The following is a 112974-nucleotide window of genomic DNA, read 5'->3' on the forward strand; positions in this document are numbered from 1 at the left end:
GGAACAAATCAAAATTCAGTCATTATTCATGATAATCCAGCCTTGTCTCATTGTTAATACGAAATTTTCAAAGATAGAAAACGTAGCCTACTTTTTTGTACGTTTGGATATATGCTGAAACGTATAATATGGACGTATCTGCAACGTTTAAACGTAACATCATTACGTTTTTTCAGCTAAAAAATGTAAACTATTTACGAATATTTCATATCATAAAGATATCTGTATAATTTCCCTTTTACCATTTTATAGATTATAAATGTAAGATCCCTTAAAGGAATAGTTCACTTTAAAATGAAAATTCTGTCATCATATACTCACCCTCATGTTGTTTCAAACCTGTATGAATTTCTTTCTTCTGCTGAACAGAAAGGAAGATATTTAGAAGAATGTCAGTAACCAGGCAGTTTCTGGGTCCCATTGACTTAAGTCAATGAGCGTTTGATATCACTGCCGTAAAACATGTCGTAACGCTTCGGGCGCAATTTTTTAATTTGAATTCACCACGAGTGCGGGATTTGACGTTTACACACTGCTGAGAAATGGAGATGAAGATCACTGGATAAAGGGCTGAATTTGGATCTGTTTCTTGCAAACGTATGGATTCAAAAAATTTGTAGTGCATCAAGCATAATAAAATTGATGTCTTCTGTGAATTTATGTTGTGTTTTAGTGTATTATGGGTCTACACTTTACGTAAAAATACAAAAATACAAACGTATTCTCATGAGATCACGTTGCAGAATCATCACTTCCTGTGAGTATACTCAAAACACTGCAACCGGAGGATTGAGTCGCTGAAATAAAATACTTCCCTCCTATGTGATTTAAGAAAAACACAATGATCCAATAATCCAATCAATTCCCAATGGAAAAAATCAAGTCCTGCCCTACGTTTTTCTTATTCAAGAAGCCATTTTATATATATATATATATATATATATATATATATATATATATATACGTCACAATAGGGAAGAAAAGACTATTGCAACTTCTGTTTCATGCCGACTTTAACATTCACCTTGTGAAGAGTGGGGAAAACTTCATTTGGTGTAGAATCTTTCTGCTTTAAACCAGTCCACTTGAGAATATCTGAGATCATTATGCAGATGGGAAAAAATCCCACAAGCAGGTTTGTAGTGATTTTTTTGCGTTGTCTTGTTATTTGCCGTAAATTAGGTTGCATAAGAGCATGAGACGAATGTGCGAAAGTTGCCAGCTATGATAACTTTGATTGCCTCAATCTCCATTTATTTTAATTTTATGTAAAGCACATTCTTTAAAATATCTTCTTTTTTGTGTTCCATGGAAATAGAGAGTCTTGCCTTTGGATGAGAGTGAGTAAATGATAACAGAATTCATTTATTTTAATGAACTGTCCCATGTCAGACTGACAAACTTTCTAGTTACCTTTGCTGTCATTACTTATCTTTGTGGGAGTGAGATGTGAGAAAGTCTGATTGGTCTTTTTGACGTAGCAGGTAAATTAAGTGCAGCAGATGAACATATCCTTTAAATACTCATTAATGAATATTGAAAAATGGACACAAATGGAAATATTCGTTTCTTCTCAAACTATCTTTAAAATCAACACCAGGTGTTAATCGTATACAAGCACACTGATGATAATGAGCAATAAGACAGCTCAGAATGAATGAACTTCTTTTCATGTGTCTCAGACCGGGTTTATCTCCAGTGTGGGGCGCAGGACTGACACAGATTCAGTGGAACACCTGGAAAGCTTCACTGACGTATACCTTTTGTCTTTTGGTCAGAAAGCTTACACAGTGAGGGCCGGTGCCAGAACTTGTTTGTATTATGAAAGTGATTATTCCTAACTGTCAAACACAGCATTCAAGAAGACGTATGGCCACATGTGCTGCAGGGGTGTTTGCACGTGGCAGCGACCGAGGGGAAAATCTCGGGAAAATAAACACTTCATACATTTGTATTTGTTAAGCAGATGCCTGTCTTCTTTCAATTTGTAAGCACAATGAAAATCCTGATCAGGCCCCACAAAAAGAGCACGGGCACTAACTTTTCGAGACTTCTGAGGTTTTTGAAAACTAGTTCAAGTTTATATATTGCATTTAGTTTGTAATTGGTTTCATATCATTTAAGAATTATGTCCCTCCCTGACAGGTTAAAACTCTGGATGACAGATTTCATTTATTATCACAGCGATAACTAAGATTACACTCCCTGGTACAGTTATTTGTCTGAGTGCACTCAGTTTTACGCAACCAAGAGTCACCCTCGTTTAGTGTGTCTCTTCTTACGTGTTTAGTTCACGTCTGTAGCAAGCAGGTCTTTCCTAAAGTTGCGAGGATTGTTACTGACAGGCAGTTTATACAAACACAACTCAGAATTACGGTCAGACACTCTTGATTAACACAGACATGATCCAAGCGTGTTTGCATGTGTATCATACATACTGTATATCCAGTTTAAATGCAATCTTTTATGGGCCTATAAGAGTCAGAAGTTTTATATAGCACAATTTACAAGTTCTTTACAGTTGAAATACATACAATTGTGGACATACATGTGCTCATTAAAGGTGCAGGCTATTTCACCTAAAAATCATCATTTAGAATTATTTCTTCTGAAAAAATGATTTTTTTAAAAGAATGGACAACATTGGACCTCATTGCCTTTTTAATTTTTCACAATGTCTTTTGTGTTTCACAGAAGAAAGAAATGCAAACAGGTTTGGAACGACATGAGGGTGAGTAAATGATGACATAATGTTCATTTTGGCATTGCAAATATAACATTGCATTGTATGTACATTTTTAATACTGCTTAAAGTGTGTATTTTATCATTTCAAATGTGCATATGTGATGAGTATGAGTTAAAAAGCCTCTATATAAAAAGCGCAAATATTTCCCCCAAATCGTCTTAGCCTATGTTCAAAGGCAAAGCTATAGACAGGTTTGTGTTTGCATCGACATTTACGCAATAGAGACACGTGGTTTCACTGGTAAAGACGAACATTCCTTTTATTGTACTGGACTTTTTTCCCCGTCTTGGAACCAAGGAGGAGCACAAGCTCCCCGGAACAAGCCTGGGAGGTAAAAGACCACACACCAAGCGGTATTTAGTTTACCGCTCATAGGCAGAACGCCTCTGCGCTCAGCTTGCTATCTGGTATCAGTGCTTAAACATGACCCGAAACTTGAAATGAACTTCTGAAAGTCAGTGTCATTTTATAATATTTGTTGCTTTATGACCACCCACATGAGTGTATTTATGTAGCCGCGGGTCACTGACGCTGCCTTCAGTGGCGTTTATGTGTGTAACCATAATGTCAGTCACTGTGTGACTGTAGGCTATTAAAGTTTCACTGTTTCAGTTGGGTCACATGAAGGCGACTCTTTTGGATGTGGTGAACTGTAGTACAGCCAGTGTGAACAACACAACGAGAACACAGTTGATTGCTTGTTGTTTGCATTCCCCCTAGTGGCCAAACAAGATAAGAAAATAAGGACAAATTCTCATCCCTCAACCTTATCGTTAATGCAATAATCAATCAAATGTTTTGGATCATTTAGAAGGTTTATAGTCTGTTGTTGCAATTGATATATGTGTGTGTGTGTGTGTGTGTGTGTGTGCATATATGTATATATATATTACACTGGTATTACAACATAAACGTGGTTTATAAGGACATATCCTGAGTCCTTGTAATTAAAATGGCTTAAAAACAGACTAAACTATGTTTTATCAAAATATAAAAATGCAGACAGTTTTCTGTGATGGGTAGGTTTATAGGTTTAGTGTATGGGGATAAAATATACAGTCCCCACAAAGATAGCGAACCAGACGTGTGTGTGTGTGTGTGTGTGTGTGTGTGTTTTCTCAAAAGCATTGTGAGCGAAGTTGAGACCATTGATGGCAAAGGTTATTTGTTATTTGGCCATTGGTTATTTAAACGTAGCCCTGGGCAGTGGATCTGTAGTTCCCAGCATGCTTTGCAAGGGACTGCATTAATAGATTAGGTATTAAGTGTTATTTTTTGTGTTTTTCATTAAAGGGAAAGATGTTTATGTTAATGTTTAATGTTCAGTTATGTTGGACATTTAGAGTTGCTTCTGTTACTGCATTTTGCGACCATTGTTCTGAAGAGTAGCGCTTAGACTTTTATGTTCAGTACTGACACTTATCTTTACTTAGTTGTTCATTGTATACATTTTGCATAATAATGAACAACACTGTTGACCCAACTACACAGATTTATTTTGAATAAACTAAATTAAGTTGATTTAGAAGTTGATAAAAAATGTTTTCAATTAGATAAGGTTAATGAATATTTTTGAGTGTATTACAGTATTACATTTTTTATATTTTATATAGATTATATCAAACTTATTAAATAATTTTACCTCGCTGGAGAAATCAGGTTATATCTACTGAGAGTTATACTTCAGTAAAACCTTGTTTTTCAGGTTGGTTGAACTCAGTTATGATCAGTAATCTTAAATTATATCTTTCACTTCAACAAACCCAGTCAATGTAGATGTTACCGCATGAAGTTGGACTGACTAAACATTTTTCTCAGTATATGCACTTGCCTCATACATTTATTTAAATTATATAAAAAAAGACATTGTCATTGTACCCATTTACATTGTTTACAGCTGGTGCTTATCATTTCAAATTTTTTCACAATATTGTTTGATCATTGTAAGAAAAGGATTTATTTGAAAATGGGCCATGGCCACACACAAAGAAAGAAGAAGAAATGAGAGAGAGATGAGAGAGAGTATCATACCGTGAGTTACAAACAATTCCCTTATGTGGCAATGGTGTGAGAATTGGCTCTGAGAGGTCACTGAGGACGGTTATGTGTTGTGTGGTCTGATGCCAGCTTCAGTCTCAATCAGAGGTGGACAAAGTACACAACTTCCTTACTGGAGTGAAAGTACAGATACTACTGGTCAAATATACTCTGTTACAATTAAGGTAAAAGTTAAGAAGTACTTGTTTTTAAAAGTACTTAAGTATCAAAAGTAAAAAGTAAATGTCAATGCATTGTTTTATTATTGTTGCATTGTTGTATGTAATACACTTTATGCCTCTGAATCCATACCTGCTTACCTACCCTCAATATATCAATATCAAATTTATTTCTAGAACACAGTTCCAGTAGTGGGATTGAATGTGAGATTGAATAAGTGCACTCAATAACGTCTTCGGACTGTTCCCTCAAATTGTGCCCTATTTAAAGTTTTTTGGCTTTTAGCATGAATATGTTAGCCTTACTGTTATATAAGCTAGTGTGCTCCAAAACAATGACAAGATTCGCATTTAGACCAAACCCAACGTTGAAAATGAAAATCAGGTTGATGTCAGACTCCAATGTCAGATTGGCGTTAATCTCCAATGTTGGACAGACATTATATTGTGGTTGAAAATGAAAATCGGGTTGATGTCAGAAACCAACATCAGTCAGGTTCTGATGTCAACCCGACTTTCATTTCATTTCATTTCCAACCAAATGCTGACGTCAATCGATGTCGGGTTCTGACATCAAACCGACTTTCATTTCCAACCAAAATGCAACCCCTGCAACCAAACTCATCCCCTGACTGACAACTTTCTACTCAAGGACCTAATGGAGTAAAATGGAGTGACATAATTGGAGTAAAAAGTAAGATATTTGTCTTTCAAACTTGGACTTGAGAAGGCTAATTTCATATGTAGTATTTTGTAAATAAACATAATTAAATATATTTTTTTCATTCATCTTTGTGCATAATTGGACAACATTTTACCTTGTTGACCCAGCTATGAAGGCTTGTATCACAGCGTTTCATAAATAAGCACAATTAAAAATCTTTTTTCATTTCTTTTTCCATAATTTGACTAAATTACAACTTGATTGCAAAATAACGCACAATAGAAATATGTACTTTGACTTTACAGTGTTTTCTTCACACATCGCATGGCTCATATTTAATCTCAAACATGTTCTTCATTGACACTGTTGTTTCGTTGCAAAACAAACCTTTAATAAAATCTGTGGCAATATTGTTATTTGTAATGAAAATGAGGGCACAACTGATGTGTAAAAAATAATATAATATACAAATAATTTTCATACAATAAATATCAAAAAGGTGTATGCCTATTTTCTTGTTTAGATGAACTTTTTTTAACGTGCACAATGTATATTTTTTTAGGATTTAAATTTTTTCATTGTATGACTTTAAGCTTGAAAAATAATAAAATCTATACATAGAAAGTATTGAAAAGCAAAAATAATTGAAGGAATGATAAAAAAAAAGTATCGAATTAGCATATTCATATTACATAAATAGGACATTTGTGACCCTGGACCACAAAACCAGTCACCAGCCAATTTAAAAAATAAATAAATTGAGATTTATACATCATCTGAAAACTGAATAAATAAGATTAAGATGTATGGTTTGTTAGGATAGGACAATATTTGGCCGAGATACAACTATTTGAAAATCTGGAATCTGAGGGTGCAGAAAAATCGAAACATTGAGAAAATCGCCTTTAAATTTGTCCATTTATGTTCGCGATTGTGCTGCATTCACTCACAAAAAGAAATGTTTTATATATTTACGGTAGGAAATTTACAAAATATCTTCATGGAACATGATCTTTACTTAATAACCGAATGTTTTTTAGCATAAAAGAAAAAACGATAATTTTGACCCATACAATGTATTGTAGGCTACTGCCACAAATATACCCGTGAGACTTGTGACTGGTTTTGTGATCCAGGGTCACATTTATGATACACCATTGTTTTTTAAATGTCGTATTTGGGCATGTATAATCCCCCGGTTTAAAACACTAAACAGAATAATTCCCCTGCACTGAAGAACAACGATCTGCGTAACTATAGTGGCCATACTGTACGTGCAGGGATGTGGACATTGGGTTCTGCTGAGCTGGTACATTTCAGAAGGCCTTTGTTTTTCCGTTCAGCAACACATCACTGTTGGTCCGTGGTGGCACACAAAACCCATGCCACCGTGCCAGTGTCCAATGGTGGCGGGAGAACGTCTAGCTGCAAGGATGAATAGGCGATTCCTACCAACTGTATCAGAGCACTCCAAAAATGCCGACACCAGCAGGTTTTTTCACTGGTCTTGCGTTTTGTTTGCTTATCAAATCAGTCTCAGACCATAAGAGGCCCATCGAGGCTTTTGATGATGGAACGGGGAGAGTTATATTGGATGCTTGATGTGTTTATTGTAGCTCAAGTCAACAAACAAAAGGGCCCTCTATGGGGTCCCGGCATAATGAGCGCCGCTTTGGTTGTAAATATGTGTGTGTTTTTTTCATCCAGTCTTTCCATCTCAATGCAGGACAAAAGAGACCAGCCCATCCAATTCAGGTCAGCCTGAATTTGGCGATGTAGCTCACTGAGTTAAATCATTTGTGCGCACAAAGCCTCAAGAGGATGCCAGCCGACGATGGGAACGACGATAGATAAATAAATAAATAAATAGTGCACTTGTTATTTGCACTCTTCCTGCAACTAGATTCTGTGCCTTTCCATAATAGACCCCACTTCAAGACGATCAGTGTTTGCTTTTCAAGTGTGTGCTTGCGGTTGTATAATTGCCTGTGAGAAAGACAAAGGAAGAGGGATAAAGGGGCTGGATTTAGTTCAAGAAGCCTGGAGAATGTTCAAGTATACATCTACACTGAAACGCATGGCAGCACTCTATTTGTTGCTGTATTTTATGTGGGCAACATCTTTGATAAAGCAAGTATATTCAAAAATAATTTCTATGTAACTACTGTTGACGTGCGGACAGTTACATTTATATACAAATGAGAAAAAAATAGGTAGGGGGAAGGAAAAAGAAAGAAAAGAGAAGCCCTTTCCACCCCAAAGGCATTAATATTCTGGGCCATGTGACATTTTAAATTAACAGTGAGAGTAAATAGCTGACAGAATGCGGCACACGTTGCCAAAGCCGGGTCCAAAGAAATCACAAAAGTTCTATGTACTCGTTCCAGAATTCTAGAATTATTTTGCAAGCATGAGGCGCTGGTGAATTCAACCACAAATCAGCCGCTTATGTCTCGCTGAGACACGCTAGCAGTTTACATGAAAGTTTTAATTGTGTGCATCCCTAAAGTTTTAATAGTAAGCAGTCCTAGACTGTCACAGATCCTGACAAATCTGTATGGAAAAGAAGACTGATGCCTTGTGGATGAAGGGCCGGGAAAAGTATTAGGGTTCTATCAGACACCTCATTCAGCCTGTTTGAAAGATTCAGTGGTGTGTCTGTGATGTTGACCACACAAACAGAGACGTGGGGAAATGACGCAAAACTTCTGGAATCTGCTTGAGACAGACCTCACACACAGCTGAAACTTCCAGCTCGACAGAAAGGAGATTTTGTAAAGCTTTGCTGCTGATATGAACATATGCATTAATGAGGAATATATTGGAAAAAGACTAAGGGAATAGTAATGCAAACCCATATGGTCTTATGATCACTCATGTTTATATAATGTTAAAGAAAATAACTAATAGTAGCAGTTGGTTGTGCTGTTGTTAACACTAAAAATATGTCTATCCAAAAAAAAAAAAAATCCTTGTGTCAAAAAAGTCTGGACAGCATGCATGTGTTTAGAAACTTAGACATGATGTGACTAAAGACATTACAACCTATTGAGCATCTATCTGCTGTCTAGACTATGTTCTGTTAGATATTTATTGCTCTTTGGAGGTGGTGGTTAGAAAAGACAAGAGGTTTTTGAGCTCAAGAGGGTTAGGCTATTTATTTACTTATTCATTTCATTTATTTATTTTCCCCAAAGCCCTCTTTTATTTATTTATTTACATATTTATTTATTTACCCAAAAACCCTCTTTTTTTTCATTCTTTTTTTTTTCACCCCAGAACCCAATTCATTCATTCATTGATTCATTCATGTTTATTTATTTATTTATTTATTTTCCCCAGAACCCGCTTTTATTATTATTTTTTATTTTAATTTATTTATTTGTTTGTTTGTTTATTTCCACAAGAACCCTATTTATTTAAAAAAAATAATATTTACCCCAGAATCCTATTCATTCATTCATGTTTATTTATTTATTTATTTTCCCCAGAACCCGCTTTTATTTTATTTTATTTGTTTGTTTGTTTATTTCTCCAAGAACCCTATTTATTTAAGAAATTTATTTATTTACCCCAGAATCCTATTCATTCATTCATTCATTCATGTTTATTTATTTATTTATTTCCCCCAGAACCCGCTTTTATTTTATTTTATTTTAATTAATTTATTTGTTTGTTTGTTTATTTCCCCAAGAACCCTATTTATTTAATACATTTTTTTATTTACCCCAGAATCCTATTCATTCATTCATTCATTCATTCATTCATTCATGTTTATTTATTTATTTATTTTCCCCAGAACCCGCTTTTATTTTATTTTAATTAATTTATTTGTTTGTTTGTTTATTTCCCCAAGAACCCTATTTATTTAATATTTTTTTTTATTTACCCCAGAATCCTATTCATTCATTCATTCATTCATTCATTCATGTTTATTTATTTATTTATTTATTTTCCCCAGAACCCGCTTTTATTTTATTTTATTTTTATTTATTTATTTGTTTGTTTGTTTATTTGCCCAAGAACCCTACTTATTTAATAAAAAAAATGTATTTACCCCAGAATCCTATTCATTCATTCATTCATTCATTCATTCATTCATTCATTCATTCATTCATGTTTATTTATTTTCCCCAGAACCCGCTTTTATTTTATTTTATTTTAATTTATTTTAATTTATTTATTTGTTTGTTTGTTTATTTCCCCAAGAACCCTATTTATTTAAAAAAAAAAATTCACCCCAGAACCCAATTCATTCATTCATTCATTCATTCATTTTTTTATTTGTTTGTTAATTAATCCAAGAGCCCTCTTTTATTTATTTTTTTACCCCAGAACCCTATTCATTCATTCATTCATTCATTCATTCATGTTTATTTATTTATTTATTTTCCCCAGAACCCGCTTTTATTATTATTTTGTATTTTAATTTATTTATTTGTTTGTTTGTTTATTTCCACAAGAACCCTATTTATTTAATTTTTTTTTTATTTACCCCAGAATCCTATTCATTCATTCATGTTTATTTATTTATTTATTTTCCACAGAACCCGCTTTTATTTTATTTTATTTGTTTGTTTGTTTATTTCTCCAAGAACCCTATTTATTTAAGAAATGTATTTATTTACCCCAGAATCCTATTCATTCATTCATTCATTCATTCATGTTTATTTATTTATTTATTTTCCCCAGAACCCGCTTTTATTTTATTTTATTTTAATTTATTTATTTGTTTGTTTGTTTATTTCCCCAAGAACCCTATTTATTTAATACATTTTTTTATTTACCCCAGAATCCTATTCATTCATTCATTCATTCATTCATTCATTCATTTATTTATTTATTTATTTATTTTCCCCAGTACCCGCTTTTATTTTATTTTATTTTAATTTATTTATTTGTTTGTTTGTTTATTTGCCCAAGAACCCTACTTATTTAATAAAAAAAAATTATTTACACCAGAATCCTATTAATTCATTCATTCATGTTTATTTATTTTCCCCAGAACCCGCTTTTATTTTATTTTATTTTAATTTATTTTAATTTATTTATTTGTTTGTTTGTTTATTTCCCCAAGAACCCTATTTATTTTAAAAAAAATGTATTTACCTCAGAATCCTATTCATTCATTCATTCATTCATTTCCCCGTAACCCTATTTATTTATTTATTTATTTATAAATAAAGAACATCTTTTAACATCTTACATTATTACCAAAGCATTAAATGCTGGTAAGAAGTCATCACCAAAATGTATTTTACTGACAGACATAGTTTTTATATTTTAATTAAAAAAGAGATGCATAGCTACATTAAATATCTGTTTATTTTTCTCTCACAATAGGATAATCATATATGGGTCTGTGTCATCAGCAAGTTCAAAAACATCTGGTCTGCACATATAGTAACTTCAAGCAAATACATAAAAACAATAACATCAACAGAATCCTTTTTTAAAATTTCCATAATCAATTTTATGAAGTTGAAACTGTCATTTTTGGCCTAGTAGTAATTGGTTTTGGCTTTCTAAGTTTGAGTGACTCATGGGAGAAAGTCTGTGAAACACAGATGGAGAATTTCCTAAGCGCAAGGAGAAGAGGACAAATCTCCCATTCAGCATCTGCAGTGAGGGGGAACTTCAGTGGTCTCTGCTGCCTGCCATCTCACACTGCTAATGAAAAATGCCATTTACACTACCGCATGGGACAACATAAGTGCATGGAGCTCAAAACTACAACACTGTGGCCTATTGTAGGAAAGTCATCTAAGGGCATTTATTGCTCAGGAAAAGCCTGATGCGTCTCCATCTGAACATTATACCTCAGGAAACATTTTACCTGGATGATTAAGGATATTTGTGGTAGAAACAATCAAGAGGGCCTATATCTGAATGAAAACCTAAGGAAACAGCTTGTCGCTATTGTTATCCAAGCTAAAGATGAGGAGGAAGCCTGTGTTGTCCGCTCGGCTATGGTACACTGCAAGACAAAAACAGACCTTTCTGTCCTCTCTCAATGCTGGGAATTTATAGGGCAGCTGCTGGAGATGTTCTTATAAAGAAGCCCAAGCAGTCATGACAGATGGTTTACATAGCAGAAGGCATTGGGTCGAACACAACACTTCTACTTCTTCTTCTACAGAAGCGCATGGGTCTGTTTGCCCCCATGAAAAAAACAGCCACCCAAGATGGGTGGTAATGGTGAGGTCAGTCCGAATGAATGTGTTAAAGAGATATGGTCGGGACCACCCTTGAGCAAAGCCATTAACTGCGTTCGTTGACCATAATTAGCAGATTTGGTGGCTCCCCTGGAAAGAGGCTCATAATCTACTGAGAAGAAATACGTACATTAGGAGGATGTCAAACAAATGAGTGGAACTTTTCCAGTCTGAGTCTATAGCAATGTAGGGCTGTGTGCTAATTTGCACTGGTCTGGTCTGGTTACCAGACACAACCTGCCGTATATTTAACTGCAATTCAAAATATTTTGATTTGAAGATTTGGTTGTCAGCATATGATTGATTATATGATTTTTTGCACCAGGTAGAACAATAAAACCTCAGTTTGCATAGCTCAGGCATATCTGATTATTATAATTAATTATACTTATTTTAGTATTATTTATCAAAGTATTTATTACTTTATTATAGTATTACTATTAAATAAAGGAAAACTGAAAAATATTTGTATATTATTTATTTTAAACTTTCATGTTTATTTTAGTTTTAGTTTTTTAAGTTTAAGTTGTTCATCTAAAATATAAATATTAGATGGGAGAAAGTCTGTGAAACACAGATAAATAAATAAATATTTCCATTTAATTTATTTAAACAAAAACAACATGTTAGTATTGGTGTAAGCTGCCCCTTCAAGTGAATATAGAAAAGTGAACAGTATAAATATTAAGAGCTAATTGATCTAAGTTTACTAATTTAATCTTTAAATTATTACAAGTAGCCTATTGGCTTTGTTTTTTTTAAATGATTTTATTTCATTTCATTTCGTTTCGTTTCGTTTCGTTTCTCTCTAAGCGCTTGTCCGGAAAGTGCAGCTCTCAACACACAGATAGGTAAATAAACGCGAATCTCTCCGCTGTGACGCTGGATGCAGCATGTTGCTAAGTTGATGAGAACGAAATCAAAATTCATTGGACATGCAGAGGAATAACAACCTGTTTATCTTACAGGCACCAGAAATACATGATCATCTCAGAGACTACATCGAGACTAAAATGAATTCATGATGGTAAGACTAAACTGACTTCCACTGTGTAAGGAATTAACTCAAGGAATAGCACTTAAAGTGATCGCAACTCGCAAAATATACTTTTAAATTAAAACAAATAAATATTTAATCAAAATTCGCGTCAGACTTCACGAATGAGTGAGACAGCTGAGCTTAGTTAAAGACATAAAAAATCTGATAAATTATTCCTCTGGATAATCTCATGTCATGTTCTTCCTAAACTGTATGGCTTTCTTCCCTCTTTCCTCACAAAAGAAGGTGTTAGGATGACAGTCTCAGTCCCTATTCACTCTCATTGTATGGGGAATAAAATTGTTTGCTGATCTATACTTTTAGCTTTAGCTTTAACCTTTCAGCAAAGTTCTCAATATCCAAATAATATGAAAATATTATACGTTATATAATAATATAAATAATAATACGTTTTGCAGGTCAAACGTACAACTCCTACTCTGATCACCATAATGATTTCATCGTTTGTGCTGCTCCAAAGGAGAAGCCGGTCACAACTAAACAAGCCGTTATCTAGTTAGCACCTGTATTGATGTGAACTCTGTCTTGATGGAGATGGAGGAGGAAGGCTCATCTACAAAGGGCTGGAATGCCAGAACATCTAGCCCTCAGTTTGAGGACGAGAGGCCTCTTTTCCACAGTAACCAGACGCCTCCAGGTACTTCTGAGCCATTTCTGCTGCCAGGAAGTGACATAAAAGTTCCATACACCATCAATCGATATTTACGAGACTATCAGCGAGAGGGCATTCAGTTCATCTATCATAACTATGCCAAATCCAGAGGATGCATCTTGGGTGATGACATGGGTCTTGGAAAAACGGTTCAGGTAAATCCACGCAAATCTACGTATTACAATGTATAGAATAAACCCAGTAAGGCCTGCTCATTTTTCCTCTTTCCTTTGTTTTTTTAGGTCATCGGCTTCCTAGCTGCAGTGTTGCAGAAAACTGGTACATGGAAAGACGTTGAGAACAACAGGCCACAGTTTTTGCTGTCACAGAAGCCATCAGAACAAGTTCAGAAAGTAAGTGTCAGGGTTTGGGTTGATGAAAGTAGCGAGGACTCAAATGCAGAGTGATGGGCTTTTATTAAGCATAAAATAAAACAAAAACAAACAAAAACTACCCCGTGGGGGAAACAAGACAGGCAGCAAGACTTTACAAGAACTGGACTTGGCAGGAACAGGAAACATGAGGCGACGAACCAGCACAGGACTGCAAACACAAGGAGAATAAATAGGGAGGTAGGGCAAATGAACAAACGACAGGAGAGCACATGGCTTGTCATGTGTTTCCTTGTGCCATGTGCTCTCCTGTCGTTTGCTCACACCAAACATGATTAAAACACAAGCACATGGCCAGCAAAACAAATCACAAGCCATGTGATAACACAAACCGAGACATGAACACGCAGCCAATGAGAACACTCATAAGACACGTGTTCACACAAAACATGACAACATGAAAGCACACAGCTAGTGTAAACACGCTGCATGCTACACAGCACAAGACAAAACACGACATGAAAGCACAGGAGTGTCAGGGCTCTGTCACAAAACCAAGAAACAGACTAGACAGAAGTGACGGAACCCTGACAGAAGGTTCTTGTGTAATACTGCATTAAAAGCCCTTTAGTAGTAGGCTATTTTTTGTTTGTTTGACTCTGTTCAGGTTTTCCTCATTGTGGCCCCGCTCTCTGTCCTCTACAACTGGAAAGATGAGTTAGACACTTGGGGTCATTTTAGAGTTGTGGTCGTGCACGGTGTGAGGAAGGATGAAGAACTGGCGCGTGTGCAGAGAGGAAGATGTGAGATTGCTCTTACTACTTATGAGACCCTCAGACTCTGTTTGGACCAGTTTAACAGGTATATTGTTCATACTGAGTTCAGTTTGTTTTATATTTTTTGTTTTATATGTATACTTAACTGTTCAAAAGTTTGGGGTCGGTAAGATCTTTTGGTTACACTTTATTTTAAGGTGTCTTTGTTAAACTGTAATTATACATTTAAGTACTGAGTAATATTAAGTAACTACATGTACTTACTATAGGGTTAGGATTTGGGTTAAGTTTGGTTTAGGGTTAGTTGCATGTAATTATTTATAATTAGGGGCCAAGCACCGAAGGTGCGGAGGCACCTATTGTATCTGTTCCCGTTCTTCTTATTATTATTCTTCCGACTGGGAGTCTATGGCAGCCCATAGAACCGATTGCGGGAAAGTTGTTTTGGTTTGACATTCTGATAGAGGACAGTCCCAACATTAAATACACCAATTTTGGTGTGTCTAAGTCATTCCCTCTAGCGCCACCACCTGTCCAAAGTTTCACTCATATTTACGCTAATAACTTTTGAACCGTAAGGCCAATCAACAAAATTCTTTTTTCCTCTGATTTCTGAGCTCATGCCGATTCGATTGCACCCTATGTCGTCATTTTCCGTCATAAAAACATGGCCGCTATTTTGAATTTTCCAAAAAAGCTACTTTTTCGAACTCATCCTAGACGGTTTGTCCGATTTGCATGAAAATTGAACCAGATCATCTTCAGGCAGTGTTGACAAAAAGTTATTAAATTCTAGTTGATTCGTCAAATCGTTTTCGATAAACGCTCGAACAAATTTTACGTAGTGCTTGCGAAAACAGTCGTAAGGCTGTATCTTCGCAACGGTTTATCGTATTCAGACCAAACTTGGTACAGGTCATCACAAGCATGACCTGAGGCTACATGCTGCGTTTCGGCGCAGTGCCACCTACTGGTCCGGAGATGTTAAAAATGGCTATTTTTGCTTATAACTTCTGAACAGTTTGTCCAAAAATCATAAAATTGGTCTCGTTAGATTCAGGGCAACATGCCGACATTTTGAATTTTGTGCTAAAATGCTGTATTTTAAGAACGCATGAACGGATTATTACGAAACTTGGTATGGGTCATCAGCACATGTCCTAAAGGAGCCTGAGAAGTTTCGAAACAGCGCCACCTAGCGGTGAATTTTTTCCCCCAAATGCTTATAACTTTGGGTGTGGTCGACTTATTTTCACGAGACTCATCTAATTAGACTCCTGAATCCTTGCCGAGTCCTACGATACCAAACATGATAGGTTTCGCCTTACGGTTTGTGTAGCGTTGTAATTTAGCGCTTAAAAAACATTTGGCTATATCTTCGAAACCTCTTGTCCGATCGAGAGGAAACCACCGTCAGAAGTTTGGAAACATAGGTCAATAGCTAAATACCAATGGCCAAATGCAAAAATATTGATAGTAAGGGGTAGTAAAATCCAATCAAAGTCATGTGTCAGTCATTTTTTACGTGTTTTTTCATATAAATGTCTATAACTCCGAAGCGAATTGAGATATTTTCACCAAAATTGACACATATATGTACGGCAGGGATAGGCAACTGCGGTCCTGGAGGGCCACTGTCCTGCAGAGTTTAGCTCCAACCCCAATTAAACACACCTGAACAAGGCAATCAGTGTTTTCAGGATTACTAGATAGATACAGGCAGGTGAGTTTTTATCATGGCTGAAGCTAAACTCACTCTGAGGACACATAAAAAAAATGGTGGGACTGAGCCTCTTGGTGGCGCTATAATAGAACAAAACATGAAATTCTCATTGACTTCAATACAGTTTTGTGAAATAAAATGCTATACTAAACAAATACATTGGTGTAATTTAATGAAACTCAGAATGTGCCATCAACACCATCTCCTGAAAGTACCCAACATATTTCAAGACAGCGCCACCTTTTGGTCAAAAGTTATAACAACATTTCTAAAAATGCTAATAACTTTTGAATAAATCTGCCTATTGAAATGCCACTGGTATTAATAGATTCTTTGGGTCAAGCCGAGAACATAGATACCAAGTTTTCCTTATTTGGCCGTACTTCCTGTCCGCCATCTTGATTTTCATTCAAAACCTACTTTTTCGAACTCCTCCTACACCGTTTGTCTGATTTTCACCAAAATCAAATTGTATCATCTCCAGACCGTGCCGACTAAAAGTTATGGATTTCGTGTCGATTGACGAAACCGTTTTCGTATAGCGCAGCAGCAAAGTTGAGGCATGATGCTGAAGGCACTATTCAGGCTTTATTTCTGCAATGCCTTGACATATTGACACCAAACTTTATATGTGTCATTGTCTCGTCACTCTGACCACATCACATCAGTTTTGTAACTGCGCCACCTATTGGTCGAAAGTGATAATCCATTAAATCATATTTTTATTTACTGTTTCTATGATTTTTCAGGCATTTTGCCTAAAATCCTCTTTAATGTCTTTAATTGCTCATTGTTGCAGTTGGTCTGACACTTTCAGCAATGTTGGCATGTCTTGTCATGACTTGTCATATATCTTGTCACTGATTGTGCTTGGCCCCGATAATTGCTGCTTGCAGCTATATTTTATAGTTATTACTATAGTAACTACATGCAACATATGTAACTGACATAAAATAAAGTGTTACCGATTTCTTTTAAAATGTTTTCTTATGCTCATCAAGGGTGTATTTATACAAAAGTACAGTAAAAACAGTAATATTGTAAAATACTATTACAATTTATAATAATTGTTTTCTATTTTAATATATTTTAAAATGTTATTTATTCCTGGGATGGCAAAGCTGAATTTTCAGCATCATTTCTCCAGTCTTCAGTGTCACATGATCCTCCGGAAATCATTCTAATATGCTGATTTGGTGCTCAAAAAACATTTCTTATTATTATCAGTGTATCAACGTTTTTGTGGAAAGTTGATACATTTTTTCAGGATTCTTTGATGAATAGAAAGTTCTAAAGAACAGCATTTACAGATTTACACATTTTTTTTTTTTACATTATTAACATTTTACCATCACTTTGGATCACTTTAATACGTCCTTGCCAAATAAAAGATTAATTTCTAAAAAAAAAAGAAAGAATCTTACTGTCCCAAAACTTTTGCATGGTATTCAGTTATATTGAGTACATTTCAAAATGTTTTATTTCCTATCATATTTAAACATTCATTGTACAAAGTTAAGTGGTCAGTGTAGTTTTCAACATATTTATTTTTCTGCTTTTCTTTGTGATTAAATTCAATTAATGATGATGACTCATCTTTTTCACACTACACAATGTGAAAATTGTGAAAACAATGTTTGATTTTGTACAGTATTGATTGGGCTGCCGTTATCGTTGATGAAGCTCACAAAATAAAGAACCACAGGTCCCAGATCACTCAGGCCATGAAGGAGATGAGATGTAAAGTGAGGGTTGGACTGACAGGAACAGTTCTTCAGAACAACCTTGAGGAGCTGTGGTGTGTTATGGACTGGTGAGACACTCAGAAAGCACCACTGATTTTAACCCTGATTGAGGTACTTGAGCTCCATTTTGACTTGGATGCTTTTGTAGACCGTTTACTGGGGTTTGGAACATAAGTTGTATATTTTTGTGCCATTATACTACCTCATGAAAATGTTAATTTCTCTATTCATTTGTTTAAAACACTTTCGTGTCATAGGGCCATTCCTGGATGCCTGGGTCCTCTGGCAGGTTTCAAAAACAGGTTTTCGGACCCCATTGAGCAGGGGCAGAAGCACACTGTGACAAAAAGAGCTCTAGCAGAGGGCCGTAAAGCAGTTCAGGAACTTGCCAAAAAACTCTCACACTGGTTCCTCAGGAGAACAAAGGCCCTTATCAGTGACCAGCTACCTAAGAAAGATGATCGAGTGAGTTAGTTCAAGTCAAAGAAACCAACTGATTTAATATGATATCTCATAGTACATGCTCTGATCTGCACTCCTTCTGGTCTTGTCCCTCTTCAGGTTGTCTATTGCTCACTCACAGACTTCCAGCGGACGGTGTACCGAGCAGTGCTGGACACAGATGATGTGAACCTGCTGTTGCAGAGCTCAGGAAAGTGTCACTGTGGCAGTGGCCGTACACGGAAGAAGTGCTGCTACAAACTGAACGCAGACGGTGTGCCGGTCAGAAACCTGTACTTCAGTTATCTGGCTATACTGAGAAAAGTCGCAAATCATGTTGCACTACTGCAGTCCAAAGAAGGAACCAGCAAAAAACAGGTTAGTAATTGGGTATAGTGGGAATAGTGAAGGATTGTTGTCAGATACACTATCGTTCAAAAGTTTGGGGTCTATAAGATTTGTGTTTTTGAAAAACAGTAAAATAATTATAATGTGAAATATTATCACAATTCAAAATAACTGTTTTCTATTTTAATATATTTTAAAATGTAATTCCTGTGATGGCAATGCTGAATTTTCAGCAGCCATTACTGTCTCGTGATCCTTCAGAAATTGTTTTAATATGCTGATTTGCTGCTCATGAAACATTTCTTATTATTATCAGTGTATGTCAGTACAACTGTTAAAACAGATTTGAGGTTTGATTGAATGTAGGCTAGGGGTGGGAGATATTGACAAAAATGAATTTCTCGATATTTTTTTCCAATATCTCGATATCGATATTCAGACGATATTTTTGCCATCCTTCAAAGAAATGTGTGCAAACTGGCAAAGAAGGTCCATTTGCTGCATTTGACCTATTATTGTAGGCTATAGAATTATTATTTTTTAAATAAAATAAAGGAGCTAACTAAACAGAATCTGAGGTAGCCCCTACTTTTTCCACTTAAAAAAAAAAACAAAAAACAAAAAAAAAAAAACCCGGAACTAGGCACCTCTTGCAACAGTGATTATTAAATCAAACAACAATATTGTTGATGATAAATTCAAAGTAAAACAAATTATTTTCAAAACACTATAAATCCATCCATTTTCCCCCCAAAACGCTATAAATCCACAATTTTTTCCCCAAAAATTGATGGTTTGTCTTTTAAAAAAAGTCTTTTGTCTTTTTATTTTTCGTGTTTGCATTTATGAGGAAAAAAACAATATTACGTGACAGTTCTACATTATGGACGCGAGCGCTCTGAAAGCGGCACTAAAAGACTTTCAAACTTTCACAGAGACCTCAAAACAGAAAGCACAAAGCCTTTCTTTAAAACGAATTTCGTTTTGTATTAATTGTATCTTAATTTTAATAACTTTTTCATTAACCAAATTCCTGGATTTAATACATAAAAAGTAAATATAGGCTAGCACAACATAAGGTGCTTGAACTGGAGATTATATCATCATGAACCGGACCGTAGCCTACTCGCCTCACAGGCCTAAAAAATTTGAAATATATTTACAGAAAGCTGGTTCTAAACAAAACCATCCAAAACAAAATAAAACTATGTAGCCTAATAAATGTGAATTTCTCCGGTGCGTTCACTAGCCTACTGCGAAGATCGCGAGTCAATAGCCTATCGTCAACTTCATCTTTGCAGCCGACACAGAAATTAATAAACAATTAAAATGTCTTATTGCAATATTTCACATATTCATAATCATTACTTTTGCTGGTTCTTTGAGGCAGCTTTTTAGGTTTATGGCGTTTTAGAAAAGAGCTCTTCACGTACAGACACCGTTTCACCAAGGCACAGCGGCCCTTCAGCACATAAGAACAAAAAGAGAAAAAGCACGGACTTACTAATTACGAAACTTTGATGTGGTTGAACAGGTGAAACAGTCACAAATTCTTCTGCAACTCAAACCTTCTCAGTACGAGTGATGAAGGAAGAGAACAGCATTACAGTTTTCAGCGCGTCCTCCTCTGATTGCTGTGTTGTGACTGAAAAAGTGCGTGCAGGAGCACATGCGCAAAACGTAGGTTTGTAAAATGTCCTTTTGTAAAATGACATATGATAAAATAAAAATAATTCATATATCATTTTACAAAACGGTTTTGCGCATGTGCTTCTGCACGCACTATTTCGAATTTACGTATGAATGTGCGTTTTTGACGACACGGGACCATGGGCTGGGCCACTCGGAGGTTGCTTCCGGGAATAGTAGCCTACAGTATTAAAAATCGCTACATATAATTGTTTAGAAGGTTATAGTGTGCGTTATTTGTTTTCTCTTTAACTTCTTTCAGCTCTTTTCATGTTTGGGGGGTCGGATTGTACAAATTATGAAATATTCGATATCCCAATTTTGCATATCGTCCAGACAACAATTTGGATATTATCGTCTAAACGATATATCTCCCACCTCTACTGTAGGCTATGTTAGAATGGCTCAAATGGACTCAGTCCATTAAGAACAGATTGTGTTTATCATCATCATCCTTTATCTTTCTGTAAATATTTTTGCAATTTTTCCAACCACAGGAAAAATACGTGACAGCCATTTGCGAGCAAGTTTTTAAAAAATTTCCAGATTTCACAGAGAGGTGCAAACAAGCAGCATTTGAAGCAATGTCTGACCCCATGTACAGTGGAAAAATGAAGGTGAGGCATTTTTCCTAATGATCAAGAACCAGATTTGGAGTTATTTTACACAATAATTGTATATTAGACTGTTGGAGTACTGTTAGGGCTTTTTGTCATTTAAAATTTTTACTTGCCCATCCAACATTTTCATTGGATCCACCACAAAGGGAATGATACATTTTTATTTTTAACAATGCGATTTTATTTTTGCTAGAATATATTCAGTTTTCATTCAATGTAAATTTTTCTTTCTGTTTACTATAAATATTTTTTCTTTACACAATTCTGAAAATTACATAATTAGAATGTAACTATAATTCATAAACACACTTTTGCTGGCCTGCAAATGAATTGGTTTGCCGTTTTCAACACATTATCTTGGCGACACGTCAGCAGAATTTTCAACAACAATATTGAATACATTGTTTTAATTTTGCAAGACATAAAAAATAATGTACAAGATAAATATATCCCATTCTCATTGTTGAGCCCTGAGTGTAAAAGTATGTTAGTTGCATATTACAGTTATTAGAATCAGGGGTGCCCACATTATCAAACGGACAGCATAGAAAATTTGCTTCGCCAAGATATCTTCATTTCCAGTCCGTTCCGGATTTTTCACTGGCAATATGGAGATTAATAAACCCTCTTGTGGCTAGCACTGGCCCTGAGCTGTCTTCCATCTGAGGCTGTGGATACACTTCCTTGAGAAATAACAAGGACAGTATTTAACATTTCTTCAGGCCTTCCTTTCAAAGGTTTCCCCCTCCCGTTAGCCGGAGCATCTTGAGGGTGCTGTTATTGGCAGATGCTGAGTTACTGGCATCCTCACAAGAATGGCCGCTGGTTTCTGAAACATCAGCAATAGAAAGAAAAGACACAGCCTGCTCTGTTAATCTCAACCCAGTGGCCACTGACTGACGTGTTATTTCTCATTACAATTTAAATGAAAAACTTTGTGTGTTTTCACATGTTATGATAAGCAAGATTGTCTTTGCTCCCATCATCATTTTGAAAAGCGTGTCCTGTTTTTCTTCCTGTTTCAGGTTCTGCAAAAGCTACTAAATCACTTTATCGCGAAGAAAGACAAAGTTCTACTCTTCTCTCTTTCCACCAAGGTGAGGTGGTTATAAAAAGTTTGCTATGCTATTTAAAAATGTATATAAACTATATGGTGAACGTGATTTCACCAAGTGCAACATGTTCCTGGATCAATATCTTTGTTGATTCTGGAACAACATTTCAATCAACCGATCATATTTGAGAGTGAAGTTTACAGTTTATATCAAGATTAGGCTTACAACCAGGGTTAGGTGCTTCTACATCAGTGTTATTCACATATCATTTCCCTCTGATTTTAGGGATAACTTATGGGGTAGGGTTAGGTTTAGGGGTAGGGATTGGGTTAGGACTACATTTTCAGACAGGAATGTTGTTCCAGGATCAACAAATTATTTTGATTCAGGAACATGTCTTACTTGGCAAAATAATATACAGTATATAATCTGCAAGACTGCTGAAAGTGTCCTGTGTATCTGGCACCAAGACGTTAGTAGCAGATCCTTTAAGTCCTGTAGGTTGCGAGGAGACCAGGGCAACACCTTGAACTCTTCATCATGGTCCTCAAATTATTGCCCTGAAAGAGGCCACTTCCACCAGGGAACACCATTGTTATGAAGGGGTGCAACTGGTCTGCAATAATGTTTAGGTACAGTAGGTGGCACGTGTCAAATTTATGTCCACATGAATGGCCGGACACAGGGTTTCCCAGCAGAACATTGCTCAGAGCATCACACTCCCTCCATCGGCTTGTCGTCGTCCCACATTGCATCCCGGTGCCATCACTTCCCCAGATAAACGGCACACGTACAAGGCCGTCCCACATGATGTAAAAGAAAATGGGACTCAGCAGACTAGGCGACCTTCTTCCACTGCTCCAAGGTCCAGTTCCAACTCTCGAAAACCCATTATAGGTGTTTTTGACGGTGGGCAGGGGTCATCATAAGCACTCTGGCTGGTCTGCAGCCATTTAGAGTGAGATGCACTGTGTGTTGTAACACATTCCTCCCATAACCATAATCCCATAGTTAAAATTTTGTGTGACTTGTGCCACAGTAGACCTTCTGTTGGCTTGGACCAGATGGTATAGCCTTTGTTGCCCTCGTGCATCGATGAGCCTTGGGCGCCCAACACCCTGTTGCCAGTTTGTCCTTCTTGGACCACTGTTGGTAAATTCTCACGACTGCTGACCGGGGGCAACAGTTGTGCCGTTTCAGCGAAACTCTGACCCTATTGCCTTGCCATTGCAATTTGTCCCTTAGATCGCTTAGATCTTAATTCCTTATTACAAGAACTGATTGTTTGCTTACCATCTAATCTACCCAGACCTTAATATGTGGCCTTGTTAGGGGGTGATCAAAGATATTCGCTTCCTCTGACTGGTCATAATGTTTTGACTCATCAGTGTATATAATTTATATAATTGTGAATCAATTTGAATTAATTTTAATTGATTGACAGTCCTAATTTTATTAAATATAAATCAGGTTATACAAACCTTTCTTTATACTTTCTTTCACAGCTGTTAGATGTTCTGGAAAGTTATTGTATGGCCGAGGGTCTGGAGTACCACAGACTGGACGGAAACACCAAGTCTAAGGACCGAGTTAAGATAGTGAGAGAGTTCAACAGCTCTCGAGATGTCAACCTATGTCTGGTGTCTACTTTGTGAGTGTGGCCCCAAAAGCTATTATGTTTCGTTATGCCTGTTATTTACAAGATCTCCCAAAATTTATGACAACATGACAGTCTGATTTACAATGATTTTGATCTTCATGCTTCTTCTGTAGGGCGGGTGGGCTTGGCCTAAACTTCATCGGAGCGAATGTTGTCGTTTTGTTTGATCCAACATGGAATCCTGCCAATGATCTCCAGGCTATTGACAGGTGAGCAAATAAAAAGGAAATATTCATATAATTAGGTATTTGCATTTGAGTATTAAATATTGACAAACATTTTAAAATTCTTCAGTGCTTTTTTATACTTTTAGTCTGCAAATCAGCATATTAGAATGATTTCTGAAGGATCATGTGACACTGAAGACTGGAGTAAAGGCTGCTGAATATTCAGTTTAATCATCACAAGATTAAATAGAAATAAAAAGCGTTAAAATAGATTTGTTTTTTAATTGTAATAATAATTCCCAATATTACTGTTTTACTGTATTTTTTGATTGTATAATGAGTATAAGAGACTCCTTTCAAAAACATAAAAAAAAATCTTACTGACCCCAAACTTTTGAACAGTAGTTTACATTTGCAGGTTGTATGGAATTTAGCAAGGTCCCAATAAGACTTGTTGACGTGAATCCTGTTTCAATTTACAGGGCGTATCGTATTGGCCAGTGCAGAGATGTGACGGTTTTTAGACTCATCTCTTTAGGAACGGTAGAGGAGATCATATACTTGCGCCAAATTTACAAACAGGTATGTTGATAAAAAAATTTACATTTCAGCAAAGGTGTATGAAGATATCATTCCTATACAGTTTGACAGTAATTTGCTGTTGTGAGCATTTTTAGTTTTAGCTCCCTCATCATTACACCTAATACATATGATTACACTAAAATTATGTACAATTTATTGAGACCTGTTTGTTTTTCTCTCCTTTTTTGCTTGACAGCAACTTCAGTTGTCAGTGATTGGCCAGGAGAATGCTAGACGCTACTTTGAGGCGGTTCAGGGTACTGACAGCAAGGCAGGGGAGCTGTTTGGTACCCGAAACCTTTTCCGCCTGCAGACTGATGGCACCTGTCTTACCCATCGCATCCTGGAGGTAAAAAAACGTCCACATCCAAAAATCTGCATCTAAACCCAGCGTCTTAGTTCTATATATATATATATAGATATAGATATAGATATATATTTTATATATGTTATATTGTTCAGTTTTCCAGTCTTGTGAAATTAATTTAGATTTTTAGGGCACATCATGAACTTGTAATTCAGAGGTTCTGATGAGCATGTGGAAACTATCTACAGAGTTTTACTGTCTGTAAGGGCCCAGCTGATCATACATGTCCCTAATGACATGCCTTTAATGAACTGTTTATATGAAATGAATTCCTTCTCATTGACATGATGGGAATCGCGTGTTTGGCTTACAGAGGGAGGGCCAAGTGGAGGTGGGAATCATGACGGCCAGAACTCAAGCTCTGGACGAGAGGATGGAGGAGCCAGTGAGTACCCACCCTGTCACAGACCCGTGACTCAAACGTTTCTCTTTCCCACCCATCCCTCCCCTCTTCTTTCCCATCATTTATCTGTTCCCACGGCATGACGGGCGAACACATGGTCGTAATCAACCCCTTCTGAAGCCCAGTGGTGAAGACCACACAGAAACATACTATCTATACCACATTTATTTACTCAGCAGAGGCCTTATCTAATTGTTCTTCTGGAAAGAACCTCACACATTGATTTTCTGAAGAGGATGGGCACTGACTGCAACGTCTCGGCTTGTTAAAATCAATGTTTTGATAAAAACTGGATGACGCTATCAAAGTGTGGTTAAGTTGTATGTTATGTATTTTAGATGTTATCCATTAAGAAACTGTTATAGACATTTCAATATAGATTGGTGTGAAATATACATTTATGTAAAGGATGACGCTTCCTTGGTTGAGAGCAGAGTTCTGTTTTTTTTTAAGCATTGCAGTTGTATTAGTAAAGACAAAACAGTAGAAAGTTGTTTTGTTTGCTTATTTTCTTGTCATTATTTGACAGCCATTATTTTATTTTGTCATTATTTTATCACATTCAGTTTAGATCATCACACTGTAAAAAAAAAAAAAAAAGATCAATGAGCTATGACAACATATGCTTTTACATTGCCTAACTCATCAAAATAAGTTAAGCAATTTTCAACTTTTTCATGTCAAGTCAAGTCAAGTCAAGTTTATTTATATAGCGCTTTTCACAATACAGATTGTATCAAAGCAGCTTCACAGTATTAAATTAAAATAATACATCAATGCTTGTTTCTAGTGGAAAATGTCCACGTTTGGTAATTCTGATCAATAGTATTGTTGATTGATTAATTCAATTAAATATCCCCAACTGAGCAAGCCAAAGGCAACAGTGGCAAGGAACCGAAAAACTCCATCAGGTGACCTAATGGAGAAAAAAAAAAAACCTTGGGAGAACCCAGGCTCAGTTGGGGGCCAGTTCTCCTCTGGCGTTTATGAACTAGAGGTTGGATTTAACTGTAAGATTAAAAGTATTATATGAATGCCTGGCTGAAAAGATGCGTCTTTAATCTAGTTTTAAACTGGGAGAGCGAGTCTGAGCAACGAACAGTATCAGGAAGACTATTCCAGTCTTTTGAGTTTTCAGAGTTTTGGAGCTAAATGTGAAAATGCTCTCCCTCCTTTGGTGGATCTGGATATCCTAGGTATGACCAAAAGCCTCGAATTTAGTGATCTTAAAGAGCGCGATGGATTATAGGGCGATAGAAGATCCGTTAAATAGACTGGAGCTAAACCGTTTGGGGATTTATAAGTCAGTAGCAATACCTTGTAATTAATACGGAACTTTATAGGTAACCAATGTAGTGATGATAAAATTGGTGTTATATGATCATATTTTCTTGATCTAGTAAGAACTCTAGCGGCGGCATTTTGGACTAACTGTAGCTTGTTTATTGAGGATGCAGGACAACCGGCTAATAAAGCATTACAGTAATCTAGTCTCGAGGTCATGAATGCATGAACTAATTTTTCTGCATCAGAAACTGATAGCATGTTAAGTAGCTTAGCAATGTTTCTAAGGTGGAAAAAGGCTGTTCTTGTAACATATGAAATATGATTTTCAAAAGACAGGTTGCAGTCTAGTATAACACCTAGGTCTTTTACTGTAGAGGATAAAGTAACAGGACATCTTACTATGTTAAAGTTGTAGTGTAAGAGGTTTTGTGGGCGGTTTATTAAACCGATGATTAGTACCTCTGTCTTGTCTGGATTTAATAAAAGAAAATTGTGCGTCATCCAATCTTTTATATCTTTAACACACTCTGTCAAATTGGATAATTTAGCGTTTTCATCTGGCCGTGATGAAATATAGATTTGAGTGTCATCAGCATAACAATGGAAACTAATTCCATGTTTCCTTATAATATTTCCAAGTGGCAGCATATATATTGAGAATAACAGAGGGCCTAACACAGATCCCTGCGGCACTCCATAGTTTACTGGAGTTATGATAGATTTTTCTCCATTTAAATAGACAAAATGGTAGCGGTCAGATAAGTATGATCTGAACCAACTTAATGCTTGTCCTTGAACACCAGTATAATTTTGTAGTCGATCTAAGAGTATTGTGTGATCTATAGTATCGAACGCAGCACTAAGATCAAGTAAAACTAGTATTGAGATACAGCCTTGGTCAGATGCTAAAAGTAAGTCATTTGTAATTTTAACGAGCGCAGTTTCAGTGCTATGGTGCGGTCTGAATCCAGACTGAAACTTTTCATAGATGTCATTTTCTTGCAAGAAAGAACCCAGGTGAGCGGACACCACTTTTTCTAGTATTTTAGACATAAAAGGAAGATTTGAAATGGGTCTATAATTTGCTAGATTATGCGGGTCTAATTGTGGTTTCTTAATGAGAGGTTTTATAACTGCCAGTTTAAATGTTCTTGGAACATGACCTAAAGATAAAGATGAGTTAATAATATTGAGGAGAGGCTCTTCCACTATAGGTAACACTTCTTTCAGTAGTTTAGTTGGTATGGGATCTAATAAACATGTTGTTGTTTTAGATGAAATGATAAGTTTACAGATAACTCTTTTTGTTCTATAGTTGTAAAGCACTGTAATTGTTCTTGCGTCGTGATAATTGAGGCTGAATTATAAGGCGCGATTGAGGATTGAACGTTTACAATTGTGGTTCTGATGTTTTCTATTTTCTCAGTGAAGAACTTCATGAAATCATTACTACTAAACTGTAACGGAATATTTTGTTCAGGTGACATCTGTTTATTTGTTAGTCTAGCCACGGTGCTAAATAAAAACCTAGGATTGTTTTGGTTGTTTTCTATTAGTTTGCGGAGGTGCTCAGCCCTGGCCGCTTTAAGGGCCTTTTTATAACCTGACATACTGTCTTTCCATGCGATTCTAAAGACAACTTTTTCATGTTATACAAGATGCAACTCATTTTTTGAAGTCAGTTTAATGTAATTTAAGTTGACTTGACTGGATGACTTAAACATCCAAGTTGATTGTACTTCGAAATTTAAGGCAGCAACTTTTTTTACAGATTGAATTTATCATTGTTTGGAGATTAAGCATTTCTATTGTTTAATAGCAATAGCAGAAAGCAATTGTTTTATATTGGCATATTATGAATATTATATATATATAGAGAGAGAGAGGGAAATATATATATATATATATATGTTTTATTTATATATGTTGCAGAATTTTGATACAAATAATTTGAGATATAATAATACAAAAATAAAGATGGAAAAGAGAAAATTGTCCGCAAATTGCCAAAAAACCCATTATTTACCCTACATTTTTATTTACCCTACGGTGAACTTAAAAAAAAAACACACAACATAAAATAGAACAAAATTTCCAGATAAAAATAATCAAAACCTTCAAAGCAAAAATACAACTATAACACCTGTTTGAAGAACTCACTAAATCGTTTGTGTCCTTAATTTTCATATTTTTATGCAAATAATCAAAGCAATGTTGATAGTTAATAAACAAAACAAAACATCTTCTCTATAAAACTAATGAACTATCTTGATTTACCTCAGGATCCCCGGTCAGCGGATGCTGCTACTGAGCAGACAGGTGGATCAGCAGGCTCTGGGGTTAAAACCACTGGGGTGTTGGACTTCAGCAGTACAAGTGAAGATGAAGATCCCTGCTGCTCCAGGCGCTCAGAAACACACACAGGAGAGCAGACGGGAGCTGGTACTTCCTGTATTGGCAATATGGGCCTGTATAGTGTTCTCCAGAGACAAATGACTCAGAGAGGATTGCAGGAGACGGACAGTGAAGAGGACCTTAGTAGTCAGAGTCAGGACGAGGATAACTATGCAAAACCCACCACGATTAAGGGACAAGCATCTAAGACACTGGATCTGTCCATTGAATCCAAGGAAGGGATGGAGGGAGTCACTGATGGTAAACCACAGAGAATATCAGAAGTGTCAGCAGACCTTGAGCTCCTTCCACCAAGATCACACAAACACAACAATGACAGCACAACTGGTGGCAAGAATCATGTTCACAAAAGGGTGAAGTTTGCAGATAAAAGATCTGAAGTTGATATTGAAAGTTTTTCTTCATCAGAAGATGAAGTGCCTCAGATAGGCGTGAGATGTATGAAGGGTCCTTCTCCTCAGGAGAATAAGTCAACTCACAGATGGTCTTCTGGGAAGGACAACACTACACAAATGTCTTTGGGCATAAAGAGCCGAAACACATTATGCTCTAACAAAACCCAATCCAGAGATGAAGGAAACACCGGAACTCTGGACTCATTGTTAGGTATAACTTGGACTATTTACCTGGATTTAAAATAATCTTTTATATTCAGTATCTTTATTGATGGTAACACTTTATTTTAAGGTGAAGTAGTTACACGTTACTACATGTACTTACTATAGCAATAACCGTAAATTATGCATAATTACAAGTAACTAAACCAAACCCTAACCGTAACTCTATAGTAAGTACTTGTACTATTTTGAGTAAGTACAATGCAACTGTCACCTTAAAATAAAGTGTAACCTTACTGATTTTTGGCCAGTTATCACAAACAGAATATTGAATTAAATAATCCAAAAATAGATTTAACCACCAACAACATTTGAACATTGCCATCTTTGTGGGGACATTTTGTCCCCATAAACGTAGGGTTTACCAGGACACACACACAAATAAAAATAATAAAGATAAATAAAAAGTGCACGTAACATTAATTTACAATAACTGAATAACAGTTAATAACATTATAGTGCAGTTAGACTGTCGTTTGTTTTACACATTCAGTCCAGTCTTTTCACATACAGAGTCAATAAGAAGTTTAGACATTTTGAGAAGATTGGTTTCTCCATTGGGTGTTTCAGATATCAATCTTCTCAAAATGTCAGCTTTTTATTGACTCTATATATGAAATGAATAGAGAGAACTGAGTCAATAAAAAGTTTTAACATTTTGAGAAGATTGAAGTCATCTTGAGTTTGTTCCAGTTCTCTTTGTTCCAGTCTACTTGAGTGTTTTGACTTCTCTGACAGGTGGACTTCAGCACGTGAGCTACACCCACTCGAATCAGAAGGTAGTGGGCTCCAGCAGAGCAGAAGACCGCCTGAGCCGTGCTGCCGTACGAGATGTGTTTGAACTCAACAAGCACTCACAGCTTCCTGCGAACCAGATTCTGGATTCATCAGAGGTTTCTACAAGTTTTATATTTATGCACCTCACACCAATCTCACTAGGAGTTACCACGCTTTTTTGTGTGTGGTATTTCAGTGCAACTAACTAACAAAAGTATCTATCTTGGTAACATTTGAATGTTTTTGAGATGTTTTTTTATATATACATTAATATTATTTTTCTTAATTAAAATATAATTTATTAACAAAAAAACTGTTGCACAAGTACATTCTGTCATTTAAATAACTTATATGTTTGCACACTGTGGGGGGAATTCACTAACAATTTTCTTTTGCATGCACATGCAGTATTTCAATGCAACTAAAAATAGTATTTTGGTCACATTTTAATGTTTGAGAGATTTATTTTTATAGAAATTAGTAATCATTTTTGTATTCAAATTTAAATATGATTTATTAACAAAAAATGTTGAACTACATTTGAACAACCGGTCAGTAACACAACTAATTTATTTCACAGTCCTTAATTACACAAACATTTTGCTGTCAGAAATGACTGAATATAAAAACTTCTGTTTAGTGAGTGAATCAAATGTTGATTCAGTAACTGCTCCAATTCGATGCGTTCATTTGGTGAAAGATTTGTCAGACTGATTGAGAGCAGTAACTTTTTGTTTTGTTTTCTGAGTGATTTATTAAAAGAATGGGCTCTTTTTTTGAGTGGAATCAAGACAGTTTAACTGAAAGATGTATTGTTTTCGCGTTATTTCATGGTGCTTTTATCTCATTACATTAAATTCAGTGTGGAAAATCACAATTTATGTGAAATATAATTTCTTTAGCTGTGGCACAGGAGATTCAGCTCTGCAGTTCAGGAACCACTGCATGAGACACAGCATTGGTTGGTTATTTTCTTTAAGATGTTGTGAAATAAAGCCAGTTCAGCTAGTTTGTCCTCAGGTGTTTAAAATGATACATTTTGTGGTATAAATCCACTGCAGATACAGATCTACTACGTACCATTTTTTCACCGTTGCACACAGCATAATGATTATCCGTATCGGTTATGTTTTGTCCTGCACGTGCTTTTCATTAGGGCCCAAGCCCTGAAAGGGCGAAGGCCCTATTGTTTCCGTAAGGATTTTTTTTTTTTTTTTCATTATTTTTTTTTTTGCCTTTTTGCCACTTTTGGGGCCCTTAACATGCTCAAAAACTCTTGAAACTTTGCACACAGGTCAGAACCCGCGGCCATCAGGGCCGGACTGAAGCTGGTACCCGGGCGTGGCAGGGGGGCTCGACAGCGCCCCCTGGAATGGGGTCCGAAATCTTGGTCCATATATCAAACACGCTTGCATGTAATAATATGAAACTCAGTACACATATAGATCTCATCGGGCCGAACAACTTTCGTGCTCTAAGTTTTTCAAAAGCCCAACAGGAAGTCGGTTATTATACGTTGTTTGGAAAACGCATACAATGGAATGTGAAATACTCCTCCTAGGGAATTCATCCGATCGCCGCCAAACTCGGTGTGAATGAAGTCAAGACATTGAGGATGAATTCTTGCGAACAGATTTTTGATATCTCGAACGGTTTGGCCGTGGCAAGGAAACGAATTTATGGCGAATAATGGGACACCGGAAGTGTGTTATAACTTCTGCATACATTATCTGATCTTGCTGAAACTTCAGCAGTGTGTTCGTTGTAAGAGTCTATTCCATTTAATCTTTGTTTTTCAAGGTTTCAGGGGCTTTTGGGGCCCTTAACGTGCTCAAAAACTCTTGAAACTATCCACACAGGTCTGAACCCATGGTCATCAGAGCCGGGCTGAAGCTGGTACCCGGGCGTGGCAGGGGGGCTCAACAGCGCCCCCTTGGACACGGTCTGAAAACTTGGTCCATATATCAAATATTCATTGCATGAATTAATATGAAACTCGGTACACATCTAGATCTCATCGGGCCGAACAACTTCCGCACTCTGAGTTATTAGCTCCGCCCAACAGGAAGTCGGCTATTATGGGTTGTTTGAAAAACGCATGCTGTGGAATTTGATGTACTCATCCTAGAGAATTCATCCAATCGCCTCCAAACTCGGTCAGCATGAAGTCAAGACATTGAGGATGATAAATTGCGGACGGATTTTTGATATCTCGAACGGTTTGGCCGTGGCGAGGAAACAATGGCGAGAAAAGAGAAACACGAAGTAATATAACTTCTGCATACGTTAACTGATCTTGATGAAACTTCAGCAGTGTGTTCGTGGTAAGAGGCCGATCAGATGGATGTAACTATTTTGAGTCAAAGTTATAGCGCCACCAACTGGCATATATACATATATATATATATATATATATATAAATATATAAATATAGCTGCGAGCAGCGATGGAGGGCCCAAGCCGGTGACACCGCCACCCCGGTGGCTTTAGTGTAACTAAAGGCACCAGGGTGGCGGTGCCACCGGCTTGGGCCCGCAATCGCTGCTCGCAGCTATATATATATATATTTTTTATAATTAATAAGTAGTTTGAAATTCCAGATAGGATTTTTGGGTGATCAACCAAGAATAATTTGGGATTTTTGGGTAAAGATTTGTTAAATAAGTCCAATTCTAACATACTTTGTATTTATTGTGTAATAGACTTCCACCCAGTCATCTGATCCCGTACTCGCAGATCACGGCAATGGAGGTCAGACACCGCTAGCAAATGGCAGACCCCACATGGAGCATCCAGTCACCCACACCATCAAAACCTCTTACCGCCAGAACAATGTCACTGTCATAGTGGGCGAAACACCCAGTAGCATGTGCAGGTAACACTATTTTCTGCTCCAAATCCCTCGCTTTTCTCCCCGCACAAGATCTGACTAGCCGTCATCTCCACACAAAGCAAATAATTGTGTCAGTTGGGCTAAAAACTCAAACACTAGAACAGCAAGTCAGTGAGAAGAAATTCCTGGTAGCGCAGGGCCATGTGCCAGTTCTCCCCACAGCTATGGTGTGCTGCCCCCGCCTGGCCCCTGGGGCCGCAGGAGCGAGGGAAGACCACCCCGGAGCCCTCTCACCCACCCATTTCCCAAGTCTGGCCAAAGTCATAATCAAAACCCCCTCTTTATTCTGCTTTTCTCCTCAGTACAATCTCACAAATGTACTGTTTGCTCATGTAATGGTGAAAACACAGACACACACACACACACTAGTGTATAAATTCTCTTTTTCTTGATGAATTGCTTTAATGGGATTCAACTCCTTTCAGACACATACTTAAAGGTCTTGCTTCATAGATAGTTTTTGCTTTGAAACCACAAAGGGTGGCAAGCATTAGAAGTTACACCACAAGCAGCTTGTGAGCTCTTTCAGTTTCAAATTACTAAGTGGTTTTCCTTAAAGACCCTTACACTGAATTTTCTGGGTTGTTTTATGTTTTAAAATGGGGTTCGTTGTTTAATTCATCTTAAATATGAAGGACTAAAAATGACAGAACGAAAAAAAAAAAAAAATAGAAATAAATAAATAAATACAGAAATAATAGTGAAAATAAATACATTTTGGTAATATAAATGGCTATTTCTGTATTTTTACATGTATTTATTTATTTATTTATGCATTTCTATATGTATTTATGTATTTATACATTTATTTATATATTTATGTATTTATATATTTATTTATTTATTTATATATGTATTTATTTATACATTTATTTATTCCTACATTTATTTATTTCTGTATTTCAACATTTCTACATTTATTTATTTCTGTATTTCCACATTTCTACATTTATTTATTTCTGTATTTCCACATTTCTACATTTATTTTTCCCTGCGCATGTATGCTAATTGACCAATGGCTAAGCCACGCCCCCAAACGCGATGAGCCAATCACAGTACGCATAGCTAACCCAATACACTCGGACATTCTCTGCTTCCTCGTCCATTGCGGTTATCAGTTTTCATTCGTTTTTATGTTTTTTCTTGTCATTTTGGCTTTTAAACAGCGTGTGTGTGTGATTTTGGTTGGGTTACAGTTGTAGGTTACAGTTTGACAAGAGTTTACAGTTTGACAAAAGCACAATGTTGTGTTTTACACAAATATAAGTAGGCTAAACACTTTGCAGTTTTAATTATGTCCTGTATGAACAAAATGGAGTATGTTTTTATGTTTCCACTGTTCGATCGCGCCCGCTCTCTGACACACACACACACACACACACACACACACACACACACACACACAGAGACACACAAACACACACACACACACACATTCCAGCAATGCAATCTTGACATCGCAGCCTGTTCATTATTCTGCGCTCACACCAAACACGAATAGAGCGTCAAATTCGCGCGTATCCGCGTCTAGTTCGACACTTGAACATTTTGAATCCAAAGCGAATAGGACGCGCGTATAAAGCGAGCGTTTGAAGCGAAATAGCACCAAACTATAACGTTTACACTGTGAACTGTAAATCTTTGTTCTGGAGCTGAAGCTTATCGACCTTCTCAACAATAAAATTATTAATATAACATTGGTCAATTAGCATACATGCGCAGGGAAAAATAAATGTAGAAATGTGGAAATACAGAAATAAATAAATGTAGAAATGTGGAAATACAGAAATAAATAAATGTAGAAATGTGGAAATACAGAAATAAATAAATGTAGGAATAAATAAATGTATAAATAAATACATATATAAATATATAAATAAATAAATATATAAATACATAAATATATAAATAAATGTATAAATACATAAATAAATACATATAGAAATTCATAAATAAATAAATAAATAAATACATGTAAAAATACAGAAATAGCCATTTATATTACCAAAATGTATTTATTTTCACTATTATTTCTGCATTTATTTATTTATTTCTACTTTTATTTATTTATTTATTTATTTTTCGTTCTGTCATTTTTAGTCCTTCATACTTAAAGGCATAGTTCACTCAAAAATAATAAAAATAGTGTCATAATTGCTGTACTCCTCTGCTTGTCATTCCAAATCTTTATGACATTTTTCTGCAGAACACAAATGAAGATATTTGGAAGAATGTTCCATTTCCCCAAAAAATCTCAAAATATATTTTATGTTACACAGATGAACGAAAGTCATACAGGTTTGCAACAACAGGAGGGCGAGTAAATGGTGACAGAATTTTCATTTTTGGCTGAACTATCCCTTTAAGAGTGTGTTTCATGTCACGTGTTTTAGCATTAAGCAAATCTTCTGGTTCTTATTATGCTGTAACTTATGGGCTGTGGTCTTATGATATAATATACAGGCTGTCATAAACTTGCTCCCTGCCTGTATTTTGCAATGCATGGAGTATAAAACAATCTCTTAGAATTTTATAATACACTCAATTTTTTTAAGTAAACTGCTTATTAATATTTCAAGTCCTACTTTGTGTGATCTAAAAAAAAAAATCCCAAAACAAAACAGGAAATGATATATGTGGACCCCATTGAAGACCCTGCAGACCCTCATGACTGTGTGTCTCTTTAAAATATAAAAGATAATTTGACCTTTTTATAATACGGTTATAAAATATCTCATGGTGCAAATCATCAAAAACTTGATGTTAATAAAGCGGGGTTTTTTAAAACCGTATGAAACCAACGTGAATACAAAGAGTACATCTTAAAGAACTTGGCACGTGTTTTAAACTAGATTTTTTTCTTTTCTTATTCATCATTGACCTGTATAGTGTAATGATTTACTACAGATGATTTAGCCAAATAAAACACTTAAAATAAAAGAAAACACACTTAAAGCTTTGAAAATCATTTTGTATATAGTTGTGTCACTAAGGCCCTGTTTACTCCTGGTATTAAGAAGTGTTTTGGTCTATCGGATCACAAGTGGGCGACGCTAAATACAGGTGTAAACGGGGTCTAAAACATTTTGAGCTTGTCCACTTTCGACCACTTCCAAAGGTATTAGAAAACACATTTGACTTTTGCTTTTGTAGTGTAAACACTCATATGGTCGAATGCATTTCGAACAGCCACAAAAGACCACCTGCTCTCCGCCTACTGACCTAGATAGATAGATAGATAGATTTTTATTTGTATTTTGTAGATGCGTACATAATACAAACACACATAACATGTTAAATTATCGCCATATCATAATACAATCAAAAATAATCGCTGACATCACAAAACAACAACAAAGAGAGTATAAGTGACGTATCAATGGCCGAATTCCTATGTATTTAGAGCTTGTATAGATACAGGAACACAACTCTTACTATACCTGGCCTTTCTACACATCAGTAACCTATACCTACGGCCTAATACATGCATATTATGGGAAGTGAGCTAGCCAGATGGGATTTAAACTTTGTCGGCTGGAGACCCAGGACAAAAAACGTACCAAGCACAATGTTCTCTCACTATTCCTGATTTCTTCTGGATATCAGATCACAAACGAAAGCTGCTGCTCTCCGTAGTTTTTCCATCATCTCTGGTCATGTTCATAAATTGCGTGAGCTTATTTCATCCAGTAGATCAAAAGATTTGAAAAAGCCCATAGATTTACCTGCCTATAGACCCTCCGCTCTAAACAAAATTAGGACAGAAGTGGTTGAAAGTGGAAAATAGAGATGGATTAAAACACCAGTTGTAAACGGGTATGTCTCTCTTGTCTACTTGTGATCCGATCGACCAAATCCCATCTTAATGCCAGATGTAAACAGGGCCTAAGTTAAGTTGATTTGTGTCATTAAGATAATATTTTGTCTCGCAGACAGCAGTTGGAAAAAATGGCTCAGTTCTTTGGATTCGACACTGTGCGAGACTTTGCAGAAGACATTCTGAAGAACGATTCAGAGCAGAGACTTAGCCGATTGCGAAGCTTCTACAGCCAGGAGAGACCTGAACTCAAGAACTTCACCGAAAAGACCTTTCCTAAACCCCACGTCGAGCCAAAGCCACCCACCTCACCGCCACCTTCTACAGCCAGACAAAGAACTACCTCAAAAAGAGCCCACCGAAACTCCCCTCTTAAACCTCAAGTTGAGGTACCAACCCTTGAAGTTGAGGATCAAAGAGAACCGTCAAAGAAAAAGAGAATGGGTAAACCAGAAACCTCTGAGGTTCACGTTCACTGCAGTACAGACCTCACAAACAACAAAATGAAGATGTCTTCCACAGACAAATACCCATCATCAAGTTCTGGACATCTTTCTCAAAGGTGCAGTGCACCAGTAGAAGAGACTAAAACCAAAATGATTAGTTCCTCACAACCTTTCAAGAGCAATAAATACACTTCACGGTCACCTTTAGTCTCCACAGATGATTGTGCTGCATCAAGCTCAACCCAGACCAGCAGCTCCTCCAAAATCTCAGACCTTATAGGTGACACATCCATCCTGAATGACTTGTTCAGGTCAAAGAAGAAAACCGTAGACCAACCGAGGGATGTGAAAACATCCACATGCACTGAAAGAGCAAAAAGTAGAGGAAAGGACTTCTGGGACATTTTGAATGAGGGGAATGTGGAGAGCATTAACAAACTCACAGATCTGACTGAGGTGGAGAAGATCTGTAACAGCGTTAGTGTCTCTGCAAAGTCCAGGAGTAATGAGAAAACCGAAAGCTCGCAACTTTGGAAAAAAAATGAGAAATTTCTCTGGAAACACTAGTTTTAAGGTTGCTCTTTTTTACGATTATTTACAATGTTATGTTTTATTGCAAGGACAGACTTTTTATTTATGATCATTTGTTTTTATTTGTTTTAAATTTTGAATTTATATTTAAAAAAAATTTAGTTTGGTTTTTCAGGATTCAGTACACTGTATAATTGACTGGCAATTTATATAATTGTTATTTTATCTTGTTTTTTAATTGTATTAAAGTTCATGTTTTGAAGAAGGCACAAGGCACATATTTTATGAATGCATATGTATTAAATGAATAAAACAATAAAATAACATTGGTTCACTGGTGGTTTCATTACAGATTTTGGAAATTGGAAAAGGAATTGAATGTTTAATTTTAATATGTAGCTACTTAAGATATAAAAATAATGTGAATTTTATTCATACATGGTAAGAAAAGTGTTGTCAGAGCATGCGGCGTAGTTAAATGTTGAATGTTAATTGGTAATTTAAATATTTTACAGTATTTATATCAGAATTGGAAACAGTGCAACATGTTCAACAAAAATTTTTCTTTTTTCCTCCCACACAACTGTGCCTCTCATTTGGTTTCAGGCAGTTAAATGACTTAAATAGTTGGTGGTCTTGGACCTCAGACCAAAAAGTGGTGTAAATAGTTTTGAAGTGGTGTAATTGCTTTGACGAAGTGGCACAAATCTCTCTCGCCGCAGTCGTTTAATCTCATCTGCCATGTGTCGCAGAGCTCAGCACCTGTACCATATCCTCAGCACACTGCATTAGTGGTGGCACAATGAGAGAAATGACACATGTGACTTGCAGCTGTTGTCTCACATCGCTCAGCTGTTGCACTTAGGTAAACAAGAGGGAACGGGTAGGATTTTCACTCTTGGTCTTCTCTTAAATGCTGAAATTAGACAGTGTTGATAGCTTTAATACAAACGAAGTTGGGGCTACAAAGGACACTCGAGACGGCCTCCAAACTTCTGGGAGGTAGAACAAGGATGGCATATTGTCCTCACGAAACATTTGCCACGATTGTTCAATGGTTGTTTACAAATTACCTTTAAAATTAGTTTCCAAACTGGTCTTCAGTTTTTATATTCCTAAAGATCATCTATAGGTACTGGAGGAAACTTAGTTGTTTGTGCTTGTATGTAGGGGTGTGTGATACCACGAGTTTTGACCGTGGACGATTAAAATGTCTCCGCGATCTGCTTTTGAAGAAATATCGTAGTATCGTGCTATACAGAGTTTTCTATCAGTTGCAGTTCTGGAACCTCGTCCCAACATACTGTACAATGTGACGTACATTTACAGTGTCCGTGTTGGTGTGTCCATGCCGGTGCCGGTGTCCGTGCCGTTGTGTTCATGTCCGTGCCGGTGTCCGTGTCCGTGCCGGTGTGTCCATGCCAGTGTCCCCGTGCCGTTGTGTTCGTGTCCGTGGCGGTGTCCATGATGGTCCGTGCCGGTGTGTCCGTGCCGGTGTTCGTGAGAGTCTCATGTAACCAAGTCAAATTTACTTTTTTTGGCTTTATTTTCGTGTTGGTGTTTCCGTGCCGGTGTATCCGTGCCGGTGTTGGTTTCCATGCCGGTATCCGTGACTGTATCTGTGACGTTTTGCCATCACAGGAATTACATTTTAAATTATATAAATATATTAAAATAGAGTTATTTTCATTTGTAAAAAATATTGTCACATTTAGTTTTGGATTTTGTTTCATGTATATTATTTTGAATTTCCTGTTTGTCATGCGTTTCCCTTGCCATCTTTTAATTGTGTCTTGTGCTTCCCTAGTCTTATGTGTCATATTCTTATTGTTTGGCTGTATTGATTGTTCACAGGTGTTTCTTGTTAGTCATTAGTCTTGGTGTATAAATAGCCCTCATGTTTCCATTGTATCTTGTCTAGTTTTGTTTGTGTTTGTCTGTTGGTGAGTGTCATGTTACCAACCAAGTCAAATTCACGTTTTTTGTCGTGTTGGTGCCTGTGTCCGTGTCTGTGTAATAGTAAACATGCTGCCGTTTGTTCTTAAAGGGATAGTTCACCCAAAAATGAAAATTCTGTCCTTATTTACTCTCTAATGTTGTTCCTTAAACACCAAAAAAAAGAGAAAATTCCTCACTGCTCTGAGAACTTTATTAGTAGCTTTAATAAGTTTATTTAATTTCTTTCTTGAATGCTTCTGTTAAATACACCTACTGTAGCTGAAAAAAAAGAATGAAAGAAAATAATGACATTTTTATCTTCACCTCTTTGGGCTAAATGTCTGCCATTCTTTTTTATTTTATATTTTGTTACCTTGTAAGGCTTTGTTTTTTAAATGGGGACATTAGTTTGGCTGTAATACTCAGTCACTTGTAAAATAGTAAAAACAACATGAAAAAGAATTGTGATAAAATTGTGAATCGTGATTAAAACACCAATGCAGAAAAATTAGCACAGAAAATTCCTTCTTATAAACCTATGTTTATAACTTTTCTTAGAGTGTGTCTAAATGTATAACTAAATTTAAGAAATACACTAGCGCTCAATAGTTTGGGGTTAATAAGATTAATACTTTTTATAGCAAGGATGCATTAAATTAGTCAATGTGACAGTAAAGACATGTACATTGTTACAAAAGATTTCTATTCCAAATAAATGTTCATTCAAACTTTCTATTTATAAAAGAATGAAAAAATGGTTCAGAACAATCGTTTTCAACATGGATAAAAATAATAAATGTTTCTTGAGCACCAAATCAGTATATTAGAATGATTTCTGAAGGATCATGTGACTTGTGAAGACTGCTTCATATTCAATATAAAACATGATATAAAAAGGATACAATGAATTGACAAAATACCATAACATTTTACACAAATCTTGTAATCATTACGTTTATTATATTTTTTAGACATGTTGGAAATGCTAGAACATAAGATGTATATCAAGTTCATATGGGCTTCTGCTGCCAAAAAAGGTAGGAGAAAAAAGGAACGTCTGTTTTATGTGGTTTGAAAATGAAACCGTTTCATCAGTTTCTGCTATATGCAAACTCAGGAATTGGACGTCCTGTTATTTCTCCATGTTGCACAAAGAGATATTCAGAAATCACGGGAGATTTGCTTGTTTTAGTAGCACCTCCATCAGCACTGCAGTTCAGTCCGGGGCAGGTAGAACAAGCTGTTTGTTTTTCCTGATGCTAACCAAGACTGAAGTCACGTATGAGATCGGTCTGCTGACTCTGATTTACTTTGCTTATTTTCTAATGTCATTTTAGCAGGCATTTTGATTTGATTTCTGAGAATGTGCAAAATAGCCCAACCTCTGTTCAGACGGAGGAAAGGGGCAGCTTTCATTTTCATGTCGTCCTACTGACGAGGAAAAGTGTTGATTGAACCACCACCGTCTGTCCTTCAAGCGAGCACTTTTTCTTCAGAACTGATTTCATGTTCGTTTAACGCTTTCAGCCGGTCCACAAAAATCCCCCTACTTAATTTTATTAGGAAATTACAGTCGTGCTTGCCATGACGACGAGTCCACCATCATTAAGGTGAGCCCTCAGGCATCAGCTGCATTGGTTTTCTCCCACTAAGTGTAACATGAGTAACTTATTGAATATCACACCTCACAAAACCGTTGGAGAACGTAGTATAACAATAAACTCCCACTCAGAATGAAGGTCTGACCCCTGAAAGAGTTCCCACATGCTCCTTCCTTACTTGACCTAATTTGAAGTGTTTCAGTACATGGTGAAGTAAGCAAACATGGCTGATCCCACTTCCCAGATAGTGTTATTAATGATGTTTTTAGATCTTGTCATGATAAACACCAAAAAAGCACGGATTTGACAGCAAAGACGGGTAAAATGACACAAATAGACATTAAAGAGAAACTATTTGGTTACAAAATGTGCATGTTATGTCTGTCCCAGGCACTGACAAATGGGACTTTTTTGATATATTAGGGTAAATATTTACCCGTTGGGGAATGAGGCAGATTCTCTGTTTGATTGCCAGAGTTCAGTGTCATTTGATCTGTTGTTTAGAGAATTGAGAGCTTGGTAAACAGTCATTCGTCCTACATCTGCCTGCTGTTTATGTGTGTTGGGACTCGAAGCCCTTGAAGCTGGACCACACAAGCAAAGCTTATTGAGACTGCAGTCAGATGTTGACTCGTGACAAAACAGTCCTCTCACTTTCATGTTCTTATTGCTGATATAAACATAAAGCATTGTGCTTGTTTATTTCAGCAGAAAATTTCCAACATGAAAACAATTTGTTGGCTCATGACTACATGCAGCTGTTAAACGTTGCAAAATTTAGTAAACAAAGCATGTAATATTTTATAACACAATCCCCCGGTTTCACAGACAAGGCTCAAGCCTATAGTCCCAGACTAAAATGCATTATTGGGCTGTTTTAACTGAACGCAACTTGTACTGGCATACAGTATGGAATAACTGACGACAGGCCATTGAATTGAAAAATACTGCACACCCTATACGCCTCGGGTGCGCATTAATTTTCTATAATTCAACGGCCCGGAGTCAATTATTCCGCTTATACTACGATTATCACACCTCAAAACATTGTTCAGATGATGTATTTCAAGACATTTGTCAGGTTTTTGTCCATAACATGACTAATTTCTTACGCATCTAAACCCAAGCCTCCGTTGCTGCTTTTGTTGTTGTAGGCTGTAAAGACCTTTGAAATAAATGAAATCATTTGGCGAAGTGATATGGAACTGTAAAGGGGTCAAGACCTGCCTGGAACTACTTTTGCAGTGCGTTTTCCTGAAAATAATTGCACATTAAGTGCATAAATAAGTATGTTTTAAAGTATGTTTTAGGGTACGGTTACACAACAACGATGTACTAAAAACGGAAACGTTTTTCCTCTGTGTTTTTCGTGTACAGACGATAACTTTGTCAAAACGATCCCGTTCACATGGATCCGCGAAAATGACAACAACAAAAAAAGGCTGTATTATGCATCCAGGCCAGTAGTTGTCGATGTCTAAACAAACACTATGCGCCCATAGACTGAACAGGAACGCATGTGCAAGACGTCACTGTTTTCACAAATTTGCTTTTTTGTAGTTTACACAGAGACGTTAACGGTATCGAAAACGGTGTTGTAAATTACCCCTTTGTATCTTGTCAAGCTTTAAATTACACTTATTTTTATGTGTTGACTATCATACTAAAGCACATACAAAGTAGTACTTGTAGTGTGTTATTTGACATTACATTAAAAGTTAATACAGGTTAATATAGGTATAAATGTTAAATATTTAAATTGCAACTAATGTGTAATTACAAATATATTTAAATATGACACAAGTTTTAATGGAAATGACATTAAAGAATATCTTAGTTAGCCTACCATAATTGCTATTCAGATATGGCAGTAAAGTCGATAGAAGTAATTATGTTACATATAAAGATGTACTTAAATCTTAATCAAGTGAGTAATTTAAACTAATTGCATTTAATATAAATTATAATTCATTTTAATTTAATTGTAAATTACATGCAATTAAGTGTCCGAAAATATTACATTCAGTTTGCACTTAGTCTTTCAGAGTATATTATTTCTGTAATAATTAGGCTCCTCTTTTTAAAAATATGCTAAAGTGTACTTAGTCACCAGGGACTCATGTATAAAGACTTGCGTTGAATTCATACTAAAACATTGCATACGGACAAAGCTGTAAATGTGCGTACGCACAAAAAAACCCAGATGTATGAATCTCTGCGTACGAAGGATCCCACGCATATTCTCTTTGTACATCCCAGTTAACGTAAAATTGAGCGCACATGCACGAGCACAACGCCCCACCCAGTCTCCTCCCTTAATTAAACTAATTTAAATATGGTAATGAGTCCACTTTGGCAAAAGAAAGCAGTAAGAAAATAGCGGCAAGAAACGAAACTTTACAGAAAGTGAATTGGAGGTGCTACTATCGGAGGTAGAAACGGGAAAAAAAAAATTTGTATTTGGAACTTTGTCCTCCGGAATTAATAACAAAAGGAAAAAATATGAGTGGGAGAGTTTGGCTGATGCTGTCAATGCGGTGGGATCTGAAAGTCGCACTGTAGAGTAGACTGAGTACAGTTGAGACACTTTTTGCGTTTTGATTTTTCACACAAAAATAGACATTGAAAATAAGTGAATTTCCACATGACACGTCACATGACATTACATTAGCTTGTAGACTAAGATATTATCTATCAATAATACCCACAAGTAGTTTATATTTTCCACAATCAGCTCATAAAAATAAGGTGCTTTTTGTCTCAACTTTGTCTCAACTGTACCAATATGTGGTACAGTTGAGACAGTGCATGGTACAGTTGAGACACCCATTTCTATTGATGTGAAGGTAACTAACCATTCATTGTAAAATATAAAAAATAAAGACAAATAAAGAAAATAACAATTGGGCAACATTTTTGTTTATTCATCCATTTATATTCATTCATTTTATTTAAATTAGCACTGATTAAAATGTATAAAGCAGGAACAAGATATGTAACAATATTTAATAATAATACAGTTTAAATATCACAAATATCAAATTTTATTTTCATTTGCGTCCTATGCTGGCTTATTACGGCGTTTAAACTGTTATCATAACACTGAACAACTAAACAATGTGTTTCCTAATAGAACTGTAGATATGGGTCTCAACTATCCCCCGCTGGCCACCTCGCACATTTCTCAAGATTTTGCAATTACCTTGCATGACACAATACCATGAAATATGCCCGTTTTTAGGGCACAGAATAACGTTTGTGGTGATACCAGTTACGTTTAACAGTCACATAAGGATAATAAGCTATTCATTGTGGAGAGTGCATTTTGAAGTGGACGTCATATCTTTTCCCGATATCTTCGGATCGGAGATGCGTCCGTTGTTCAAATTTCCCACGATCAAAGAGGACACTAATACGCACGTGCACAGCAAAAATCACAACTTGTGCTTGCTGCGAACGCAAGTTATTTAAGGTGTCTCAACTGTACACAGCCTACCCCAATTGACCTTAAAAAGAAATGGTCTGATATAAAGGTGGACATTAAACCAAAGCTGTCATTTCCATAGACTAAGGGTTGTATCAATTTGCATATGCTTTTAAATGTTCTTATTTAATTGCATAATTGATAGAATATTCCCATAAGGCTCGTGTGACAATATATGTTAATTATTTTATAAATTGCAAATTAATAGCAATGCTTCCCACGGTTGGTGGTGCGATAGACTTGTAGAACAATTCGTTGTGTAATGTTTGCAACTTCACTTCATTGCCTGTAAGAGTCGCCAACGGACAAAAACAATGAGAAATGTACGTACGCCAGACATGAAATTGGCGTGGAGGAACGCACATTCTCGCGTTAATTTCACTGTTAGTACATACGACCGTGAGCGTGAAAGCTGGCGTACGCAAAGTTTTTGTGCGTACGCAAGATTGATACATGAGGCCCCAGGGCATTATTCTTCAAACTGTGGTCTGAGTTTATGGGTAAACAAAACAAAACATCTGAAAGTTATGTGTATTTCTTTGGGCACTTTTATGGATTCATTTAAATAAATAAAAAATCAGTATTTTTCATTTATTTTTGCTACTTTTCAAATACTTTTATAGATTTATTTGTATTTAGGATACATAAAATGTGAGCAATAAAATTAGCCTTAGCAAAACAAAGGAGTCAACAACTATAGGGAACTATTGAGTAAAATTTTAGATAGTTAAAAGTTGGCTCATTTAGATTAATTAGCTATCTAGCAGTTAATTAATTAATCTAAACCAATTAATTAAATGAAATAGAAACAAACCAACCATCTAGCATAATGATGGAATGGAGAAAGTGAGGCTATTTTAAGATACACACTATTTAAACCACATTAATTTGTTTTGATATATAGTTGGTGGTTTCTGCAAGATTTGGGGTATTAGGTTTGCAACTTTAATTTTCTTATCTGCAACTTGGAAGCATGTTTAAAAAAAAAAAAAAACAACAGAAATCACTGCTGCAGTCAAAGCAAGCATAGCTTAGAAACGATGAACACAAAAAATTCCCCAGTGTTTTTATTTTAATTATTGCCTTAGCCTTATTCCACATAAATGTCTTTTCTGTTACAAGCAGTATCATTATAAATTATCAGTGGAAATTCCCTGTAGTAAAAACACAAACCCCTTTAATGTGAGTGGAAACTTGTTATCCTGTCAGCTGTATTTCAATCAGGACAGCACGCTTAAGGGTGAACAGCTTTATTAACAGCTACATCTCAAATGGAAATCCCCCATCAGACTGCACTTGTTTGTGTCCTTTACCTGCTCAGCATCTTCAAGAGATCTTTGAAATCTGAATCCACACACTTCATGTGACGCGCTTCAGGTTGCAGAGTCAAAAATATGCCCTCTGCTGGCCGCATGTCAGAGTCAGAAACAAAACTAGCAGCTCTTTTTTAAAGTTAAATGAGATATAAAGTAATAACTGCAGTTACTTCACAGAAAGATCCATAAGTGTGTAGTGTGTTAAATTCAACTCAAATCTGCCGACTGACTCTGGCTAACTGTTCTTAAAATTGTTCTAAGATATGTTAATATGTATATCCATATAAATAAATAAAATGTGCGTTCTTGTGCGTCATTGCAGTGATTAGTCACATAAAAGTCAAAATAATGGGAAAATGAGAAAAAATGCATCATCTTCAAGCTTTAAAGATCATGTGAAAGTGCATTTAACCACTATGTGGCGCCAAATAACTGGATATTTCAAATGAAAACATGATTTTGCTCTTTAAATAAGACCAAACATTTTCTAATCTTAAAATATATACAAAAAAATAACAAGGTCACATCTCTTCGACTGTCATTTGGCCTTTGTGAAACTGACCTTCTGTTAATGTTATCAAGGTCAGTTCCACTCAACTATCTCCTGTCTACTGATATGATTATGATTAATAATTATCACATTCCATTATCAACACTGATATAGCATATTTTGAAGGACTGTGGACTCTTGTCAGTTGTCACTTTCTTTCACAGTCTTATATTTTTTGCATACTGTATTGTCATAATTAGTGCAAACAAAACTATTATCCACAACAGTTGTGGTGTTTAAATGTGTCAATTCTATATACTCTATATACTTAGAGAATGACAACTCTCAGCTTTCGACCCTTTCCTTCACATATTTCTTAAAGTGATGCTGAAACGCTTCACTCTGCAGGACCCAGGTGGGAATGGACTGCACAATCCCGCCCTATAGGAGAATTACACGTTGGTCAGAAACAATACATGCACAGAAATCACACACACTCTTAAAAAAAAAGGGTGTTTTCACAGAGGTGCCATACATAGAAGAACCATTTTGGGTTCCCAAGAGAACCTTTCAGTGAACAGTTCTTAAAAGAACCATTTTTTTCTTAATGTGAAGAATCTTTCTTAATTTTTAACAATCTAAACAACATTTCCCCACTATAAATAAATAGGCTAACCTTTAATGGAAAGGTTCCATAAATGTTGAAGGTTTGTCATGGAACCACTGATGCTAATAAAGAACCTTTATTTTTAAGAGTGCACTTTAACTATATTAATAAACAGAGGTCATTACCAATATGGTATGAGTGACGCTGCCATATGTTTGGTCACCAGCCTTAAGATACTTCAGTGAGCTCCTCACAAACTCCTCAGCTGTGAATGTAACCATATCTGGCTTCTGATGTCCTGTCATTGATGTTGAAACCCCAAATGGCGCAACTGTCTGAGAAAAATAAAAGACATGAAGACATTTACATTTCTCACTTCTGGTTAGCAGATATGTAAATTTGATACACACACACACAAAAACCATATTATTTAACTGTTGTGGGGTTAGTAGTGTAGAAAGTTTTTTATTCTACCTGAATAATAATTCCCTTGGATTTATATTCTGCTTGAAGACCCTGTGAAAATCTCTCAACAAAAACCTGAAAAGATATATATATATATATATATATATATATATAAAATATTTTTGATTTGATATATTGACATTGCTAATACATTGCTTTTCAACTTTGTGTAGATATTTTGCTCTTTTTTTTTTACCTTTGATGCTGAGTACAAGGTGTAAATAGGGCAGGGTATTTTGGCTATTCCAGAGGACACATTCAGAATGACTCCTCTTCCTCTAAGGAAATACTAATTGTCAGTGTGCTTGTCATATGTTAAAATTTTGGCATTTTTATTTTGATGATCCCCATTAGACACTCTGTTGACTATAAGTAACATTACACCTACATGTCCACTAACTCTCATTAGAGTATTGTAGACTCTCTGCTTAATATCTGCTAACACTTTATTTTGATGGTCCCCAACAGACATTCTACTGACTATTAGGAACTTTGCAACTACATGTCAACTTATTCTACTAACCCTAACCCCTTATTCTACTAACCCTAACCCTACATCTAACAGTCTACTAATACTAAGTTGGTTAAACAACATTACTTACAGTCAACGGAGTGTCTAAAGGGGATCATCAAAATATGTGTGAAAAATTACGAGAAAACTAGTGAGGTCAACAGAGAAGGCCAAACCTTTGCTGCATTCCTGGTAGGACAATTCTGCACATCTAAAAATGGAGGAAAACCGTGTGAGTGCATTCTATTAAATCTCTTTAGCACTGAACCAATGGTTCTCAACTGGCTTTTATTTAGGATTTTTTAGGGCGGGACAACCTGTCACTCACATAAGATCACTGCAATAGCAAACCACAACCATCTAATCAATTCCCCATGGACAAAATCAAGTCCTGTCCTTCATTTTTTTTCTTGTTCGAGAAGCCATTTCACTCAGATATACATCACAATAGGGAAGAAAAGACTATTGTAACTTCCAACTTCCATTTTATGCTGAGAATTTACAATTTTTCTGATGGACTTTGATGACTTTTAAAAGTTTATAAACTTGCATTTTTGCTAACTATGTACAATTATATCATTAGTTGCATTTAATTAATGGCATTTTTTCCTTGTTTTCTGCAACCCTGTCAGAGCTGTGACTCAATTTTGGATGTGACCACTACAACCCACTAATTGACTTCCTTATCTATTTCAGTATACAAGTGAGTGGTAAAGACCCAGTTACATTTACATGTATGCATTTAGCAGACACTTTTAAAATAGGGCAACATAAGCATTTTTTCACAGAGCCCACAATAATCATAGTGTACTGTTCTGTTTGCATTTACTCACCTTAACCATGGCTTTTACATTGCAGTTGATAACATCATGTATTCTCTAGAGGTCACCACATGAAACAAACAACAGTTTCTGATAAATACTTTGTAATAGTATTTATAGTAATAGTCCTCACAACTGTGTTCCTTTCTTGAAAGATATGATATCTACGAGGATTTTCAGTCCGAATTTAGACCGTACCATAGTACCGAGACAGCTCTCATTAGAGTCACAAATTATTTGCTCTTATCATCCGATTGTGGTTGTATCTCTCTATTAGTGTTACTTGATCTTAGTGCTGCATTTGACACCATTGACCACAACATTCTTTTAAATAGACTAGAAAACTATGTTGGCATTAGTGGAATTGCACTAGCATGGTTTAAATCATACTTATCTGACCGTTATCAGTTTGTAGCAGTAAATGAAGAGATGTCTTATCGATCACAAGTTCAGTATGGCGTACCACAAGGCTCAGTACTAGGACCACTGCTGTTCACTCTGTACATGCTACCCTTAGGAGATATCATTAGGAAACATGGAATTAGCTTTCACTGTTATGCTGACGATACAACTCAGCTGTATATTTCTTCAAACGAAACTTACCAATTCACAAAATTAACGGAATGCATAGCTGATATAAAAAATTGGATGACTAGTAATTTCCTACTACTTAATTCTGTAAAAACAGAGATTCTAATTATTGGACAAAAAACTCCCACACGTAATAACCTAGAATACTGTCTAACACTTGATGGCTGCTCTGTTAAGTCTTCGTCGTCGGTTAGGAACCTCTGTGTGCTCTTTGATACCAATCTTTCATTTGAAAGTCACGTGTCTAGTATCTGTAAAACCACATTTTTCCATCTTAAAAATATGTCTAAATTACGGCATATGCTTTCATTGACAAATGCGGAACAATTAGTTCATGCGTTCATGACCTCAAGGCTAGATTATTGTAATGCTCTACTGGGTGGTTGCCCTGCACGCTTAATAAACAAACTACAGCTGGTTCAAAATGCAGCAGCTCGAGTTCTTACCTCGAGAACCAGGAAGTATGACCATATTAGCCCGGTTCTGTCAACACTGCATTGGCTGCCTATTAAACATCGCATAAATTTTAAAATATTGCTGATTACTTACAAAGCACTAAATGGTTTAGCTCCGCAGTACTTGAGCGAGCTCTTAACGCATTATAGTCCTTCATGTCTATTGCGATCTCAAAATTCCGGCCAGTTAATAATATCTAGAATATCAAAATCGACTGCTGCCGGTAGATCCTTTTCCTATTTAGCACCAAAACTTTGGAACAGTCTTCCTAACATTATCCGGGAAGCAGAAACACTCTGTCAGTTCAAATCTAGATTAAAGACACATCTCTTTGACCTAGCATTCACATAATACATTATAGACTTTTATAATTCAATGTTAGGCTTAGATTAGGTCAGCCGGAACCAGGAACACTTCCCATAAATCCTGATGTACAGGGTGGGCCATTTATATGGATACACCGTAATAACATGGGAATGGTTGGTGATATTAAAGTCCTGTTTGTGGCACATTAGTATATGTGAGGGGGCAAACTCCTCAAGATGGGTGGTGTGTACTAATATATACTAATGTGCCACAAACAGGACTTTAATATCACCAACCATTCCCATGTTATTACGGTGTATCCATATAAATGGCCCACCCTGTACTCGTTACAATTTAATTTTACTCGCTAATTTTAGTGTCTTTGTTTATCCCGAGGTTTTCCCGCAGCCTGCCGGATCCAGGCCGTATCCAGATCTGACGAAGGACCTTCGCCTGGACCCGATGACAACGCAGTGCAGAAGTGCCAACTAGTCTCTCCCTATGGAGGATCCCTTTACCACTCTACAGATAAAGCGTTGTCGGGAAAATTCGTTTCGCGTACCTACCCCAAAGTGACAAAATAAAATTAAATTCTGTATCAAAATTTATAAGGAAAGACCAGTACTTTGTTTAGGCTTGGTTTGTTGGGAATTACAAACCTGCGCATATATATTCAAACGCACATAACTATAGAACCAATTCTTAATGTGCATGTGAACGCCATCAGCGTTTATCACAGGTTTGCGTTTAAAGTCTGTGTAGAGAGAATGGTGTCGTCTTAGCGGCCCCTAATTTAGTAACAAATGATCGTTGCGGCAGAAGCGAATCAATCAAAACTAACTTTAGCTGGAAAAATAACTTTATTAAAGAACCGCTATAAAGCCAAAACAATCCCTGTTACCTTAAATTATACGTTTATCTCTGTAAAGCTGCTTTGAAACAATCTACATTGTTAAAAGCGCTATATAAATGAAGATGACTTGACTTAATATGCCAACCATATCTACAACTATTGCTTGATAGAATTTCATTTGTGATATTTTATTAAAGCATGCTTCCATTTATTTTTACAGTGGGCATTTTTCTATTACTAATATCTGAAATAATTACTACTACATTGTTAAAAATGGGGGGTAAGTATTATTTCAAAAACGCTGTTGGACATTGCTGATATTTGAAATCAACCCAAACACACCTCTTTCTTCATTGCTCTGCCTCCAAAAGTCACCCTCCAATCATAACCGCCCTGCTCCGAGTCGGTCTTGATTCCTGATTGCCGGCATGCGAGGCAAGTGCACTAACAATGACGCTAAACACCACATTCCCTAGCAATCGTCAGAAAAACTCTCACTAACTGAGCTCCGTTACACACGCAATCCAAGAGTGAATGTCTGTTTATCATAGCAGAAGCGCAACAAAATAAAGCTTCAGGAAAAATAAAGCGCAGATGATGAACGAATGACAAGGAAGCACTTACAGTACCCAATAGTAATTACAAAAAAGAGTTGGTTGTTAGTTGCCAACAGCACAGCAGCTCCAGACACACAATGACACTCAAACCCATTGTTACTCACGTGAGGAGCGGAATCAAAGCAACCTGTCTGTTTTCAGGCCTTCCCGTTTAGCTCTCTCCAGCGCCGTAAAGCTTTTCTAATATTAACGCGGGTCCTAAAGCTCTTGCCCAGTCATAACCCTTCATTTTCCAGTGATTTCTTCTGAGTTTTTCTCTTTTGTATTGTGTCTCATCTCTATTTCTGCAGTCTTTCTTCAAATCTCCCTCTTGCACGTTCTCTCTCCTCCACTGCCATACTAATGCTGATTGGCTACTCACGTTTGTTGTTGTTTGTTCGTTTGTCGGTCCAACTAACTTCCAAACAGCATTTTTTCAAATATTGCTTACCCCACCTTTAATGGGAGCCGATACTAATAACATATACTGTAGTTTCATGCCCAATTTAAATAGCGGAGATATCAAAAATGCGCAGTGCTGAGAAGGATCCATGCAGGAACAGTTTGAAAACTCTTAGTATTTATAAAGATAAATGCATGAACAATGATTGTATGAACCATAGATGACCTCACTTCTTCCAAATCAGATGTTTCAAGTAGCTTGCAGGGTATTTGGCTCGGTAGAATCCCAACGTTGTTCACTGTGTTTAAAGAAAAGTAACAGTAACGCTATTGTTTTTAATATAACTGCAGCTATATTACATTTGACACATTGAGATATCTGATACCTACTGACCTAAAATACCAATATCCAAACCCTCAATGTTTTCTTTAATGTGTCCATATATATCGTCTTTGGTGAAGTCAGCAGCTATTACTTTGACTTTCCCTCCTGTAGTGAGCTCTGTCAGAACAAGAAAAGAAAGCAGGTTAAAAATGAGCTCTAAGACTACAGACAAGCTAAGAAACTGAAATTTCAACAATGAATGCTTCACCGATCTTCCTGGCTGCTCTGTCAAGCTTCTCTTGATTTCTGCTGATGACGATCACATTCATACCTAGTTTTGAAAGCTGCACAGAAAGACAGGAAATACAAAGATTGTAAAGTCTTATGGAAACAGCCTATATATATATATAGGGGATGAGCTACAGTATGGGATCTTAACAAAGAATCTGTTCCAGATTGGTTACAGGCCTACTTCACAGGTATACACATTACTCCAGTCTTCAGTGTCTCATGATCCTTCAGAAATAATTATAATATGTTGATTTGGTGAATCAAAACTTATTATTATCAATGTTGAAAACATTTGTGCTGCTTAACACTTTTTATTTCTGCTTCATATTTGTAACGGTTATGTTGTATGTGTGGACACTTGTTGTTTTTCCTTTGGTTCCCGTGTTTTCTTCCTGTGTTTAGCTCCTGTTCCCTTTGTTCCAGTTGCTAGTTGGTTTCTGTGGTTACTCATTGGTTAATTGATTATGTTCACCTGAGTCTGGTTTGGTTCCTCATTTAGCCATGTATTTAAGCCCTCAGTTTGGTTCTTCTCTTTGTCCTGAATTGTTTTTACATGTATGAAGCTGTTAGACAGATTTTTGCCTTCTGGATTTCCGTTTTTAAATAAACTAAATCTGCTGCAAAGGAATTTCTCTGTTCCTCTTCACTTACCTGCATTGTGATAATATTGTAGTGGAAACCGTGATACATTATTTTTTCATTATTCTGTGATGAATAGAAAGTTCAAAAAGACAGCATTTATTTGAAATAGAAATATTTTTTTTTTACATTATAAATATCTTTACTGTCATTTATTTTGATCAATTTAATGCATCCTTGCAGAATAAAAGTAATAATTAGTGTAGTCAGTGTATGTTATTTGGTCATTATAAAGATAAGCATGAACACATTTTACTGTTACCTTTTTATCCTTATACTTCAAAATATCAAGATATAGTCATAATAAAATAGTTTTCACATAGGCGATAGTCTTGTTACCTCTTCTGCATATGCTCTACCTATTCCATCTGACCCTCCAGTGACCACTGAAACAGAAGAAATATTCAGTATTATTCGAAATCGTAAACGGTAAGAATAATTATTTCTCTAATTCACTGATGTGTCAGTTTATGTAATTGTGAACTAATGTGATCAACAACCTATTCAATGTGAGAAAATAAAACAATTTAACAATTTCAATTTTAATCAACATTTTTTTACAATGTAAACAACTACGACCACATAATTAACATTTTATTACAGAAAATAAGCTCTCCTATCAAGTGTATTAAAGGTCCCATATTATGCCCCTTTTCACAAGATGTAAAATAAGTCTCTGATGTCCCCAGAGTGTGTATGTGAAGTTTCAGCTCAAAATACCCAACAGATCATTTTTTACAGCATGTTTAAATTGTCATTTTTTGGGGCACAGAAAAACGCGCTGTTTTAGTGTGTGCCCTTTAAATGCAAATAAGCTGCTGCTGGACGGCCCAGGGGGCGGAGCTTCATGAGCTCGCGCTCAGTCTGTCAGGACAATTTCATCTCACGGAATGATGATAATATCAGAGCCCGTCTACGGAGAGCCTTGGCACTTCCTATTAGCCCCATTGTATCGATCTTGGTTGCAGTTCCATTAGAATTCCACTGGAGGTGATCGCGGGCGAGTGCAGACTGAATGGGAGTCAATGGGGCTAGACGGCTAAATGTGTCTCTTTCACCCGATTGCCGTTGAGAAATCTCAGATTTTATTGTAGGTTTTGCAAGTTCAACATGGGTTATAGGTCGAAAGTTGAATGAACGAGTACTTATTTCTTTTCGATTTCTTACAGGTTGAGTTGTTGTTGCCCATAACACGCTAGCATTCTGCTAATGACGTCAGCATTCTGACGTCATTGACATTTTAAAAGACTTTTTAAACCAAATAAGTGACTCTAAAAAATCTAACACCCAGCAATGTGTAATTTCTTTGCATCTCCTTTCGAATACAACATTCAAATTACTAGACAAAAAATTATATCCTGAGAAAAGTGGATTTTGAGGGTTTTTCGCCATAGACCTCCATTCATTCTGCACTCGCCTGCGAGCGCCCCCGCATGGACAGAGACGTGTTACTGCAGCCAGTCCAGAAACCGGAAGTAAGCAGAGAGTGCCAATTCTCTTCCTATTAGACATTCTCTGATAATGTCAGAAACTCTCAGTAACGGTGTTCATTTCGAGTCGGACAATAATGCCTACAGAGTCAGAGTGCTGTATAGAGATGAAACAGGTATAGTTTAGTAGTTTAATTACGGTTATTATAACGTATTTGTCATCTGCTTGTATGTATCCATTATGTATTAATAGCCTAACGTTACAAGTCTGCTGTCTGAATGGTGATCAAACATATACTGATGAGTTTAATAAAGTTTATTGTACATCACACAAAAGATGAAGTGTAAGTTTTACTTCAGAAAATCACCGTAAGAGCTGAGTAAACACAGTAAGTTATAAGTGCGCAAGTACATAAAGGTATTTCGGTAGAGTTGAGGGAGCATTCCTGTGGGCGGAGGTTAGTCAAAAAACGGTTCTACTGACGTCATTAAAGAAGGCAGTCGAGGGATGTAGTCCAAACGAGCCGTTCGTTGTAGGTGACTTCTGTTAAATAAAATATCTCGCTTGGCATTGAACTTAGAGCTTTATCATTTTACAGATATTATTTATGCTCTAACAGCAACATTACACACTAACTAAACTTTGAAACATGGGATCACGAAGAACGGGACCTTTAAGAATGTGATAATCTATCTCCAATCACTCCCTCTAAGAATCTCACACGCTTCAGATGATAGGCAGTCAGTGTTTTTACAGCATGTACTTGTACAGATTGTGTGTTCCCACCAATTTAATAAACAAAGAGGAAGCATGGGTGGTGTATATGTGTGAAAAGTCTCTCTGAAAGTTTGGAGCTCCATCTTCTCTCCACCACTGACTATTAGACCATCATAGAAGTTCACATTGTACAAGAGAGTGGGAGGAAAAAGGGTGCTGGAGGGCCAGTGTATAATGTAGAGGAAATTATGATGTAATTATTGCCTTCATGCTTTCATTGCAGACTAGAGAGATTTGAACTAATGTCCGGGTGTTATCTTCTATGAGGGAAAATTACTTTGTGTCTTTTTTACTTAATGGGTTCCCATGCTTTTGTTCTTTCTTTGCACCACTGGTTGTGTGTACAATAAGTACAAGTAGTACCCTGCTTCACAATCTCAGTGAGATCTCAAGATAAATATTTCGAATGAAAAAACTTTGTAAATGTGAACCATTCAATCTTCATTTGGCTTGCCTCAGTTTTATAATTTATTATAATTATTATAAATTAATAAATGCTGTGTTCCTTCAGTAAGGTTAACAGCAATGAATCTCCTTGTCAAGTCAGCCGATAAGTTACATCGGGGTGCAGTACTGGCACCCAACAGGTGCCTATCAGAGCATTCATGGATGACTTGACCAACACGGTAAAATAAATACCCAAAGGGAGATGGACTTATTAAGCTTGCCGATTGGGCAAGGGTGGAGTTCAAACCCGCAAATTCCAGAGGTTTAGTGTTGAGGAGGGAACACGTCCAGGATCGGTTTCACTTTAGGATCAAAGAGAACACCATTCCAACAGTCCAAGGAAAGTCAGTGGAGAGCTTGGGAAAGTGGTACAGGGCAGACCTCAATGACAAGCAGAGTGTGATGAAATTGTTTAAGGAAGTTGAAACCAGGATGACATCCATGGAGAAGAGCGGCCTGGCAAGTATAAGGCCTGGGGATACCAGCATAGGGTCCTACCCAGATTGATCTGGCCACTGCTCATTTACCTGTCTCTACTGTGGAGAGGTTGGACTATTTTAACTATTTGAGGAGATGGTTCAGCATGGTTCCATTAAGCTTCTGCTCCATAGGCCTGTATAGCACAGGCAGCAAGCTGCAGCTGCCAGTAACATCAGTGGTGGAGGAGTATAAGCTAACAAAAACATGGCAGGCTATGATGCTGCGAAACAGTAAAGATGCAAGAGTACGTCAGGCGGACATTGAGGTTAGAACGGGTCGCAAGGGGTTAGCCGGCAGAGCATTGAGGGAAAGTCGACATGTTAAGTCTGGAGCCATGAAAAAGCAGGGCAGCTGGACGAGTTGGGAGAGGGTTCTGGAGAGGGTTCTGACCTTGCAGGACATCTGGAGCATGGAAGAGAGTTTATGTTGTGTTCCATATATAATGTCCTACTTACTCCATCAAATCTTCATACATGGCGGTTGACAGAGAGCCACACCTGCATACTCTGGGGAAGGCCAGCTAATCTTGAGCACGTCCTCTCCTCATGCAGGTCATGTTTGGTGATTGGGAAATTTTGGTGGAGACATGACCAAACCTCAGCTGCTGTCGAGGTGAAGCAGGCAAGAAAGAAGCCAAAACTACTTTTTGAGGGGCCTTGTTTCATCCAGTTCCTTAGATCTGGAGAGAGCACAGCAACAGAGAGGAGAAGTAAAGGAGTCTGGGCCACGGCAAACGACTGGAAGATGTGGGCAGTCCTTAAGAAGCAACTCAAATTCCCAGAGGAAATAATCCATACAAGCCTCAGACCTGATATTATGCTCTGGTCAAAGGGTACCAAGCAGGCGGTACTTGTTTAGCTGACAGCACCCTGGGAAGAGAGGATGGAAGATGCACACAAGCATAAGCTTAAGAAATATCAGGCTTCGATTCTCCACCTGTCAGTGGAGGTTGGCTGCAGGGGTTTCGTAGGGCAGTCACTTTGGAGGACCATTAGACTGCTTGGGATTGGCAGCCAGGCTAGGAAGCAGCTGGTAGCAAACATCCCCAAACAGACATAGCTTGCATTCTGGTGGATATGGATAAAATGGAACAAGCTGTGGCAGAACCAACATGGTGAAGGGCCAAGAACATCTTGACTTTGGAGGTGGAAAGCAGGGGTGGAACTAGGACTCTGGTTCTACCGTCGAGCCCCCCTGAGATGTCATGGACTTAAATCGACAAAACATCGAGGAAGGGGGTGGGGGTGGGGGGTGCCCATTTGATAACCCGCAGAAGCCCTAAACTCAATCAAGTTGTGTTATATAAATATTTTATACACACAGACACACACACACACACACATATATATATATATATCACACACACATACAGGCCAAACCAACTGTGTGACATCTAGAATGTGCAGGACAAATTGCAAAACTCTGCATGAATATTTATTCAAAGTAAAAAGAACAGCAGATACACTATGTCTTAACATGCAAGAAAACACCCCTGGGAAGGGATATTGTAATGCACACGCACACACACACACCAGGAAGAACTTTTCAAAGCCTCAAAGTGAAAGAATTAGTTGTGGAAAGAGAGAAAAAGTAAGGTTAATTTGTTTTAAACTGAACAGGAACAACCATTCAAAATCAAGAAATGAATAGAGAAATAGCGTCCTAGAACATACTGTTCTAATTGCCTTTTGTTCTCTGCCACTCTCAGTACCGCAATGGAATGGAAAGGAAGCTTGGGAAAAAGTGGCTGGAATTGTTGTTTTGTGTTGCTGAACTTGCATAAACAGTATAATTTCAAGAAAGCCATAAAGAGGATCCCTCTTTTGCCAACAATAAAAGGTCCTGTTTAGGGAAGCAAGACATTTTGTGAGTGACAATTTAAAGTGAGATGAGAAACTTGTTCCAGGGTCAAACAGTGGAACAAAAGCAAGGTAGTGCTGGCTTTTATCTGACTGTTCTCAATCAGCGGTTGTCCCTCAAGGCAGAGCAGCATGTTTTCAACATGCAAAAAACATTGCATTTTCTTAAATGCTTAAATCATGACATTTCTAACTATTAACTAATAACTTACTTTTAAACTAATTATCTATTAAGCATGATTTAAAGTAGTAATGTAATTTTAGTAAAAGTATTCTTTCTTTTTTTTGCTGAATGACATCTTACTATTTAAACTAAACTTGACTGCCTGTTATATCGATAAAAAAGCATGCTTAAGACAAAAATACAGGAAATAAAGTCAAAATGTTGATGTATCTCACCTGCCCATTTCCCCAGAGAGGTGAAAAAAGATTCAGAAAGAGGACAGAAGAGCTTCGGGGCAAGCATCATAAGAATGCATAATAGTTTCCCTCCAAAAACCAGGATGGTGCAAGTCCCGGTCAAGATGAAGAGAATCTCAGTGAGAGTCATGATAGATTTTCTCAAGGCTTAAAATGAGTCCTTCCTGCTATTTTGGCCCTTTTTTTTTACTGCACGGTTCTCATTCTCTAATTTAATCTGACCACAAGCTTTCAACCTCAATGCAGACAGCCCCCTCGGCCAATCAGAATCTTCTCTGCCCATTCTGCCCAGGACATAATTCACATTCCTGATTTGTGTGTGTGTGTGTGTTGTGCCATTTAGCTTAAAGCCAACAGCTTTAACTGTTATTTAACTGTTATACGCTTAAATTATTAACAAGTTCACTAACCTGGCACTATTAGTACCCCCCTCTCTTTTTTTTAACCTTAAACTCTTGTGTGGAAATTTTTCCTGAATCTTTTTGTTTTCTTTTTAGATTTTAATAAACCCTTTTTATTTATATTGTCACATTCAGTTCAGTGTCATAATTAATGTAGTGATGGATTAGTGATATAAAAAACCCGCATTTGCTAATGTTACAATAATAAGGCATGAACATATTTACTCAGCAACAAAAAGATTTCACTGTTTATCAATTTATCTTTGTGATCATAAACTGGAGGGTGATAAAATGTATTAATAATTTATTAGTAAGAACATCCAGACCCATCTTTTTTATCCTTAATTTATTTACCTTTTTCATGGGAAGACTGAAAGGTTTGACTAAATATCAACTTTTGTAATTAATATCAACTTAATGTGCACTGCTCATTTTGTTTTTACAATTATTGATCTTGTGAAGATAAGTCAACAGTCACTCTTTAATTCATCATCACACTAGTTGCCCTTCTCTTGCCCTCATCATCATTGCACTGCAGTGTTGAACTCTCTGAGGCACTTTATTTTTAAAAGCTCCACCGCCATCTAGTGTAGTAAAAATCATGCCCTGCAGCCCAACTGCGTAAAGTATAAAACATGTTACCCTACTCCATTTTCTATTGATTGTTCTAAACATATGTTAAATTATGCGAGTAGACTAAAAAACTAAAACTCCCTCCCTCAGATTAATGAGTCTCATAGAAGGGCTTTGTTTGGCTCTGCCAGCCACTGCCCACTCAGGAATATCTTGAACTGAATGGATGTAAAATGTTTTCTGCCTCATTGTTTAATCCCTAGCAACCGGTTTGTTATATGATTCAAGAGGGATGTTATTAGTGAGATGTAGAAATGAGCATTATTCACTGTAATGTTTTTTATTTTATTTTATTTAACGAGCACTTCTCATTTTACTAAATCAACATTTGCATGTCGGGATGAAACAGCAGAGGGCGCTGTTCACCAAGTTTGGCATTTTTTTTGGTCGCCTGTTCACCCCAAAATGAAAATTCTGTCATCATTTACTCACCCTCAAGTTGTTCCAAACCTGTATGAGTTTTTTTTTTTATCTGCTGAACACAAAAGAAGATATTTTGAAGACTGTCAGTAACCAACAGTTGGGCCCAATGACTTCCACAGTATTTTTTTCCTACTACTACCGTCAACTGTCTGGTTACCAACATTCTTCAAAATATCTTCTTTTGTTTTCAATAGAAGAAAGAAACTCATACATGTTTGGAATAACTTGAGGGTGAGTAAATTATGACAGAATTTTCATTTTTGGATGAACTATCCCTTTAAATATAATGTGGATGAAAAATCACATTCAAGTTGATTTAACTTAAATTATGCAGACGGCCACTATAAATAGTCTATATAGGCCAGTGCATTTGATCGAACTGCATCTTAAATGATCTCTTATAGCAGTAATGAGTTTGACATTTTTGATCTTCTTAAATGTAGGCTACTTGAATATGCACGTGAACGAAAAATAGCAATACAACAATCAACTTCTCGAATAATTGAACTTTAATTATGCAAACGGCCAATATACAGTATGTAGAATATAGTTATATAGAGTTAATGTTATCAAACAGTAAGAACTGAAGAAATAACGTCCTCTATTATTATTATTAACATATTGAAGCAACCCGATGGCACAAAATTCTGACTGGTGCACTGTCTGGTCGAAATTAACAGAGGTAAACGTGTTATAATGTTATATTCCTAAATGTTACCTTAATAGGTTGATGCTGTATGTAAATCAATGTCTAGGATGAACTCAGTGAACCTGTGGTGTTGCTCTTCTGAACTTGTCCCGTCGTGTATGTCCGATTGATGAATCCGAGTCAGAGTCGAATTTGTTCAATGAATCGTTTGAATCACAAAATTGGTCTGAACAATTCGTTCAAGATAATAATTACGTAAATTGATTGGGACCAATTATCCTGAATTATCCCTATTTAAAATGCACACAATGTGATATAATATATATATATATATATATATATATATATATATATATATATATATTACAATATTTTGTTTAAAGTAATACAAATATTTAGGTTCTAAACTTTTATGGGATGAATCATATGAAATTACAACGAACTCCCTTATTAATAAAACGTCTTAAACGTTAGCGTGTAATATGCCAGGGGCCACGTGATTGTGCAATTACGTCCGAGTGTAAAATAACCGATGAATCGTTTTAACAGGTTTTTTAAATAAATCATTAACAGAACCGATTCGAGGAAAGGAGTCGGACTTCCCAGTCTCGTGTGGCGCGCATGTGTTGAGAACGCGCGAATGCTGTTACGTAACAGTACGTATACTATCAACTACCTGCCCGGAAACATAAAACATATCAATATTTCGAATTGAGAATTTATACCTAGTGTCTTCTTATCCCAATCGAGATTCATTATGGATATCGATCTCTGGTTGCGTGATCCAGACATTACAATAAACCTCCTAGAGGTTTCCTCAGAAAAAGCAATGACCTCGTGGCTCGTGCCCCCACAAGGATACATTTCGGTAATATCTAAACATCCCATAATAAACCTAATAAAACGCCAGTTTGCTTGAATCCACTGACATTTGGCTGATACTTCAGTTGAAGGGGACAGGACTTTGCGTTGGTTAGTCTCCACACGTTCTATACCGTGTTTTCTCCGTACACGGAAAGCTCCTGCCCCCTGATCCCCCCAAGCGCCCGGATGCACACAGCCACACACCAGCAACAGTCAGTCAGTCAGCCAGCCAGTCAGGACAAACATGGTCGCCAGAGCTGAAGGAAGCCTTTAGGAATCTCCTCGCCGAATTTCTCTTTATAAAGTAAGGGCTCTTAGACTGGTCGCCTGAAGCACCTAAAGCCTCGTCCGAGGTCTACATTTTCTTCTTGGTGAGTAAAAAGAGCTGTGTCACTGAACGCTGTCAAACCGTCGATAATTCGTCAATGGATTAGATTCACGCGACACTCAGGGAATATTTTCAGCACCACGCGCTCAGGAATAGGAAAATGCCCGTTTATTACTTTATTACTCGCGTGTGCAGCTGCATTATTGCTTTGAGACGCGGTGATATTGTCTCTATAGCCTAGTGCTTGTATATTAAGAAGGGATTGCGTAATTTTCCTCAGGGTCAGATTTGTCCACTGGTATTTAATGCTATTAACCGCTTTGTATTAAGCATGGTGCTCGTTTTGTGAATGACAGGGCTTTTGTTGATTTGTTCCAATGTGAATTTAGGCTATGTATTTGTTAGAGGTCGCACTAGTCGAGACAGACAGCAACGGACAGGCTGCAGACAGTGATTTTAGAGACGTTATACACGTGATTGTCTGTGTAATGTCGAAGCACTTATTTACTATAAACTCTTTTTTTTTTTTTTTTTTTCACGGTCCACAACAAAATATAGCGCACAAATGTAGTTTTCACAGCAGTGTCACACGGAAAGAAATTGCCTCCTGCCACATGTAATCACAGCTGTGCTAATATTCGCTGGTCTGTGATATTGCTTTCAGTAATTAATTGCTTATTTAATTAGTAGCCTAAGTAATTAATTCAGGTGTAAAAGGTACGAGAGACCCCTGTGCGTTTTATAAAACTGTTGCCACATAATAAATAATTAAGAACAGCAATTTACATGAAAACATTTGTTTAATGCAAGATTCTTCAAGTGGAATTTTTTTGTTTTTTTTTGTTAGAATAGTCACAACAAGACTACTATGTCGTATGTTATTATGAATATTATTAGGTAGGTATAAGACTTTAATGAGGGAAAGAACTACAATCACAAGAAGCATTGCCATTGACATTTATACGTCATTCTTTTGGCACAATTTGTGATTTGTTTCGATTCTCTGATTGGTGGAGATATCTTTGCAGAATCATGGCTAATGTAGTTTTTCACCAGGAATTCCTCTGTTAAATATAGGTGTTCACGCCATGTTGTAATTACCTTAACGATTCTGAACTGTATAAAGCCGTCACGTGCTTGTAGAACTTGTAATTACAATGTGTAAACTAGTAATTTTCTGAGAGCTGCGACTTGTACCACATGACCACCTCCGCTCCCCTCCAACCATCAGTCTGCAATAAGCGAGGGACTGCGACTGAGAAGGAGGTGCGCTAAACAACATCCAGTTCACGAGGACTTTAAGGGTGTGCTCACAGTCACACTTGGTATGTTTGGTTTGTTTAAGACAAACCCTGGTGCGATTGCTCTGTAAGTGTGGTTCATTTGAATGAGTGTGAACGCTGCCATCCAAACCCTGGTGCGCACCAAACGAACTGAACTCTGGTGCGGTTCGAATGAAATATGAATGCAACACACACCAAAGACATTAAAGCGAACCAAAAACAGGAAGATGAGACCCTAAAAAGTCATAGTCGTGATGTTGCCCATCCATCACAGTTCGATACAGCATAATTCGCATAAAGCATAATTCGGTTTAAGAATTAATTATGACATAACATGCTTGTAAAAAAAAAAGAAGTAAATTATGCCTTATTGCTTAATAACAATTAACAATGTCGCAAAACATAACTAAAAATACTTCACTTCACTTTAACTATATAAATAATCAGGATAAAAATAAAAGATTATTACATGATTATTACATGAAAGCCAACCAATCAGGTTGTGAACATATCACTATGCCTTTAGGTTTGGTGATAAAAATGCCAATCTAAACGCTAAGCGGACCAGGACTAAATGTTTTGGGTTTTTTTTTTGGTCCAGACCAAACGAATCAAGCATACCGAACTACAAGTGTGAACACACCCTTAGGTGTGTTCGACTTGACGTGGCGCTGTGCAAACTGTTCGGTGTATGACATCAAAGTACTGCGAAAGTGATTTGAAAGCATACAGAGCTTTATTAATGGTAATTACAACATGATGTGAATGCAGCATATGATCATTTAAAATTTTTGTTGAAATAATGTGGGTCAATAGCTTCAAAAAAGCATCTACCATCGATTAACCAACCTCACAGCTCACAGTAGGTCTGTCTACAATGGTTTTTAAGTTATTGTTAAAAATCAATTCTTCTAAAGTGAATGGTATTTTTAATTCTGGAATCTGACTGTTGTACTCTGCTCTTAAATATAACATGGCTGCTGTACTGAGTCCAGAATCTAAACTGCCCGTTATGTTATATTGAGTTACTTATGCTTCGCATAAAAATGGCTAGTTAATTCAGTTAAATCTGAGGACCATATGGATAAATAATATCATGCATATATGTGAAATCAATGTGTCTAGACTCCCTTCCTCATCTCCTATTTTATATATTGGTAAGAGTGTACAATTTACAGTCAGTGTTCAGTCTGCTCTTGATTGGAATATACTATGAAAGATGAATAAGCACAAGAAGACTATAAAGATTTATTCAAATAGTAGTCTATTCAAATATACTGGACGCCTTGTATGCTTCCTCACAGTGCTTGATATCATTTAGTGGTATATTAGATTTCTGTCCTTTTATGGACCTACAAATCATCACACATTTGAATGGGCAGAATGTCAAATATTCACTTAATGCCTGAAAATCAATCATTAGTTCCTGTCATAATAAACTTGCATGCAAATGTTTTTTTTTACACACATGAAGAGACTTTAAAACCAGTATTTCATCCTAGAGCATCATGTGCAGCAGCATGTGCCATGTGTGCATTGTGATAGAATCAGACAGCAACAGCCTCTTAGTGTTTATGTATCCGGGCCTATCTGATAAGTGTTTGCTGAGTTGTTGAACTTACTAAAAAAAAAGAAATGGCCAGGTTCATTTTTGGTCTCAGCCATTTATGAGTTTATTCACAAAAAATCTTTATATAACCCCAATCAATGCAAAGCGAAAACAGTTAAATCAAGCTAAATCTTACGGATGTATGATTACTTTTTACCACACTGCTCTTTTTATGTCTAATGCCAAATTAACACTGCAAAGTTGACTGAAGCACTTCTGAAGTGGCATTTCAGAGATGGTTTAATACTGCTCAGAGGTTTAAGTTTATTTGTTTACAGGGGTAGTGCACATTAATAAACATGGCTGAAAAATTCCAGAATTAGTCAAAAAGGCTATTTTTGTTTATCTGTTGACCCATGACAGAATGTTAAAAAGTCACCCTAAAAACAAAAGACAAAGCATCTTATATCAGTACACACACACACACAAGAGAAAAAAAAAACATTTACATTATCAAATAAAAAATACAAGTACATTATTCCATGTGGAAATCATGCTAAAGCATTAATAGAACATTTGATTTAAACATATATTGTGCTACAATAGGTAAGAGAGATGGTGACAGGAGAAAGCAAATAACCAAGAGCAATTATTACAAAGAAAGTAAAAACTAAAATCAGAATATTAGATGCTAATGTTGACAGTTCTGTGTAGTAAGTGACCATCTTTGAAAGATGAAACTTAAAAGAACCATATGTATCCCATCTTCTAATTGTTGATGGGAATGAGTTCCATTCCCTTGCGGCTTTGACTGAAAATATAGACTGACTAAATTTACATTTTCTGAGAGGAATAATACAGTCCCCTCTTTCTCCACCCCATGTGGACCAATGTGCAGTTGTGTGTGTGTGTGTGTGTGTATATATATATATATATATATATATATATATATATATATATATATATATATATATTAGTAGTATTGCGCAATGATGAAAATTTACTGATTTCTTATCAATAATTTTGAGTGATGGTTTATACAGAGACTCAAATGGTTTTAGAGTAGTTGTACTCGCTTTACAGAGCTTTTTAACCTCAGCCTTGAGGTGGCATAAATGCTTTTACACAGCAGTTACATCTATATACTGTTATATAGGAGCTAAGGTGCAGAGCATGCATCATTTTATCTGGCTTGTGTGCAGCATTATGTCTTTACACTGAATTTTGAGCTGGCAAAGAGCAGCCTTAACTATTTTATTATTATTTCTAGTTTATTTTTTAGTTTTTGGCACAAATATAACTTTTGATGCTAATAAAATAATAATAAACGTATCTAAGATTTAGTATGATAGTGATTTATACCTTTGGAATGAGGAAAGAGGCAGAGTTTTCCACAATACAGGGAGTGAATTACCCATCTTCCATGTTCCCTGTTGCTACTCTCACAATACGCTCCCTCTGAGCTTTGAATGTCAGTACTCACAGCTCAGCCTTGTGTGTAACCCTGACAACATTTGGCTATTCGCTTGGCATTCTCAAAGGAAGGCAAGTTGCCCATTTACCATGCCCATTGCAGCACTAAAGGAACAATAAGTCATTGATATGTCTGAGGAACTGCTGGGAGGTGCTCTTTAAACACAATGGCTAATTCTTTGTAAAGGGACATGATTTTGTTGTGAAGATGTCGGAACAGGTTATGGTACTGTTTGTAGCAGAACATTGTGACTAAATTCCCACCTTAGAGCGGATTTTAAACAAAAAAACATGACATAAGCAGGAGAAGAGGAGGTGAGCACATTAGTTTGACATTGTTTATGAAATGTTTCTAAATAAGACATTATGGCAAACACATGGCTTCTCGAAGTAGTCACTGACTCCATTAAGCTATCGTGAAGGTGAATGGGTTTTTAAATGAAGTCCCATGGCTCAATTTATGACCAGGTTAAGTGGTGTTAAGAGTTAGGTTGTTGTTACAAGAGCACAAAATGAAATACCTAAAATGCCCACGGCATTTTATTGGAGGGCGAGTTTACGCCCTCCAATAAATTCGGTGGAGGAATCCACAGAGCCCCACCCTGAACCGGAGGAAGAACAGAAACATCCTGTACATGCCCTTTTTGACATCAAACGAGTTTGTGCTTTGCCAGTATGTACAAGTTTAGTGTGTAAAGAACTGACTAGGGTTTGTTTTCTCTTTTTGTCCCATGGAAATACATGGCTGCTTGTTGTTGTCTAGCTGTCACTCCTCGGCAACTGGCACCAGTCCCAGATGACACTGTTGCGCCACTCGCACACTAGGGTAATGGGTGAAAATTTCGGAACTGTCAGTAAATGGTGCGCAAGTCTGTCATGTGTTTGTCATCTCTGAATCTTTCAGTCACTCAATCTTGAGATGGCAGAATTGTAAAAAAAAACAAAAAAACTAGTCTGACTTGATGATAAATTGTAGATCTGAAATTCAAATTTCTGTTGGCAGTTGGCATGTTAGGGTAATGTAGAAAGGCAGGTTGGCAGTGGCCACGGGCTGCCTCTGGTGCACTAGATGTAGCTGTAGGCATTCTGTCACCGAGCCGTTAGAACATAGGTTTGGCAAATATGTCTCTGAAATGACCTTTTTTTAAAAGGAAAGCTTTTTCCTCCTTCAGGGTGCAAGAAAAAAAATGATGAAATAAAGATCACATCAGACAGAGCTGAAGGAAAAACAAACAAACAGATAAATGTAATTTTATGGAGTTAAAGACAACATGAAATACAATTTAATTTTTGTGGCTTTTAGTCTGTGTGCCTGTTAACTTTTAGGAGTACTATAGCTTAAATACGGCCTTAAAGATGAAAATTAACTTTTATTATTGTGCATTTTAAGTTTATTGTAAATAAATTATATTATATTATATTATATTAATTATATTATATTATATATTATATTATATTATTGCAACTTACTTACCCTGACACGCAGTCGTGTGGGTCTACAGTCGGTCATCTGAGATAAAAATTTCATGTTAAACTGTTTTCAAACTTTTCCAGATATTAATATTTGATAAAACTGTATACAAATTGAACTAAATAATATATAATTACTATGGCACTTTTTAAAATGGAATTTAGCCTATTAATGAGACTTTTGTTTCTTTATTAGTTTCTGAACATTTGCCAGACACCTACTTGACTAAGCCCCACAAAAAAATGTTTGAATGAACTGCTTTTTTGCAGCCTTTATTATGTATTTTAATAGGGAGATAAAAAAACTGTATGTATGAATAACGCATTTTTGCCATGACTTGCAGTAGCATGTTTTATAGTTTATGGTTGTGTAAAAAAAGAAAAGGACAGACCTTTTGATATGCCTCACCTCTTATTCGCCAGCACAGGAAAGAAATCTGAACTTGTCAAAGCCATTTCATGCAGTCTTTAATGACAAATTAGTAGTTATATTAGTAGCACGAGGCCTTTTCATCTGCATTTCTCAGCCATCCACATGTCTTAATTTGAACATTTATCACACCGCGAGCTGCGTGGTTGCGTGACATTTAACAGCGTAACACCTAAGCTTTCCAACTCTTTCAAGCAGGGAAACATGAATGGAAGCCTCTAAACTAATATTTTCCATAAACCTTCCACCAAAGCACTTATTACTCACGCCAACACCACACAGACAGCAGTGCCATCTAAAAATATCAAATTACTGCTTGGCACTAGAGGAGGAGTGGTGTGCACTCAAGAGAGGGTGTCTGTGTGCATTTTGTTCCTGTGAGGGTGTTTTGTATGTACCGGTAGTACAGTTAATGATAGAATATGTATGCAATGGACAGCTGGTTGCTCTTTTCTTTGAACGGCCTCATGTGTCACGACTATTTCCAGCACCCTAGGGTCAGTTTAGGAAGTGAGCACACTGCTATCAGTGTTAAAGCATCTATTGGCAGACACCTGAAACCATCAATGTCTGTGCGGGGGTCATAATATTGAGCTTCATTGTTGATTTTGACTGCTTCATTGATGCAGGATTCTTGTCACGAACTTCATACAGACTTGAAAAAGCAATGAAAGCATCAGAGTTTGATTGACTAATCATTGATTTTCAGTGTGATTCAGAAGTGACTTTTTTCTACTGCAAGTCAGTTCATAATTAATTTTACATAAAAACTGACCACCTCCTCTTAATGATCCAAATTAATATTTTATAATTATTAAAACATTTCAGGAATATTTCTTATTTAATGCAAATAATAATTTTTAATCTTATTTAATTAAAAAAATATTTTATAATTGATGCATCAAAAAACAAACAAATGTATCATCTCACCGCTATGAACAATTGCCTGATGTATTTGGTCCCATATCAGTTATTATATGGCTTATATTATATTATTTTTTATTTGTCAGTATTGATTGATGGATGTTTAATCATACATATTCGTTTTTTTTTTTTCATTTACATTAGCTTTGACATTATCTCCTAATGCTTACATTTAACACTTTTAAGTGTAATATTTACTAATACAAAATCTCTAAATTGTTAATATTAATTTTTATATACCATGCATGCATTATAATGTTGTGTGGTTGATTCAAGTTTAAGTTTAGATTTAAGTTTTTTTTTTGTACCGAATTTTCTGTATCAGTATTAGCCAGAATTTTAATATCAATGCATCCCTAATGAAAAATGAAAAAGCCACTCATTTGTAATTTCATTTCATCTGACACATTGAACCCTGTAAAAATTGTAAACACACTGGCTGTTTTTCTGTGGTTTTCAGTCTCTTTCTTCAGCTTAACAAAGGAAGCGAAGGAAGTCGTTAGATTGCATCCTGCGAATGTCATTTGTTTGTTTACGGATTTCTATTTGCAAACCACCCATATATTATCTCCCATGATGCCCGAAACCGCACAGACTTGTTTAGAGTATCTCTTTGCCACAGGACAAGTTGATAAAAGTGTTGTGTTCTGAAACACTGCGTGATGTGCTGCCGGTGAGTCAGGGCTGTGTAGATGTGAGAGCGAGTCCCAGAATCGCTTGTGACAATGTCTGACAGGCTGTCATCCCCTTCTGACGGTGCTTGTTGGAGAGAGCGTTCCAATAACTACAGCTATATCACCTATAGCTACTGTCTCAGCAGTGGATGAATGATTGTTTGGAGGTTTGGCTATTTTAAGGACAGAGATGGATGACCTGAAGGGTGAGTTGATCAGCTCAGGGCTACAGACATTCCTCAAGTGTCAGTGACGCGGGACAGTCTGTGATGTGCTGGAGAGGGTTAGTTGCCCGACGTGTTCTGGCTTTGTTTTTGTCTGAGTGTTCACTGTTCAGAGCAAGAGAGGTGGACCGTGAATGGGAGGGGTCACATGACATGATAATGATATCATCATCCTGAAAGCACTGATTGTTCCAAACACTGCAAGAAACAAAGACAGAATATCTATCTATCTATCGTGTGTATAATTTTTACTGCACACATTATTGCACACATTCTTTAAGAAAACATACAAATATTTAAGTTTTATATTTTGATATTTGTCAGATATATTTATAACTATTTGACATTTCATATGTGTGAAAAATGATTGAATAATAAATATTTAAAAATAAATATTGCAGTCCAAAATATTTGCAAAATAAATATTACATTTGTAAATGGGTCATTGAAAATATTCACAGAGCATGTAGAAATCTGAACTAGGGTAGCAGAAAAATCCTTAGTTTTTAGTTAGTTCACCCAAAAATGAAAATTCTGTCAGTAATTACTCACCCTCATGTTGTTCCAACCCCATAAGACTTTCGTTCATCTTCGGAACACAAATTAAGACATTTTTGATGAAATCTGAGAGCTGTCTCACTCCTTCATAGGCTGCTAGGTACTGTAATTGATATCTGCCAGCCCAGAAAAGTTAGTAAAGACATTGTTAAAATAGTCCAAGTGACTACAGTGTCTCAACCTTAAGTTTATCAAGCGACGAGAAAATACTTTTTGTGCGCAAAAACAAAACAAAAATAACTACTTTATTCAACCATTTCTTCTCTTCCATGTCACTCTCCTAAGCTGTTGACGTAGTGTAACGTAGGTTGTCCGTCAGAACGTAGGCTCACTATTGGCCGACGCTGGTCATGCGTGTGATGCTGGCCAATAGTGAGCCTACGTTCTGACGTACAACCCAGAAGCACTTCGCTGTTACACTACGTGAACCAGGGCTGGACTGGGACAAAAAATCGGCCCTGGCATTTTGGCCCAGACCGGCCCACTACATATGTTCATAAACGCAACACAAAAAAAAAAATGTCTAAACATAAGATTTATGTATTTGAATTGCTTATAAAATTTCCATCCATTTGGATTACATAGTTTTAATATAAACAAATTAATAATCTGAATGTGATTCATATTTTTCAGTCATATATAAACGAAACAGATAAGATTTATGTAATTGTATTATTAAACTAAATGTGATTCATATGTGTCAGTCATATGTAAATGAAACGGGTAAGATGTAGCCTATGTAATAGTACTGTAACAGACAAGCCTGTTACGAAGTCTTTTATCTACAGTCTTTCTTCCACACCGCTAGGGGTGCTATGGTGCCTAAATGTGCTCCTTAAGTAAAGGTGGGTTTGTAGAGGAAGTTAGCAGAACAGCAGCAGTAGAAAGCATGGCTTACCTGCATTTGTGCTGTGTCCTGTTTGGGAAATGTTCCATTTCAAGCTCAACTTAAAGTAAGGATTTGTTTTCTTTCCTGTTATTTAAAAGTATGCCTTGATGATGATGATGATGATGATGATGATGTTTGTTGCTAAGAAGTTTGATACAGTTTATTTGTATGTATTTTAGAGGTACTCTTTATCGGTGACTTTAACACTGCATGTTGCAAACTAAATATGGATTGTAAAGCCCAGAGGGATGTAAGCTTGGGACTTACTTATGAGTATTCCTGATTTGGAAGAGTCTGATGTATGAGAACTGTTATCGTTTGGAGTGAATTCATCGCAAATGGTTGGATTATTCATCTAAGAGACTGCTTCAACTTTGGAAATTGTTTTATGAATTATACCATCAGATAAGACTTAGGAATTAGGAATTTCAATAAGGACTTTTAAGAATTGTGATTCTACAAGTACTGCGATTTGATATTGCAATTTTTTTAACACTAGACCATCGGGAAAAGTTAAATCATACACTTATAGACTGTACATGATGTATAAGATGAGTCATATTTACAAAAACAAATCACATCTTTGACTTTTATTTCAGAAGCATCATAAGCCCTTCCATTACCCTTCAAATTGCGCAAATTGAAATTGCGAATTGAAAATACGCCCAATGGAAACTCATTTTTCGCAAAAAAGTTGTTACGCTCGCGTGAGGTGGTTTTTCAGGCAATTCGAAAAAGAAATATTTCTCAAAACTGCAATGGAAATTTTTGCGCATTTACAGGTCACTTGACATAGATGACACGGTATGTTTGGACAGAATACGAGACAGTTATTTATTAAATTCATATAAGACAAAAGAATTACAGGAATAATGGATTCTAAACCTCAATTAAATGCCACAATCAAGACCTCAAAGCAGATATGAGGGAGAAACACCCAGAAACACCTCATATGTGCCGCTCAAGTAGCCTATAAGGGTCGTTCCTTCCATTAATGCTTGGAAAACAGACATATATCTCCTTCGATTAATAATAATGGCTAGTGCAGTGGCCGGGAAATAGTACATAAACCTACCAACGTCCGTGGCCATGGTTTTTGGATTTACTTATTGCGAGAAGTTTTAGTCGCATAACATCGGTTAATGGAAACGCCGTCATTTCGCAATAGTTTTTTGTCGACATTTAGAAATAATCGCAAAAGTTTTGCGCAAATCTGTAATGGAAACGCGCCTATACACATTATCTTGAAAAAATGATTCAATAACAAATACATTTTTTAACAGTTACTTGTCGCCACTTAGTGGCGAAACAATGTAATCGATAAATGCGTTATTTTAAGCAATAAAAGTTTCTATCAAAAGCTGATTTTGATCGCTATCGTAGACATCAGTGTTCATATTTGAACTTTAAACTTTTATCCAAGTACTTCTATGATAATTTTAACTATTGCATCACAGAAAACATGATACTATGAGGTTGAAAAGACTGTTTGTGAAGCTGTTTCATGACAACTCTCTCCGGGTCAGCGGCAGCGCCAACGCAGCTTTGAATGTTGCGATATGATTTTGTCAAAGTTTAATAGACTTTCAATGAGTGTTTGAATCGAGATCACAGTCTTTTAAAGATGAATCGTGCAGCTCTATTGTCGTATCTCTCTCTCAGCATATAAGTAGCGCAAGGGCTTTTCAGTGCTTTCAGTCTCACGTCTGTTCCACGCGTCCACTTGGGGTATTACGTCACTCAACACTCATAGATAACGACACATTTCATCCTCTGTTGGAACGAAAGTGGCTAACTTCTGTCAACCTTATCTACAAGCAAGGACAAAAATAAAGCAATTGAATTTGAATTAATATCGATTCTAAAAAAAGAAAGAAGAAAAAACTATTTTAGAATCGTAAAAAAAAAAAAAAAATCGCGATAGCTAGGCCCTACTGCTCAGTGTTCATATGTGTGCACACTACAGAGTTAAAGTACCATTGAAGCAGTGTTGAAGTTAATGAGATAATTAACTGGTGATTGAGCATTAATGATGAACACCTGCTGTTAACAAGCAGGATCTCTGAAGAAAAGAGAAACAAGAACTACATCTGACTTAAAGCCACAGCCTTAGATGAAATCAACTGAAGATAAAAGAAGACATTAAATCTCTGCAGAGGAGGATTAAACATCTCCACAAACAGCATTGCCAGCTTCACTTATTACTAACCAGATTGACTTTATGTATGTAATTTACGTTTTAATAAAAATATAATAGTTTCTTTGGAGTCACCATGAATGGTGGTCAGTGTTTGCTTTAGTTGGGCTCTTGACCCTTGACTCTTTAATATTAGATTTTTTCTGGCTGCTGTAATTGTGTGTTTATAAAGCACATTTCTTGTGGCAAAAAAGCCAAGAGAAAATGTGATCAGGTGATGTTGGCTGTTTTTAAAGTATGAGATGTGTCAGCCCATCTGGAAAGTGCCCAGTCTGCCCGATGGCCAGTCCACCCCTGACGTGAACTCACTCAGAGGCCCACACAGAAGAAAATGAATAGTTGAATAAAATTGTTATTTTTGTTTGTTTTTGTGCACAAAAAGTATTCTCGTCGCTTGAAAAACTTAAGGTTGAGCCACTGTAGTCACTTGGACTATTTTAACAATGTCTTTACTAACTTTTCTGGGCTGGCAGATATGAATTACCTAGCAGCCTATGAAGAAGTGAGCCAGCTCTCAGATTTCATCAAACAAATATTTCCCCCCCTCCGTTTTCAATAATAACATTGTGCACACAACATCGTTTTCAAAAAAGTTGTCATTTACATCAACCCACATAAATACGCCGTTGAGCGCCATCATAACTATGCCAAACCTATGGGTGGCAGTGTAGGGAGAAGGATAAAGCCGTGCAAGCCAATCAGAATCCTCAGAATCGACAACAACGAATAACACGAGCGACACATAGGGCGCTCACATGACGTTAAGCATTTAAGCACGTTTGAGAACCTAAAACTCCGTTTCTCCCAGTTGACACGGCAACACATGACCGGCGTTATCAGAAATCTCCACTTTGGCCGGAGTTTTTAGAAATAATCGTTTTCTGTGATTAAAAACTGGGTTTTCATGTAAATGAGAGGCCAAACCGCAGGGAAATATCTGCGTCTTCCCTTCGTGTAAAAGGGGCCTTAATTTGTGTTCCGAAGATGAACGAAAGTCTTACGGGGTTGGAACAACATGAGGGTGAATGTAAGGCAAATGTCATGCAAAAATAATGCAAAATCATTGGTTGAAAGTTGTGGGAGCCCTACGTAATGAGATTATGAAAGCAGATGCGATTTTATTGTTCACTGTGGAGGAGATTAGTGTCAGTAATATTACTGTCAGAAACATTCATCATGCAGTCCTTCCTTTCTTGAAAGACAATAGCCTTTCTAGGGACCTGAAATACAAATAAATGTGTGCAAGGACCCTAACCCTAAGTATAACACACCTCTTTTATTCTTTTAGCTTAGATTTTTTCTTTGTACTGTCCAACTAATAATATTATAATATTAATACTTATTTGACAATATTATATAATTTGGTTTTGTTTGATTTTCTGTTATATATTTTTTTAAAATAAGTGATTTGTTTTCCTGACATTACCCATGTTTTCCCCCACACAAATTACCTGCACATCATTGACTTCCTTTTATGTTTTGCCATGGGAGTTTGCATATCCCTTAATATTGAAATATTTTATGAATTACTTATTTGCCTGCTCTATTTCGAGGAGAGACAACTCTGTGGCGCTTTATTAAATTTCCTTTTGCATTTGGTAATTTGTATTTATTTGATACTAAATGCTTTTAGAGACATAATGCAGATATCATGGTGCCAGCAGTCAGTGTGTACACCATTGAATGTCCTTGGTGCAACTGCATGCCTTTTCCTGACTGTTAGAGGGGATTCACCCACCCCTCTTCCTCTCTTCTCACTCTCATTGGCTTGATCTTCCTCGTCACTCCTTCTTTCCATGTTGCGTTAGCCAATCAGATCCACCGCTCCCACTCAGCGTGCATGTGATTGGCTGGCTGGCCTGTGATGCTGCTGCCTCTCTTTAAGAAGCAGTCTAGACTGCAGTGACAGGTTTTTCAATGAGAATCGCACTGCTGTTGTCCTGCAACACGTCTGACTCTCCATCTGGCATTTCCTCATACTACATTTTACACAACGTTCGCACATCTTTTCTTTGTCTGAATCCATTGACCAGTCTCATTGTTCCTGTTTTACTGGCATAAGTCAGCACATCAGTTTAGCATTTTCCCATCCTTTCATTCATGATCCCTCACGTCTAATCAGTCCATCTTTCGTTTTTCCAACCTTTTTCTGATCCCACATTCCAAAAAAGGGGGGAAACACTGAGCACTGCGTAGCCAAAAGGTGAGTACACTTGATTAGAGTTTAGAGTGCTGCAGTCATTACAGGCACATTTTTACTGCACTCTCTCCTTTCTTCTTGTGTCGTGTCTAATGCAACAGGTTCTGTATGTACCTCATATATTGGACAGGCATGGCAGTATCAAGACGAATACATTGTAGAAACTACTAACTAGCTAGTGTGCATTGTGTTACTTATGTATTAAAAAAAAACCACATCTCTCTTCCTGTGTTTACCAATCAAATTATAAGCTGAATGTTTTTAATATTCAAATTAGTTAGGTGATATTCTTCTCCCAGTGCTTGTTTCGTGTCCCAGGGTTTAAAAGTGTCCCAAGGTGTCATTACTTTCATTTTATGAATTTTTATCTGTGTAAAGCTGTGAAAGGCATCATAAATCATTGAGCATAGAGGGTTTACACATCTGTAGTTTGCGTGTATGGGCCTTTAAAGGGATAGTTCACCCAAAAATGAAGATTTGGTTGTCATTTTCTCCCCCTCTTGTGAATCCAAACTTGTATGACTGGGTTTCTTCTGTGGAACATAAAATATATTTTGAGTGTTTTTGTCAGTGGTAACCAAAACTAGCAGAAGAAGGTAAGTCATACAGGTTGGGAACTATTATGAGGGTGAGTAAATAAGAAATAATTTTCATTTTTGGGTGAACTATCCCTTTAAGTGTGTCTTGAAATGATGCAAGTATGCTCCCAGACTGATGACATTTCTCACATTTTAAAAAAGGTCAACCTTGTGAGCAAATAATAATGTAGCATTTTAATATCTGAATAAAGTGGTTGTCTCCTCATAAAAGAATCAGTTCAGCAATAGTATGAAAATAGGCTTTGACTGGTGCTGTCAGCAAATTGTTGCTAAACCTGTTACATAGATTGCTAAAGAGCTGAAGAGCTGAAAAGCAATAGACCTCAAATATCTGAGAGCATCAGAAGAATCTAATTTCATCCAAATTATCTCTGCTTATCACCTGTCCTGATGTCACATGGCAGTATCAGTGTTTTGGCATTGCATCCATTTTCCAAAAATATGTTGTAACCATTATTAGTTCTAAAATTCACCTCTTTAAGACCTGCTATTAGTATGCATGAGACATTTATATATCAAGACTGCTTTATTTTTCTGAAAAACCCAACATCTGCTGCTTGTTATTATAACTCCATTAGAAGTTCACTAACTACTAGCAATTTTTATGTACTTAATTAAACAGATATTCAATAAATAAACAGCTGTATGTGTGTGATATATAGGCTATATATATACAAGTATACAATGTATTACAAGTTTTTTTAAATTGTTTGTTAACATGGACAAACGGTGCATAATCTAATTACATATAAGCTAATTTGCATAAATATCACAACAGATCTAAACATTGGGTCTAGCCAGGTGAAAATGTATTGTTCTTGTTAACACATAACAGTAAAATACTTAAAGGGACACTCCACCCATTTGCATTAAGCTTTGCATTGTTAGAAACCCAGTCATACTATTGAATGGTTGTGCAACACTCTCTCATTTTCCCCTGAGACGGGAGAAATCCGTTATTTACCTCTTACACTTCCTCCTACAATGACGCAAAAATCGTCATTTTGCGTCATTGTAGGAGGAAGTGTAAGAGGGGGGGATTTCTGTTGAGACTACAGACACTCGTTCCTCATCTTTCCCGGGGGCGGGACCCGCTCACGCTAGACCTATTACAGATCAGTGGGTGGGACTTTACTCTCTGAAACTGAAAGCAATATCCTCCATATTGTTTGAAGCTAAGCTAACAGGCGCTGTGGAGACAGATGTAAAGTTATGACAATAGCGGAGGAGAGTGCTCAATATGATATAGAAGAAGAGGATTTCGGAAGTCTGATGCTTGAATCAGGTGTTTGTGGCAACCTTTACAAGCCGCATTATAGCGAAGAGCAGCCGAGGCAGAAGACCTGCCTGCCGCGGACGAGGAGCCCGGACTGGCTCGAGTTAGGGCGGACTGGTGGCGCCGGTGATCTCACTATGCAACTACGAACCGCTACAAACACAGAGATAGAGTCCGTCTCTGCGGCAAAGAATTTCAACGATGACAATTTCTCCTGGACGAAATCTCTGAATCAGACGAGGACACGGACGTTTGTGTTGTGACCTATCCTAGTTTCGCACCGCATATGTTCTGACTGAACATCCAGGTACCATGCAATAATTCACCTTTTCGAAAGAAATACAAATGAGGAGTAATGCACTAATGAGTTCGCCAACTAACTAGACATTTTGTGTGAAATTAATCTCAAGCTCTGGTGGTAGCTAGCCTTGTAGACGGAAGAGTGATTTCTCTTATAGGCAGATATGCGCTTTCTGGATTAGTGGGAGTGGCTTGCGGAGCTGTGCAATGTGGTGCATTGTGGGAGTTGTTGTCTTTCATACAAATGCGTCCTGAAGTTATTTCTTGTCTTTCCTCGGTCACTAAGGCACCAAATTCAAAATTTATTTTACATTTCGACTACATATATGACCCACTTTAAATAAAAAACAATGTTCAAATGGGTGGAATGCCCCTTTAATGTTAAGGTCTGAATGGAACCCATTTAGGCTACCCATGAGCATTAATACATAGAGGCAGGAAGAAGTACTTTAGAAACCAGCCTTTATTAATTATTATTGTAGAGATTGGGTTTAGGGCTGGGTCCATGGGACTGTTTCTGGGGATTCACTTTTTATTTGACCTACCTTTTGTCTTCTGCATTCTCCTTACCATTGTCTCCTGTTCTTCCCTCAGACTCGTCCCCCAGAAACAGTCCCACGGACCCAGCCCCAAACTCAGTCTCTTAAAAATTAATAAAGGATGGCTTCTAAAGTACTTCTTCCTGCCTCTATATTAATGCTCATGGGTAGCCTAAATGGGTTCCATTCAGACCTTAACATCAAGTATTTTACTGTCATGTCAACAAGATTCAACAAGACATTTTCACCTGGCTATACCCAATGTTTAGATCTGTTGTGGTATCTGTTGTACCTAATTAGATTATGCACCGTTTGTCCATGTTAACAAACAACTTCAAAAAACTTGTAATACATTTTTTGTTTGTCTTGATGCAAGTAATCAACTCAGTAATTTTCATTGTGATATCTAAAGGTTACATTTTTTACACTATTCACGTAAGAAAAAGAATGAATAGGCGTATGAATAGGCTATATTTGGGTCTTTTTTGAAACTTTCCCCTAATGGGATTCTTCTGGGCTTTTTTTCCCCTTACTCAGGACATATTGAGGATGCAAAATCAGTTGAGTTTGCTTCCGTTGCAATTTGTTCAAGGTTGACCCCCATTTTGTCTTAAAATGAATGGACTACAGTATCGGATTATTTTTATCTAGTTGTAAAGTTAGTGGTCTGCGCTAGATTGAATTGCAAAAATTAGGACCGTTTCAGACAGGTTTCTTGAACTCCCTATTTCTGCCCCCCTTGGCATTGATGGCATAGACCGCAGCAATTCATATTTTGTCAGAGCCTCAAGTAGGGATGGGACGGTATGAAAAATTCATATCACGAGTGACCAAATTATAGTGACCAAAATTATCGTGATAATCAATATCATCACGTTTTGTTAAAACGAGATGAAAGTGTTAAAAAAATAACTGATGCTCACACTGAAAACAGTTTTATATTTGAAAATCAACAAACAACAAATGTATGCACTTTTTTAAGCAAGATTCTATTCTGTGGCATGACCGTCGTCTATCAACGCATCTCACATCCATGTATCACAACGGACGCGCTCTCTCGTTTCATTTCATTTAAATACAACTTGCCGTCTTGCATCTCCGTTTTTGATTGTATTGAAAATTAAATCAGAGTTGATTTATTGTTTACAGCGTTTGATTAATATTGTCGTGATCATCTTGTCTGACGATTGCGCTGTACAAAATGGATTTATAAACAGGTAAGATTTAAAACATTAATCTCAATTCAATATGTCCCCGTAATTATGTGGTAAAAAAAAAAAAAAAATCGGTGTAATAAGTGTACAATGATACACATTATCCCTTAAATGTCACTCTTAATAGTGTTTGAACTTGTTCGTTCGTCTTTGGCTCAAAGCCACTTGCTGCGAACTTTTCTTCGCAGCAAGAAAAGCTTCACGTTTATTTCAAGTGAGTGAGATCAAATATTTCAACTCAATACAACATTTTGTGCCCAATTATTTCCCAGACGTAGTTTTGGTATTGAGGTCAAAGTTAACTTGCCTTGCGTTCGCTATAAACAGTGGGTGATGGTCACACAAGACGACTCGGCAGATTTGAATGTTTCCCCCCTATTGTAATGACCATCCTCGATTAAGTTTCACTCAAAATATGACCACACCTCAGATTTGGTCCTCTTAAAAGGCTGAAGAATATCCCGAGAACGGTCACTGCCTTCCGCCATTCCTTCTCGAATGAAAAACAACAACGCTGCGCCTGCGTCAGACTGTTGCTGGCTGGACAGGATTTAAGGCCTGTTCACACCGGGACGAATTTCGCGCGCGATATTCGCCGACGTTTAACGCCTCGTGACTAAACAAAGGACGCCAATGTGAGTGTGCACACCGACCTATGACACCGACACGAAAAACGCCACGCGTAAAAGCGTCATTTTTTAAAAAAACGCCTCGGGTTCGTTTTTTTGGTTTGACGCGCCGCGTCAAAAACTATCCGACCAATGAGATTGGCGCTTTTGCTCACGTGTTTGGAGCTTCTGAAGTTACAGTAAAACACAACTTGGGGGCGCTCAAACACAAAACGGTCTTGCCGAGCACACATACGTAACGGCGAAGAAGATATACGCCAAGTAGCGTCTACTAGGGGTGTTCGGTTCCGGTTTTTTTGGAGTCGACTCCGACTCCCGACTCCTAATTTTGGAGTCGGTGGAATCGACTCCTCGACTCCATTTACTTTGAATTAAAATAGGGTCAGGATTCAGAAGGTGCGTCTCAATATGCTTCCTCGTTTCCTCACTTCTCGCTCGTATGTCCTACGACCCTGAAACCGATCGAGCTCCGCTCTCATGTAGGACATCTAAATTCTTTAATTCCACCGGGAGGAGGGCGAGGAACGAGGAGGCTTCCTGAGGAGTCAAGAGCGAGGATACAAATGTTTCCTATACTAAAATGTTTAATCAACTAAACCTTATAAATCCCCCTCCTTTTCACATCGCAGCTTCTTCAAATCATATTTAAGTGTGCAATATGTTAGTATTAATCATTAAACTTGTAAAAGCAGACTTGTTTTAGACAGTGTATTTATCTATTTATTTTGTATATTATTTTATATAATTTTACTGTAGTGAAGCTATGAACTTTAACTTAAGCATGTTTAACTTTATTTTTTAACTTTTTTTGTTTAACATTGAAAAATATTAGTTATATTATTACCAATAATAACTGTTGTTTAATAATAGTTTTTAATGCACTTGTCATTTAATAATAGAAAATGAACTTCATATAGAGTGAGTACATGCCATTTCACTAATGTTAATGTTCCATCCTCGCATCCTAAGGGGATGGAGGTAAGAGGAAAGGAAACAAGCACACAAAGCATTACATAGTTTTTGTTATACACTTAATTTACTCCCTTCAGTTTTCAGAAGTACAACACTAAACACTATACTCTTATTTACACAGCATTTGTCTTTTAATGTCTTATTTAGGGATAACCTACATGATTACATACATTACCTGGAAATTATCATTTCTTTATCTTTTTGTTTTAATTTCCGTATCTTTACATTCATTATAATCTTTTCGTTATAATGAACTGTTGCTGTGTTGAACTTGAAAAAAACACTCGACACTGGGAGTCGATTCCTGACCTGGAGTCGATTCCGACACTAGGGCTAGTGAGAGTCGAGGAATCGACTCTTTTGGAGTCTACTCCCCATCTCTAGCGTCTACACTGGGAAGAAATAAGACGAGGAAGATGCAAGGCAAGATGAATGTAGAGCTGCTGGTCTCGTTGGTGTCGGAACATAAAGAACTATATGACAAACGCGACAGTGACTACAAAAATCTTGATAAAAGAGAACTGTTATGGAGTAGTATTGCCCACAAATGGACCTTGTGTACCGGGGTATTTCTGTTTTACATTAAGCGCCATCTAATGTCATGGAATGAATTTGCATGTTCACTCGGCTCATCGTCAGCGAAAATCGCTTGGGTGTGAACACAAAAAAACGCGTTGAAAAACGCTGGCGAATAACGCGAGCCGATATTCGTCCCGGTGTGTACGGCCCCTTTACAGTGAGTTATTAAAATCGCGATAATCAAACACGGTTTTAATGATGATAAAATTTTAACTGTCAGTACATTTTATCGTGGTTTATAGTGAAACCATTAATTGTCCCATCCCTAGCCTCAAGTAAATCAAGTGTTATTTTGTTTAACTTAGTTGTCTGTTCAGAGTCATGGGAGAATCGTGATCTCTATTTGAAAAAGAATAAACGAAATAATCATGTGATTCTCAATTTATCCAGAATCTTGCAGCTATAGGCTACTATACAGACCATCTTTTGTGACAAAGTCAACAACCATGTGATGTTTGATACGTGAGGTGTTGCCATTCACGCGACTCTTGCACACAATCAGTAAATACCTTGAGCATGTATTAGTCTGGCTTTCACACTGTTTACATTTAATTCTCTTTAAACAAAAGGCTTAGTGAAGTGGAAGAATGTGCCGTTGTCCCCCCTCAAGTTGACTTCGGCATCAGTTCTGAGCAGTGATTTTCTTCAGCCTCTGCATTGCAGGTCTGGCCTGTGGTGAGAACACTCTGTAATTTTACAGGTGTTTGTTTTGACGTCACTACATGATCGTATACTGTGTCTTTGTAATGCTTTAAAGTCCATTCTGTCATCAGCTGTTGACTGATGCTCTAAATGCTGTCCTGTCCCTCTGTGGTGTGGGATCAGTCGTTCCGATAAACAGGACTGATCAGATTTCACCAAGCACATAGTGGCCCTTTTACAGCCCTGCCGTTTTCCAATGAATTTGACCCACTAAGATTCTTAGAGCTGGGAAAGCAGGAAGCAAGGAGGCTGTAAGCGGGTATTAGGGGCTGCGTCTCCGCAGTGTTGCACAGTGCAGCTGGAGCACGACTCGCTGTACTGCTTCGCCTCGGTGGGAGACTCAAACCTGAAACGAAGCCAAGAAGCAGAGAGGAGGTGTGAAGCACGAGTGAATGTTTTGCAGTCCTTACTGCGCTGTTATATTCTGTTATGGACGTACACTGTGTCTTGGTCACACCTGAACGCTTCGCCCTTGGTGTCGTTGTGTAAGGTGGCCAGTTAATGTAAGTGCTCAAGTGGTTTTCTTACTGTTTTATGTAATGCTATTTTATATCTTATTTTAAACCTTGAAATCCCATGCTTTTTGTTAAATAAATAATTGTACTTTCATTACAAATAGCACATTTTCATGTTAATTTAATTTTAACATACCAGATGTCTGTATGGTTATTTTGGTCTGTCTCGACTTTTCGGACTCTTTCCAACGATTAAATCAGTAACATCATAATATTGTCATAATCTGTTGAAATATTCAATTCATTGTAGTCAAATTAATTTCTGATTATTAATCCTGATACCACATGATTTTTCCCCCTTATTCCGAACAATATAACATTCCTTTACATTTTTTTTTTTTAACAGCATGGCAGGAAGACAAGTTTTAAATTTCTTGTTTAATTTTCTCAATTATTACACAAATTGTTCTGTATTTATGCTCAACCTTCAGCCCTGTTACTCAATTTATTGTTAGGGGGGAAAATTACCAAACAAATATTTTTCTTAAATTTATGGAAAATAGCTACAAACTAACATAAGTTCCTAACTAGCTAGCCCTTTTTGAATGGCAATTTAACCCTGTTACACATTCTGGTGTGTTTATTTACTTATTTATTTTTAATTATGAATTTTGCCTTTTAAAGTGTTTATTACTAGAAAGAATGTATTTATATATGTCCTAAAGGTTGAATTCTTGAGGTTTATAGTAACCATTGTCTTAAGGAAAGAACCTCCTTTTTGACTGTTTGTTGAAGTTTGATTGTTGAGTTTTTGACTCTAGTTTGTACTGTAGGCTATATGTAAAATTATCAAACTTTTTGTGAAAATTATTAAATAAATATTTTTCTTATATTTATGAAAATTGCTACAAACCAACATGTAGTTCCTATAGCTAACCCTTCCTGATAACCGTAATTTTAGGGTTGTTATTTCGGGGTGGGTGATTATACTGGTAGACACTATAACCAGTAGAATTTTGTCAACCGGTAGAGATTTTGGACTATCGTCTCTATCGCGATTATGCTCATGTGACGTTGCTGTGCTGTCACAAAAGCTCAAGTTTGCATGAGTTTTTTAAGCATTGTGGTTTGAAAACAAGTGATTTTAAACCATTGAGGCGCAATAGGCAGCTAAACAGAACTCATTTTGCTATATGCGCGCACTCTCTGAGAGTCTATTTCTCAGCGCTGTCTGTTATTTTTCCACTTTATTGGCCTTAAATGGTTAAATACACACACTTGTATGTCAAAATACCTGTCTTTGCGAGTATACTAGTAAATACAGTAATTTATGCCTTAAGTGAGCGTACACAGTTGAGATGGCATGTGTAACAGTTTATTGGATCCGGGCATCTCTTAAAGTGACAGCAGCCTAATATATTTGTACTGTCTGCTCTTGACTTAATAATTTTTTGTAAAAATTTGTTTGTATTTTTTGTAATTTTTTGTATAAATTTGATTGTATTTTTTGTAATTTTTTGTATAAATTTGATTACTTTATACAATTTATGTAGCATTTCTAATTTAGCTCTTGAAGTTTTTCAGGTAGGTCTATTTTAGTTGTATCTGTTCTATTGTAGGTTTTTTTTTTTTTTTTTTTAATCGAGTCTTCAGTAAGCTTGAGTTTTTTTATTTAGGCTAGTATTAGTTTTTTGTGATATTGACATTGGTGACAAGAATTATGAAATGTCTATGGTATCAAAGTTTGATATTATAAAAACCTTATATAAAGCAAAAATGGCTATATTGTGAATGTGATGTAAAATTTTGGTCATCGCCCACCCCTACTGTTACTCATTCTGGCTTGTTTTTAAGTTATTCATTCATCTTTTAGTTATGAATTTTGTCATTTATATCATTTTTATTTCATGTTTATTACAATTATTAATACATTTTTCACATTCCTTGATGTCCCCAACACCTGTCTGTCCAACTTTTCCATTTCCCATGGTCTTTTTGGCTACATTATGCAGTCCATAAGGAAAGTGTGAATACTGTGTAATGATGTCCTTGTCTCTCTTGTTTTGACAGCTGAAGGCATCTTTGTGGACAGGACACTTTAGAGGGCCAAACAATGGAATGCTCTCTCCTGCCTACACTGCTCAGCACTCTACAGACTGAGGTTAAACGGCTTAGTTAGCAGTGTACCTCTCCCCCAAGAACTCTTTTAACCTGGGGAAAGTTGGGAGAAAAAAGAAACGAGCAAAGGAGAATTTCCTTCGTAGTACAGCACCTTACTCCTGTTCTTTGTAGTTGCTTGTTTGGCATTCATTTGTAAGCTTTGCGTGAACAAAATCCAAGATGGAAACAGATTCGTACCTGTGGATGGTCGTGCTTGGCTTCATTATAGCCTTCATCCTGGCATTTTCAGTGGGGGCCAATGACGTGGCAAACTCGTTTGGCACAGCGGTCGGGTCAGGAGTGGTGACGCTACGTCAGGCCTGTATCCTGGCTTCCATATTTGAGACCCTGGGCTCCATGCTCCTTGGTGCCAAAGTTGGGGAAACCATTCGGAAGGGAATTATAGATGTTACTTTATACAATGAAACTGTGCCAGTACTGATGGCTGGAGAGGTCAGCGCTATGGTTGGTAAGTAATGGCTCGTTTAAAGTTAAAACCTCAGCGTGTCATTTTGAAGATTAATGATGGAGAAGCTTAGCGAGGCATTTGTTTATTCTTTGTAGGCTGCCAGGTTCTGGGAGTTATGATTACATGTTTTATAGTGAGTTGCTATAGAGTGACTATGGAGTTAAATGATCTTTATGGGACAAATTTTAATCTAGACATGTAAAACTAAAAGTTAGAACATTGCATAGATGGTTTAAAAGAAGTTGTGTAATGAAATCAAACATGTCTTTGGAAGTTCTTTAATGTCACTTGGTAGTGAATAGCTATATTGTAACAATTTTAATAGTATCCCGTCCATAGACTGTATTGAAGACAGAAGGGAAGAGAACATATGGCTGAAAGACTTTTTTTTTGCTCCACCTCCCACTCATATTCCCGTCTCTTTCAGGGTCTGCGGCTTGGCAGCTCATTGCCTCTTTTCTGAAGTTGCCCATTTCTGGAACTCATTGCATTGTGGGATCAACTATTGGCTTCTCCATGGTTGCTATTGGCACTAAAGGAGTACAGTGGATGCAGTTAGTCAAAATTGGTAAAAAAATCCATTATGAAATTCATTATTTATCATACTATGGTAGTTATTTGATCGCCAGAGAACATTTTTGTTCATTGCTTTGATGCAACTTAGGTGCTTAAGTTTACTATTTGTTTCTGCTGTCTAATTCCTCTTTTAGTGCACTGTTTTTTACTTAATGCTGTGCTTTGCTACACTGTTCAAACATGTAGGGTTAGTAAGATTATTTACTAAAGGATTCTTTATTTTAGCAAGGATGCATTAATTGATATCAAAATGATAGTTAAGATGTTTGTAATGTTACAGATTTATATTTCAAATGCTGTTCTTTTGAACTTTCTATTTATCAACGAATCCTGAAAAAATGTATCATGGTTTCCCACAAAAACTATTATGCAGCAAAACTGTTTTCAACATTGATAATAATTAGAAATGTTTCTTGAGCAGCATAATAGAATGATTTCTGAAGGATCATGTGACACTGAAGACTAAAGTAGCAATGCTGAAAATTCAGCTTTACCATCACAGGATTAAATTACATTTTACAATATATTCAAATAGAATACAGCTATTTTAAATTGTAATAACATTTCACAATATTGATCAAATAAATACAGCCTTTATGAGCGTAAGAGACTTCTTTCGTAATAAACATGAAAAAACCTTACCAACCTCAAATATTTGAACAGTATGTTTTTATGTATTGTTTCTCTGGAGTAAATTATCACATTTTTGCGGTCAACATTCTTGTAACCGAGATCTGTAATTAATGTAATGTCAGCTGTTGGCCTTTGTGCCTCTAGCTGCGTAATGCGTCATTATATTGGAAAGCTATTGACTTAGTAATTGCTGTTTATTTGATGCAGTTGCCTCATGGTTCATCTCCCCTCTGCTGTCTGGCCTGATGTCTGGCCTGCTCTTCTTCATCATCAGATATTGCATTCTTAGCAAGGTGAGTTATGGGTCGACTATTACACCTGTCTTACATCACCCTACTTAAGTGATCTCGTTTTGACAAATTTTGATGTCAAAATCAAGGTGAAAAAATGATGAAAGTACTGAGACAGGCTTTAAGTGTTTTTGGCTTTTGATTCACACATACCATACAAACATTAAAGTGCAGTAGAGGCCTTCTCCCAGTCCTTCAGTGTTATATACCGGTCCATCAGTAGTCTTTATAAGACATCACATGTTCTCATTTCTATTTACTGTTTAAAATGCATTCAGCTATTTCCAAGTAACTGCCTGTGGCTGTTTAGATGGCTTTGACAATAGATCATCTGTGATGGCACAGGAACTGCTTTACAGTCAACAGCAGTTCATCTTTTAAATGTGTGCCGGGTGTAGGCTCTGCTTCTGTAAACAGTTAAATATTTAAGCCTTAAAGAGTTAGGAGCTGAGAAATGCATTCTTACCAGTGGCCACATAAGCACAGTGGTTTAAAGGAACAGTTCACCTAAAAATTAAAATTCATCTTTTACTCACAAGTCTGTTGTTCCAAATCTGAATGACTTTTTCTGTGAAAAATAGCAGGATATGCTTAGCAGAATGACTAAGCAGCTATTTTCTGTATAATGCAAGTAAAATGTAATATACAGTAATCCCAACCTTGAAAAGACAACAAAATTCATAACAAAAAACTAACCATAAAAATTGTCCATGCTACTTGCGTGTTTTCTGAAGCCATGTGATAGCATGTGATAGTGTGAGGAACTATAGAGATGTATATTTTGTATATAAGTTTCTTAGTTTTTAAGTTTAATTCTATATACACTGAAAATAGAGCCACATGATTTATCATTATGTCTATTAGGGCTGTCAAATAAAAAGTCGAATTTCGAATATTCGTCAACTGCACATTCGAATGCAAAAGCTGCTTTCGATTTTTTTGGTGTCAAGAGGCGCTCGAGACATGATGATGACGTAACTGACGCGATTTGTTTACAGCGTGGTGCGAAATGGTGGAAAAAGGCTTACTTCTGACGAAAACCCTCTCAAATGGTGACAAAAATTTGTGCAACGACATACTCGACCATACCTAGCACATCGGTCAGAGCTGAAAACATTGTCAAAAAAAAGCGTTCAGCACTCGATCGCTGCAGATTAAGTTGACCTTCTGGTGTTTTTGACGAACAATATGTATATGTGTAGTGAGTGGATTGTTTCAGAATGGCAGTTTGCTATTTTGTGTTCATGTAGTACATTACGCTGTCTGTTGAAGCATGTTTTCTCAGTTTACTGATGCACTTACACAGACTTATGTACTATTGTAACCTAATTTTCCTTACATGCAGATTAAAGAAAATATATTTTATCTAAGAACAATTGTTTAAAAAGTGAATGCCATTTAAATAAAAGATGTGATGCTTGATTTGGTTTATATTTGCATATTGCTCTCGCTTGCGCCCTCTTGTGGGCATAGGAGACGAGACGTACAGTACTTTTTTCCTCTAATTGCCTTTAGAATTCGAATATAATTCGAATTTTGCTAATATTTAAGAAAATAATTCGAATTTAGCTAAAAGTTAATATTTTTGATATAAACACTCTACGGTAGCGATTAAAATCGCCTCTTGAAAGTAGCTTGATGCTTCAAATAAGGATTGTATAATTTACAATGTTACACTACTAGGTGGAAAAAAATGACTGTTAAAAAATGTATTTGCCATTGTATTATTCATTCAAGAGATTTGTTCAAAAACGCTGATTCATTCCGTAAACAAGTGAAATCTTTATAAGTCATTGAATCATTCATACAAAATGTTTTTTTTTATTTTTATGTCTGGTTTAATTACGTTATTTTCTTTAGTTGGAGAATCGTGATCTCTATTTAAAAAAAAAAAAAAAAAAAGTGATTCTCAATTTATCCAGAAATAGACTGGTTACTTTTTTTTTCTTTTCTTTTGTAGTTTTGATGCTAAACCCAACCTTCATTGTATGGAAAAGAGCAGCTTGGACATTTTGCCTGTTAAATAAATAATAATAAAATATTCATTTTCTGGGTTAACTATCCCTTTAAGAGAGTATTTAAATCAGTATTGTTATTGTTGACTAAAACTAATTGGAATAAAGCTAAAATAAAATATAAATATTAGATTAAAAAATTTGAAATGAAAATTAGAAATGTTGACATGGCAACTAACTAAAATAGGTTTAAGCTGAAGTACTAAAATTACTAAAACTAAAACTAGAAATAAATAAATTGAAGCTAAGTAGAACAAAAAATAATAATGACAATCACAACAACATTTAAATAAAAACTAAAACTAAAAGCTCATTCAAAATATTAATTAAAACTGTAATATTAAATAAATAATACTATAACGCTGATTTAAATGTGCTACTCTTAAATTGTGACCAACAATGGAGTGGTTCTTTTATGCTACAAAATATGGCAACTACTTTTTATTTAAGAATGACAGTGACTTTAATGTATAAACAAAAGAAATGAGCGTTAAATGTAACTTTGGAAATGTTTTGTCTTTATATCTGTGTAGTTTTATACAGAGTTGAAGCTCTTTCTGCGATCTGTCCATTACAGGATGACCCTGTTCCCAATGGTCTCCGCGCTTTGCCCCTCTTCTACGCTTCGACCATCGGAATCAACACCTTCTCCATCATGTACACCGGCGCTCCCTGTAAGTCAGTATTGAAATGATGTCACATTCGCCCGAGAGACGTCCTTGATCTGCCTTGAGTTTGCTTGTTGTCACTGAATAAGTGTCATTAAATAGGCCACATTGTCTTGAGATAGCTTTCCACGTAAAATGCATTTTCTTTCAGAATATATTCACTTGATTGTTTATAAATCTCACAGCAAAGTTTAATGATGTGTGTGACCGTGTCGCGCTCCTCTTTTTTTGTGCAGTACTGGGCTTGGAGATGCTCCCTGTCTGGGCTATTGCCCTCATTACCTTGGCTGGCGCTGTGGTATGTGCCGGTGTGGTCTGGTTTTTTGTTTGCCCCTGGATGAGAAGAAAAATAGCAAGTACGTACTGTCCTTTTCCTTTTCCCTCCCACAGACTAGTGGCTTTAAGTGTTTGTGTTAGATCTCTGTTCTGTTTGTCCTAAATGTTCTATTTCTTTTTCCGATTAGGAATCAATTATCTGAGGACAATTACTAACTACATTTGCAGAAATTGTGTGTTCCACATGTTTGTGCACTTGACATCTGGCCATTAAGTTAGATGTTATTTCTAATCTAGCTTTGGAAAAAGTCAAAGATGTGACTCAGCATGAGGTATCTTCACCAGATCAGGAGGGGAAGGAATTGCCTAACATCTGCTGCTCTGCTGGGGCGCTCTGTAATGTAAAGACTCTCTTTTGCTGGCTCTGGCTTGTGGGCCCATGTTGCGTTCGACTGATGAAAAGCAAATAAACTGAAGCTGTTTATTTGAAAACAACACCATTTTTTCAGATGAGTCACACGGACCTTGTGCAGTCGCTGTACTTTTCTCAATGCAAGATTGGCTGCCCACATGTTTTGATTGAGAGAAGTGCCTTAATGAAATGAATCACTAATGAAATGTAATGTTAAAGCACTGCTTTCACTCAAGGATCAGCGCTTTGTTGAATTGATGCATGCTTTATTGAATTTGTTTTCAGATCAAGGGTCCATTTCATAGTGTGGTTTCCCATGGGAAATCACATGCAAAAATCTGATTTATTAAGCTTTTGAGAAGGATCAATTCTATAGAGTAAAGAGCAAATTAGCATTAAATATGAGGGGCACTAATATAAAGTGCTTATTCATTATCACTGCTCGATTTAAAAGGGCCGGTTTGTAATCATACTGATATCACAGTTTTTCACGCATGGATTATCCATGTTTATCAGTGATTATGTTTGCTTGCTCGTTTTTCTCACTGTAATCTTGTAAATGCTGCTTTTAATTTTCAGCTTTTCACCAGTTTCACAAAGCTTGCCTACTCCCCCCTCCCTGTCTGTTCGGCAAAGAACATTCTGTTGATTAGGGATGCACTGATATTAAAATTCTGGCCGATGCCAATAAGTGAATATTCTATACGATTTTGTCTAAATAGACTACCATTAAAAGGTTTGGGGTCAGTAAGATTTTTGTTTTTTTTAAAGAACTTAATACTTTTATTCAACAAGGATGCATTCAATTTCTGAATAGAAACGTTTAAAATACCAGCATTTATTTGAAATGTATATCTTTTGTAACATTATAAGTGTCTTTACTGTCACTTTTTAAAGAATTCTGAAAATCTGCATCATGATTTCCACAAAAATATTAAGCAGCACAATCTGTTTTGAACAAGATTTTAATTATAACAAATGATTCTTGAGCACCAAATCAGCAACAATTTCTGAAGGATAATGATCACCTTTGATATCTCAGGAATATACATTTTAAATATATTTTAAAAATAGTAAACAACAGTTATTTTAAGTTGTAATCATATTTTTGTAATATTAATTTTGCTGACCCCAAACCTTTGAATGGTAGTGCAGATTTAAAATAAAACAGTAAAACTATAATAAATCTTTTAAATGTTACATTATAATGTTCAGTATGAAAAATATATATATATTTGAAAAGATTATTATTGTTTTTAAAGATTACCGTATTTTCTGTATAATTAGTCATGTCTGACTGTCACACCCGGTTAAAATTGCATTAAGAGGAAAAAACACCACAGATAAGTCACGTCGGTATATAATCCACATTTTATTATAACATTCAGAAATAATGTAAAATACTGGTGGCAAAAAAAATGTTTTTTACAAACATTATAGACACTATATACATGCATTTTAGTTCCCCTTACTCCACAACAAATTTACATTTACATTTAATGGTATTCAGAACAAAAAAGGAATGAAAAATATTTGGTATTAAACAAATTCATCCTAATCAACATTAAATAAATTTGTCTAGGCTAGTCATTTATAATAAAGTAAAACTGCAACTACTAGCTTTTGGGATGTGCGCTATACAAATAAACTTGGGCTTGCATACCTTTCTCAATCAGCACAAATCTAAATGTTTTGCATGCTTGATGTGCATTATATAAGTTGCTTTGAAATATTAGTTACAGCATGTTTCAGATGATAAAATAAAAAAACTTAAAAATACTGTAACTTTCAGTGAGTGTTCGATGATTACAAAGGTAATGTAAATTTAACAATAAGGGAAATGTCCAATATGGATACGATCATTAAAAATCTCTAATATTGGGTGTTAACCAATTTATTGTGCATCCCTACCTAATTTTGATACCTTTCTTTTAAATTATACTTTTTCCCCCTAAACAGGTCGCCTGAAGAAAGAGCATGCTCTTTCCCGCATCTCTGATGAGAGTTTGGATAAAATTCCGGAGGAGGAAGAGGAAGCCCCCGTGTTTAAAGAGCTCCCAGGTGCGAAAAACAGCAATGATGCTGTGCTGCCCTTGACAGAGGAGTCCACAGGGGAGTTGAACAGTCTAGCTAATGGAGGCACTGTTCTGCCCAACGGCAGAGTGTATGGTACGTGAAAGGATGTGGTTATCTTGTTTTTAATGGGTTCCATCTGAAAAATGTCCTGCACTGACCCGATATGTTTTATTTCGTTTTTTTTTCATGTCAGGTCGTACCAACTCCATGACCAACGGCTGCCTCAAGTCACCCGTGTCCAATGGGGGATTCAGCTTTGACGGACACATGCGCAGCGACGGCCAGGTCTATCACACTGTTCACAAGGACTCTGGTCTTTACAAGGACCTCCTACACAAGATCCACCTGGGCCGCCTGGAGGACGAGCGCAGCGGCTCGCGTCCTGACAACAACTACCGTCACCTTCGCCGCAACAACAGCTACACGTGCTACACAGCGGCCATCTGCGGCATGCCTATGCAACCCCTGATACGGTCGGAGTCCAGCGCCCCTCCTCCAGAGGACAGCGAGAAGCTGGTGGGCGACAGCGTCTTCTATTCCAAGAAGCGATTGCGATATGACAGCTACTCCAGCTACTGCAACGCGGTCGCGGAGGCCGAGATTGAAGCAGAGGAAGGTGATGTGGATGTGAAGTTGGCAGCCGATAAAAGGGAGCCCCTTGCCCCTGCTGAGGGTGTGCTGGAGGACTGCATTGATGAGGAAAAGGAAGAGAAGGACAATGCTCAAGTCTACCTGCTCTTCCACTTCCTGCAAATCCTCACCGCCTGTTTCGGATCGTTTGCGCACGGGGGGAATGATGTCAGGTATGCCACTTGATGTAGTTTTTGGTTTCAAAACCAAGATTATTTTTCCTACGACAGGTGTTTCTTATGTTTCAGTATGTATTTTCTTTTTAGTATTTTTGCTTTTTAGTAAGCTTTGTGATTAGCGAGTTCAGAATAAGACCTGTATTTGCATAGTTTTTTCACATTCCACAGCATTAGTGTGTCCTGAGAACAAGCCCTCAGTTGAGTGCCACAGATCTGGTTCACGGCTCTACAGATGATTTGGCACATACCCAGACTGTTAAGACTTGAGACGTGGCAATGTGTTTAGGCTAACTTCAGCTGCTTAATAACTTAAACGGTTAACATCTTATATAGAGAGAGTACCGGTCAAAAGTTTGGAAACATTACATAATGTTTTTGAAAGAAGTCTCTTATGCTTATCAAGCCTGCATTTATTTTGATCAAAAATACAGGAAAAACTGTAATATTGTGAAATAATATTACAATTTAAAATAATGGTTTTCTATTTTAATATACTTTTAAAATAGAATATATTTCTGTGATGCAAAGCTGAATTTTCAGCATCATTACTCCAGTCTTCAGTGTCACATGATCAGTCAGTAATCATTCTAATATGCTGATTTGATACTTGGTTATTATCAATGTTGGAAACAGTTGTGCTTCTTAATATTTTTTTTTGTAAGTGATACTTTTTTAAGGATTCGTTGATGAATAAAAAGTTAAAGAACATCATTTATTCAAAATCTTTTCTAACAATATAAATCTTTACTATCACTTTTTTAAATCAATTTAACACATCCTTCCTAAATAAAAGTATGAATTGTTTCCTCCAGACTTTTGAATGGTAGTGTATATTGTTACAAAAGATTTCTATTTGAAATAAATGCTGTTCTTTTTAAAACTTTTTATTCATCAAAGAATCCTGAAAAAAGTATCACAGGTTATAAAAAAAGCATTAAGCAGCACAACTGTTTCCAAATTTGATGATAAATCAGCATATTACACTTATTTCTGAAGGATCATGTGATACTGAAGACTGGAATAATGGCTGATGAAAATTCAGCTTTGCATCACAGAAATAAACTATATTTTACAGTGTATTAAAATAGAAAACCATTATTTCCCATTGTATATTACACAATATTATGTTTTTTTCTGTATTTTTGATCAAATAAATATTGACTTGATGAGCATAAGAGACTTCTTTCAAAAACATAAAAATAGTAATGTTTCTAAACTTTTGACCTGTACTGTGTGTGTGTACATTATATATACATGCATATAAAAACTGAAAATGTAGTACTAATAATAGTTGTTTATTCATAATTTATAGTACTTATATTTCTTTGTGCATTCATATAATTTTGAATTATTACTAGTTTTGGGGGGCAAATTAATTCATAAAAAAAATTGCCACCTCTGCTAGCACAAAATATTATGATGCTGTAGAGGACATTAAAATTATAGACACATTAAATCAATCAAGTGACAGCAATGACAATAATAATGTTACAAAAATCTTATCAACCCAAACTTGAACTGTAGGTACTTGTAGGAACTGCAAGGTAAAAAAGTAATCATGAGTAAGCAGAGTTAAAGCAATATGTTGATTTATAGACCACATGGCTTGATCTCCATACAGTTTGCATCCCCATTGTAGAAATTTTCCCCTGTGTTTTGTCTTTTCTGCAGTAATGCAATTGGTCCTTTGGTGGCCCTGTGGCTGATATACGACCAGGGTGGGGTGATGCAGGAAGCGGCCACACCGATCTGGCTGCTGTTCTATGGCGGCTTGGGAATCTGTGCTGGATTGTGGGTTTGGGGTCGACGTGTCATTCAAACAATGGGCAAAGACCTCACTCCCATCACCCCCTCCAGGTGAGATCAGCTTTTTGGCAGAGAGCATGACGTTTGTGCATGATGATTGGTGTGTGGGCTTCTGTTGCATGCAGATGTGATGGTTAATCCAGCTGTGTAAGAAGTCTTCCTAAAGGGATAGTTCACCCAAAAATGAAAATTACCCCATGATTTACTCACCCTCAAGCTATCCTAGGTGTATATGAGTTTCTTCTTTCAGACGAATACAATTGGAGTTATATTAAAAAATATCCTGGCTCTTACAAGCTTTATAATGACAGTCAGGGCCGGGGGAAGACAATCCAGAGCTCTGGGCAAAATAGGAATATGCCACCCCCTACGCTCAAATTTTTAAGAGAAAAAATGTCAATTTATCTCACATTGACCCCTACTGTTGACTTAAGACAGGTGTAATGAATTAACAGTTGACTCACCATTTAAATGAAGACCTGTCTTGCTTTGGCTGCTGCGAACTCTTCAATTATCTTGGAGTAATCCAATTTGCGACAGATTGGGTGCTCAATTGAAATTTCGGCCAAATTCAAACAATCTTGTGACACCTTTTGTTTCAGTCGGACTGAATTTATTCCGATTGATGAGTCCAAACGTAGTGTTTACATGAACACTAAACAAAGTGATCGGGTTGATGTGCGTGTTTATATGTCACCAGCAAATCGTAATGATAGATAGATACATGTGGATGAGAATCCGAAACAAGGTCAGGTGGGACGTTGTCCTGCGCCCCTTCACAGACACTGAGTGAAAGGAGAATTTTAGAATGACGGGACACTCATTTATATGACACTTTATTCAAAAGGAAGAACAGCTTGTTCAGCGCGTCATACGTCATTGCACTATTTCTACGTTATTGCACATGCACAGTCCTTTCAGTTTCGGTTTTCAATCCGATCGAGTGTTTACATGTTCTCTCAATCGGATTAGAAAAGGAATAAACCACCCCTTTCAATCTGATCGAAATTTTATTTGCATCAAGCTCAGTCGGATCAATTAAGGAGTTTACATGAAGGCTTTTCAGTCCGATTGAGCCGCCAATCCGATTACTATTACTAATGGATTATTTGGTTGCATGTAAACGTAGCCGCAGATAGTTCTTCACAAGTTTGAAATGCTCGTGCGCGTCATGGTGCGACATCCTCTAGTGTCTGGCGCCCTGGGCAATTGCCCTGTTTTCCCAGCGCTTCTGCCGGCCCTGATGACAGTGAATGGAGGATGAGATTTTTAAGCCCAAAATAGCGCATCCAACCATCATTAAAGTAATCCATACGGCTCCGGGGGATAATAAAGGCCTTCTGAACCGAAGCGAAGCGATGCGTTTGTGTAAGAAAAATATCCATATTTAAAACTTTAAAAACTAAAATAACTAGCTACCGACAGACGGCCTGCACAAGTCGACTTACGCCAATAGAGTAACCCGTGACGCGATGTAGGAGTAGCGTAAGTTTCGACGCCTCTCACGGTTCAAACTAATAGGGTTGGGGAACAAACTTAAGCTCCTCTTCTCTTATATCAAAATCCTCTGACATTTTAGACTTCTAATTCATGACTGGTATTTTGTTTTGCTCTATCCTCTGCGCTTCTGCGTTTGTCAATACGTCAGGTCAAGTGTTACTCTTTCGCTATAAATCAACGTACGGCCGTCTGTCGGAAGCCAGTTATTTTAGTTTATAAAGTTTTAAATATGGATATTTTTCTTACACAAACGCATCGCTTCTCTTCAGAAGGCCTTTTTTAAACCCCAGGAGCTGTGTGGATTACTTTAATGATGGATGGATGTGCTTTTTTGTGCTTCAAAATCTCATCCTTCATTCACTGCCATTATTAAGCTGGGAAGAGCCAGGATATTTTTAATATAACTCAGATTTGGTTTGTCTAAAAGAAGAAAGTCATATACACCAAGGATGGCTTGAGGGTGAATAAATCATGGGGTAATTTTCATTATCCCTTCACTATCCCTCACTTATCCCTTATTTCACAGGATCTCACTGGGTTTATATTAAGTATTCTAATAAGCAGCAATTAGAAAGGACAGAAAACTTTTACAGTATACAGCAGGCTTAATGTAAGTGTCCTCCTATAGTAAACCCATGCCAAAAACACACCATTTTTCCATGTTTTATTTATTTCTGACAATACAAAAGTTGTCCATCTTTTCCTGTAGCAAGTGGAAAATGGCAGAAGGGGAGGACCAGTTTTGGTGTAAAAATCTGACAGAACTAAAACCTTCCTCTTGGTCCTAAATCAGTGCTGAAGGGTGTAATGGTAGACTACAGTAACGGAGCATGTGCTTTGGCAGCAGGGTCACAACAGTTTATCTGATATTGAAATCTTGCTAGATTAGTTCTGTATATCGGCTTTTCTCCTCTCTCGTTTGGGTACTTGCCCTCAATCCCTCTTTGTGTTGCCACCACAAATCCGGTTAAATATCACCGCAGAATGACCGTAATTTAAATTTTAAACACACTTTAGAATAAAGGCAGTTTAAAGAGAGTGGTCACTGTTTTACACCCTTCACTCAGAACTGCCTGGGTTTGCTAAATTTAGCAAGACACTTGTGCACATGGCCTCAACGACCTTGCGTTCTCTTAGTAACAAGACACACTGTCAAAAACAAATGAGCTTGAGTTCATAATAAGAACAAAAGATTTTACCCTATAAAAAATCTCATCATTGTTCTGAGAAAATGAGCTTCAGATCATTTTTATAAGCATGCTTGTTAAAGGTCGCATTGCATGGATTATTTTATTATTTTAGAATGTTTCCTGGGGTGCCCTTATAATGCTACTATGTTTTTTAGATCAAAAGTTTTTATAATTTAGAAATAAAAGGCATATTTCCTAGCCTGATTTTAGCCTCTGATATGAACGCTCTGTTTGAAGGGGCGTGTCTGCTGTGAGACTTCAGTGTAAACGCCCACTGCTGTGATTGGCTGACATGCTTGCATATGAAATATTTAGCATTACATGTGGAACTCTCTCGAAAACTTTTACTATTACAGCTATTATACGTTTTTACTAGTACAGCTATCGGGATTAACGAATTGTGAGAAGTTTAAGTATTTAGATCTATTCCCATCACATAAAAGGTTGCAGTGATGAGCATTGAGCAGATGACAGCCTGTTGATCGCGTGAATGAAGATCTTATCATTGCAACGCAGTTTCTGCACTCTCAATAATGATTTCACCAATGCAAACATGAGGTAAGTACAGTAAGAGCTTCGTTGTGCAGCGTAACAGCGTCATTGATTTCATAACGAGTTTTGGCAAGTGTCCAGATAAACTCGCGCTGTGTGATTGACAGCTTGGGCGATTGGAAAGGGATTGTTCTTTGATCGCTATATTACTATATTAATCACAGTTTAAGTAAGATTATTTTCATCCTACTAAGAGAAACGACGTGAAGTTGATCGTTTAGTCACTGGCTTAATTTACTGATGCATAAACAGTATTGAACGACTTTGAGAGAAAGATTATCACATCAGAAATTCAAATAACCCACTGGTTCTTCAGAGGCTTGGATGAAGGAACTAAAAAAAATACTTCTGTGTTCATTTGTACATCCAAACACTGAGCAACTGCCATGCTTCGCTCGTTTGCAAGCCATGATGTCTCTTGAGAAAAAACCAATATCGCACTCGTGCAGCTTATTTTCTCATGGGCGGGCCAAATTCTTTTTGCAGGCAAAGAAGAGAAAGGGGAGGTGACCTTTCCCCCTATGACGACATAAGGGGAAGATTTCTAGATTCACCCGTCTGAGCTTTCATTTTCTCAAAAATACCCAGGGCTTGGTTTACACCCATCAAAACGTCTAGCCACTGGGGGACCATAGGCAGGCTAGGGAAACTCATATTAAGGTTAAAAAACCTCATAAAGTGACATTTTCATGCAATGGGACCTTTAAGGAATTGTGATTTACTATACACTGATATACTGAAATGTAACTTGCTCAAAACTTAAACTTTCTGGACATTCTGCCGAAAACCGAATCCAAATCCAAACCATTTAGCTTAACTTGATGTGCCAACGTTAATTAAAAAGAAAATATAAAATAAAAACTAATAAAAAATAGAAACTATAATAGTATCCCAATGATACTAAATTAACACGGCCTTAGATGCAATTAAACCTGGATCATTTCATGGCACAATTTATTTATTTTTCTATATCAAATTATCTGTTATTAAATGTTCTGCCTTTTTCTCTTTAATATTTTAAGTGGCAGGGATTTTAATGAAAAAAATCCTATTTACATTGAAAAACAACTTGAATAATGTAGAATAATGTTATGTAGCATTATTATAGCATTGGTAATTTTAATATAAAAAAATTATAGTAACAACTTTAACAAAAAAGAAAATTCATGAAACTTAATTGGGATTGTGTCATTTTTTTTTAATTAAAATCGTATTATTTGTCAATTATATTGATATGCGCGCAAATTAGCAGTTTCTGGAAATATGTGTTGGTGACTATAGTTGTTTCACCCTGAAGGGTCACTCTATAATCCTGCATGACAGTCCAGTCTATACTAAGTGACTGTGGATCAGGTGGCCATGTTCCCTCGCATAGCTCACAAAAATAACAATCAGCATGACCTCAGCATCTGTCAGGTTGCTCCTTGGCTTTAATGTTTGTTGACAGGAAGTTTTTTTTTCTTTTTTTTTTTTCTATCTAAATAAGTGTCCCTATTATGCTATTTAAAAGGTTCGTAATATTGTTTTGGAAGTGTCCTTCAATAGGTTTACATGCATCCAAGGTAAAAAAAACACTTTCATTTTCTCATAATATACATTGCAGCTCCACCTCTTTTCTCAGTGTCTGAAACGGTTCAATAAAGGATTCTCTAAGCCTCTACTTTTCGTGAACCCACTCTGCTCTGATTGGTCAGATGGCCTAATCTGCCATCTGCCATTGGTCTACCGCTTACAGCACGTATCAGAAACTAAATGCCCATTACCCTATCTGAATTTCACCATTTGTATACACAGTGATAAGGACAGTAATAATAGTGTTGGTATTACCGTATCAATTTGAGTCTGAGTTCCTGTGCTTTGGAAGTGCATGCAAAGTGGATTTGCTTTTGCAAGCAGCATCTTCTCTACCTATTGATAACACAAACCAAGCTCTTTCAGATCTCAGCTACAACTGCAAAAATCCTGAAATTTACGGTAAAAAAAACGGCAGCTTTGGTTGCCAGTAGGTTTAACCTTAAAAAATATGGCAGCAACCTTCTAGGTTTTACCGGACTTAAACTTGCGGTAAAAATCTTAAATCCAAAATCTGTACACTAACAGTATTTTACACTAAAATGACATAATATTTCCCTGTTAAATCTATTACTGTTGTGTTTGAGGGCAGATCAAAGTAGATCGTGGTTCGTGGGTAGACAGTGAAGACCATAGGCTGGCATTATGCAAATTTGTTACAAACCTAAATAGATTTGTGCAGAATTTAAGACTGTAATTACTGATGACTTGTTTCACGCAGTTCAGAATCGGTTCTTTCTTTTGGGAGACAATGACTCCATTTATTTGCTCTTTGAAACTTTGCAGATCTTTTAAATTCACAAACAGCTATAGTACACACTGCATGACAGGTAATATTCGGAAGAGCATAATAGGGGCACTTTACCCTGGGATAGTGAACTTCCTGCAATATGCATTATTTCAAAAGTTGCTGTTTAGATGGGTTTGCATGATTTTGTGGATGGTTTGTCTGCTTGTTTGTGCACAGTGCATATCTTACCCACGTGTTCCTGCTGTCTGTGTGTGTTTTAAGAGGCCACAGGAGAGTTTATCAGCACAATTTCAGCACAACCGTAATCACCACAAGGCTGCCGCTGTTTCCACCTGCATGCATGCACACGCGTTTACTGTCCCTCACGCACACATTTCATAGGCAAAAACCTGTCAACCCTGTTTTCTTGTTACTACACCACCTTCATCTCCTCGTGGACTTCTTGCATGCCTGTTAAAATGTTTCTGCTCCTCTAGACCTTCGTGCTGTACATGTGTACCAGCCTTTCTCAGTGGCATGCATTGTCATAACTGGTTTAATTGCAGGTGTAACTGTATAAAGTTGTGTTCTGTTGCCCTCCCCCCGCAGTGGATTCACTATTGAACTGGCCTCTGCGCTCACTGTTGTTTTGGCGTCCAATATCGGACTTCCAATCAGTACGACACACTGCAAGGTAAAGATCGGGTCAGACCCCAGCTGGCCCCCTCAGGTTACTGTGTGCACGCCACTGGAGAGAGGAGGGAACTGTCTGTTTGTACAGGGAACAAGAGCTGCCGAAATCAGCTTTCAGCATATGATGCTGTTGTGAATCACAAATAATGATGAACAGCAACACTTGACACCCTATCCACAAATATACATAAATAAACGCACAAATCACTTGTACTTAGAAAAAGAACTATTAGATAACATAAAATGAACATGGTATGAGTTGTAGAAGTTTCAAAATTAATCCTGTATATATTAACATTTAAAATCATACAATGATACAATTTTACAATTATAATTCATTGTAGAAAATTCTTATTTAGCTTTAATTACCACCAGCATAAATAATGTAGAAAATTTAAATTAGACTTTTATTGTTGATTTGCATTCGTCCGTTGTACCTTGTAATTAAAGTTAAGGTACTGTAAGAAGAATTTGTTTCAATACTTTTCTTTTATTTATGGGAAATATAAGTTGATCAATAATCAGTGTTGTTATTTAACTAAAACTATTAAAAATAGCTTTTGTTAACTGAAATCTTAATATTAGAAATGTTGTCTCAGGAACTAACTGAAATAAAAGTTTAAGTTGAAATACTAAATTGACTAAAACTACAACTATGAATAATAAAAATAAAATAAAAAATGAATTAAAACTAAATATTTTAAATAAAAAATAAAAAACAAAAGCATATAATAACATGACTAAAACTTAAACTAAAATTAAAATGAAAGCTGAAAATATAAAAATAAATACTATAATAGTATATAAATAATACTGAAATAACTTTGTCAATAACTACCAACAAACATTCTTATTCTTATTTAAATTATTCGTTTAAATTATGAAATTTATTTTTTATTTTAAAATTGCATTGTTAGACATAATTTAGACAAAATTACCTACATTTTATTAACAGGTTGAAAAAATTCTCCAAAACGTATTTAACAAATATAAAATAAAGCTTCTCATATAATTGTTGTTTTACCACCTGAAGTGGATGAGCAACATTTTCCGAAGGTCAAGCACATCTTTTTCTTGACATTTGTTGCATTTATTTTTAATCACGATTACTCTGGCAGGCACTCTAGGTTCTCTGAGGTGAGTCATCCAGTTTCTGATGTCATTGGCTTGGTCACTGTTTCTGATGGTTATAAATCAACTTTACTGCACACTGATGTCAATGGGACAATGAACCCTCTCATCAAGGCTAAGACGGCTCTCTCAAACCCTTTAGAAATGAAGACGAGTATTCCCTCTTCTCTCACACGTGGCCTTGGTGCATACAGAATGAAATAACTCTGTCTTCTCTTCACAGATTTGTGTTTATTGTGTTAAGGATTGTGCTTCACCACATCATCTCTTTGTCCCCTCCTCATCTGTCTCATGGCATGTCGCTGTGTATTTGTCCACGTATGCTCGGGGCCACTGGTGTCTTGCTCCATGCTATGCCTGTCTCTTACATTTTATCTGTTGTTTGTCTTTGTCTTGTCATTTGTCACAGTGGATTTTGCATTGAAGTAATGAGCGCTCTAACAGTGCTTGTTGCCTCAAATGTGGGCGTTCCTATAAGCTCCACCCACTGCAAGGTATTGGTATAGTAGTGAAGCTTTGGTAGTGCTAAACTCCACCCCATAGCTTCACTAGCATAATCACCGAACAGCCAATCAGTGTTCACCTCTGCAAAACATGTCACTCCATGATTACAGCTTTGATTCACTTTTTTGATTCATTCTTTTTTCATCTACTAAGTTGTTTTAAAGAAAAGGTAGAAATCGAAGTCTGTATGTTTTCTTAAAGTTACTGTGTAGTGCATACATTTCAGTTGAGATACTAAACGTGTTAACCACACCATGTCACTTGCAGTAATGCCATTTAAAAGTAGTTAATTTTTCCTCATTACCATAGGTCAACAGCCTGAACTGTTCACATTCAGCTGACAGTCCAGCAACCTCGCCTATAGTCAAAAATCGAAATAAAATTAATCCTATTTACTTATTGTTTCTACAAATCCCTGGAGTGGACATGAGCTGACCTCTATGTATTCTCTTGCGTGTGCTGGGATGCTTTGTAATTCAAGGGCTTTAAGCATGTTTGGCTTCATTCTACTCCATGACCTCTATTCAGATTTCTAAACATCTTGTAAAATCTTTCTAGTGCTTTAAAAACTGGATTGAGGCTAATTTGGATTAGGGCTGTCAATTTAACATGTTAACAGTTTGGATTAGGGCTTTCAATTTAACATGTTAACTCTTTCCCCTCCAGGGTTTTTGAAAAGTTGCCATCATTTTCACAAAACTTTAATGGCTTTTATTTTTGTTAAAACCACAGAAAAATGTTAGTGTTCTTTAGGTTGATGATTTTTGTTCATGGAAATCTGCTGCAACAAAATGTTTGAATTAATGTTTTTACTTAACTTGATTTGAAACTGGGAATCGATAAGTAGGATCAGAATCGCTTAAATTCAGCCCGATACCCAACCCTATATCCAACAGTTTGCGACTATATGCAACAATTCAAATGCAGAATTTATGGGAATTATATAAACAACATTTGGTCTCAAACTATCTAGCCCCTACTGACTGGTGTTATCTTACTATTATTTATAAACTATTGTAGTATTTATTATATTATTTGTATTTATAATATTTTGAATTAGTTTTAGTTTTATTTTTTTCAATTTTCATTTTAATTTGAGATTGTTTGTCATTTATGTGCTTTGTCATTTTTATTCATTTTAGTTTTTTTTTTTTTTTTTTTTTTTTTTTTTTTAACTTTAGAAATGTTTAAGTTTAAGCTTTTCATCTAATATTTATATTTTATTCAAACTTTTTCAATATTGAAAATGTAGTTTTAGTTTTAAGTTAACATTAACACTGCTATTGACTAGCAGCTCAATTTAGGCTGTTTTATCAAACATTTATGGGGTTAAGCACATTTTAATGTTATTTTTTTAATGTTTTATTTCTAATAAAGTTTAATTAATGGGTTTATTGTTGTTGAAAATATGGGAACAAATCAAGATTTAAACATCTCTAATAATGTTAGTTCTTTGAATTCTCCATTTGAGGCCTTTTCTGAGTAAATATTGATTTAATTAAATAATCAGCATATGTTCCAACATATTATTAATACTTTTTTTTTTCTTTTTTTTAATCGATTGACAGCCCTAGTTTGGGTATTCGAATTATCAGCATTACTGTTGGGAGCATGTGTCATGTTTGTGTCATAGCATCCAAAACATGATTTGGCAGGCCGTTCAGGTTGAGTTTTGTGCAGTAAAGCCACCTATATTGCATCATTTTGAAACCGGAACAAACACATGGCAGCTGTGGAGGAGTCTCATCTTCATCAGGTGTATGTTGATTAAAGCCTCAACAAATTGAGTTGCTTGTTTGCTAAACAAATGATACCACCAAATTCACAAAAAGGTCATGATGCTTGGCTTGAATTCGTGGATTAGTTGCATGGCCCACAGGTTACATCTTACATGAAGTTTGCGAAGTTCATGGGGTTTAAATGTTGAAGAAAGTCATGGGAGAATTAAAGGCCTGAAGTCTTTTATTCTCTGTTGTTGACTTTGGGTTGACTTTTGCTCCAGATTTAGTCCCCCCTGTGACGGAGGCTTCGGTTACACTGACCGTATAAGAACAGCCAGATCGCTCTTGTATCTAGCACAACACCTGTCACCAGCACCACTGAGTCACACAGCATGTATGGAAATGTTACTCCTCCCGCTGCCCTGTGGTAGGCAGGACATGACATGACTTTACCTTTCAAGCAAAAAGAGAACATGACTAATGCAGAGCAGGAGAATGGCTTTGTTAAATGGCTTAATTGTAATTTACTGAGGATTGACCCAGATTTTATAAAGAAAAAGAAAGCTTAATTTCAAACCTTGTGGTACTTTGTGTCCTCTGACTAACCACTGCCCCCAGTACTTTGCACAATTAATAATCAAATCCATGTATTTTGTTATGTCAGTGCATTCAGGAGACATATTAAGCACATGACCCTATGAAATCAAAATTGAAGTTTTCTGGCTTTTAGCTCATGTCTGTTAGCTTTGAAGCCATGTATTGGCTAGTCAGAGCTTTTGCCAACATTTTTGTTTGGTAAAATGCTCTCTATAATATATAATTGTGCGATATATCAAATATTTCCTATATATTCGTGGTGGCGATATAAAATGTGGTCCATATACTGTAGTAATAATTTTAGATGGTTTTCTGAACATTCAGTTTGCTAAAGACAAGCCCTTTTGCAGAACTTTTGCGATAATTGCTAAATGTCGATTAAAAAAATATTGCTAAATGACGGCGTTTCCATTAAGTAAGGGTTAATGCCTGACGAGGTGTCCATTGTCAGGTATTAATGGACGACGGCGAGGCGTGAACCGTCCGACGCGCAGCGCAACTTTGCCTCTGCCGAAGTCCATTAATAACTGACAATGGACATCTCGAAGGGCATTAACCCGCTTATACCATGGTCACTTGCCAAATAACACATTTTTAAAACATTAGTTTATATTTTAATTAGTTTTACAATCGAAATCTAAAGTTTTTACAAACAATAACTTGGTTTTCCTGGTTACGCCTGTTTATTTAGCAACCGGAGATATTTATAGTCCGCTCAGCTCGTAGAACCCTTCAGTTTACTGCCTGTTGCTATGGTTACTCACAGCTGATGTAGCCAGCGCATTTATTTATTAATTTCGAACTGTAAACAGTCAGTTTCACCAGAAGTCCTTTACTAGGTGTCCTCTATCACTTTTTAATGGACACCCTGCAGCCAATCAGAATCGAGTATTCACCCAGACCATGGTATAACCGATGTTATGCGACTAAAATGTAATTTTTTTTCCTCTCACGATAAGTCATTCCAAACATCATGGCAACAGATGTTGGTGGGTGTACGTACGTAAAACCCAATTAAAATATAATTGAACAAGCCAAATTTATATATGAATAAAACAAAATGTAACCTAATTTAAATCTGTTCATCATATAAAGCAATCATGTACCTTCAGAAGACTTGGATTAAATTGCTTGATTCATATGGATTACTTTTATGATGTATTTTTATACGTGCGTGGTTGAAGTGACAAACATGCTGAGAGGATATTAAAAAATGTATGCATTTGTGTTTCAAAGATGAACGAAAGTCTTACCTATTTGGAATGACACGAGAGTGAGTAAATGATGAATTTTCTGTTTTGGGCGAACTATGCCTTTTAAACATAATTTCTGTATAGTAGATATTGTTCTATATTACATCTTGATATAAATCATATTTTGATATATTTCAGTCTGTTAACAACAAGATGTCTCAATTTCTAAGCTATGCTGCCACAAAAAAATGTATAATAATAATGGGGTGAACACTGTAATATGCATCAATCTAACATCCTGATTCAACAGGACATAAAACTACGATTGTGATTTCATGGGGTCTTTAAAAAGCCTTCAGGAATAACAAAATGCATTCCATAGATATTGAATCCCTAGTTCCCCATCTGAAAGATGAAATCCATGTTTTATTGCTTTCATTTCATGTTTGTGTATCGTGCTACTGCTGATTTTTCCTCTGCTGTGGGTGCAGGTGGGCTCAGTGGTGGCGGTGGGCTGGATCCGCTCTAAGAAGGCTGTGGACTGGCGTCTCTTCCGGAACATCTTCCTGGCCTGGTTTGTCACTGTCCCTGTAGCAGGCCTCTTCAGCGCTGCTGTCATGGCCCTGTTCGTCTACGGCATACTGCCTTACGTCTGAGACGGGAAATGGAGAAGAGAGGAGGAGGTATAGGAGGGTAATGATGAAAAAATAAAACAGACAGAGACAGAAAAAAAATTCAATATCATGATATAAGGGGACAACCAGAGGGTAGGGAGAGTCTTCAAATGCTGCCTGGAAAAGCGTCCAGAATCCTTCGACTTAAATATCCTTAATCTTGTCAAGAGTATTTATTTCCGTTTCATTTTTCTATTGTTTTGTTGAAATGTTACCATAAACCGCAAGGTCTTTGACTCAGTGATATGAAATGGTACATTTTCAAAGTTCCAAAAAATAGTTATCGTACATCTGTGGTCCTACATGTTCAAAGGAGTAGACAGAACTGGACAGATGTGCACATACTCAGTGCACTCGTAACCGTTGCAATTGCCAATCTCGCATAAAATATGTATGTACATGAAGAACGGGACTTTTATGGCACAATTCACAGTATATTGGCACAAAATATAGTTAACTATTCCTGGGCCTCTAAATGTAATGTTTTGAAATATGCCATGTGTGGTGTGTTATGACCGCACCTTTATTGCCATTCGCTGAAACATCAAACTTTTGCGTAAATGACACTGAGAAGCATCCTGCTGTTCAAAACCTACGTTAGCTGCATTGCTAAAATCATACCTCAGTCAACCCTCTATGCCACATAAAAGACAAGTGACAAAACTATGCTATCTCATAATACATGACATATTATAAGATTAATAATTTTTCTAGTGGATAATGTGCAAGAATTCCCTGTTCTTTTATTGTTGTATTTATTTTTCGATATGTTACCATTCAGACCTTTTTTAAAAAAAAACAAAGGTGTGAAGACAAAATCATGTTTTGAACTATGTATACTACTATAATTTCTACTGTGTATATATTCAGCTTTGGAATTTAGATTTTTAGTTATGTCTTATTTCGAGGTCTTATATTGTTACATATAAGGAGACTTTAGACCAGGTTTGGTAGTTGCATGAAACGTATGCTCTTCCAAGCATATGAAAATGATCAAATATTAAACATTTACTTTCCTATGACAAGACACTACATTCATAATCCTGTCAGGGTATATCAAGAATAACTTAAAATAAACGATTTACCACTTTTTCTCCAATCGACTAACCTAGAAGATTCCCATGTCAGTGAAATATTAGGAATTCACCATCATTTTAAAGATGTTAAAACTTAATGAGGGGATCAAGGAGCATATCTGAGGTATTCAATGTAAACTTTCAATAATTCAGCTTTTTTTTATCCATACATATCAATAGGTGATTCGAACTCGTTTGATTTTATTCCCTTTTTGGAAAATAGCCAAAGATTCTGATGATCAAGTTTGATTGCCAAACTCTTTGACAGTGTTTGTAATTACAACAATCTAAATGATGTCCAAACAAAAGAGATCAGTTTGTCTCTGTATTGCGGAAAGTATATAAAGGATGCTAGTAGTTCAGTCTAGCCCTAGTATAAAATGTTCTTCGAGCCCAATGGATGATGCCAATATAAAAACCTGTATGTGCCGAACCAGCCAAAATCCCCTAATGGGCACGTGGGTGAACCCATAAAACCAGCACAAACACACAAACGTAGATTTAACCAGTTCACATAGATGGTTTTTTGGAGAGGCAGTATTAGATGCTGGGTCTGGCTATCGGTGAATCTCATATCAGCATCCAGCTACTTGATTCAGCCTCACTGATAAAGCCTTCAGTACTATCATCACATTGAGCTTTATCAGAAGAGGAACTTGTTTAACATCAGGTCAATATGTGGTTCAGAGACACAAATGTGTCATAAAATGAAAGGTCAATATGTAACAACCTATTTGTGGCCCTGACACCACAAGAAACCAAAAAGTCTCATGATCTCCGTCCAAAAAAATGACCATGCTATATCAGCTGAACTGAGCTTAGATGTTTGTCAGACACCGTTGTAATCTGCCTCGGGATAGTCACCTGATTTGGAAACTGTACAAACGTGTGGCTTTGAACCAATGCAAAGTGTTGCTGTTTCTTTTTGTGTGTGTGTGCGTGTGTGTGTATTAATTTTGTTTTTATTTTTCATCAAGAACAAATCTATGCTTAAATGGCCATTTGCCTTGTAATGTTGTGCTTTACTGTTTGTTGGATACAGTAACTTCAGTACTGTGGTGTTTACATTGTAATCATATTGTAGAATAACTCATTGCAGTTGCCTAAATATGCCAATCAACTAACTATTAATCACAAATTAAATATGAAATAACCAGGCATAGTGCAAAGGTGTTTCATGTCATTTTGTGTTTTAGCAGTGTGATCCATCATGATCCTGTGTTACTCACACTGCTACATGTAGTACACAACTTTACATGGTGGATAAGATAAAAAAAAAAAAGATAAAAAAGAAATGAATAGATATATAAATTTCATTAAACTATATTTTTCTACATATATAAGTTTTACCTAGGTGGCGACTTCTTACATGGAGAGTAAACTGGGCTCCTGAGCAGCGATTATATGAAAATACCAGTAACTATTATAAGAAAATTCAGTGCTGAATACCACTGAACATTTTCTTAAAGATGATTGACAGGTGTTAGTAATGTGGATTGGTTCCATATATCCATTGTTTTTTCTTGCCCAGGGACATCTCTCTCCCTTGCGTGAGAGAGAGGTTGCGAGTTGTTAAAATTCAACAGTTTTTCATGATTATTTTTTGAGAAGTAAGGTTGAATACCTTTGTAATTTTGTTTCCCTGAAATGCAATATTGAGCTGCCAGACTGTGGTCAATCGGACCTTCACCAGCAGTGGCGTTACCAACGTTGAGAGTCAGACACAGCGAAACGTTTTACTAACCTGCATCCGATATTTTGCATCAAACTGGCGATATAATTAGCTTTTCTGCTACGACTTGGTTTGTTTTATAGCGGCACACCAGCGAAATCATTCACATGCGCAGTGAAAATAAAAAGCCAGAAACACTACGCTAGTACACAAATGACCAGCACACATGTGCTCTTGTGTTGCCTAAAGGGGATGATTTAGTTGCTTTCAAATGTATCTAACATTAAACCAAATGATATTTCATCAAGGTAATTTGCTATAAAAATTGTCTTTAAATTTCTCAATTAAATTCTCTTCAAACTGTTGATCTATCAAGTAGTTTATCTGAAAGCAATTTACGCTAATTCCCACTATAGTACGAAACCCCTGAAGCGATATGATGATGGAAAAAATCTATTTCAATGCTTTTGCGTTTCCCCAAGAAACTTTGCGCTCGCTTGCAAAGAACTCAAAAGTTTCTTGGGGAGCGCAAACATTTCACAACAGAACGCAAAAGCATTGACATCATTTTTCGTCCCGTCTCATATTTTTTCCCTTCACTATGTCCCTTTAAGGGCTCCGTGCAATATCATTGGGAAATGTGATGCGCACTTGAGTTGCGCTGAATTTCGTAATTGTCTGCGTTCAGGTATTTGTGTAACTGAACATTGGGCTGCAGTAGTTTGGCCACAGAGTTAGTTCTGACTCTGAGTTACAAAGAATGTCATTTTAGCCACTACTATTCTAGATCAAAAACTTTTTTTGCTTTTTTTGATGGACATTTTATAATTGGACATATCCAAAGAAATCACTAGGTAGGAGTTGCGCAAACAAAATCATCCATATCCTCAACCGGTGTGATGACATCCTCCCGTAATGTACTAATATCATTTAAGTTTCCATGTTCTTATCTGCAGTTGAAAATAGAATGTAGCCCAATCCTCTGCTGGCCTGCTGATTGCCTGCTGTGTCGTCTCTATTTCCATGATGAAGTGAATGCTATGCTGTTAACTGTCTGGTACCATCTGAAGACAGGGCTTTAGATTTAACAAACCCACTTATCTGCATATGTACTGTATTGCTGTATTCTTTCTTTTTGGAACTTTTTTTGTGAAAGTTGTCTGCATTTTAACTAATTAAATTATGGGAATTAAAATTACAAAGAATAACAATCTTCCGATCTCCTGTTTTAATTTGTTGATTGATGTTTTAAAGTTGAATCTCAACCCAGCTTAATATGGATGGACATACACTGCACGGCCAAAACAAATTAAATAGTTGCTGTTTGGATTAAAATTGGCAAATGCTTAAGTGTCTATGATTGGATCATTATTGCAGTGATTATTATGTTTCTAGCATGTTATATGTGTGGCAATAGTTCTTCTAAACCTAACTGATGGAGTGTGTAGCTTTTCATTTCTTAAACAACCATGTAGGAAGACACATCATGGCCATATTCCAGGATGACAATGTCAAGATTCATCAGGCTCACACTGAAAGAATGGTTGGGAGGGAGCATCATTTTCACACATGAATAGGTCCAAACACTAAATTCATTGAAAGTCTTTGAGATGTGCTGGAGTAGACTTTACAGAGTGCTTGACTCTTGCATTGTCAATACAAGATCTTGACCAAAAATGTGTACACCTCTTGATGGAAATCACATTTATTTCAATCAAGAGGTGTATACATTTTTGGTCAAGATCTTGTATTGACAATGCAAGAGTCAAGCACTCTGTAAAGTCTAACAATACTCAGAGGTGCCTGTTCATGTGTGAAAATTATTCTTCATGTCCCTCCGAACCACCATTCTTTCAGAATTTGAGCCTGATGAATCTTGACATTGACATTGTCATTGTCTGACAGCGTGGGTGCAATGTTTTTCTTTTACCAATGATATTGTAGAAATATCCTATGCACAGGCATATTTGACAGCCATGATTAATTCTTCAATCAGAAGTGTCCAATGATGGGGGTTATTAATAAAGAGGGTCAGACTGATCTATTCCAAAGACTCTTTCAGGGAAACATTGTTCGGCCAATCTACTTGAATGGGGAAATACTGAAATCTCTTGCTAAATTCACATTCAAACATATTTGAAATCTGAAACATTAACTGTCCCAAAATGTTGTTTCTTATCCTCAGATAGCATTA

General features: G+C 36.5%; 3 protein-coding genes across 11 annotated transcripts; 2 read left to right on the forward strand and 1 right to left on the reverse strand.

Moving 5' to 3' along the window:
* Positions 1-12690: 12690 nt before the first annotated feature.
* ercc6l2 (excision repair cross-complementation group 6-like 2) lies at positions 12691-51405 on the forward strand. 3 transcript variants are annotated; one of them, XM_084138358.1, is made up of 18 exons: positions 12691-12869; positions 13301-13709; positions 13797-13907; positions 14554-14747; positions 18037-18198; positions 18388-18595; positions 18692-18949; positions 21106-21225; positions 22254-22325; positions 23789-23934; positions 24057-24152; positions 24593-24692; positions 24889-25041; positions 25373-25444; positions 29032-29770; positions 30520-30674; positions 33261-33433; positions 37384-38569. In XM_084138358.1, exons 2-18 carry the CDS (start codon positions 13431-13433, stop codon positions 38279-38281), a joined length of 3936 nt encoding a protein of 1311 aa, XP_083994484.1. In that variant the 5' UTR covers positions 12691-12869; positions 13301-13430; the 3' UTR covers positions 38282-38569. The 3 variants fall into 3 exon arrangements, with proteins under 3 accessions (XP_083994484.1, XP_083994486.1, XP_083994485.1); XM_084138360.1 differs by lacking the exon at positions 37384-38569 and adding an exon at positions 51228-51405 and having other exon boundaries at positions 12702-12869; XM_084138359.1 differs by having other exon boundaries at positions 12752-12869; positions 13363-13709.
* hsd17b3 (hydroxysteroid (17-beta) dehydrogenase 3) lies at positions 46312-62498 on the reverse strand. 3 transcript variants are annotated; one of them, XM_084138369.1, is made up of 11 exons: positions 59331-59570; positions 54277-54323; positions 53276-53351; positions 53077-53184; positions 52914-52981; positions 49491-49535; positions 48834-48868; positions 48343-48424; positions 48156-48221; positions 47867-48016; positions 46312-47515 (listed from the first exon to the last, which is right to left on the reverse strand). In XM_084138369.1, exons 1-11 carry the CDS (start codon positions 59479-59481, stop codon positions 47420-47422), a joined length of 924 nt encoding a protein of 307 aa, XP_083994495.1. In that variant the 5' UTR covers positions 59482-59570; the 3' UTR covers positions 46312-47419. The 3 variants fall into 3 exon arrangements, with proteins under 3 accessions (XP_083994495.1, XP_083994496.1, XP_083994494.1); XM_084138370.1 differs by lacking the exon at positions 59331-59570 and adding an exon at positions 62387-62498 and having other exon boundaries at positions 46325-47515; XM_084138368.1 differs by lacking the exon at positions 59331-59570 and adding an exon at positions 62183-62494 and having other exon boundaries at positions 46325-47515.
* On the forward strand, positions 62496-110265 carry slc20a2 (solute carrier family 20 member 2). 5 transcript variants are annotated; one of them, XM_084138362.1, is made up of 11 exons: positions 62496-62692; positions 85856-86414; positions 86842-86982; positions 87831-87916; positions 90506-90602; positions 90833-90952; positions 93244-93453; positions 93554-94163; positions 95841-96026; positions 102129-102213; positions 107850-110265. In XM_084138362.1, exons 2-11 carry the CDS (start codon positions 86126-86128, stop codon positions 108012-108014), a joined length of 1989 nt encoding a protein of 662 aa, XP_083994488.1. In that variant the 5' UTR covers positions 62496-62692; positions 85856-86125; the 3' UTR covers positions 108015-110265. The 5 variants fall into 5 exon arrangements, with proteins under 5 accessions (XP_083994488.1, XP_083994490.1, XP_083994491.1 ...); XM_084138364.1 differs by lacking the exon at positions 102129-102213 and adding an exon at positions 103753-103837 and having other exon boundaries at positions 62524-62692; XM_084138363.1 differs by lacking the exon at positions 62496-62692 and adding an exon at positions 83535-83833.
* The last annotated feature ends 2709 nt before the right edge of the window (positions 110266-112974 follow it).

Source organism: Abramis brama (genome assembly GCF_963993115.1).
Source record: "Abramis brama genome assembly, chromosome: 16".
Classification (NCBI taxonomy): Eukaryota; Metazoa; Chordata; class Actinopteri; order Cypriniformes; family Leuciscidae; genus Abramis; species Abramis brama.

What these genes read in the sequence shown, in the direction of transcription:
- ercc6l2 (XM_084138358.1), top strand. Translation starts at nt 13,431, where the DNA reads ATGGAGATGGAGGAGGAAGGCTCATCTACAAAGGGCTGGAATGCCAGA. An exon ending in CATCAGAACAAGTTCAGAAA is followed by an intron (nt 13,908 to 14,553) that starts GTAAGTGTCAGG and finishes GACTCTGTTCAG; the next exon opens with GTTTTCCTCATTGTGGCCCC. An exon ending in ACACCCAGTAGCATGTGCAG is followed by an intron (nt 33,434 to 37,383) that starts GTAACACTATTT and finishes TTTGTCTCGCAG; the next exon opens with ACAGCAGTTGGAAAAAATGG.
- hsd17b3 (XM_084138368.1), bottom strand. Translation starts at nt 62,345, where the DNA reads ATGGGATGTTTAGATATTACCGAAATGTATCCTTGTGGGGGCACGAGC. An exon ending in TTGGGATAAGAAGACACTAG is followed by an intron (nt 54,324 to 62,182) that starts GTATAAATTCTC and finishes CTTCTGTTTCAG; the next exon opens with TGGTCACTGGAGGGTCAGAT. An exon ending in CCAAGGGAATTATTATTCAG is followed by an intron (nt 48,017 to 48,155) that starts GTAGAATAAAAA and finishes TATTTTTCTCAG; the next exon opens with ACAGTTGCGCCATTTGGGGT.
- slc20a2 (XM_084138362.1), top strand. Translation starts at nt 86,126, where the DNA reads ATGGAAACAGATTCGTACCTGTGGATGGTCGTGCTTGGCTTCATTATA. An exon ending in GATATTGCATTCTTAGCAAG is followed by an intron (nt 87,917 to 90,505) that starts GTGAGTTATGGG and finishes TGTCCATTACAG; the next exon opens with GATGACCCTGTTCCCAATGG. An exon ending in CATGTACACCGGCGCTCCCT is followed by an intron (nt 90,603 to 90,832) that starts GTAAGTCAGTAT and finishes TTTTTTGTGCAG; the next exon opens with TACTGGGCTTGGAGATGCTC.